At 41.6% G+C, this 142,831-nt stretch overlaps 1 protein-coding gene and 1 pseudogene across 1 annotated transcript; both read left to right on the top strand.

Annotated features, from left to right (window-relative positions):
* The first annotated feature begins 22,377 nt into the window (after window positions 1–22,377).
* On the top strand, window positions 22,378–90,262 carry AP1S3 (adaptor related protein complex 1 subunit sigma 3). The gene is made up of 5 exons (XM_055573599.1): window positions 22,378–22,516; window positions 71,067–71,245; window positions 73,036–73,144; window positions 81,921–82,058; window positions 88,338–90,262. The coding sequence occupies exons 1-5, from the start codon at window positions 22,406–22,408 to the stop codon at window positions 88,371–88,373; spliced, it is 573 nt and encodes a 190-aa protein (XP_055429574.1). The 5' UTR covers window positions 22,378–22,405; the 3' UTR covers window positions 88,374–90,262.
* Window positions 90,263–133,313: 43,051 nt separating this feature from the next.
* Window positions 133,314–134,027, top strand: LOC129647329 (proteasome subunit alpha type-2-like; annotated as a pseudogene).
* Window positions 134,028–142,831: the final 8,804 nt, after the last annotated feature.

Genomic DNA, 142,831 nt, shown 5'->3' with positions numbered 1-142,831 from the left:
ACCACAGTTCTAAAGTATCAATTCTTTGGCATTCTGCCTTCTTTATAGTCCAGCTGTCTCAACCACATGTGACTGGAAAGACCATAACCTAGACTATACGCACCTTTGTCAGCAAAGTGATCTCTTTGCTTTTTAACACATTGTCTAGGTTTGTCATAGCTTTCATGCCAAGAAGCAATCTTCTAATTTCCTGGCTGCAAGCACCATTTTAAGTGATTTTAGAGCCCAAGAAGAGGAAAACTGTCACTGCTTCCACATTTTCCCTTTCAATAGAAAGCCATGAAGTGATGGGATTGAATGCCCATGATCTTAGCTTTTTTAACATTTAGTTTTAAGCCAGCTTTTTTCACTCGCCTCCTTCAACTTTATCAATAGTTTCTTTAATTCCTATTTGCTTTCTGCCATTAGAGTGGTATCATCTGCATAACTGAGGTTGTTGATATTTCTCCTGGTAATCTTGATTCCAGCTTGTAATTCATCCAGCCCAGCATTTCTCATGATGTGCTCTGCATATAAATCAAATAAACAGGGTGTCAGTAAACAGCCTTGTTGTATTCCTTTCTCAGTTCTGAACCAGTCAGTTGTTCCATACAAGATGCTAACTATTGTTTCTTGACCCGCATACAGGTTACTCAGGAGACAGGTAACATAGTCTGTTATCCCCATCTCTTTAAGAGTTTTCCACAGTTTGTTATGATCCACACAGTCCAGCTCCAGGGTCAACTCAGGGGCCCAGGCACCCCTGACCAGGTCCCAGACCAACTGTTGCTTGCCCAAGGGCACCATGAACAATGTGTACATGACCATACCCATGAACATCATGCTCAACTGCCAGCAAGCCAAATCGTGCCCCATCAGGGGCAGTACCTGTCTTCCCACTTCGCAGGGTACACCATGCAGCCAGACTCGGTGCCCATCACCCCAGTGCCCCTGTTCCTGGACGGGCTGCAGACGGGCTACCAGCAGATCCAGGCTCCTTTCCCTCACACTAACAGCAAACAGAAGATGTACCCAGTGGTGACCATTTAACACAGAGTGTGGCCAGGGTCCTGGACCAGAAAGAGGCAATCGGGAACTATAGGCTTGGGAAGGATTCCAGCCTGGAAGTCTGTACTTGTCGGTGTTGTTTATGGCACGGTTCTGTCAGATGGCTTCATTTTCACCCAAACTGTATGAAAATGTCTTTCTCCAAATGAGTGTTTCTAGATATGTTTAGGGCTTCTCTGGTAACTCAGCTGGTAAAGAATCTGCCTGCAATGCAGGAGATACCGGTCTGATTCCTGGGTTGGGAAGATCCCCTGGAGAAGGGATAGGCTACCCACTCCAGTATTCTTGGGCTTTCTGGTGGCTCAGATGATAAAGAATCTGCCTGCAATGTGGAAGACCTGGTATATTTGATGCAAGGGGTTGGGAAGATCCCCTGGAGGAAGGCAAGACAACCCACTCTAATATTCTTGCCTGGGGAATCACCATGGACAGAGGATCCCGGTGGGCTACAGTCCATGGGGTCACAAAGAGTTGGACATGACTGAGTGACTAAGCACAGCACAACACACAGTCAAAGGCTGTAGCATAGTCAATGAAATAGAGGTACATGTTTTTCTGGAATTCCCTTGTTTTCTCTATGTTCCAGCAATTTGATCTCCGGTTCCTCTGTTTTTTCCAAACCCAGATTGGATGTCTGGAAGTTCTTGGTTCACATAGTGCTGTAGCCTAGAATGCAGAATTTTGAGCATGACCTTAGGAGCATGGGAGATGAATGCGATTGTCCGGTGGTTTGAACATTCTTTAAATACTGCCCTTCTTGCGAATTGGGGTGAGGACTGACTCTTTCCAGTCTTATGGCCACTGCTGGGTTTTCCAAATTTGCTCACCTATTGAGTGTAACACTTTGATAGGGTCATCTTTTAGGATTTTATATAGCTCTGCTGGAATTCCATTGCCTCCACTAGCTTTATTGATAGCAGTGCTTCCTAAGGCCCATTTTGTTTAGAAAGGTAAAAGAAGTAAGGTTTTTTAAAAATAAAATTCTTGCTCTACCAGAGTCCTCAAGGCCTGCCTCACTTGGGACCAAGGTATTCTCCAACTGATTTTGGACACACACAGCAGCAAATGTCATTGAGCAGTAGCAGGGGGCAAGAGTTTAGTTCCCAGACCAGGAATCCTAAACCATTAGACCACAGAAGCCAGCAGCTAGGGTCTGGATCCCTAGTCCATGCCTGCCTTGTCAAGAAAGAATTCAGTTGAGGAAGCAGAAGGTAAGGAGAAAAGGAAGGAGTATATTGGTAAAGAAAAGTACATGCAGAAAGACCCACAGGCAGACTCAGAGAGAGAGTCACGCCTTTGGGAAGTTTAAATCTTTTATATTGTTGTTCTGTCGCTAAATAGTGTCCGACTCTGTGCAACCTCAAGGATTGCAACTCGCCAGGCTCCTCTGTCCTCCATTATCTCCCGGAGTTTGCTCAAATGCATGTCCATTGAGTTGGTGAGGCTATCTAACCATCTCATCCTTTGCAACCCCTTCTCTTTTTGCCTTCAGTCTTTCTCAGTATCAGGATATTTTCCAATGAGTCAGCTCTTTGCATCAGGTGCTCAAAGTATTCAGTGCAATTCAGTTCAGTTCAGTCGCTCAGTCGTGTCCGATTCTTTGCGACCCCATGAATCACAGCACATGAGTCACTCAGACTCACATCCATTGAGTCAGTGATGCCATCCAGCCATCTTATCCTCTGTCGTCCCCTTCTCCTCCTGCCCCCAATCCCTCCCAGCATCAGAGTCTTTTCCAATGAGTCAATTCTTCGCATGAGGTGGCCAAACTACTGGAGTTTCAGCTTTAGTATCATTCCTTCCAAAGAAATCCCAGGGCTGATCTCCTTCAGAATGGACTGGTTGGATGTCCTTGCAGTTCAAGGGACTCTCAAGAGTCTTCTCCAACACCACAGTTCAAAAGCATCAATTCTTCGGTGCTCAGCCTTCTTCACAGTCCAACTCTCACATCCATACATGACCACAGGAAAAACCATAGACTTGACTAGACGGACCTTTGTTGGCAAAATAATGTCTCTGCTTTTGAATACGCTATCTAGGTTGGTCATAATTTTCCTTCCAAGGAGTAAGCGTATTTTAATTTCATGGCTGCAGTCACCATCTGTAGTGATATTGGAGCCAAGAAAAATAAAGTCTGACACTGTTTCCACTGTTTCCCCATCTATTTCCCATGAAGTGATGGGACCGGATGTCATGATCTTCGTTTTCTGAATGTTGAGCTTTAAGCCAACTTTTTCACTCTCCACTTTCACTTTCATCAAGAGGCTTTTTAGTTCCTCTTCACTTTCTGCCATAAGGGTGGTGTCATCTGCATATCTGAGGTTATTGATATTTCTCCTCGCAATCTTGATTCCAGCTTGTGTTTCTTCCAGTCCAGCGTTTCTCATGATGTACTCTGCATATAAGTTAAATAAACAGGGTGACAATATACAGCCTTGACATACTCCTTTTCCTATTTGGAGCCAGTCTGTTGTTCCATGTCCAGTTCTAACTGTTCCTTCCTGACCTGCATACATATTTCTCAAGAGGCAGGTCAGGTGGTCTGGTATTCCCATCTCTTTCAGAATTTTCCACAGTTTATTGTGATCCACACAGTAGAAGGCTTTGGCATAGTCAATAAAGCAGAAATAGATGTTTTTCTGGAACTCTCTTGCTTTTTCCATAATCCAGCAGATGTTGGCAATTTGATCTCTGGTTCCTCTGCCTTTTCTAAAACCAGCTTGAACATCAGAAAGTTCACGGTTCACGTATTGCTGAAGCCTGGCTTGCAGAATTTTTTTTTTTTTCCTTTTTTTTTTTTTTAAATTTTATTTTATTTTTAAACTTTACATAACTGTATTAGTTTTGCCAAATATCAAAATGAATCCACCACAGGTATACCTGTGGCTTGCAGAATTTTGAGCATTACTTTACTAGCATGGGAGATGAATGCAATTGTGCAATAGTTTGAGCATTATTTGGCATTGCCTTTCTTTGGGATTGGAATGAAAACTGACCTTTTCTAGTCCTGTGGCCACTGCTGAGTTTTCCAAATGTGCTGGCATATTGAGTGCAACACTTTCACAGCATCATCTTTCAGGATTTGAAATAGCTCAACTGGAATTCCATCACCTCCACTAGCTTTGTTTGTAGTGATGCTTTCTAAGGCCCACTTGACTTCACATTCCAGGATGTCTGGCTCTAGATGAGTGATTACATCATCGTGATTATCTGGGTCGTGAAGAACTTTTTTGTACAGTTCTTCTGTGTATTCTTGCACCTCTTCTTAATATCTTCTGCTTCTGTTAGGTCCATACCATTTCTGTCCTTTATCGAGCCCATCTTTGCATGAAATGTTCCCTTGGTATCTCTAATTTTCTTGAAGAGATCTCTAGTCTTTCCCATTCTGTTGTTTTCCTCTATTTCTTTGCATTGATCACTGAGGAAGGCTTTCTTATCTCTTCTTGCTAGTCTTTGGAACTCTGCATTCAGATGCTTATATCTTTCCTATTCTCCTTTGCTTTTCACTTCTCTTCTTTTCACAGCTATTTGTAAGGCCTCCCCAGATAGCCATTTTGCTTTTTTGCATTTCTTTTTCTTGGGAATGGTCTTGATCCCTGTCTCCTGTACAATGTCATGAACCTCATTCCATAGTTCATCAGGGACTCTATCTATCAGATCTAGGCCCTTAAATCTATTTCTCACTTCCACTGTATAATCATAAGGGATTTGATTTAGGTCATACCTGAATGGTCTAGTGGTTTTCCCTACTTTCTTCAATTTAAGTCTGAATTTGGCAATAAGGAGTTCCTGATCTGAGCCACAGTCAGCTCCTGGTCTTGTTTTTGCTGACTGTATAGAGCTTCTCCATCTTTGGCTGCAAAGAATATAATCAATCTGATTTTGGTGTTGACCATCTGGTGATGTCCATGTGTAGAGTCTTCTCTTGTGTTGTTGGAAGAGGGTGTTTGCTATGACCAGTGCATTTTCTTGGCAGAACTCTATTAGTCTTTGCCCTGCTTCATTCCGTATTCCAAGGCCAAATTTGCCTGTTACTCCAGGTGTTTCTTGACTTCCTACTTTTGCATTCCAGTCCCCTATAATGAAAAGGACATCTTTTTTTGGGTGTTAGTTCTAAAAGATCTTGTAGGTCTTCATAGAACCGTTCACCTTCAGCTTCTTCAACATTACTGGTTGGGGCATAGACTTAGATTACTGTGATATTGAATGGTTTGCCTTGGAAACGAACAGATCATTCTGTCATTTTTGAGATTGCATCCAAGTACTGCATTTTGGACTCTTTTATTGACCATGATGGCTAATCCATTTCTTCTGAGGGATTCCTGCCCGCAGTAGTAGATATAATGGTCATCTGAGTTAAATTCACCCATTCCAGTCCATTTTAGTTTGCTGATTCCTAGAATGTCGATGTTCACTCTTGCCATCTCTTGTTTGACCACTTCGAATTTGCCTTGATTCATGGACCTGACATTCCAGGTTCCTATGTAATATTGCTCTTTACAGCATCATACCTTGCTTCTATCACCAGTCACATCCACAGCTGGGTATTGTTTTTGCTTTTGCTCCATCCCTTCATTCTTTCTGGAGTTATTTCTCCACTGATCTCCAGTAGCATATTGGGCACCTACTACCAGCAGAGTTCCTCTTTCAGTATCCTATAATTTTGCCTTTTCATACTGTTCATGGGGTTTTCAAGGCAAGAATACTGAAGTGGTTTGCCATTCTGTTCTTCAGTGGACCACATTCTGTCAGATCTCTCCACCATGACCCACCCGTCTTGGGTTGCCCCATGGGCATGGCTTAGTTTCATTGAGTTAGACAAGGCTGTGGTCCTAGTGTGATTAGATTGACTAGTTTTCTGTGAGTATGGTTTCAGTGTGTCTACCCTCTGATGCCCTCTTGCAACACCTACCGTCTTACTTGGGTTTCTCTTACCTTGGGCGTTAGGTATCTCTTCACGGCTGCTCCAGCAAAGCGCGGCCAGTGCTCCTTACCTTGGATGAGGGGTATCTCCTCACCACCGCCCTTCCTGACCTTCAACATGGGATAGTTCCTCTAGGCCCTCCTGCGCCCGTGCAGCCATGGCTCCTTGGACGTGGGGTAGCTCCTCCCGCCCGCCGCCCCTGGCCTGGGGCATTGGGGCGTGGGGTAGCTCCTCCCGTGGGCAACAGTCCCTCCAATGAATACTCAGAGTTGATTTCTTTTAGGATTGACTGGTTTGATCTCTTTGCAATCCAAGGGACTCTCAAGAATCTTCTCCAACACCACAGTTCAAAAGCATCAATCCTTTGGCACTCAGCCTTCCTTATTGTCCAACTCTCACACCCATACATGATTACTGGAAAACCATAGCTTTGACTACATGGACCTTTGTTGACAAATTTCTGCTTTAATATGCTACCTAGGTTTGTCATAGCTTTCCTTCCAAGAAGCAAGCATCTTTTAATTTCATGGCTGCAGTATATGGGGACAATTTCTTGGGTCTTTGTCTTCCTTTAGGCCAATCATCTTGTTCTGTCCCCCTCTGGCTAATTTGTCTTAAGATATCCTCCTGAGCAGAGCGCTCACTCCTCAGCCAAGATGGATCTTGATGGGAAGGTTTCTGGGAGAAGCAAGCCTGGCATTATTCTGACTTTTGACCCCAAAGAGACTTTCTAGCATGTGTAGTGTCTCCCTTGCCCCAAGAAGTGGGGGGAGGGAGAGTGGTGATCCCTTAATCGTTTACTCAAACAGGGTTTTTTCCCTCTTTGTTCTTGCCTTGACTGTTACCTTAAGGTGTTTACTAGAGACAAAGACTGTCTACCCTGTTTCTGTTGTTATTTCTATTTTGAAATGCAAACAGGAGGCTGATGGTAAATGCCTTATCTGGAGCCCTCCTATCTCCCCTCTCAGAAAAAGCAAACAGGAGGATAGTTGTAAAAATTCAGCCTGAAGCTCAGGTCTTAGTGTCCCATGAGATGCAAACAGGAGGCCAGTTGTAAAAGTGGAACCTGGAGGATCTCCTGCTTCACAACTGCTCTGCTCCCTGGTGTGCTCCAGCTCCACCTGCCTCCCTTCTGTCCCTCCAAGCACTCACCTGTTCTCTCCCTTCCCCTTTACCTTCCCCTTCCTCCCGTCCCCTTTCAGCCCTCAGGTTAAATGTCTCTTCATCAGAGAGTCTCTCCCTTTATTCCTCTTCTAGGTAGATTCCCCATTACACTCTGGTTTCTGATTTTATCCATCATAGAACTTCTCACAATTTCCAGTGATAGTGTTTTTGCTGGTATACTGGTTACTTTCCATTTTCCACTAGATTATGATCCACTGGGATGCTGTCTCTTTCATCCAATGGGGCTTATGCACCTAACTCAGTGCCCAGCACCTAGTGAAGTTGCTCTGTCGTGTCTGACTCTTGGCGACTCCATGGACTGCAGCCTACCAGGCTCCTTCGTCCATGGAATTTTCCAGGCAAGAATACTGGAGTGGGGTGCCATTGCCTTCTCCAACTAGTAGGGACAAAGTACAGAATAGTGAAATTGGGCTTAGCAAAGAAAGGAATGGTGGCATATTGATGTGGTGTTTGTGAATAAGGAAGTGACTCTGGGGTCTTCACAAGCTGTGAGGTCTCTAATCATTTATGTTAGAAAGTGAGGGGTAGTTTCTGCCTTGCCTTTGGAGTGCTCTTGAGGAGAGCCTCCTATTAGGGAGCATTCCAGACATAAGTGAACTGAAAAATAACCGCCTTTGTGTGTGGATGCCAGGACAGAGGGCAAACTCAGAACTCCAAATTTTCTACTGGTCTTGGGGGACAGAAAGTTTGAGTGAGATCTTTGTTTTTGCCTAAGAAAAAAATCACAAACTTTTAGTATCAACAAGAACTGTTTTTTTTTTTTTTAATTTATTGGCTGCACTGCACAGCCTGTGGGATCTTAGCTTCTTGACCAAGGATCAAACCTGCTCTGCCTGCATTGGCAGCACAAAGTATTAGCCATTGGATGCTCAGTCATGTCTGACTCTTTGTGACCCCATGAACTTGTAGCCTGCTGGGCTCCTCCGTCCATGAGGATTCTCCAGGCAGGAATACTGTAGTGGATTGCCATGCCCTCCTCCAGGGCATTTTCCCAACCCAGGGATGGAACTCTGGTCTCTCGCATTGCAGGAGGATTCTTTACCATCTGAGCCACCAGGGAAGCCCAGGGAAGTCCCCCAAGCAGTTAATTTTTTTGAAGCACCCTGATGCTGGGAAAGATTGAGGGCAGGAGGAGAAGGGGACAACAGAGGATGAGATGGTTGGATGGCATCACCGACTCAATGGACATGGGTTTGGGTAGACTCCAGCAGTTGGTGATGGACAGGAAGGCCTGGCATGTTGTGGTTCATGGGGTCGCAAAGAGTCAGACACGACTGAGCGACTGAACTAAACTGAACTGAATTATGTACCAGGGGCTTCCTAGGTGGCTCAGGGGTAAAGAATTACCTGCCAATGCAGAAGATATAGGAGACTTGGGTTCAGTCCCTGGGACAGGAAGATCCCCTGGAGGAGGAAATGGCAATCCCATTCCAGTATTCTCTACCATCTGAACCACCAGGGAAGCAGTCAATCCTAAAGGAAATCAACCCTGAATATTCATTGGAAGGACTGCTGCTAAAGCTGAAGCACCAATACTTTGGCCACCTGATGTGATGAGCCAAGTCTCTGGAAAAGACCCTGATTCTGGGAAAAATTGAGGGCAGGAGGAGAAGGGGGCGTCAGAGGATGAGATGGATAGATAACATCACTGACTGAATGGACATGAATTTGAGCAATTTCCGGGAGAGAGTGAAGGACAGGGAAGCCTGGTGTGCTGTAGTACGTTGGGTCGCAAGGAGTCACAATTTAGTGACTGAACAACAACTGGTATTCTTGCCTGGAAAATTCCATGGACAGGTGAACCTGGTGTGCCAAAGTTCATGGGGTCCCTGAGAATTGGACATGACTTAGTGATTGAAACAGAATCAACTATGTACCAGGCACCACACTAGATATTTTTCAGGTACGATTATTGTGGTTCATGGTCACAACAAAACTGAATTGTATGTTGATGTTATATTTCCATTTACAGATGAGGAAACCGAGGCACAGAGAAGCTAGGCAATCAGTCCAAGGTGGCAGAGTTGGTGCGTGGTGAGACCAGGACTGAAATCAAAGCCTGTAGTAGAATCTGAGCCATCACTCTAAGCCCTGGAACAGAGATCCTGAATCTGCGTTTCTCTAGACAGGGGAGAAGTAGCATGGGCTCTCCTTACTTCTGTGCCACCAAAATTTAGAGTTCAGTGGCTCTAGTGAGCAGGGCCAGAGTTCTCACAGCTTCCCACTTCAGGACCTTTCTCATGGGTTTGAGTTCACCCTTCCCATCCTTGGGACTCTGACCCATGTTTAAGGTGGAGACTGCATACCTCAGGCTGAAGAAGGGTATGAATGATGTGTGCAGGACTGGGAAGCCTCTTCAGAATTGTGGTTGAGGGCTTCCCCATGGTCCAGTGGTTAAGACTCTGAGTTTTCAACACAAGGGGTGCAGGTTCAATCCCTGGTTGGGGAACTAAGATCCCACGTGCCATGTGGCATGGCAAAACAAAACACAGAATTGTCCTCTAACGCACTGGAAGGTTTGGAGTTGGGGATGAAGGGGACAAGACTAAAGAAAGGCTCAAGTCTGGATAAAACACGTGCTGGGGGCTGAAAGATCGCCTTAGTGGAAAGATGATGGACTTAGAAGCCACAGTTACCCAAATCTGAACCCCGGCTCTATCTGCACTTTACCACTGAGGTGATGTTAACAATTTTTCATCATTCTGAGCCTCAGTTTCCTCATGTACAAAAGAGAGATAACAACATACACAATATCTGGAGCAATCTCAGTACTTTTCAAAGTGTGTGACCAGGGTGGAAACAAAATGAAACAAGTGTGACCAGAGAGGAAATGAGTAGCCAAAGAGGAAAAGCATGTGGTTTAAGAAAATAGATAAAGAAGGGACTGAGCCTGCAAAGAAAACCTCACCACTGAATGAATCTGGCTAGTTGTTTGCTTCACCCAAGTCTTAAAGATCCTAGATCAAAAGGGCAGTATGTTTGTATTAAAGACAAAATTAACAGCCATTATCTAGTACCTACTAATGCTATTTTTAGAGTACTGACCCATAATAGAAAAAAGCCAAGGGACTGACAAGGGCCTAATTTCCAAAATGTACAAACAGTTCACACAAATCAACAAGAGCAGCAACAACAACAAAAACATCCCAATCAAGAAATGAGCAAAAGACTTGAACAGACATTTCTCCAAAGAAGACATACAGTTGGCAATAGGCAGGTGAAAAGATGCTCAACTTTGCTAACTATTAGAGAAATATAAATAAAAACTACAATGAGGTCTCACCTCACATCATTCAGAATGGTTATCACTAAAAACCTACAAATAATAAATGTTGGAGAAGGTATGGAGAAAAAGGAACATTCCTATATTGTTGGTGGGGATGTAAACTGGTGCAGCCACTATGTAAAACAAAATCTAAATGTACAATCCTGAAATCCCATTTCTGGGCATACATCTAGAGGAAACTCTTATTCAAAAGGATACATGTACCCCAATGTTTATTGCAGCACTATTTACAATAGCCAAGACATGGAAGGAACCTAAATGTTAATCAACAGATGAATGGATAAAGAAGATGCAGTATACATAAACAATGGAATACTACTCAGCCATATAAAAGAATGAAATAATGCCATTTGCAGCAGCATGGATGGACTTAGAGATTATCATACTAAGTGAAGTAAGTCAGACAAAGACAAATATCATATGATATCACTTTTATGTGGAATAAAAAATGTGATACAAATGAACTTATTTCAAATGAACTTATTTACAAAACGGAAATAGACTCACGAACATAGAAAACACACTATGAGAAAGCAGTGGAGGGATAAACTAGGAATTTGTAATGAACAGATACACACCAATACATATAAAATAGTTAAACAACAAGGTCCTACTATATAGCACAGAGAATGACGTTCACTATCCTATAACACGCCATAAAGGAAAAGAATATGAGAAACGTAAATTCCCTGGTGGTCCAGTGGTTAAGACTCTGTGCTTTTACTGCTGAAAGCCTGGGTTCAATCCCTGGTCAGGGAACAATATCCCACAAGCTGTGAGGCACTGCCAAAAATGAAAAAGAATACACACACACACACACACACACACACACAATGAATCACTTTGCTGTACACCAGAAATTAACACAACATTGTAAATCAATTATACTTCAATAAAAATGCAATTATAAACAATAACGCATATCAATGGATAACTGTATTAGATAAGGCAATACATTTAAAGTCTTCCACTGAAATCACAGTAAGCAGTTAGTAAATGTTAATTATTATTATTATTTTAAAAAGCCAGCATGTAATTTAGTATTTTGATGGCATAACATTATAAGGACAGAAATTATAAGGCAGAGAACCTGATCTCTTTCAACAAAGGAGGGAAAGCATTCTCTCACAAGTTCCTGAATGCAACAGCGAGCTGACATTTTCTTAGGTGACCATCTCCCCTACGCATTGACATCACTGACCCTAAACACTCTTGAGACCATGTGATCACCCAAGTCCTGCTTGTGTGTGCAGAGTGTTACTCTGCCTATTGCTTGAGTTTTGTGTGAAAGTCAAGTGTGGCTTGCACTGCTGGGGACAAGCTGGCTGGAGACATGGAGCTACCATTCCACCCCACTCAGCTCTTTCCATGGCTTTGAAATATGCTTAAAAAAATTTTTTTTTTTCTGTGAAACATGCTCTTAAGAAGGCACATCAGACTTTGGAAAAGGTGTTTTGATCAGTGAGGAAATAAGGCAGCTTTTAAATAAAGTTAATGCTGGACTTCCCTGGTGGTACATTAGTTGAGGGACTCCCCCATCGCTCAGCAATAAAGAGTCACCTGCAATTCAGGAGATGAAGGAAACTTGGATTTGCTCCCTAGGTTGGGAAGATCCCCTGGAGGAGGGTGTGGCAACATGCTCCAGTATTCTTGCCAGGAAAATCTCATGGACAGAGGAGCCTGGTGGGCTATGGTCCATGGGGTCACAAAGAGCTGGACACAGCTAAAGTGATTGAGCATGCACGCACAGTGGTTGAGAGTCTGCCTGCCAGTGCTGGAGACAGGAGTTTGATTCCCTGGTCCAGGAGGATTCTACATGCCCTGGGACAATTAAGCCCATGAGCTACAACTACTGCAGCCTGCATTCTAGAACCCATGCTCCAGAACAAGAGAAGCCACTGCAACGAGAAGCCCAGGCAGCGACGAAGACTCAGCCCAGCCAGAAATAAAAAATAAATAAATTAATTAAAAAAGATAAAGTTAACACTAATTAAATTTACTACTAGTAGCAGCAACTGTAATTATTAAGTGTGGACTTTTTAATCCTGTGGTCTGTCACTCAGTTGTGTCCACCTCTTTGCGACCCCATGGTCTATAGCCAGTGTCTTTAGTGAAAGTGAAAGTCACTCATTCGTGTCCAATTCTTTGTGACCCGATGGACCATAGCCTGCCAGGCTCCTCTGTTCATGGAGTTCTCCAGGCAAGAATACTGGAGTGGGTACCCATTCCCTTTGCTCCAGGGGATCTTCCCAACCCAGGGATTGAACCCAGGTCTCCTGCATTGCAGATGGATTCTTTACCATCTGAGCCACCAGGGAATCCTAATTTCCTATGAATCCCTGGAGGCATGACAATGATTATCTCCATTTTGGAGATGAGGAAATAGAGGTGCAATGAGATTAAGCATCTTGCCCAAATTCACCTGGTGGGTCAGAAGAGAGACCAGACGTGCACTTAGGGCATCTGATTGCAGAAACTCCTCCTCCGTAAGACAATCCTAGCACATTTCCCTGGGCCATGTTAACTCTCCACTCTTTCCCTGTCCCTACTCACTTGAGGACTAGGTGATTCTGACTCTTCATCACCCTTCCCACTCCCTGCCTTGGATTTTGAAATCATTGGCTTTGAGGTTCAATCCCTTGCCCAACATATACATGGATCTAATGACTCTGAAGGCATGCTCATCCTACACATGACCACAGGATTACCTGGGGAGTTAGACTAAATCCTACAAAACCAAAGGTTGTTGCTTATCAGGAACATCAGGACTAAGGATTCTCTGGTTGATACAATATTTAAATATCAACCATGGAGTCCAGTATATTTCACAGGAGACTGGCAATGATGGGCTTCCTTGTTAGCTCAGATGGTAAAGAATCCACCTGCAATGCAGGAGACCTGGGTTCAATCCCTGGGTCTGGAAGATCCTTTGAAGGGAATGGCAACCCAATCCAATATTCTTGCCTGGAGAATTCCATGGACAGAGGAGCCTGGTGGGCTACAATCCATGGGGTTGCAAAGATTCGGTCATGACTGAGTGACTAAGACTTTCACTTGGCAATGATGATACCACTGTGGCATTAAGCTTCAGTGAAGGCCCCTCCTCCCCAGTTATAAATCTGGCCCCAAACAACATATCTATGCCTTAGGCAACTCATCAGCGTCACCACTGGATATCGTGAGTGGCCGCAAGAGCTTCCTGGAGCATGGCAATTGTTTGAGCATTCAGAATTCCAAAGTAGGGTGGGAATAAGTAAGGAGAAAATGGTGGCATAAGTCAGACAAAAGTGCAGTGCTGTTGCCAGGAATTATGCCAATACTTTGAAACCAAGGCAAGTCTCTGAACATGACTGGAGGATCAAAGGCCAGCTCTCAAGGAATTGTTTCAAAGGCTCTTGAGCTTAGTTGGCATCCATCACACTGACATATTCTGCACTTTTAATCGTAATTGTAACTGCCAGCCAATGTCAAGTTGTATCCGCATTCCATTTTCTTTTCTCCTTCAGTGAAGCAGTGATAACCATCAGCCTACTTTAGTTAAAGTATCTTGTATTTGACCAGATTAACAAGATGAGAAACCCAGGAACTACTCCTCCCATTCCATTTATTTTTACTTTAGTTAGCCTTTAACCAAATTACCATTATGATTAGGAAAAAAGAATAACATTATTCATTTCCTGACAAATCTTCTTTGATGACATTAGTAAGTCATTTATTCCAAAGATTCCAATGTCAGATTCCAAAGATTACTTTTAAGAATTCAATAGCCATCAGGAAGCATTTTGCTTAATCACACACACACACACACACATGCATACTTTGTACCTTTTTTCTTTTCTAAAGACAATCTGGAAGTTACAGTGTGATAAAGAAACATTTGAATAGTATTAATCAATATATATTAATATATCATTTGGTTAAGTACCATTAAACCTCTAAGGCAGAGATGCAGGTAACCACAGGGATATTTTCCTCATTCTTTAATAAGTTCACATTCTCAGGGATTTGCAATGTCTGCACGAATCCTTCAGTATGTCAAGATAGGATGTTAGAGCAGCCCACTCTTAGTGATATGCACGTAGCTATGCTTTTAAAGCCCATTTGTGGTCTCTAGAGAAAATAGATGTAATTAACTCACGGAGGGACCAATAGGGCCTGGCAGTCCAGGACTTTCCCGGAAGAGGGAGGAGCCTACTCAAAGTACCCCCACCAAGAACTTGTAGGGGTGACAGTGAACCTACAGCATCTGACTTTCTGGCTTTCCCATCTTCCTCAAGGATCTGTCCCAACCTCACCACAGCTCTGGCTCTGGAGTTCACACCCTCTTTCCATAAACCCCTACTGCATGAAAAACATGTTGGAAACACACTTATACAGAAATGGAAACAACTTGAAAGTTTGTGTACTGCTTTCTCAGTAATCAATAAAAGACATTACCTGAAGGAACTGCTTGTGGAAACTTTGTTTTCATTGGAATATGTGTGTGTGTGTGTGTGTGTGTGTGTGTATGCACATGTGTGTTAATTCACATGCACGTCAGTAAATTAAATCACATTCACACACTGAATTTCTTGGCCAAGTTACTAGTTTCTCTTCAGATCTCAAAAAAGACACTTACGGTCCCACTTGATTGGGCATCCAGTTTGAACAACTCCTCTGGCAGCATGTCCTTATGCCTTGCAGCCAAATACCTTTTCAAGTTTATCTCTTTCAAGGACAGCTTTGTTGCAGCCACACGCTGCTAACCTTTTCCACTGCACCCCCTCCTGACATCCTTGCCCCTGCTATAAAAACATCAATAGATTCTTGTTGTCTAAAACTGAAACAGGAATTATTTGACTGACATCGTGCTATGCTGTGCTTAGTCGTGTCCGACTCTTTGCAACCCCATGGACTGTAGCTTGCCAGGCTCCTCTGTCATGGGTATTCTCCAGGTAAGAATACTGGAGTGGGTTGCCATGCCCTCCTCCAGAAGATCTTCCCAACCAAGGGATCGAATCCAGGTCTCCTGCATTGCAGACAGATTCTTTACCAGCTGAGCTACCAGGGAAGCCCTTGACTGACATTAGTGCCCTTCAAAAATTGGTGCAAAACCACACTAGCGGCTTTTAAACACTATCTTAACTCACGCCACATCTCAGCTAAACTTGGAAGTGAGCGTGAAAATGAGAGAGGTCCAGACACTGACTTGGGTAAGTTAATGCTGTTTGCTCAGTAGCGTCTGACTCTTTGTGATCCCATGGACCGTAGCCTGCCAAGCTCCTCCATCCATGGGATTCTCCAGGTGAGAATATTGGAGTGGGCTGCCATTCCCTTCAGGGGATCTTCCTGACTCAGGGATTGAAACTGTGTCTCTTAACTCTCCTGCATTGGCAGGTGGGTTCTTTACCACTAGCATCACCTGGGAGGCCCCAACCTTGTTTAAACTGAACTTTTATTTTATTTATCTATTTATTTATTTTAGACTGCTTAGGATCTTGGTTGCTGCAAGTAGGCTTTCTCTAGTTGCAGGGAATGGGGGCTACTCTGTAGTTGTGATGTGCGAGAGCTTTTCATTGCAGTGACTTCTCTTGTTGCAGAGCAGGGGCTCTAGAGTGAGAGCTTCAGTGGTTGTGGAGCGAGGGGTTAGTGGCCCTTCAGCACATGGGATCTTCTTGGACCAGGACTGTGTTTGCCACATTGACAGGTGGATTCTTAACCACTGGACTACCAGGAAAGTTCTGAAATTTATTCTTAATTGAAGAGTTACCTGGGTTTGTTACTGGTGGGAATGTAGACCAGTATAAACTGGGACACTCTTTCTTGATGGATATCTATAGAGAGGCTTCAAAAGGTTTATTCTTTTGAACAGTGGTTTGAATTTTATTAATTTATCCTGATGTAACCAGAAACTTGGAGAAAAATTTTATGTACAAGGTTTCCATCGTAATATTCATAACATAAGAAGTGGAAACAATCGCAGTATTTAGTTGTAAGGACTTAGATTTCTAGAATTTCATATGGGTTTCTTATAAGGGACTAGAACATGAATAGCTCAAGAATGGACTATTAAGTATTATGTATTTTTCATTAAAATTTTTTTTTTTGGCTCTGTCTTGTGGCATGTAGGATCTAAGTTCCCAGACCAGGGATCCAATCCACCCGCCTTGCAGTAGAAAGGCAGAGTCCTAATCGCTGGACCAGCAGAGAATTCCCTGTGTATGTGTGTGTCTAACTAGAAACTGATATTGAGAGATTCTCATAAAATAATATTACCTAAAAATGTATTACCAAGCTTCCTGGCTGAAGCTTGCATCATCTCTCACTCGAAACATTGTAAAGACCACTTAAGTCTCTGAATCCTCTCTTGTCTGCTGCCCATGCGGCTGTCCAAACCACAGCAAGTGGGATTGTTAATAAACATCTTTAAACCACAATTTTGGCCCTTCTCGACTTGCAAGCCTTCAATAGCTTCTCATTTCTTGATCTCATATACTGCATCTTTAATCCTGCCTCCGAGGCCCTGCGTGTGCTCAAGCTTCTTTGTCCAGAGCTCTGAAGCTCCATCGGCTCCAGGACCCTGCGCGCTGTTTCTCCCCTTCAGCTGCTTCCCTCATGCTGGCTCCTGCTCCAGGACTCAGGCCTCATCTTATACCTCCCTTCCTCTGAGAAACCTTACCTGACTCATTTACGCCCTGAATCATCTTACCCAGCCAAACGGTGACAACCAAACTGGTTCAGGTAACTGCAAAATTCAGGCTTGATCTGAGACTCAAAAAGTGTCATGAGGACCTGATTATCATCTTGTCTCTTGGCCCCCATTTCTTTGGTGATGACTTCAAAGAGATGTTCATTCTTCATGGTGCTAAGATGGCTGCAATGGCTCCAGCTTCCTCCTTTAACTTCAAACCTAGTGGGAAGAATGGATATACTTCTCCAAGAGGATTCCAATTAATACCCCAGAATTCAGTCTTGATGGCTTGGGTTACTTAACTCCAAGCATATGCCTGTTTCAGGACCAATCACTGTCTCTGTTGGGGAACAACATTCTGATCTGCCAGGATGCTGTTGGGCCATGTGCTACTCCTGAAGCGAAGAGTTATGTGTATGTTGGGTCTCCAAACCCAAACTGGGACTTCAGGCAGCAGGGAGAATGTATCCTGGAGAGGAAAGTAAATGTCTGTCAGGATTTCTGACATGTTTGCATAGCAGTTTTTCTTTTTGATAATTATATACTAATGTATGTTATTTAAAAAAAATTGTCTTTCCTATAGCACTGCATACTCATCTTGAGAGGGACCATTCATATCTTTCCCCCTGCCTCACTGTTCTATGCCCAAGGGCCAACACAGTTCTTGGTACAAAGCGGATACTCAATTAATATTTGTTCAGTAATTGTTACCCTCAGCCCCCCCAAAAGCCCCAAACAAGAAAACAATCAGTAGAATATAAAATAGTACATATGGTAGGATTCCCATTTTTGTTTTAAAAACTAAATTTTGCTCGTGTCCTCTATGCCTGTAAAATACAAATCTAAAAGGAAATACACCAACTATAACAGTGGTTATTCCTTTTTTTTAAAAAATTAATTAATGCATTGTACATTTGGCTGTGCTGGGTCTTCATTGTTGCTCAAGGGCTTTCTTTAGCTGCAGTGAGCAGTGGCTATTCTCTAGTTGCGAATTTCTCATTGCAGTGGCTTTTCTTGTTGGAGAGCACGGGCTCTAGCACGTGCAGACTTCAGTAGTTGTGGTGTGCAGGCTTAGTTGCCCTGCTGCAGGTGGGATCTTCCTGGACCAGAGATCGAACCCATGTCTCCTGCATTAGCAGGCATATTCTTAACCACTGAATCACCAGGGAAGTTCCAACAGTGTTTATTTCTTGATGGTAAGATTAGGAATGAGGCTTTAGAATAACACTCTCCTATATTTTCCAAACCTACAGTGAACCTATATTATTTTTTAACTGAAAACGTTTTGAAAATATTCTTTAGAGATACATTGGATAAGGTTCTTTTATTTGGAATAAAACTGTCCAGTTTTGAAAAGAGAAGAAGTTTTCTAAAAACATAAGGCCACAAGTTTCCCCATGACAAGGTGAATTCCTAGACAATTCAGAGGGGATTACTGGGGATGTTGATTGCTTAAGACACTAATGGGAACACACTGAAGAACAGCGGGGCTTTAGTCAAATGCATGCTGCCATGGAGGAATTGCATAGGCTGGCTTTGAAGCTGGCTTCTTCTTTGTTTCTTCTATATTGTAAAACTTGCAGCTTGACTTTTCTCAATTTCCAGACAGTCAGTATTCTGGTTTATGGACTATCAGTGTTTTACTTTATTATCATGTCCCTGATTTGTAACGCCACCCCTTTCCTCTTCTGTGGACCTCATGGTGGCTTTTGTATTCTCTGTTCTTTCTGTTAATGTGCAGTTATAGAGTCATCTGAGAAGTGAAACTCACAAATCGAGTTGACCTAATACCAGGGCTTTGTGCACAGAATTACACGAATCAGCTCACAGACGACCTGATCTGAATCATCTGTCACGTACCATGCTTTCTGGCTTCTGCTTATGACAGCAGATTTAGAATCAAAGGCACTTTCAGGACCATCTCCCCAGTAGAGCATCTTGATTTACAGGGCCTCTGGGTACTCCCTGGGATTGGCCTTCTTAATAGTAGACCTGCTGTGAAGGTCAAAAGGGAGCAAAGATGGGCTAGGGAAGTCAAGACTCAAAAATGCATGCTATTCCACTATGACCCATGGGTGTTTTGAATAAACATTGTTTATTCCCCAGTGTGTGTCCTGTGTGGCTCTACCAGGTGTGAGGCTTCAGTAGGAATCAACTTGAACCTCAGTGCCTTGATTCCAGGCTCAGTTCTGCCTCTGATTAGTTGTCTGTGCTTGGTTTGATCTCAATGCCTCTGAGATTCAGGCTCTCATCTGTACAGTGGGCAAAGAACTCCTTCTTTTGGAGGCTGTTTGAGGGCCAGATAAGACCACTTATGTAAAGTGTCCAGCCCCAAGAGTGATTTAGGGTGTGATGTGGGAATCTGGAGGGAAGAACATTAGTGAGAAAAAGCCCAGGAGAGCATCCTCTGCCCCTCTCAGCAAGGTCATGTGGGAAGACAGACAAAGGATGCTCTTATTCTCAAACCAAACTTTTCCTAGTCTGGGCCACATAGTAAGGGAATTTTCTTCTGCTTTTATCTTTTACTTAACTGTCATGACAAGAGCATCAAGATTTCTTTAGCTTTAAGCCTCACCTTTAGCATTCCCATCTCTTTCCAATGGCAACAATATCCTTAAAGCAGAAGCTTTGCAGAATGGGCAAGGTGAATGGGACAGGGGTGAGCCCTGAAGTCAGATAGCAAGCAGGAGGCACAAAGTTTAGACTGAAGCCCAAAATGCCCAAGATAGGAAGAAAATGAACCTTGGGGGTAGACTTTGCTTAGAAAACAGCTCTTCTAAATTTACAGTAAATTGCAGATCCTCTGTCAGGAGGCAAACTCATCCCATAGCCTGGGGTTTAATTATTTCTTAAATAATCCTCTTCTAGAGTACTCGGAGAAGGCAATGGCACCCCACTCCAGTACTCTTGCCTAGAAAATCCCATGGACGGAGGAGCCTGGTAGGCTGCAGTCCATGGGGTCGCTAAGTGTTGGACATGACTGAGCAACTTCCCTTTCACTTTTCACTTTCATGAATTGGAGAAGGAAATGGCAACCCACTCCAGTGTTCTTGCCTGGAAAATCCCAGGGACGGGGGAGCCTGGTGGGCTACTGTCTATGGGGTCGCACAGAGGTGAACATGACTGAAGCGACTTAGCAGCAGAGTACTCTGGGCAGATGCCACCACACCAGGGGTGGAAGCCATCAGGACAAGGAGGCAGTGAGCCTGTTGAGAATTTCCAGGTTTGAAACTGCAATCTTGGGGGTTTTAGTAAACGAGTTGCCTTAAGGTAGGAAAGACCCATTGCCTCTTGCCCACCTTTTGACCTCCTCTCACTTAACTCCAGCCACAGAGGTTTTCTTTAAGATCTTTGAGAAGGACAATCCTTTTTTTTCCCCTTCTTTTCTTCAGTGCACTGACATCTCACCTCCACATCTCATGTCACCTCCCTGGGGGAAGCCTTTCCAGGTGCCGCAGCTAAATAACTGTAGCTTCCTCTGTTCCTGTCCAGCAACCTGTATTCATCTTCTTGGTAATGTTCTCACCTACTTAGTATTCATTACTTTGTAATGATTTAGTCACTTGTTTATTATTTGTTGAGCCAAAAGAAAGTATAAGCTTCCGAAGAAAGTATCTTGCTGGTTCCCAGCTGGATCCCCCAGGTTCCTTGTGTAGGGCTCTGATTAATGTGGCGTCAACAATGCATGGATGTGGCTTGCTCTTTTTCAGTTGCTAAGCCACGTCTGACTCTTTGCAACCCCATGAACTGAAGCACACCCAGCTTTCCTGTCCTTCACTACCTCCTGGAGTTTGCTCAAACTCATGTCCACTAAGACGGTGATGCCCTCCAACCATCTCATCTTCTGTTGCCCCTTCGCTTCCTGCCCTGAATCTTTCCCAGCATCAGGGTCTTTTCCAGTGACTTGGCTCTTCACATCAGATGGCTAAAGCATTGGAGCTTCAGCTTCAGCATGAGTTCTTCATGAATATAGAGAGTTGATTTCCTTTAGGGTAGACTGTTTGATCTCCTTGCTGTCCAAGAGATTCTCAAGAGTCTTCTCCCCCACCGCAGTTTGAAAGCATCAATTCTTCAGTGCTCAGCCTTCTTTAAGGTCCAACTCTCATATCCCTATATGACTGCTGGAAAAATCATAGGTTTGACTGTGGGACCTTTGTTGGCAAAGCAATGTCTCTGCTTTTTAATACGATGTCTTGGTTTGTCATAGCTTTTCTTCCAAGGAGCAGGCGCACGGGGGATATGGAGCTTATATCTCCAGGTCACCTGGGCTGGATCACACCGTACAAGGCAGATCTGAGGATTTTTACCAGTTTTGATTTCCAGAAACCACTCAGGCAAAGGTTCTTAACCTTTTCAGGGTCACAGATCTCTTTAGGTATTTGGTAAAACCAACCGACTCAACCAAAAGAACATAAAAATGCACTCAAAAACACTACGTACAACTTAGGGTTTGGAGACTTCTAACGCCCCAGGTGGCAACTCCAGGCTTAAGAAAAACCAAGGGGAGAAGAAGAAAGATTAGGAAGTCCACGCCAGAGTCTTAGGAGAAAGTTCTTAAAATCGGGTCTGCTTAAAATGACCTATGTTCTTGGATTGTACACACACACACACACACACACACACACGAAGAAAAAAAAACAACTCGGCGGCAAGAGATCGCTTCTGGTTCCTGCTCTACCAAATACTCCCTCCCTTACGTGGTTCAGGAGGAGACAACCAGTGACACTTCCCGCCCCAAGTGTCTGGGGAAATCTCTTAGCCAGGTCTGATCAACGTTTGCGGAATGAATGAAATCACATTCACGGCGCGGGTGAATCGGGAAAGTAGTTCCTTTCGCGCTCCCCGCGCAGGGCTCCGCAGTGCGGAACCCGCGGAGCTCTTTGTGCTCCGCGCACCGCAGATCAGGCCGGATGCCGAGGTCTGCGCGCAGGTGTATTCGCACCTAGGGCCGCCCGCGCGCCGCGGGGCGGGGCGGGGCCATCGGAGGTGGGGCGGGGCCATCGGAGGTGGGGCGGGGCCATCGGAGGCGAGGCGGGGCGGGAGGAGAGAGGAGAAAGAAGGGAGTCGCGAAACAGGGAGGAGAGGGGAGGAGAAAGGAGGGTGAGAAGAGCTGAGGAAAGGGGAAGAGCGGAAGGAGGGAGAGGAGGAGGGGAAGGAGGGAGGTGCGGCGGGTTGGGGGAGGAAGTGCGGTAGGGAGGGAGCAGGTGGAGCGGGAGGGGAGGGAGAGCAGCGGCGGGGGGCGGAGTCTGCAAACTTTCGCTTCGAGGGCATTGTGGGAAGCAGCCATGGTCTGATGCGGGCGCCTCACCTGTCAGCCGCGCCGGCTCCAGCGCTCGCGTCTCGTCCTCGCGTCCCCCGCGCTCGTCCCTCACCGGCCGGGGACGGCGGCGGCCCAGCCACCATGGTGAGTGCGGGAGAGCTGGGCGGCGGCGCGGACCCCAGCGGGTGTGTGAGGGCGCCCTCCCCAAGCACCTGCAGCGCCGGGCCGGGCGCGAGGCCGGTAAGGGAGCAGCCCGGTCGCGCCGCGCGGTCCCCCACCCCGCCATCCCGACCCCGGCCCGGGACACCAGGGACGCCAGCTCGAGTCCCTCGCGGCCACGGGGCGCCGCTGCTTCATTCATTCGACCGTTTTTGCTGAGCGCTTAGTCTGTGCCAGGCGCGGGGCCAGGCGGCGGAGACGTCGTGGGGACCCGGTGGAGCCCTGGCTGTTGGCGGCTTATCTTCTAGGAGGAGGATGTGGAAGGAGGGAGATGAGTAATAGACCAGTAAAATCGAGATAACTTCCGAGAGTAAGTGCTGTGAAGTCTCAAGTACAACCGGATGCAGGGATGGAGAGGCAGCTATAAAAGAGGGGCAGGAAGCGAAGGCCTCCCTGAGGAGGTGACATCTGAGCTGTTGGAAGTCCTAGGGGGGCATTGCAGGTAGTGGGAGCAGAGAGAGCAAAGGCCAGAGAGGAGGAACCCTTGCTTCTAGTGGGACAGGTAGTCAGGTACCAGATAAGACATCCTCATAAGCCCAGTTAAGGAGTTTGGATTTTATTCCACCCGAGTGGAAGGGGACCAGTGATCCAGGTGAGAGACCTGGTTGCAGTTGATGGAAGCAATAGCTTTAAGCGCCTCTCGACCTTGCCTTCTGTTCAGGGTAGGTTTTTTTTTTTTTTTTTTTTTTTTGAGTATGCAGTGGCCTGAACAGCACTGAGTTCCACTTCCCCAGGTGAGCTCACTTCCCAAATCAAAGGAGGAACAAAAGTGACCGCACTCTGCACTTGAGTACCCGCTGCAGGTGGAGCAGGAAGGCCCCGAGGGTTACAAAAGTTGATGGACAAGGAGGGCAGCGGAGTGCTGAGCTCCTGGTCCAGAAGATCACAGATGGTGGTTCCTAGGTTTGGCTGCATAGACTGGAGGTGCCATTGTTGTTTGTTGAGGGTTCCTTGTAAATACAGCATGGTGCAAAAAGGAACCTGTAAATAATGGAGCAACTCTCCTGGCTTGCTCAGGTTTCCCAAGGAACACAGTGACATATGTGCAGCACACTGCATCGTTTGCCTCATGAAGAATGGAATGAGGCCCTGGAGTTTGTGAGTTGCAAAAATCTTCCATCCAGAAAGCTGGTACAAGTTCTGGACAACACTTGCAGTGGAGTTTTATTTTTTTCTTGCTGGTGTCAATGATGAGTTGATCAAAAATGTGCAGTTTCCCTAGTTTTTCATCAGACCTTGCTCAATGGGAGATATTGATGGTTTTGAGTGCCTGTGATAACCAACTCTACCTTCTACCTTCGTGATCTCAGTTAGTTCTTGCAACAAGCAACCAAATGAAAGTATTATGCTCTTTGCATTTTACCTGCTCTGACCTGTCCCAGCAACATGTCCTTGGATCATGCCTTGACCTCTCTATGCCAGTTTGCTCATTTATAAAGTAGAGGTAATAATTGATCCTAACTCATAAGGCAGTGGTTCTCAAAGTTTGGTCTGGATACACTTAGGAGTCCCCAAGGTTTTTTAGAGTCCAGAAGGCCAAAACTCTTTTCATAATAACACAAAGGTATTATTTACCCTTTACACGTTCATTCCTACATGAGTATACATGATGTTTTCTCAAGGTTAACCTGACCTGGGAGAGTGCAGCAGAGTGAATGCAAAAGCAGTAGGCCAGTCCAGCTGTCTTCTATTGAGCCAGACTTTAAGGAAATTTGCCAAAATGTAAAACAATGCCATTCTTCCCATTTTTTTTCCTTTGGAAAACATTGTTACTGTTCATTAAAGAGTTTCTGTTAATGTGTAACAGGTTGATTATAGTTTTTAAGTGAATTAATAAGTATCTAAATTTTTTCTGTACTTAAATTCACAATACAGTAAACATCAATACAACTTAAACAAAAAGTCTTTGGGGCTGAATTTTAAAAAATATATATACATGTTTTGTTGTTTCATTTAATTAATACCTTATTTTTATTATTTGGGGCTGAGTTTTTAAGAGTGAAGAGAGTCCCAGGCAGGTTCTGTGCATGAATGCAAGTGAAAGCTGGTAGACCAGCTTTGCCCATTGTAAGAGCTCAGTGTCTGTCACTTCCTATCTTTTATTACTGTCATGTGGCAGAGAAGCATAAGTGGCCCTCCCCATTGCCCCGCATCTCTAGGCTTTTTAGTGAGGATCGCTTTGTTTTTCTTCTGCTTCGTTCCTGACTCTTGCTGCTAGGAAACTGGAAGATGCCCACATCATCCCGCTGGTACCTACACACAGAAAATGGTCCTTGGTTCCACTGGGCCAGTGATCTAGATTTCAAGGGCAGAAGTTTCATACACTTTGCATCTAGGGGCAATGCTTATAGCTGGGTGGTTCTGTTTGCATCAGCTTTGTACTTTTGCACCCTGCCTTTGTTTTAGAAATCTCTATCTTGGGAAATAAAGCTAGGGTTATTGTGTTTTCAGAGATCCCCACTGGCTGTGAGCCCAGTGCACTTAAACACTTAACTGGGGAGAATTTACTATTGCATGGTTGCCAGTGTTGATGGAAGAAGGAGGATTTTAAAACTTTGCTCCTTTATGTATTTGTTTTCCCTTGGACAGAGGAGCCTGATGGACTATAGTCCGTGGGGTCACAAAGAGTTGGATATGACTTAGACCACCACCATCACCAAGCAGATATCAATGAGGATTTACAGGGTGAAGTTTGAAAGGCTTTGGGAACACCCTTAATAAAAATGCATGTGGACTTTGTTTTATGTAGTCATCATGCTTCTGAAAAGTTGAGGTGACTTTTAACATCACATTGTGAACAAAATTGGGAAATTACCCATTGAAAGAATCTCAAGTGGTGACCCTTTTTGAAACATCAGTAAGCACCTTCTTGTGTTGCAATTCCAATTCTCATAATATATGTTATTATCTAAAGTAAAATAGACTTATGTTAAAAAAAAGTCAAGGATTTTTTTATGTGATTTTGCATTTGACTTGAGAGAGAGACCTTCCCAAACTGAACTGTAAAGTTATTCCTGTATCAGAATCCATGTTTGAATCAGCATAAGTCCTTCCTTTTCCTAAATAGGGTAATTCCAAGCTTCCATGTGCATCATAATCTTGTTGTATTACAGAGAAATGGGAACAGTGAAAAGGAGTTGCCAAGAATAAGGGTGGAGATATCTAACTCTGAACCTGGAGACCCTGCTGTGAGTCCCCCTCCCTACCCGATGTATCATTTTTATTGTCTCAGGTTTAAATAAATTGTAACTAGCATGTATTGTTGTTTTGGTTGGTGGTACATATGTACAATGGAATATTTCTCAGCCACTAAAAGGAATGAAATTACATCATTTGTATGTGAATGGACCCATGGCATATACATTCCATGGAATTCTCCAGGCCAGAATACTGGAGTGGGTAGCCTTTCCCTTCTCCAGGAGATCTTCCCAACCCAGGGATTGAACCCAGGTCTCCTGCATTGCAGGCAGATTCTTTACCAGCTGAGCCACAAGGGAAGCCCAAGAATACTGGAATGGGTAGCCTGTCCCTTCTCCAGGGAATCTTCCCAACCCAGGAATTGAACTGAGGTCTCCTGCATTGCAGGCGGATTCTTTACCAACTGACCGATGACGGAAGCCATAGCTTTACAACACTGTAAAGCAACTATCAGTTTAGTTCAGTTGCTCAGTCGTATCCTACTCTTTGTGACGCTGTGGACTGCAGCACGCCAGGCTTCCCTGTCCATCACCAACTCCCAGAGCTTGCTCAAACTCATGTCTATCGAGTTGGTGATGCCATCCAACCATCTCATCCTCTGTCATCCCCTTCTCCTCCTGCCTTCAGTCTTTCCCAGCATCAGGGTCTTTCCCAAGGAGTCAGTTCTGTGCATCAGGTGGCCAAAGTATTGGAGTTTCAGCTTCAGCATCAGTCCTTCCAGTGAATATTCAGGACTGATTTCCTTTAGGATTGACTGGTTGGATCTCCTTGCAGTCTAAGGGACTCACAAGAGTCTTTTCCAACACCACAGTTCAAAAGCATTCTTCAGTGCTCAGCTTTCTTTATAGTCCAACTCTCACATCCATACATGACTACTGGAAAAACCATAGCTTTGATTAGATGGACCTTTGTCAGCAAAGTAATGTCTCTGCATTTTAATATACTCACTAGGTTTGTCATACCTTTTCTTCCAAGGAGCAAGCATCTTCTAATTTCATGGCTGCAGTCACCATCTGCAGTGATTTTGGAGCCCACGAAAATAAAGTCTCTCACTGTTTCCATTGTTTCCCCATCTGTTTGCCCTGAAGTGATGGGACCAGATGCCATGATCTTTGTTTTTTGAATGTTGAGTTATAAACCAACTTTTTCACTTTCCTCTTTCACTTGCATCAAGAGTCTCTTTAGTTTTTCTTCACTTTCTGCCATAAGAGTGGTGTCATCTGCATATCTGAGGTTATTGATATTTCTCCCGGCAATCTTGATTCTAGCTTGTGCTTCCTCCAGCCCGGCATTTCTCAAGATGTACTCTGCATATAAGTTAAATAAGCAGGGTGACAATATACAGCCTTGATGTACTCCTTTCCCGATTTGGAACCAGTCTATTTTTCCATGTTGGGTTCTAACTGTTGCTTCTTGACCTGCATACAGATTTCTCAGGAGGCAGGTCAGGTGGTCTCGTATTCCCATCTCTTCAAGAATTTTCCACAGTTTGTTGTGATCCACACAGTCAAAGGTTTTGGCGTAGTCAATAAAGCAGAAGTAGATGTTTTTCTGATATTCTCTTGCTTTTTCTATGATCCAGCGGATGTTGGCAATTTGATCTCTGGTTCTGCTGCCTTTTCTAAATCCAGCTTGAATATCTGGAAGTTCAGGGTTCATATACTTTTGAAGCCTGGCTTGGAGAATTTTGAGCATTACTTTGCCAGCATGTGAGATGAGTGCACTTGTGCAGTAGTTTGAACATTCTTTGGCGTTGCCTTTCTTTGGGATTGGAGTGAAAATTGACCTTTTCCAGTCCTGTGGCCACTGCTGAATTTTCCAAATTTGCTGGCATATTGAATGCAGCACTTTCACAGCATCATCTTTTAGGATTTGTAATAGCTTAACTGGAATTCCATCACCTCCAGTAGCTTTGTTTGTAGTGATGCTTCCTAAGGCCCACTTGACTTCGCGTTCTAGAATGTCTGGCCCTAGGTGAGTGACCACACCATTGTGGTTTTCTGGGTATGAAGATCTTTTTTGTGTAGTTCTTCTGTGTATTCTTGCCACCTTTTCTTAATATCTTCTTCTTCTGCTAGGTCCATTAAAAAAAAAAAGAAAAAAAAAAAGCTTTTTACGTCTAAAGAAAATTCCAATTTGAGGGTGAGGAAGCCTCTTAACAGTAATGACCACACTCCTCTGAGTGTGATCTGACTGCTGGCAAGTACCTACTGTGGGTAGAGGGCTTGGGAATAGACACTCTGTTCTCCCAAGAGGGTTCATCTACAATAGGCCCTTCTCATGTGTCTCCCAGCAACACCAATGAGATTTGTATTTACCCCTCACTGGGATTGTTACTTCTGAATTCCCATGACTGATTTTGTGACAAATACTGTCAACAGCTTACAATTTTTGTGTGGTATTTTATTAAAAACAGAGGGAAGGAAATGGTCAGCTGATTGTGTATTTGCCACAAATACACAGCTGTTTTTAACATCTGTCCTTTCAGGTTCCATGAATTATTTTATTACAGATTAAGACATAAGGATAAAATAACCCCTAACACAAATAAAGAAACCTCCTGTGGAAACTTTCCTGGCAGTCCAGTGGTTATAACCCTGTGTTCCCAGTGCTGGGGAAATAGGCTCAATATCTGGTTGGGTAACTAAGATCCTACATGGAAAAAAAAAAATAAAGAAGCCTCCTGAGTCCTCAAAGATTAGCATTCCTTGACATCTCTATAAATCATTCCTTCAATTTTATTTTCTTGTTACTATGCAGAGATTCTCCCAGTGAGCTGAGGCTTCACTGAGGTTCCTTCTTTCCTGGAGTCTATCTTTGCCTCTCTTACAGTCTCCCTTTCTGGTGTATCTAGTTTTACTCTGATGCAATTCTTTGCCGAGGAGAAATTCCCTTTCCACAGTGTGAAGCCCCCAAATCCTGTGATGTTAAAGAATGCACACAGAGATCAGAGGCAGACACCCCTAAAATCCTCTCTGAGTGTACTGAGCTGTCTTGCCAGCATTCTGAGTAGCTAGAGAAAATGAACTTCTTGCTAACATGGGATAACTTAAGAATTTTAACAGTGGAAAGGGGGTACTGAAAATTGTTTCGATTAGAAATGAAATGCGGCTGACCATTATGAGGAAGCTGGCCTTCAAAAAATCTCCCACGAAGTCCAAAGTCTGAAAACTTCCCAACAGGAAGAACTGGGTTCTGAAATAGCTCTCTCTAAATGGTTTCTGGAAACTGCCTGGGGAAAAAGAATATGACCACTCATTAGTCCCTCAGTGTGATAGAGTATAGACCTATATTATATTCAGTCGAGAACAGAGGCGTGTGGGATTCTGTGTTTTATGTCCTTGTCGTATCTTCTCTAGCAGGGCTTCTGGGATGGTAAGAAATGGTGGGTGTGTGGCAAGGTTCAGTGGCCAGTGAGATGCTCCAGGAGTCTTCCTTCCATGCTGGGCCTATTGAGGAGGAACTAAGGTCACATGTGGTCTGCAAACTGTGGTGCGTCTGCCCTTTGTATAACCACCCTTGTCAAGGGGGGACTTCTAGAGATAAAAACAACCCATCCAGCTCATTGTAGATTAAAAGATTTTTTTTTTGCATTAAAACATCAATGTATTTGGGTCCAAGATACAAAATTCACATAAACTTTAAAAATAAAACCCTAAGAAATAGCTTGTTTCTGACTAGTTTGTTGTTGTTCAGTTACTAAGTCATGTCTGACTTCTTACAACCTCATGAACTGCAGCTTGCCAGGCTACCCTGTCCTTCACTATCTCTCAGAGTTTGCTCAAACTCATGTCTGCATCTAAGGATTTCATTCTCTGCTTCCCCCTTCTCTTCCTCTCCTCAGTATTTCCCAGAATCTGGATCTTTTCCAATGATCAGTCAGCTCTTTGCATCAGGTGGCCAGAGTATTGAAGCTTCAGTTGCTTAAGGCTAACCCTCCAGGTCTCACACACCTACCTGCCTTTTCTGCTATTACAGTTATTTGGGAAGAGAAATTTGAGACAGTGTTCTAAGGCAGATGTCCGAAACATCTTTTCTGTAAAGGGCCAGACTGTAAATATTTCAGGCTTTCTGGGCCCTATGTAGTCTCTGTCCCTATTACCCAGCCCTTCTGTTGTAGAGTGAAAGCAGCCATGGACAAGAGTCAAATGGCTTTGATTGTGTTTTAATAAAGCTTTATTTACCAAAGCAGGTGGGAGAGCCAGAATTGGCCTGGAGGCTGTGGTTTGATCTGTAGACTCATGTCCTACCTCAGGTTCCACTAATTCACTCATGTGTGTAGTTTTTTCCCTTTTTGGGGCCACACTGCAAGACGTGCAGAACTTCCCCAACCAGGGATTGAACTCGGGTACTCTGCCTTGGAAGCACAGAGTCTTAACTACTGGACCACCAGGGAAGTTCATTCATGTGTATATTTGACAAATATATTGAACACCTGCCCTACGACAAACAATGTTTCAGGCAGGACTAGCTATGTAATTTGTGGTGTGTGTGTGCATGCCAATTCACTCATTCTTGTCCGACTCTTTGTGGTCCTTTGGACCGTAGCCCACCAGATTCCTCTGTCCTTGGGGATTCTCCATGCCAGAATACTGGAGTGGGTTGCCATGTTCTCCGCCAAGGGATCTTCCTGACCCAGGGATCGAACCTGCATCTCATGTCTCCTGCATTGGCAGGCAGGTTCTTTACCACTGGCGCCACTTGGGAAGCCCATAATTTGTGGCAGTCAGTGAAAAATGAAAATGTGGGAGCCCTTGTTCAGAATTTATTGAGAATTTCAAGATGATGTCTGCAGAGCGTTAAATCAAGGATGTTGCCTTTGTGAATCTATGGCCCCAGTGTCCACAGAAACCAGCCCTGGATCTGGGCCACAGAAGTTGTATTGAATAACCTGGAAACTCTCCTGGAGGCCACTTTCTGGGTAGGGTGGTGGGTGAGGGGAGTTCTGTAAGCTTTTTTAATATGTATTTTTTTAATATGTATTTTGTATCAAGCACACAGAAGAGAGTTATACTCCCAAAGCATTTGTTAGTCATCATCTCATTTTTACTTCATTTACCTCATTTTATGCAGGGACCCTAGCAGTGTTGGTTTTGGTGGGTCCGTCACATCCTGCCACCCTGTCCCTTCTTGTCCTGAGGTGGTGGGGCCGTTCGTCCAGCTGCCTCACACTGCGCTTGGTCACTTCCTGTACACGTTCCGGCTGGGTGGAGAGTTCAGAGCCGTATCTGTGCCCCCATATGCTGTAGATTAAATCCTCGGGTTAGTGCTTCTGCTGCTGACATCACGTTTGCATGCCCGTGGAGCCCGGGGTGCAGGATGCCATGTCTTCTCTAGCACCTCCCAGTTCTGCCTGATTGTCAGGTGTAGTGTCACTTGTCAGCTTAGATCCTGTACATTATTTCCCCATTTGTGTAAAATCAGGACACACATATGCCTACATATAAACATCAAACTTCCAGAAGAGTACGCTAGAGACACTGATTGTTTTGGGGAAGAACTTTAAGCATCTGGTGTTTAAAAAGATTCTCTTTTTATTGTGTTCTGTTAGATCCTTCAGTTTTTTTATATTTGAATGTAATACCTTTTAAATTATATGAAATGTGACTTCAAAAATATTTCCATTTATATTACTTCTTCAGCAAAACTATTTTTCCCCGTGTTTTATAACTTCTTAAGCTTGGGTGTGTCTGGAATTGGGATGGAAGCAGAATAAGTTTCCTTAAAATACACACACATGGACACAGATGCATATACACACACATACATGCACACACACATGCATGCACACACCCAGACACTTTGTTCTTTTCTCTTTAAGTTGGGCTCTTGGCCAGGCTTCCAGGACCCCTCTTTTTACCTTGCATTTGAAGGAGAATTGAGAATAGCTGAGGGGAAAAAATGTGATCCAGCTTTCTCACTGAAATGACTCTGAAAGCTTCTGGTAATAAGATAAAATATTTCCAGTCACTTCAGCAGACGGAAGCATTAAAGCACAGAGATGTTTGTCTGATGGTCTCGGGTTGGGCTTGGTGGAACGTTCTAGCAAGATTGAGAAGTCTTGTCTCTGAAAGAGTCAGGAAGGATTAGTCAAGGCTGGAACCAGATTCAGATGATCAGGGGATAGTTCAGCCCCCAGTTTTAGTGTCTGCTGCCCACTCACAGCTTCCCTTGGCTTCCTTAAAAAATATCAGGGCAGCAACTTTTCCTTATGCAGGTAAAGCTACTGCTGCTGCTGCTGCTAAGTCGCTTCAGTTGTGTCTGACTCTGTGCGACCCCATAGACGGCAGCCCACCAGGCTCCCCTGTCCCTGGGATTCTCCAGGCAAGAACACTGGAGTGGGTTGCCATTTCCTTCTCCAGTGCATGAAAGTGAAAAGTGAAAGTGAAGTCGCTCAGTCGTGCCTGACTCTTAGCGACCCCATGGACTGCAGCCTACCAGGCTCCTCCGTCCATGGGATTTTCCAGGCAAGAGTACTGGAGTGGGGGTGAAGCTACTAGAGGCCTGAAATAGACAAACGTTCAAGTGTCAGAACTTCCTTGGGCTTATATACATGTTGAACTACACGTTCCTGTGGGGGTGACCTGCATACAGCATTTCAGGAAGGCTGTCTACATTCAGTTCTGAAGGCAGGTGTGGGACATGGGTGTGATGTGGTTGGAGGAGAATATGCTGAGGCACCCGGCCCTGGGCCCCTGGGTGCAGGCTTCGTAGTCTGGGTTGCTGTGCTCTTTGCTGTTGTAACTGGGCCCACTTCCTAAATTTCCCTGAAGATTGAATGAGCCAGTCCAATCCTGGCACACATTCCATCAGTGGTAACCAGGATATTTTTAAGAGAAATAGGAAAAAGCTAAGGAAACACTTAAAAATAGATTGCAGAGACTGGGGAGGTGGGAGAAGGTAAGGGCTGTGCGTGTGTGTGTGCTCAGTCGCTTCAGTCATGTCCGACTCTTTACGCCCCTATGGACAGTAGCCTGCCCAGGCCCTTCTGTCTGTGGGATTCTCCAGGCAAGAATACTGGCTACTGGAGTGCGTTGCCATACCCTCCTCCAGGGGATCTTCCTGACCCAGGGATTGGACTTGGGTCTGTTATGTCTCCTGCATTGGCAGGCAGGTTCTTTACCACTAGCGCCATCTGGGAACCCTTGAAGGTAAGAGTCACTGTACAATGATATCATATTAAAAAATGTGATTCTAAACTCAGTGTAGGACTTCCCTGGTGGTCCAGTGGTTAAGATACTGCCTTTCAATGCAAGGGACGAAGGTTCGATTCCTGTTCAGGGAACTAAGCCTGCATGCCACAGCTACTGAGATGGCACTCCACAACCAGAGAGAAGCCCATGCACCACAACTAAGACTCGACACTGCCAAAAATAAGTAAATAAAATTAAAAAAAAAAAAACAAAACAAAAAACCTCAGTGTATGTGTCTGAAATAAGTACTTGCCCTCAGTTTCTTTATAAGAAGACAAGTTCTCAATTCTAAGTGCCCTGAGTATGAGTCCTACCTTTGTAAGTGTGTTTGGCCTCAAGATTTGGCTACCTTAAGAATTCAGAAAATCTAGCCTGTGTTGACAACCTTGGCCAAAACTAAAGGGAAAGAGGGAGGCTTGACTGTATAACAAAGCAGGTCTGTCTCTCAGATTGAACCCGAAGTTTCAAAAAATATGATGGTTGTACCATCTCTTAAAGTTTGTTCACAACTGTCCACATGGTTGTCAAGGTAGAAAGGCCCTGGGGACAGACTTTTAATGAGGGCTGAGTAGGCTGCAGCAGGAAGAAAAAAGACGGTCCTTAATAAAAGTTTAAGTGGTCATTACCATGCAGGGCACTGAGTTTAGCATAATGATAGCCTTCCGAACAAAGTTGTTCCTGACCACAAAAAAATTCACATTAAGAAAGATCAAATAAGCATCACTATGAAATATGAATAGGGTCCCAAGTTGTTAATGTTTCATTCAACTTCAAAGTCATAGTGAAAATTGCTTGGATGTTCTCCTCCCTGTTCCTAGGATCTTTTTTCTCCTTGGATGATTTGAAACAGCACCAAAGGCCAGTCTGCCTGTCCGAGAGACTCCAGGAAAGAATCTAATTAGGAACATATTGACTGTAAGACAAAATTTAACTACTGATAGGTATTGTTGATAGACGCTAAGTTGATTACTCTGTCCAGAGGAAATGATAAATGGGAAAAGAATACATGAATCACTTTTCCGAGTTTTTTTTTTTTTTTCTTCTTCTTCGTCTGTTAATGTTGTGTTCTTAACTGGGGAGGTTATTAGAAAAGAAAACTCCGCCAGTATCTGTTTCTTGATTCCAAGAAACTTGTGGTGTTGGGAAGAAATTTCTCACGTGCATAGCAAACCTAGATGAGTATGCTGCTGCTGCTAAGTCACTTCAGTCGTGTCCGACTCTGTGCAACCCCAGAGACGGCAGCCCACTAGACTCCCCCGTCCCTGGGATTCTCCAGGCAAGAACACTGGAGTGGGTTGCCATTTCCTTCTCCAATGCATGAAAGTGAAAAGTGAAAGTGAAGTCGCTCAGTCGTGTCTGACTCCCAGCGACCCCATGGACTGCAGCCTAACAGGCCCCTCTGTCCATGGGATTTTCCAGGCAAGAGTACTGGAGTGGGGTGCCATTGCCTTCTCCGAGATGAGTATGGGAGTATATAATTAAGCTCTGAAGTATGTCATTCAGATTACATAATTGCTGCAGGAATTCTGTGGAGGAGGACAGGGGAGGGGCTCATGGGAGAGAAAGGTGTGGGGCTGAGGCTGGAAAAGCAGGTGACTCTGCCATTAGCTTTTCAGGAAGACTGCATATCTGGTACATATGTGAGTGGGAAAGGGTTAATAAGGAGACAACACAGAAAGGTAGTATTAGGAAATTGAAGTCCTGGAGGAGGGCTTGCTGAAGGTCTGCCACAACAAAGTGGTTTCTTATTGATTGTCCCATCTCTAACTCTGCCCTCTAGTCACCCCCGCTAAGAAATTCTTTATCCAGTATTATCAGAATGATGTTTCTCACGTAGGGACTTTCCAGAAAATGAAAACGGATGAACTTTTTATTTTAGAGTTAAAAAAAATATCTTCCTTAAGTATTTAGGGAAATGGGTCAAAAGTAGCTTGAGGCGTGTCCAGAGTCAGGAGGAACCTCACCTCACTTAACTGCATGGTGTTGGAGGTGACTTGCCTTCTTAGCAGACAAGAAACAATGTTACTGAAGTTGCAAGTGTGTTGCAAGGGATGTGTGTGTGTATGTATTAATATTTTGTCTCTGAATGGGCTAGTTTCCTTATGTATCTCTAAGAAACCATCTGCTGTTACCTTTCTCCATTACTTTAATGAATGTTTTGAAAATGAAAGCTTATTTTCTTTAACTTTTTATTTCGTATTGGAGTATAGCCTATGAACAATGTTGAGATAGTTTCAGATGAACAGAGAAGGGACTCAGCCATACATATACATGCATCCATTCTCCCCCAAACTCTTCTTCCATCCAAGCTGCTGCATAACTTTGATTAGAGTTCCATGTACTATACGGTAGGTCCTTGTTAGTTATTCATTTTAAACATAGCAGCATGAATTTGTCAATCCTAAACTCCCTAACTATCCCTCCCCCCTTCACCCACAACCATAAGTTTGTTCTCTAAGTCTGTGAGTCTCTTTCTGTTTTGTAAGTTCATTTGTATCATTTATTGTTAGATTCCACATATAAGGGATATCATACAATATTTCTCCTTCTCTGACTTAACTTCACTCAGTATGGCACTCTCTAGAGCCATCCATGTTGCTGCAAATGGTATTATTTCATGCTTTTTAATGGCTGAGTAATGTTCCATTGTATTTACGTACCACATCTTTTTTTCATAGAAGCATTAGGCAAACATCCCTAGAAAGACAGAAGAGCATGGTGCTTTGAAGGACTGTTGGGACTGGAAGATAAGGGACTTTGGGTCCTGTACCCAGTCTTGCCAATAACCATGACCTTTATTTACCAGATTACCTAACTCTTTGGAGACAGTTCTCAGCTGTTACATGAGGGGAGCATGGGCCTGAGAAAGAATCTTAAAAATCCTTTCTGGCTCTCACAGTTTGTATCAAGCTACAAGAAAATTGTTTGTCTCCCCAAACCCAGTATACATTATTTTCTGCATGTGTCAGATTCAGAAGCAAGGCTGGCCTTGTTCTAAGTCGTTGATCCATATGTTCTTGTGTTGCTGATGATGAGGATCTGGGCTTGTCCTAAGTGCAGCCCGCAGGTGGGGTTGTCATGTACCATGAAGGTGCAGCAGCTGTACCAGCAGAGTTCATGTCACTGTATGTGGAGCCATTGCGCTGCTGGCCCATCAGTTTATGTGTGTGTTTTAGGTACAGGAGTAAGTGCAGTTTGGGCTTCAATCAAGTCAAGTGTGAAAGAAACACAGCATTATTATTTTGCTATAGGTACATATTTACTGAATACCAACTGTGTCCTGTACTCGGAATATATCAACTTGGAGATGATTAAGAGAGAAGAGACAGAAATGATTGTGCTTCTGATTCCACAGGGAGGGAAAATGTATAAATAAAGCAAGTTGCATCCTGAAGTATGGATTTCTTTTAAAAATGTTGAAAATAGAGATGTAGTCGGGAAAGGACAAAGTACATGGGGAAGTGTAAATTTTACGGGAGATTCTGAAAAGGTGTTATAGGCTTGGTTTGGTGAAGAGTGTATTTCAGGCATTGGGAAAGAAGGAGGAGCTGGGGTGTGAGATGGATCCTAATAAGATGTGTTTCAGTTCCTGAAAGCAGAGTGGTGTGGCTGCCTGTGGGATTGGGTGTAGGGCACACACATGCACACATACTGAAATCTCCTAGAAACCTACTCCCTTAGAAAAAGTGGACGTATTTGGTGGAGGATGTTGAATGACGGAGAAGATTTGCTTCCTGTCATTTGTCAGGAGGACAATCCAGAAAGGTCTGACTTTTTTTGTTGTTGTTCAGAAAGATTTTAAAGTGAAATTTAAAGTTTTATGTTCATTTTCTTTCATATGAGGTAAGTTGAACAACCACGCCCATATCTCAGAAAAACTTTAATCTATCTTTTGTAATTTTTTTCACTTGCTCTGTATTGAGATGAACCTCCTGATCATGAGCTTGGTTGTTGGAACAATGCCAAATTGCTGTAAAAATTTTTTTTGAAATATAACTGACATATAATAATATATTAGTTTTAAGTCTATAGCATAATGATTCAGTATATGTATAAACTGTGAAATGATCACTGCAATAAGTCTAGTTAACATCTGTGGTCATTTTTTAAGGAAAAACTATAATAATCATTATATTTTTAGCAAATATTTATAGCATGAATGCTTCCATAATATACTTCCAACTTAGAATTATATTCTGTGCTAGAGTCTTGGGTATGGAAGCTAAAAATTGGGCCTTGAAAGAGTGACCAAAAAAAAAAAAAAAAAGACACAAATTCTTATGGGGTTGCACAGAGTCAGACACGCCTGAAGCGACTTAGCAGCAGCAGTAGCAAGATAAGAAAATGGAAATGGAAAATAACTTTTCTTTACAAAGCATCTTTTTTCTTTCTAATTTTTTTGAGGTATAATAGACCAAAGCACCTTGGGGTGGAATTTTTTTTGTAACATCCTTGAAAGATCTATAATTAAACATCAGTTTTATCACCAACTGCCATATTTATTTATGGGTGCCAGAGACTTTATAGTTTATTTTGTAGTGATACATTGCTAAAATTAGGTTAGATTTCTGAATTTGGAGTAACTACTTAAAATGTTGGGCAAGGGAAAGAAATGAGAAAATAGAGTGTGCTTTTCTTTCATTGCCTATTTCTCTACCAGGTGATGTAAAGAATGGTTATTTCTTGCAAAAGTGACCCGCAAATATCTTTTGCATCCTCCCCTAAAAAAATTTCATGCTATTTGGTAGATCTAATGAAAAAAGAAACAAGTGTTCAAAATTGAAGATGTTAAGTCCATCTTCAGCCCTCTCTGCACATGACTAATTGCTATGACCCTAAGATGGGCCAGGCCAGCCCTGGGTGTGGTGTGGTGTTCCCTGAGCTGTGTAGGGAGCTGGAAACCACCAGGTAAAGAACAGGTGTACTCTAGAAATGCATATTTATTTATTAATACTGCCCACCCTTACTCACATCACATTATAAGAATAGAAAAAGGCCCTAAATATAATGAGATTTGAGCAGAAGGCCAGATTCACTATCATTGTAATTAGCCCTGAGATTACTCTGTTGGCAATTAAAATAGATGTAAACTATTTCCCTGTGACTGAATCTGTGACCATTAAATAATGTCTTCAAAGCAGCTGATGGTTTTTAGAGTTTTCTGGGATAAGAATCCTTTCAAAAATCTGCTAAAATTTCTGGATTTTTTCCTTAGAGTGATGCTCATAAATCCAAAATATATTTTTAGGAAGTCTATCAATACCCCTTTCTCTTCCAGATTATCCCTAGACATCGGGCGTTTCTTGTCAAGCTATAGAGTTCTATGTGAATTCAATACCTAGCTCTGCCATCTATAGCTTGATCACTCCAGGAAAGTCTTCTAAGTGTCAGCAATGTAATTTATTATTATGATTATTGTTATTGTCTTCAATGTTGGTACATCACCTTGGTATGTGAATTAATGCATATAAACGTGCCCAGCATTTTGCCTGCCATGCAGTGGGCCATTTTTACCGATAAATAAAATTGTCATGTAGAATACTGCACTCATATTAGTTGGTCAGCAGGTTCGCGTCTCCTTGGAGGAAAGACTCCCAGGTAAGTTAGAAGATGATCAGAAGATTTTGTGGGGATCTTAGGACTGGAGTAGCAAGAGCTGGAGCCCCAGTGCCAGTGTCTCCAGTGTCATCTGACTCACAGCTCTTGCATCTGTCTCCCCTTGAGGTAAAGAAGTCAGCAGCAGACACTCAAAGAGGCCAGATGAGACACCTTTGCCCCTGGAGATGTGTTCACAAATTCTTCCAAGTTGTCTTCTGTTTTTGAGGCCTGTAAACAGGCGCTGCTGTGAAGAGAGCCTTCTTTAGGCAGGCTACTGTAGAGAAGATCCTGGAGCTACGTTCTAGTTGTCATTCCAACCCTGTCGTCCTCTGACCATACCACAGTTGTGTTGACTGGAATGTGTCTTCTGCAGAGGAGTAATCACGCTGCCTATGGGCTATTTTAATTGCCAAGTCGGGAGATCGCATGTAGTCATTTGTGAGCAGTCTGCAGTACTGTGGATTCTAGTGTCATGCATCTACTTAACAGAGACTCCAAAGACTTGTGCAGTGTAGCAGCAGTCCTGTCTCCACTGCGCATATACATAGATTGCCTTCAATTGTGTGGATGATGGAAGACCTTAGGCTCTACAGTCAGGTCTGGGTTGGAATCCCTGTTGTTCACTATCCTTAGCGCTCAGCCGTTAACGTAGGTATTATGGCACATCTATCCATGGCCTTAGATGAACGCTCACTGTCTGCTCACTGCTGGTGATTATCTTGATTATGATGGCTTGCGGCTGCTCACATTTCCTGCTTCTCTTAGCAACACTGCATGTTCATGCCTGGCGTTGCCCAAAAAAGGGCCATTGGATCTATTGATTTGCTTCTGACAAATGACCAGCTGAAGTAGTTTTTTCAAATGTGTGAGAATGGAAAAAAAATCATCCACGCTCTGTCATGGAGATTTATCATAGATTGTATTACTTACAGGGCTTCCCAGGTAGCACTAGTGTTAAAGAACTGCCTGCCAATGCAGGCACACAAAAGACGCAGGTTTGATCCCTGGGTTGGGAAGATCCCCTGGAGGAGGGCACGGCAACCCTCTCCGGTATTCTCACCTGCAGAATCCCGTGGACAGAGGAGTCTGGCGAGCTGCAGTCCGTAGGGTCACAAAGAGTCTGACACTACTGAAGCGACTTAGAATGCATGTACACATATTACTTACATCCTAATTTAAGCGATTAACCTAGCTCATGACAAAGTTCATTGTGGTGATTTTATGTTCTATGGAATGTGGAGTAATGTATAGATAAGAATGGTTTATGTACTTGGGTTATTTGCTGTGGAATTTTGAGCATTTTAGATTTTAGGTGACAAGGACCCATTGCCTTAGTTTGTCTTACAAGGTTCAAATGCTAGGTTGGTTTTACAATATATGCAACATTCATCTTAGGTTCATTTCTACCTTAGTCCTTAGGAATTTGAAGTTAGTTCATAAACTAGGAGGGAAAGTGATTGTTATCTGTGAGTCAGACCCTAAAGAATCATTACTTGAATCTGTCTAAAATTTAACCCAGTCTCTTTGTTTCCTTTGGATTATACCCAAAACCAACCTGGAATGGTTTCTCCAAGAATTAGTTCCTTCAGACTCTTCCTGTCAAAGACAATGTGTCCTATCCTGGAGGCCATGGCTGGAATTTACCAGCCAAGGAGAACCAATGACTGTTACAGTGCAAAAGAGTCTCATAAGTTTTGCAGAACTCATGGTTCTAGAAAACAATAGGTTCTGGTTTATAGAACATTGATACTGACTTTCAGAATCAATGGTATTGTTCTAACTCTGTCTATCCTATTGGTAGAATGAATTAAAAGTATAAAACTCCAAGTCAAAAACCAAATCTCATTCTTTTAAAATAAAGATCAGGTCTTTATTATTATTGTCAGCCTGATATCTCCTCTACAGTCTTAGGACCCTTATAATTTTTTCATTTAGTGTATGAGCCTCATTTTGATTGAAGTATAACTATATTTGAAACATGAAACTATATATGTTGCAAATGGTGGTTTCCATGATCAGTGAGAATTTTGTTTGTAATATTTGGTAGGGTCATTGGAAAACCAGAGGGTTGCCATGCATGCCCTCCTCCAGGGGATTTTCCTGACCCAGGGATTGTACCTGCATCTCCTGCATTGCAAGTGGATTCTTTACCACTAAGCCACCTGGGCTTCCCCCAGTATTTCGTAGTGTCATTGGAAAATCAGCCCTGGCCACATGCCCCTGATTATTGTGGCTAGAGAGAGGCCAGGGATGGTTTAAATGTTACCTTACAAATAGATTCAGTTTCAGAATTAGGTGATGTCTGAGAAGCAGAAAGCCCAGCTTTTTGTTATTTTTGCCTCTTTGTTAGCAAACTCAGTTCTAATGGGTGTGGTCTCTGCTCCTAGGCTGTGAACTAAACAGTGCAGAACAGAAAACGAGTCACAGGGAGCAGCTGCTTCCCCTTGTTAATGGACGAAAGAAGGAACAGAGTGTGAGACAGTGAGTGATGCCAACCATGTACACTGTGGTCTCATCTCTGATTTTTCTCTGACTTGCTCAGCACAGTCTTGCTCACAATGGGAGTCACAAAGGGTCAAAGCCTGGGGGACGGAGAGGGCATGAAGCCCAGGCCACTTTCATATTCTAAAGCCACTGGCATGTGACAAAATAAAAAAGTGTCCAAACAAGGCTATAAATATTGTGGCACTCTTTCAAGCCTTATGCTTAACAAGATAATACATGCAGTGTTCATAAAATGTTGTGCACTTTAACTGTGCCATTTGCAAAGTATTTTAAGAATTTGTAAAAATATATTGATTCACTGTGTATGCCAGGATCTTGAACTGGTCGTGGGACACAGGCTTATAGCCATACAAAGAATGTCTCTATCTTTCAGCCTCACTGGGGTTTTTCTGTGGCAGCCTGAGTGATGCGTGATTCTAAACCTGAGATGCTTTGTGGGTATGAGGCCCGCCCCTTCCTTCTCACCCTTTCATCAGTGGAGCTTCCTCTGAGTCTGAGGTTGATTTGTCTATCTTTGCATCCAACACATCGGCATGCGAAATATCCATATTTTGGAAAATGGCTTGTAGGAATGATGCAGGGGTTGTGTCAGAGTGGGCTTAGCCAGGCTGTGTCCTTCAAACAAGGCTATAGAAGGTAAAAATATTCAGAGTCAGGGATTTGCTGCCAGTCTGCTGGCTTCCAAGCCCAATATCACCTGTAGCTGTGTGACCTTGGACAAGTTTCTTAACCTCTCTTGTCTCTCAGTTACCCCAACCTAGGAAGTAGAAAATACCTTTCTCCTGTGTTCATTGTGGAAATTAAATGATGTAAAATACTTAGCACAGGGCGTGACTGGCAGCAATGATATTCCAAATTATGCAAAATGGTAATAAATTCCTGTTTGTTACATTACCCATTTTTCTTCCCAAGACTTTAGTTTATTTGTTCTCTTGCTCTTGGGCTCAGGCAGGTGATGAAGGCCTGTGAATATACCATGTAGAGATGCTGTGCTCCATCTCTAGGCATCAGTTTAAAAAAAACAGGCTTTGGAAGTCATAGAAAAGTCACTCAAGTAAAGCTTCATGGAGTTCTCTGAAGCCTCCAGACTCTCTTTAACCAGAGTTGTTCAGATTTTGCTTTTTACTCTGTAATTAACTTTATTTAGATTCAGGGTTTCCATGTTGAAGAAATATCTCTCAGGGCAAGGGAACCAAAATTTACTACACCTCCCTCACAGCAGATAAACAATGGCTCACACATCGACATGCATAAATGGGGAGGACTTTGACCAATGAATGTGGTGTCTGTGTTACTCTAATATTTGGTTTCTGAGAAATATGTAAAAAATGCTTTAAACTGGTGATTTGAGAATCATTCTCTGTATCCCATTATTTTAAAGAATGTGTGGTTATCTTTGTCTTGTGTGATAAATGGCTAGTGTCAGATGTTTAGAGGTGAAAAATACCTTAGAAGTTATTGCAGGTCCAATACCCCAGAGATGCTGGCCAACTTGCAAGTCATATAGAACTGGTTTTTGGCGAAAATCTGGATTCAAAACCACATGGTAGGCCACAACGCCATGCTGATTTTCCTAAGGTTGTTATTTGACTGCTGCTGCTGCTGCTAACTTGCTTATTTTACTGGGCCAGTAGTAAATAGACAGAGAATATAAACAGTGTCAGACTTTATTTTTTGGGGCTCCAAAATCACTGCAGATGGTGACTGCAGCCATGAAATTAAAAGACGCTTACTCCTTGGAAGAAAAGTTATGACCAACCTAGATAGCATATTCAAAAGCAGAGACATTACTTTGCCAACAAAGGTCCATCTAATCAAGGCTATGGTTTTTCCAGGGGTCATGTATGGATGTGAGAGTTGGACTGTGAAGAAAGCTGAGTGCCGAAGAATTGATGCTTTTGAACTGTGGTGTTGGAGAAGACTCTTGAGAGTCCCTTGGACTGCAAGGAGATCCAACCAGTCCATTCCGAAGGAGATCAACCCTGGGATTTCTTTGGAAGGGATGATGCTGAAGCTGAAACTCCAATACTTTGGCCACCTCATGTGAAGAGTTGACTCATTGGAAAAGACTCTGATGCTGGGAGGGATTGGGGGCAGGAGGAGAGGGGACGACAGAGGATGAGATGGCTGGATGGCATCACTGACTCGATGGACGTGAGTCTGAGTGAACTCTGGGAGTTGGTGATGGACAGGGAGGCCTGGCGTGCTGCGATTCATGGGATCGCAAAGAGTCGGACATGACTGAGCGACTGAATTTACTGACTGAACTGAAGCTACTTATACATAGGAGACATGGATTTGATGCCTGGGTTGGGAAGATCTCTTGGAGGAGAAAATGGCAACCCACTCTAGTATTCTTGTCTGAAAAATTCCATGGACAGAGGAGCCTGGTGGGCTACAGTTCATGGGGTGCTAAGAGCTGGACATGATTTAGTGACTGAGCACACACATATACAGCTTTATAACACCTGAAAACTACTAGATCATATATTCTTAATTTCTACAGCTTATATTCAAGGGACCCCAAGATATAAACATGATTCTCACATTCCAAATAATCACTAAACTGAAAAACCCCAGCATTTACAATTGTATATAGATGGAAGTGTTTTTGGATGAGGCCAAAAACAGCTCTAGAGGAAGGTGGACAAAGAGCTTGAATAGACATTTCTCCAAAGAAGATATCCAAATGACCAATAAGCACACTATCACAGTGCTCACAATCACAGTTCATTCAGTTCAGTTCAGTCGCTCAGTTGTGTCCGACTCTTTGTGACCCCATGAATCACAGCACACCAGGCCTCCCTGTCCATCACCAACTCCCAGAGTTCACCTAAACTCATGTCCATTGAGTCGGTGATGCCATCCAGCCATCTCATCCTCTGTTGTCCCCTTCTCCTCCTGCCCCCTGTCCCTCCCAGCATCAGAGTCTTTCCCAATGAGTCAACTCTTCGCATGAGGTGGCCAAAGTATTGGAGTTTCAGCTTTAGCATCAGTCCTTCCAAAGAACACCCAGGACTGATCTCCTTTAGAATGGACTGGTTGGATCTCCTTGCAGTCCAAGGGACTCTCAAGAGTCTTCTCCAACACCACAGTTCAAAAGCATCAATTCTTTGGTGCTCAGCCTTCTTCACAGTCCAACTTTCACATCTATACATGACCACTGGAAAAACCATAGCCTTGACTAGACGGACCTTTGTTGGCAAAGTAATGTCTCTGCTTTTGAATATGCTATCTAGGTTGGTCATAACTTTCCTTCCAAGGAGTAAGCGTCTTTTAATATTATGGCTGCAATCACCATCTTCAGTGATTTTGGGACCCCAAAAAATAAAGTCTGACACTATTTCCTCTGTTTCCCCATCTATTTCCCATGAAGTGATGGGACCAGATGCCATGGTCTTCAGTTCAGTTGCTCAGTCGTGTCCGACTCTTTGCAACCCCATGAATCGCAGCACGCCAGGCCTCCCTGTCCATCACCATCTCTCGGAGTTCAGTCAAACTCACGTCCATGGAGTCGGTGATGCCATCCAGCCATCTCATCCTCTGTTGTCCCCTTTTCCTCCTGCCCCCAATCTCTCCCAGCATCAGAGTCTTTTCCAATGAATCAACTCTTCACATGAGGTGGCCAAAGTACTGGAGTTTCAGCTTTAGCATCAGCCATGATCTTAGTTTTATGCAAATCCAAAGCACAATGAGATAGTATTCAATACGCATTAGAATGGCTATTTTTGTTTAATCCAATGACAGATTTTTTTAAAGTAGAATCAATGAACAAGGGAAATTGTGTACAATGTAATCCCCAAGGATTTACCCATCAGGAGGCTACAAGAGAGATTCATCCACATCAGATGGGCAATGAAAATTTCTGAACTTGCTGCCCTGTTTTAAAGGAAATTCAAAGGCCAACAAGACTACACAGAAGTTTCTAAAGTTTGCTAAAGGGAGAGTTAGCAGAAGAGGTGGAGTCCTGAAAAGGATAAAAGTTAGAATGACTACTATTTTTTTTTTACAATCAGAAAATAAGTATTGGTGAAGATGTGGATAAATTGGAACTCTTGTGTACTGCTTAGAGGAATGTAAAATGATGTGGCTGCTATGAAAATAGTATGACAGTTCCTCAAAATATTAAACATAGAATTACCATATTATTAACCAATTCTGTTTCTGAGTGTGTACCCCAAAGAATTGAAAGCAGAGACTTGAAGAGATATTTGTATACTGTCTTCATAACAACATTATTCACAAATGGCCTAAAGGGGAAAGCAACCCAGGTGTCCATCCGTGAATGAATGGATAAGATGGACTATTTATATGTAGTGGAATATTATTCAGACTTAAAAAGGAAGGAAATTCTGACATGTTTCAACATGGGTGAACCTTGAAGACATTATGTGAAGTAAAAGAAGCCAGTCACAAAAATTATAGTACTGTGTAATTTCATTTTTAAGAAATACCTAGAGTGGTCAAATCCATAGAGACATAAAGTAGAATGGTGTTTGCTAGGGGTTAGGGAAAGAAAGAGTGAGGAGTTATTGTTTAATGAGTGCAGAATTTCCTTTGCGGAAGATGAAGAAAGTTCTAGAGCTGGATGGTGGTGATGGTTCCACAACATTATGGGTGCCTTTAATAATACTGAACTGGTCACTGAAAAATGGTTACAATGACAATTTTACATGTAGTTTTTTTACATAAAAGTTTAAAAAAACCTTAACAATGGAGCCAAAATTTAAACCACAGTAAAAAGATAATGTACTTCTGGAAAGAATATTGCAGTTAATGGGTCTGTAAGGGAGGGATCTTAAAGGGTTTTAGGATTTAATTATCACGAGTTTGTACCCATCACTAAGGATTTGTTGAATGTTTCTGTAAAGTATATATATATATTTAATTCAGGACCACATCTTTGCATTTAGGCAAGTAGACATTACATTACATGATGTGCTGTTTCAAGAAAGGAAAAAAATACTGCTTCTTTGGGTCAGGTGCAAACTTAAGAGTAGCGCATAGGATTGGGGTGGGGTCAGGTATCATTTATTTTTCCCTCTGTCATAAATTAAGCTGTTTAACCTAAATTTTCACTGCCCCAGCTGCATTTTGCTTTGGTCAAAAGACAACTGTGTTTGTCAACAGCTTAACAGCTTTGTGACTTTGGGCTGAGGCATTTTCTGTAAAACTGACTACCTATTAGATTCTGTCTAAAATTCTATCCTGTTTTAGCCTTTTGTGAACTCTCCTGTCTATTACTTTGGGATTTTTAATAAATACACAGATTTTAAAAATATTGCTCTCTGCTCATGATCCATATAGATCTTTTCTATTTTATATAAAAAAAAATTCCTCCAAGGTTCATTTTGAATGAACTATAGGAAACCCTGTGGACTCAGTTATTAGCCCTGACTTGAGAAAAGCCATGGTTGAAGATGTAAAGGTGTCTTGATTTTAGAAGGTGTTCTGTTACATCATTCTCAGTATTATTGATAGAAGCATTATTGGGAAAGCTATTATGAAGCCCTTGATGCTAGAGGTGATGAAGTCAGTTATTCACTCATTCTGCACCTAGTGCATGTTGCTGCTGTTCTGTGACTTGAAGGAAACATGGAAAAAATTCTAAGGAGAACAGAAAGGGATGGATGATAACAAAGGCTTGGATCCTCATACTGAATTTAGTGGCTTGTAAATTAAAACTTAAGTTCTTCCAGGGAAACAAAAAAGTAAGATGGCTACCTCTAGTAATGGCTTTAAGAAAACCCTTAAATTTCATCCTCACCTACAGCTTCAAGGGTTCTTAGGTAGAGGCTTGTTTTCTGCTTTTGTACCTTGGTAATTCTTACAATCTTAAGTGCTCAGCCCAGTCTACTTTTGTGTTGTCAAGACATTTCTCTTGGCCATTATTTTGTTTTCTGATTGTTTATTATCTGTCTTATTTTCTGGGAGGGGGGTAATGTTGAATATTTTGGAAGAACAGATATTAGGTAGCCAGTCAGAAAGTTAAATGTTCATTTCTTTATTTGAAATTCAACTAAATGTTAAGTCCCCAAGGGAGTTACTTTATGACTGTTAGCCTTACCAATAAATGGGCCAAGGGAGATTTTTTTTTTTTTTTTACTTTGCTGTGATGGATCATTACATCTTTTTTTTCTTTTTATAATTACATTTACAGGAAGGAAAATTCATAGTGTTTTCATGTTGCTTTTAGTGTATTGTCCTAGAGTTATCTATCATAGATTGACACCAAATGTACTTGTATGCTTTATTTCCAGAAAAAGTTAATCCCACAGGCAAAATCTGCTATTAAATGTGACAGAGATGGATTTAGACATAGTTCAAAACCCATCAGTATTCTAAATGTTAATCTTCTAAATTCTTACAGTTTCATTGTAAGTTAATTAGGTAATTACATTTTATGTGTTATGTTTTCTTTTTTGGTATTATGGAACTACTATTAAGTAAATCTGTGCTTTGGCTTCACACAAGAATTGATTTGCCAAAGAACTTCATCCATTCATTCAGATGGTATTTCTTGAGGACCTCAGTTCAGTTCAGTCACTCAGTCATGTCCAATTCTTTGCAACCCTATGGACTGCAGCATGTCAGGCTTCCCTGTCCATCACCAACTCCCGGAGTTTACTCAAACTCATGTCCATCGAGTTGGTGATGCCATCCAACCATCATATCCTCTGTCATCCCCTTCTCCTCCTGCCTTCAATCTTTCCCAGCATCAGGGTCTTTTCCAATGAGTCAGTTCTTTCCATCAGGTGGGCAGAGTATTGGAGTTTCAGCTTTAGCATCAGTCCTTCCAATGAATATTCAGGACTGATTTCCTTTAGGATGGACTGGTTGGATCTCCTTGCAGTCCAAGGGACTCTCATGAGTCTTCTCCAGCACCACAGTTCAAAAGCATCAGTTCTTTGGAGCTCAGCTTCCTTTATAGCCCAACTCTCACATCCATACATGGCTACTGGAAAAACCATAGCCTTGACTAGATGGACCTTTGTTAGCAAAGTAATATCTCTGCTTTTTAATATGATGTCTAGGTTGGTCATAGTTTTTCTTCCGAGGAGCAAGTGTTTTCTAATTTCATGACTTCAGTCACCATCTGCAGTGATTTTGGAGCCCCCCAAAATAAAGTCTGTCACTGTTTCCATTGTTTCCCCATCTATTTGCCATGAAGTGATGGGACCAGATGCCGTGATCTCATAGTTTTCTGAATGTTGAGTTTTAAGGCAGCTTTTTCATTCTCCTCTTTTACTTTCATCAAGAGGCTCTTTAGTTGTTCTTCACTTTCTGCTATAAGGGTGGTATGGCATATCTCAGATATCTGCATATCTGAAGTTATTGATATTTCTCCCAGCAGTCTTGAAGACCTGCTGCTGCTGCTGCTAAGTCGCTTCAGTCATGTTCGACTCTGTGCGACCCCATAGACGGCAGCCCACCAGGCTCCCCCGTCCCTGGGATTCTCCAGGCAAGAACACTGGAGTGGGTTGCCATTTCCTTCTCCAGTGCATGAAAGTGAAACTTGAAAGTGAAGTCACTCAGTCATTTCTGACTGTTCCCGACCCTATGGACTGCAGCCTACCAGGCTCCTCCGCCCATGAGATTTTCTAGGCAAGAGTACTGCAGTGGGGTGCCATCGCCTTCTCCGTCTTGAGGACCTACTCTGTGCTATTCCAGAACCTACTATGTACTATTCCAGAACCTTCTGGTGTTGAGAGAGCTACTATATTCTATATTTTCCTAGGAATAACTTAAATTTTAAAAAATTTCGACTAATACATAATTATTATAGAAAAATTGGGAAAAAATGTAGAAATGTAAAGAAGAAAATAAAAACTACCTGAAATGATGCCTTTGGAGAATCATTGCAATGTTGTTTATGCTATTACTTTTTTCTTCAAATATTATAAAAAGTAAACGTGAGCAATATTTCAGCATATATATATATAAATATTTGCATTTATTTTGAGTACTGAAAGTATAAAGTTAACTTTCAAAAGTAAGAAAAGTAAAAGGGAGAATCTCAATGATCTAAAATGATATGCAGTAAAATTATATAAAAATAGCTGAGTGATATAAAATGGTATAAGCATAATCAGTTAAATAATATGAAAATAAACATATGGAAAAAGAATTCTTCATTTATGTGAAAAGCTGAAATATGACTATGAATTTCAGCAGCTCTGCATTGCCTTTCCTGGTGTGGCTACCAGGGGATTATCTGGGCTCTTTGGGTTTGGCACTGTCAGCAGTGAAAGCATTCGCTCAGTTGGAACCTGTCTGGTTTCTTTTTAACTTGGCAGGTGTACCTGCTAGAGAGCTGTGCAGTTTTTCTAGTGTTTATACTCAAGTCTGTCTTTATTTTTATTTCTTTAGAACTTAAAAGTTTGACATTCTTTCTCTGTCTCTCATTTGGTAAAATCTCTACTTAGTACAGAACCAACTCACCTGGAACATTGGCTTCTATACTCGATCAGTCAGTGTTAGGAATGGAGATTTCTGGTCTACTCGGAGTAGTGAAGGCACAGAAGGTATTCAAATTCAATCTCAGATTCATCATCGCTTGTAAAAGTCTGGAAAAAATATAATAAATTATGTGTACTACTTGGGGAAAATAAAGCAAAAAAGGACACAAAAATTCTCTAAGGTGTCGAAACTAAATAGGTTGAGGTATAGCCTGTGAGAAACCAAAATACATTTTCTTAGAAATATAAGAGGTTAGATGTGGTTCTGAATGACAATGAGGTATTAGCTTATACTTGTTAAAGTAATTTGGAATGGTATTGGATACGCATCTAAAAGTATCTAGTGAATCACTTACCAAGCAGAATGAATTCTGAGACTAATTTTGTCTTGACTCCAGAAATCTAGCACTGGATATTGTAAATATAAAGGTACAATATTCAGAATTGTTTTGGAAGACTGTCCATCAACATAATGGTAAAACTGTAATGGTCACTATTTCCTACTTCCTATGCCCCTCTGATGGGTTTAAAGGCTTCTGTTCAACATTGGCCTTTTCTTGGCTGGCCATCAGAGGTCTTTCTGTACTTGTTTCTCCAAGAATGTTTTCTCACAGGTTTGTTTTCCTTGGCTTATTGTTGTACATGTAATGAGCTTAAATCCTGAATAACTTCAGCTGTCAGTTTAAGGTGGTTTTCAAATAACTAGACACGGAGTGTTCATTCCCTACAGCACTGCTGCAAAATTAGGTCTTCTCCTGATGCAGTATTCAAGACAGACACACAAGCGCAATTTTCAGAGTTTACCACTAATATCCTTCCTTTCGAAACTCACCTTCTTTTCATGTCCTTTAGAAGATTCTAGTCTTTTCCAGCTTCCCCTAGTTTGGAATTAGTGACCTGGAAAACTGGAGGAAAAGTGATTATGGTACTGGCAAGCAGGCATGCTCACTTGAAAGTGCATTGTGGAGATAATTAGTGGTTCCATCTCTGTGTTGACAGCATAGATCTGCAGCCGCTAATTTGGATGTGTGCACCCACTCATTTGGATTTGGGATGTGTGCCTAGTCACTGGCTACTCTGTCATGCCAGAGTCATGGGTGGGACCTAAATGAGGAGCATGAATCTAGGCATCAGTTGGGAGATTCTCTGCATCTAGCTTTACCTGGCTTGCGTCACACACTGTTTTTTTGTTAAAGGGCCATTATCCAGCCTATGGAAAAGGGAAGATGCAGGGTAGGTTGGGAAAAAAATTCAACATTCTACTTGAGTTTGAATAGACATCCTTACACTACACATTTGTGCGGTCCATTCCACCTTTCAAAGGTCAGGAACATTTTGCTCATTCTTAAGTATTTTTTGGATACTTAATTTTCACACCAAAGATAATCAGTGACCTGCCATCCTGGGACTTTTAAGAACAATTTTCCTTGAGTCTATTCTATTACCTTTACCCTCATGCTTAGGTGCCATGCTTTTAGGATAGAACTCATTAATTATTGTATGAAGTGAAAACATTTACATATGGAATTCTGTGCAGTAACATTTAGTGACACTATAAACTTGCACCACAGTTTGCAGGCCATTTTGCCTCCTCTTGATCTTCTTGGATGTAAATTAAAAAGCATAACTGGTTGCATTTAGCTTTGAATAAAGGTTTAACTTTCTGAAAGAGGAAGACTGATAAATGAATTTATGACCTGTTCAAAGATAGAAGATCTTGGAGTTTGGTTGGATTGTCTTCACTGAGAACTAGTGGTTTACAAAGAGAAAAAACTTGACTGCTGATAGATGTGTTTGTTTGCATTTGACAATATCATTGCAGTTTAAAGTTACTCTAAATGGGGTTCAAGCAGTCATAGAAAATGGTTGGTCTGAACTATCAACTGATATAGAAATTTTAACTGATGGAAATGTTTAGACTTTAACGAAATTTAAGTAGATTGCAGTAATCGGAAAACTATCTTACTTTGATTCCATCTTATACTGGTTTATATAGCCAAGGATGTAGATGCTTATTTATTGCAATTTCATCTATAAAAATGCTTAGTTGTTTAAATATATTTCTGGATTATGTGGTGTGCAGAAAGATTTTTTGTTTTGTTGTTTTTGAGAACTGTGATGGCGGAGAGGACTCAAAACTTCAGAAAAAATGCTTCTTACCTAAACTAGTGATGGTACTCAATAGTTTACCTGACACTGAGTTTCAAAGAATAAAATAGTTTGCCTTTGTTGCATTTGAGATTAGTGTGGTTTTGGGCTAAAATTGTGTAAGTGGTACTGTTTTTTAACTAGTTTGCATATTGCCTAAGAATGTAATTTATAATTTTAGAAATTGCTTTTAAAAAATAGGATTCATTAATGGGAATCAGAAAGGGAAAAGACCATTAGTAATTTTTACATTGTGTTTTATGAGAAAATACTTTTATTTGTTTATGTTAAAAACTTTGAAATGGTTAAAACAATCTAGAAAATAAACTACTATTTATTTTTTTTACATGTTAATGTTAATTAGGTTACAGCCTGGATGGGAGGGGAGAGTGGAAACATGTGTATATATGGCTGAGTCCCTTCACTATTCACCTGAAATTATCACAGCATTCTTAATCAGCTATATCCAATACAAAATAAAAATTAAAAAAAAAAACATTAATTGGGACCATCTGTGTAAACATCTGGGCTTACCTGATAGCTCAGTTGGTAAAGAATCCTCTTGCAGTGCAGGAGACCCCAGTTCGATTCCTGGGTCAGGAAGATCCTCTGGAGAGGGATAGGCTACCCACTCCAGTAATCTTGGGCTTCCCTTGTGACTCAGCTGGTAAAGAATCTGCCTGCAATGCGGGAGACCTGGGTTTGATCCCTGGGCTGAGAAGATCCCCTGGAGAAGGGAAAGGCCAGTATTCTGGCCTGGGGAATTCCATGGACTATACAGTCCATGGGGTCACAAAGAGTCAGACACAACTGAGTGACTTTCACCCACTCACATATAAGCATCACAGATTACATGGTTTATTATTGAGATGTGGTTCATTATTGTAAAATTCTGAGATACTCCCAATCGACATAGTATTATTTTTTTTCCTGAGTTATTTTGAAATGCTCTTCTAAAGTGAATCCAAAATTTTAAAAGAAATAGATAAGCAGCACAAGGGATGTAATTAATGCTATCTTGCTGTCCAACTTGGACAGCATGCTAGGCTTCCCTGTCCTTCACCTACTCCTGGAGTTTCCTCAAACTCATGTCCACTGAGTTGTTGATGCCATCCAACCATTTCATTCTCTGTCACCCTTTTATCCTCCTGCCCTGAATCTTTCCCAGCCTCAGGGTCTTTTCCAATGAGTCTGCTCTTCACATCAGGTGGCCAAAAGTATTGGAGCTTTAGCTTCAGCATCAGTCCTTCCAGTGAATATTCAGGGTTGATTTCCTTTACGATTGACTGGTTTGATCTCCTCATAGTCCAGGGGGCTTTCAAGAGTCTTCTCCAACATCACTGTTGAAAAGCATCGGTTCTTTAGTACTCAGCCTTTATGGTCCAGCTCTCACTACTGGAAAAACCATGGCTTTGACTATACGGACCTTTGTCGTCAAAATGATGTCTCTGCTTTTTAATATGCTGTCTAGGTTTGTCACAGCTTTTCTAGATATTCAGGAAATACTTGCTGAATTAATACATGAAAAGAGAGAAAGGAAGAAAGGTAAAATTCTATGCATTTTCAGTAAGAAAGCAAGCCCAGTAGGTACAGCTGTACCTTCTTTCTCTCCTTTCTTGACATTCTTCTCTCTATCTCTAGAAACAGGGACTTCCTTGCCAATACAGGCACTGTTTTAGTTATCACCTCAAAGGAAATAATGGCCTTTTCTCTCAGTAATGTTGTAGACCCTTGATAGGGCTCTAAGGGAGTTTTTTCCAAGTTCACCACTGCTCCCCATTTATATGAGAAGCGATAAGGGCCCATGTTTGATCTAACCTAGCTGCATAGATAGGTTCAGATGATCTTTCTCTGCTAGCGAGAAGCTTCCAGTATAATAAACTCTTAATACTTTCTTCACTTACTTTGATGTCACTGCTGTGATATGTTTAGTAGTAGTGAGTGATTCAGAGTGATTCAGTGGTAAATGCATTATTATCTTCGGTTGAATGTTTATTTCTCTTATTTTAATTTCTATAAGCACAGGCCTTTTGACCTTACCTGCTCATTTTAAAAGTTGTTCCAGAAAAAAAAGTAGCTTCCCAGGTGGCTCTAGTGGTAAAGAATTTACCTGCCAATGCAAGAGACGAAAGAGGCAGGAGTTCAGTCCCTGGGTTGGGAAGATCCCCTGGAGTAGGAAGTAAAACCACTCCAGTATTCTTGCCAGGAAAATTCCACAGACAGAGGAAGCTGGTGAGCTGCAGTCCATAGGACTGCAGAGAGTCAGACAGGACTAAGCACAAACACAGAGACACAAAGAAAGAAATTTGTTACAGAAGCTTTGGTATCAGATAGGGCAGGGAGAGCTTCAGGGTCTACGTTCTAGTCACAAAGATGGTCGATATCATATTGACTTCAAAAGCGGGCAGATCCAGCCTCACTGGTGCCAGTGTCTGTATCTTTGCTGTCTTCTCACGGGGTGATGTTGCAGAGCAATTTAAAAAGTGGGTATCAAAGATATATATATCTCTCTCCACATAATATAGGCAAAGATGAATACAGAGTGATAGAATCAGGAAAGGAATATGTCTATATTATATAGATACTGTCTTAAAAAATATTAAAACTACTGTAAAAATCTTTATACCAGTAAATTTTTTTACTTAAAAAAAAAGTGGGCTCTAGAATGAAAACCCAACTTTGGAACCTTCTTGCTGCTTAACCCAAAGCAAGGTACATAACTCTGTTGGACCTCGGTTTCCTTATCAATCAAGTGAGGGTAATAATAGTATCTACATCTTACAGTTTTAATGAAGGGTAAATGAGGTGATGTGATGTGCTTAGTGTGGCGTTGGCACATTTTTCAACATGTTAGTCATTATAAGTGGGTCTCTGGCATTAGTATAAGATTTGACTGTCATTATTTACATAAGTGAAAAAAAAAAGTAGTGGTTTTAGCTTTGCTGGATAAAAGTGGTTTTAAGGTGCCAAGCGCAAAGAGCCTTGGGCTGAGGAGGTGGTTTTTAACTCTGCTTCTTCTTAACTATGCGACTGAGGGTCCAGTCACCGGCAATCTGTGTTAAAATGAGATTTGTACCAAATCACCTCTGTTATCCTTCCTAATGTTACTACATTACTTCCTAATGTCATTTTGTGAGTCTAGGAATGAGTGGTGGTTTCATTTTAAAGACCTCACTGGGATAGACACTGAATAAATATTTGCTAAGCTGATTGGAATCTGCTGACTTTATCTCTGGAATATAGACAATTTGGTTTTATGATTTTGAATTGTAACCGACATGGAAAACAATGGTGGTGATTTGAGTTTTTTTTTTTTTTTTTTAAAAGACATAAAATTAAAAGCCAGAGACAAGTTTTGTACTAGGGCTATTGGTAGAAAGTATCACACACTGAGTGGCTTAAATGATAGAAATGGATAGTTTCAGTTTTGGAGGCTGAAAGTACAAAATCAAGGTTTCAATAGGGCTGGTTGCTCTTGGGGATTCTGAGACACTGGGGCTTCTCTCCCAGCTCCCGGCACTTTGCTGCCAAGCTTCTGTGTTCCTTGGCCTCTGCTGCATCGCCTCACTCTCTGCCTTTATCTTCACACAGTGTTCTTTCCGTATGCGCGTCTTGTCCAAATTTCCCTTTTTTATTATTTTTTGGCCATGTGGTGTGGCTTGTGGGATCTTGGCTTCCTGACCAGGGATCGAACCCATGCCCATTGCAGTTGGAAGCACAGAGCCTTAACCACTTCACTGTCGTGGAAGTCTCCAAATTTCCCTTTTTTGTAATGAAACCTATCATATTGATAGGTTAGGGGCCCACCCTGCTCTCATATGATCTTAACTTACTATTACATCTTCAGTGACCAAGGTCCCATTCTGGGGTACTGGAGTTAGGACTTAAGCATATAAATCTTAGGGTGTGGCAAATCCAGCCCCTCACAGGCTGCTTGTCTTGTCCTTTTCATATAACTATCCATCTCTCCATCCTCCTTTCCTCGTAAACAGTATTGTGCGATGCAGGTGGATGGATAACAATTTTATTTATTTATTTCTAACACCAAAACCATTTCGTTTTGGGGTATAGCCGATTAACAATGTTGTGGTAGTTTCAGATGAACAGCAAAGGGACTCAGCCATACATATACATGTATTCATCTCCCCCAAACTCCCCTCCCATCCAGGCTGGCATATAACATTGAGCAGAGGTCCATGTACTATACAATAGGTACTTGTTGGTTATCTGTTTTAAATATAGCAGTGTGTACTTGACCTTCCCAAAGTCCTTAATATCCTTTCCCCCGGCAACCATAAGTTCCTTTTCTAAGTCATAACAGACAATTTTAGGAGCATCTTTAAAGCTTTACATAAATGACTGCTAGCTAATTCTCAGCAGTTGAACTTTTAATATGTGGATTACTCATGACTTTTATTTCCCTCTTATTTCCTTCTTTTTATTTTTTCTCTTACCGTTCCTCTTACTCTCCTCTTCCTCTTTCCTCCTCACCCAATTCACCTAATTTTCCTTTTTCACTGAACATTTCACTTGTTATAAATAGATAGTTCCACCACCAGATGGTGTGCAAGAATTGAGAAAGGATTTGAAACACACTGGCCAGTATAGCAGCTTTTCAACATTTTATCTCAGGAAGAAGGTTGACATAATAAGCCAAAAAATGAGGTTGTGTAGATTTTGCTTCTCTAGATACACTTTTTCTCTTCCTGTATTTGTGGAAACAGAAACCTGAGCTAGAAACCTTGAGGGAAAAAATATTTAAAAATTTGGTGAGTAAGAGTTCATAGGTCACTGTTAAGAGAAGAGTTTCAACAATAATATTAGACCGAAAGGTGGAAGCCAGCTCTGAGGTCCGAGGTCTACTTCCTCAAACAGATTCCAAAACCACAAAAAAGGGGAAAATCAGCTCATGAGTGCCATGGGCTTCCCCGGTGGCTCAGTGGTAACAAATCTGCCTGCCAACGCAGGAGCTGCAGGAGACTCAGGTTTGCTCCCTGGATTGGGAAGATCCCCTGGAGAAGGAAATGGCAACCCATTCCAGTGTTCTTGCCTGGAAAATCCTATGGACAGAGGAGCTTGGTGGGCCATAGTCCATGGGGTTACAAAGACTAGGATATGACTGAGCAACTGAGCATGCATGTTGAGTGCAATAAAGCTGTAAATGGTGTTCATGAAATGAGGGGCTTCAACTGTCACCTAGTTCAGCAGCTTCAAATGAGGCCTGCAGCCCAAATGCAGCTCATGACCACAGCCACTCACAATGTGCTTTGTTTGACTTGCACAGGTTTTGTTGCCATTATCCCTATTAATTGCCAATATTAAAATAATCCCAGTATTTCACATAATCATCTAGGTTTCAGGCTTCTTTTGGGGAAAAAAAAAAAAATTGAAGACCTGGCAATACTGGCTGAGTGTTTTTCTTGGCAAAACCTTACTATGGCTGAGTTGAAGCTGTCCCTTCAGTTGGAACTTGTGATTTCCAGTTTGACTTTGTGTCTTTATTCTCCTGTTGAATTACACTGAACCTTCACCCTTGTTGAAAATATTGCCTGCCTCTGCCCAGCCCATGAAAGGTATTTGGATACCTGACCCAGCTCTCCTGTTTCTGAGATGAAGAGATGAGGCCCAGAGAGGGGAGCTGGCAGCTGATTCAGTGCCATACCTGTCCTCGATTTCCCCCATGAAAGAGAAACTGGTGGTTAAAGAGCGAGTGTGACCCACCAGAGACAAGAGATGTGGTTCAAGCAAAGAGTCAGGAGGGAAGATGAAAGCGTGACTTGCTCTTACTCAACTATAGAAAAAGAAACTAGAGCCACATGCACACACAAGTGAAAAAATGAGGAACCCCAAAGTAAACGCCTTACAGGGAACTTGGAGAGAATTCATAAATACATGATCAGAACACCACTGGTCAGGTATCAAAAGGAAGAAAGAAACTAAAGAACTTATTTACACGTTTGGGCTGTCTATGGAAGAAACTCATTGTTTAAGCATTAGGAAGGCGATTGATGAGACTGGGTGATTGAGAAGGCAAGATAGAAAGTTATTCATTAATATTATCCAAAAAAACAGCAGACTGCCTTTCTGGGTACCTATGAAATGACTGTCACAGACACTTTCCATTAGAACATGGGAAAAGTGATGAAGGAGATGTGGAATGATTCCAAAGGCAGAAGTGGGGAATTTTTGGCTTGCTTCAGTGAAGATAATTGGGACTGTAAGTGGGTGGGGCTGACTCCCCATGATTCCTTAGCCATAGCAAGTATTTGCTGAGAGCTTACTCTGTGCTAAGCTCCTCACTAAAAGATAGTATCCTCTAACATTACTGATGTCATTTACTGTTGTCATCCCTGGTTCATAGATGAAGAGACTGAGAAACAGAGAGATCAGGTAACTTTTACAAATGATGGAACCAGGATGCAAACACAAACTCTCAAGCTGCCTATCACCAGAATCTTCCCACTTAACAACCAACCTGCTCTACTGCCCCTGGCCCTGGCCAAGGTTGTGACCTGGACTAGTGATAAATGCCCCTCATGTCCTGAGTCTAACTTGAGTTGTGTTGTTGAGTCACTTAGTTGTGTCTGACTCTTTGTGATCCCATGGACTGAGGCACACCAAGCTTCCCTGTCCCTCTCTCCCAGAGTTTTCTCAAACTCATGTCTACTGACTCAGTGATGCCATCCCACCATCCCATCCTCTGTCACCCTCTTCTCCCCTTGCCCTCAGTCTTTCCCAGCATCATAGTCTTTTCAGTGAGTCAGCTTCCACATCAGGTGGCCAAAGTATTGGAGCTTCAGCTTCAGCATCAGTCCTTTCAATGAATATTCAGTGTTGATTTCCTTTAGGATTGACCAGTTTGAACTCTTGCTGCTCAAGGGACTCTCAAGAGTCTCCTCTGGCACCACAGTTCAAAAGCACCAATTTTTGGCGCTCAACCTTCTTTATGGCCCAACTCTCACATCTGTACATTACTTCTGGATTTGAGAGTTGACCTAGTGGTAAATGTGGGCTTCTCTGGTGGTTCAGTGCTAAAGAATCCACCTGCCAATGCAGAAGACATGAGTTTGACCCCTGGGTCAGGAAGATCCCCTAAAAGAAAATGAAAAACCCACTCCAGTATTCTTGCCTGAAAAATCCCAGAGGACATTTGCAACCAAGGGGTCACAAAGAGTCAGACATGAGTGAGTGACTGAGCACAAACACATACACACAGTGGTAAATGCACAGCATGTCCTGGATCAAGTCTGAAACAATGGTTGAGGTAACACAATTTTGACTAGATGGCATATAATGAGTTTGATAAAACTATAAAATTTAAATTTCCAGGGAATTCCCTGGTGGTCCAGTGGTTATGATTTGGTACTTTCATGGATAGGGGGCTTTGATCCCTGGTCAGGTAACTAAGATCTTGCAAGTTCTGTGACATGGCCCAAGCAAACAAACAAACCACTTCCAGCATGCAACTAGTTAGTTTCAAAGGGTCACTAAGTTAGAAAACTGGCCAGTTGTCAGTGAACCTTTGTCCTAAAAACATGGGTATCTGACTTCTGGGAAACTTTGGTCTGACACATCTTATTTCTACCTGGAATGTGCTGGTAAAATAAAGGTGGATCAGTTCAGTTCAGTCGCGCAGTCGTGTCCAACTCTTTGCAACCCCATGGACTGCAGCATGCCAGGCCTCCCTGTCCATCACCAACTCCCGGAGTTTACTCAAACTTATGTCCATTGAGTCAGTGATGCCATCCAACCATCTCATCCTCTGTCATTCCCTCCTCCTCTCACCTTCAATCTTTCCCAGCATCAGGGTCTTTTCAAATGAGTCAGCTCTTCCCATCAGATGGCCAAAGTATTGGAATTTCAGCTTTAACATCAATCCTTCCAATGAATATTCAGGACTGATTTCCTTTAGGATGGACTGGTGGGATCTCCTTGCAGTCAAAGAACTCTCAAGAGTCTTCTCCAACACCACAGTTCAAAGTCATCAGTTCTTCAATGCTCAGCTTTCTTTATAGTCCAGTTCTCACATCCATACATGACTACTGGAAAAATCATAGCCTTGACTAGATGGACCTTTGTTGGCAAAGTAATGTCTCTAGTTTTTAATATGCTGTCTAGGTTAGTCATAACTTTCCTTCCAAGGAGTAAGCGTCTTTTAATTTCATGGCTGCAGTCACCATCTGCAGTGATTTTGGAGCCCCCCCAAAAATAAAGTCTGCCACTGTTTCCATTGTCTCCCCATCTATTTCCCATGAAGTGATGGGACCAGATGTCATGATCTTAGTTTTCTGAATGTTCAATTTTAAGCCAACTTTTTCACTCTCCTCTTTCACTTTCAAGAGGCTCTTTAGTTCTTCACTTTCTGCCTAAGAGTGTTCATTCTGCATATCTGAGGTTATTGATATTTCTCCTGGCAATCTTGATTACAGCTTGTGCTTCATCCAGCAAAGGTAGATCAGTGGTAATTTGCTTTACCTTTTTACCAAGAAGGCAGCTTGGTTTGTGGAAGAGAGAACTGGAGCTCAATGAGAAAGTGAGTAAATGAGGCTGATGAAGAAGCAGTGGATAGTCTGTCTTTCTATTTTCTGGAAACCCCTCCAATAGATCAAAGGGAGATGCCTGAGAGGCAGCAGTCCTAAGGGGTTGGTCTTGTCGTATTTAGAGAAGGCTTAGAGGAAGGAAATCAGGGATAGTTGTTTTGTTTTAATTTATTTGGCCTCGTCAGGTCTTAGTTGCAGCATGCAGAATCTTCTTTGCCTCACGTGGGATCTTACGTTGTGGCTCATGGACTCTCTAGTTGTGGTGTGCAGGCTCCAGAGCATGGCTCAGTAGCTGCACTCGGGCTTAGTTGTTCCATGGCAGGTGGGATCTTAGTTCCCTGACTAGAGATTGAACCCATGTCCATTGCAACAGAAGGCAGATTCTTAACCACTGGCCACCAGGAAAGTCCCCAGGCACATTGTTAAAGGGATCATTCTTACTTGCAGATATAAAGTTGGGCCCTGAAGAAATGAGTGCCCAGACCAGTCGTGTGTAACATTTGTGTAATTGATCTAGCAAAGAGAACAGAGCAGCTGGAGCTCTTGGTGTATAAATGCTATTAAACTCTTCTGGCCAGAGAACTATTAAATCGATCAGGATAAGCAGCCAGAAGATTGGGCAAAAAGCAAGCGATAGTTGAGTTTAGTGAATCTGGAGAAATATCATCCCAGTTTCAAGCTCATGAGGATCAACAAAACCCCAAACCACAGTGTTCTCCAGCCCTTGTAGAAAACTCAGTTCTCTACTCAGAATATTAAGACAGAGCTAGTTGCCATTTTGCAAAATTCAACAGTTCCACCTATATTTACTGAGTCCTTGTTATGAGCAAAATGTGGAGTTAAACATCATTCAGGAACAAAAAAAAAAAAAAACAAAAGCAAAATGGTAAGAGAACTGAGAAACCGATAGCATGAAAAGAAGCTTCAGAGGAGAATGTCTTTGCTCCACAGAGAAAAGCTTGGGGTGGGGGTGTGTGCCGGGAGCCGGCGAGAGACATTCCACTCGTGACAAAGGTCATGAGGAAGGGGGCTCGGCATACGCAAAGGCGGGATCGAGCCTCGGGAGTGCCCCCGGATATTCTCGAGCATCTACCCCCCAAAAAACCAGAGTCTGCCTACTTTATTGCTTTGTGCTCTCACCTCTGACTTTACTGGGGGCTGTCCCCCACCACCATCTCACTCTCTCTGTCAAAGAGTTAACTTACAGCTCCAATTAATAAAGTTCCTGGGCAATTAGGAGTGTTTAAATCCAAACCCCTCAGATGGCTCTCTAACTCGCCTGACAAGTTTACCCGGACACCTACAGCTATGCATACGATTGTTTACAGTCTCCCAGCCTCCAGAGGCACGGGAAGCTTAAGATATTCAAATAGCTTAGAGCCTCTCAGAGAATTAGAAACTGTCAGAATAAAACTAGTAAAAGATTTCTTTGATGAGCCAATGTTTGTTGCCAAGTTTTCACATCCCCTGAATTGTATCCTTGAATGTGCATTAATTAATATAGTTGGTATGTAGAAAAAATAAGTAGTGGCCTTGGTGTTAGTAACTTTAGACCCTTAAGGTAGTAAATTCTTTACTTTGTAAACCCATTACACATCCGCCCTATAGGAACGTAATCTTATCTTCGGAAGATGGCGCCAAACCTTAAAATAATTACTCTTAGAGAAAATAAGTCTTTGTTGATAAGTCCTTGTCAAGAGTCATAAAATGTTAATAGGCCTCTGGCCAGAAGATGATGTAAATCACCTAAACCATTTGTATACGATAAATCTGCAGGAAAGAAACCCTGGTTTTTGATAAGCATCAAAGACTGCTAATTTTGCATCCCCTATTATCCTCTATGTGTAACTTAGGGTACAAAAGCCCCTGTTGAAAATAAAGCTATGGGCCTTGCTCACCAACGCTTGGTCTCCCCATGTCATTCTTCCCTTTAACTTCCAGCTGAGTGTCCATCTGGAGCGCGGATGTCCTCTGCGACCATTTATTTGCCTGGGCTTCTAAGACCCACTCGAGAAGGTGTCTAAGGTGGGGCACCTTCCGCTATTCGAGAGGGCGCCTGCGGCCTCCGTGGTCAGAGCTAACCTGGTGTCACGGGTTATATTGATTTTCCGCGTAAACCAAGCCACTCAGCTTCTTTTCTCCACTGAATTTTCCTACTGAGCTATCCTCATTCTATTACTCTTTATTATCTCTAATTAACATTTGAATAGGTCGCCTAGCCGTCTCTCCTTCGAATACCCTGGATCAGCCGGGGCTGGACCTCGGCAGGTGTGTGTGTGTATAGGGAATTGTTAGTACATGAAGAATAGCACAGAATCTCCAAAAAATTTCATCTGTCCTCTCTTTTTAAAAATTATATTGGAAGGACTTGCCTGGTGGTTTAGTGGTTAAGAATCCACCTTCAAATGTGGGGGATGTGGGTTTGATCCCTGGTCCTGGAAGATTGTGCATCTGTGGGGCAACTAAGCCCACAACTGGAGAGCCTGTGAGCCCCTGCCGCTAAGACCCAAGGCAAGCCCCAAATAAATAAATATAAAAAATATATTAAAAAGTTGTATTAGGAAGAGTAGAATTCTGGTCAAATGTTATGTGCTTGAAGTAAAATCAGGACGTAGAATGTATTACTCCACCTGGAAGCTAGTAAACTAATGGCACTCTTACTCATGAGGTTGAAAAATAAAACTGCATCAGATAAAATCAAATGAAAGCTCATAAATGATAGTTACAACAGTTAATATATTTATGGATGTTTCCCCTCAAGCTTAGAGTTTAATATTGGGAGAGGGGAAGATATCTCAGAATATGTTTTTAATGTCACTGTTAAATATAGGTAATCTACCATCCCTTATTTATTGATTTTTAATTCCATTAAAAATTTTAAATATAGATAATATATATGTATATTAAAAAAAATCTACTTGGGTAGATCTACTTTATAATGAAACACAGCAACTCTTCTTTGCTATGTTCTTCTAGAAGAATTAGTTTCAATAATTGCAGCCTTTCCTTTGGTGACAACCCACTCCAGTATTCTTGCCTGGAAAACTCCATGGACAGAGGAGCCTGGTATAGTCCATGGGGTTGCAAAGAGACACGACTGAGCAACCAAGCAGTTTGGGTATTTCCATCTATATTTCTAAATAATATGCTTATGCTGGCATTTTCCTACTCATAATTCTTTACATTATCTCCTGACTAATAGTAACTGAGCATGTACTTCTCTTCTGCTCACACACATACTTCCTCATTTCTCTTTCTCCCAAAGTAGTTTTAAAAACTAAGATTATGATTTCTTGCTTGTATCATTTCTTTTTCTGAAGTTGGTAAGTATGTTTTCCACTGTCTGGTTTTCTATATAGCTATCATTATTTTTCCCCCCAGTCATCTGACAGATCTTTCAGATGACTATTGATATTTTTTTCTAACTATAAAAAGGAATGAAATGATCTATAAATTCTATCACTCCCTTCCCCACCTCTTCCTCCAGCCTCCACCACTTCCGTCCGAAATGGTTGCTTTCTTGATCTGGTATGTGGCTGTCGTTCTGGTCTTTCCTTTCACCACCATTTTGCTTTGGGGTCCCTGTACTCTAGGTTCTTGTTGTTCAGTTGCCCAGTCATGTCCCACTCTTTTCGACCTCATGGACTGCAGCACTCCAGGCTTCCCAGTCCCTCACCGCCTCCTAGAGTTTGCCCAAGTTCATGTCCATTGCATCGGTGATGCCATTCAGCCATCACATCCTCTGATGCCTGCAAGAATACTGGAGTGGGTTGCTATACCCTCTTCCAGGGGATCTTCCTGACTCAGGGATCAAACCTATGTCTCTTATGGGTCCTGCATTGGCAGGCAGGCTCTTTACCACTGTGCCACCTGGGAAGCCCGTACTCTAGGTAACCATATCTAACTCTCTCCTACACTTTGCTGACAGACAGCTTCCAGTGGCTTCTTAAGGAAGATATTTGTTGTTGTTGAGTTCTCAGTTGTGTTTGACTTTTTTTGCAACTCCATGGACTGTAGCCTGCCAGGTTCTTCTGTCCATGGGGTTTCCCAGGAAAAGATACTGTTAGTGAATCGCCATTTTCTTATCTAGGGGATCTTCCCTACCCAAGGATGGAACCTGTGTCTCCTGCATTGGCAGGCAGATTTCTTTACCACTGAGCTGCCAGGGAAGCTGGATGCAAATTTCTTCTTTATTTTTCTCTTCATTTTTAGTCTATGCAAGGGTGAAAAGTCAAAGGTCTCTTCCTCTCTTTCACTGAGTTGATAATTTGGTTGGATGTAGACATCTAGTCTTCCAACAGCAGCAGGTGAGGAGTCCTATGCTCTTTGATTGCTGATCTGTTGAGTGTGAACTTTTTGTCCTCCTGGAATCTCTTAAGCTATTCTCCTTATCATGAGAGTTCTTTCATGCAATGTCCTTTTAAAATTCTTTGTGCTGGGCACATGATGAGCCTATCTAATCTGACATCTCATCTTGTTAGACCTAGGACAGTTTTTGAATTCTTTCTTTGATATTTTCTCCCATTATCTCTGTTTTAGCTCTCTGAATTTTGCACCTTCTGGGTTGACTCCTCAATAGTTTTGTCTTTTCCTCTAATTTTCCTTCTGTTTTTCCATTTGTTCTTATTTCTCGGAGAGTCCTTTGGCTTTATTTTGGTTATCGTACTTTTTAATTCACAAGAGTTTTTTTTCTTGTCTCTTTTTTCCTCCATAGAACCCTGCTTTTGTTTTATTGATCTAGGAACTCCATCTTCTTTGAACTCTCTGAGCATACTCATGTTTGTGTGTGTGTGTAACAGTTTGTCCTGCTCCATGCTTTCTTACTGTATCCACTACTTACTTTTTTTCCTATTTTTTCTTTTCAGTCTCTTTCTTTGACATTAGAGACTATTCTCAGATGTCAGGAAATCCTTGGTCTCTACTCATATTTAAAAGTGGGTGCTAAGATGCTAATGGGCTTCCCTCATAGCTCAGTCGGTAAAGAATCTGCCTGCAATGTGGGAGACCCGGCTTCAATTCCTGGGTTGGGAGATCTCCTGGAGAAGGAAATGGCAAGCCACTCCAGTATTCTTGCCTGGAAAACCCCATGGACAGAGGAGCCTGGCGAGCTACAGTCCATGGGGTCGCAAGAGTCGGACACAACTGAGCAACTAAACCACCACCACAAGATGCTAATAGACAGTTCTGGGGGCATAGTCAGGTGGCCCAGGAGGCTCTGTTGTTAGTACCTAGAGATCTTTTCTCTGCCATTAAGTGTCTTCAGGGAGGAATCATTCAGTTTCCTAATTAATAATGAGCTTTTTTATACTACAGAGTTCGGTGGTAGAGGCAAGGAACATGGTTCTCACTTGGTGAAGATGTATATTTAGCTTTGCAGCTCTGAATTATGTTTAAGATCCAGGAGGGTTGCAGATGTCTATAAATATTTCTTTTTGTGGACTTACTTGTGTAAGTCCCCTGAGAGGTAACGTAAGCCTTAAGTAAAGAAGAAGTGTGTGTGTATGTGTGTGTGTGTGTGTGTGTGTGTGTGCATGCGCATGTGCTCAGTTGTATCCAACTCTTCGTGACCCCATGGAGCCCGCCAGACTCTTCTGTCCGTGAAGTTTTCCAGGCAAAAATTCTGGAGCGGGTTGCCATCCTCCAGAGGATCTTCCTGACCCAGGAATTGAACCTGCATTTTCTCCATTGGCAGGCAGATTCTTGACCACTCGGCCACCTGGGAAGAAATATGGCTTTGCACAAATTTGAGCTTCTCAGGTTGTGTAAGTCAAGCCTTGTTGGCATTGCCAGCTGCTTGCTACCCATTACTGACTGGGGGCCAGAGGAAGCTGAGCCAAGAGACACCCCCGCTGCCTGGACTCCACTTAATTTCTGTACCCTTGAGTAAAACAGCTGGGAACTTACTGTGGGGTGTGTGTATATGCATGTGTGCTGTGTGTGTACACATGCATGAGTGTTCCCACTTAACTGTAATCCCCCAGGAACGCCATAGGTGGTCCATGCCAACCACTCTGTAGGTAGACCTTTAGCCAGTGTCCCTGTTTTTAGAACTTTGCAGGGCCATGGTGCCCCCAAGTGCTGCTCTCAGGCTTTCTCTGGTTTCCTCTTTGGACTCTACCTCTTAAGCTACAATTTTCCTTAATTTGCCAAGTTAGTTGTTAGTCTTCTATCTCCTTCCATCTTCCAAAGAATTGTTGAAATCTCTTGGCTGCTATCACATCCCCTGCCATTCTCCTGGCCTTTGAGGGTTAATGCAGTAAAGAAATTTTTCTATTGTCATTTTAGTGGCATTTTGGGAGATAGAAGAGGTAAGAGCTTCCCTGGTAGCTTAGTCTGTAAAAAATCCATCTGCAGTGCAAGAGACCCAGGTTTGATCCCTTTGTCGGGAAGATCCCCTGGAGAAGGAAATGCCTACCCACTCTAGTATTCTTACCTAGAGAATCCCATGGACAGAGGAGGCTGGTGGGATACCGTCCATGGGGTCACAAGAGTTAGACACGACTTAGTGACTAAACCACCAACCACCACCAGAGGATATTAAGGCCTGTGGTTTAATTCAATATGTTTACTTTTTTTTTTTAGACTCTTTGTCATGATTAAAAGCTGTTCAAGGTAAAGAAGATAAAGAAGTTTTATGTTGTAGGTTCATGGTGCACATAGCAGGTACTCAGTAAATATATATTGAGTAAATAAATAATCTGTACTTTAAGGTCTCTGAAATACAATTAATTTAGCTGCCAATGTGATTTCCTCTCAAATCATCTCAGGTTAACCTTGAATGAGGGAGGGAGATCTTGATGAAGCCAGATGCCTACCAGAGGCCAGAGCAGTTGGCCCAGATATAAGAAGTCAGCCTTGCTCATCACACTGCATTGGATTTTAGGGTTATTTCTGGAGTTGGCATTTCCCAAAAGAGGATTACCAGTCAGCCTCTCATTACTCCCTTCTTCTCAGCAATGTTATTGAAACAAAATGCCTGGGTGTTGTTTTCTGAAGTCAGAGGAAGTTTGTTCATGACGTCAACTTGAATTTAAGTCGACTCTGTGTATATTAGAAAAAAAAAACTTTCCAATTGCCTTTTTTTTCATACTCTTTAAGCTAATGCTAATCAAAAATGGTATTTGATTAATCTCTTGAAACGTATTATCCAAATATGCTTTGAATGACTAAGCAGATAAATTGGATAACATTAATTGCTGCTGCTGCTGCTGCTGCTAAGTTGCTTCAATTGTGTCCGACTCTGTGCGACCCCATAGATGGCAGCCCACCAGGCTCCCCCGTCCCTGGGATTCTCCAGGCAAGAACACTGGAGTGGGTTGCTATTTCCTTCTCCAATGCATGAAAGTGAAAAGTGAAAATGAAGTCGCTCAGTCGTGTCCGACTCTTAGCGACCCCATGGACTGCAGCCCACCAGGCTCCTCCATCCATGGGATTTTCCAGGCAAGAGTACTGGAGTGGGGTGCCATCGCCTTCTCCGACATTAATTGCTAGAGGCAATGAACTCCCGTGAGTCGCTACAATTCATTCCACCAGTTTTCTCATGCTACTTTGGCCAGTTTGAGATGTTAACAGATACCAGACACCACAATACAAGCTACTTCTTCCTCAGAGCAGAACCTGAGAGAATGAAATCTTTCAACACTGTTTTAATCAATGCAATGATTGGATAAACTTGAATCTATTTGTTGCTTCTTTTGAATCTGAAACGCATTTTTATATTTAAAATGACTTCATGAATGTGGGTATTATGTTCTTGATCATTATTTCTCTTTGAATTCATTGTTAGAATGAAAAAGAGTTCTTTGTTTATTTTCTACCTTGTTGATCCATTTAAGAAGGCAGGCACTTGATCTTGAGAGAAGGTTGTAAGAGAACTAGAAAGTAATCCACAATTAAACTCAGCAATAATTCCAGCTTCTCACTGGAACTTTGGGCATTGATCTGAGCTCTTTAAATTAAAAGTGACATTTATTTGTGAAGTAGTCCTGGAGGAATTGTAGCTGACAGTTTTGAAATCTGGTAATAGAACCAATAAGAAGACATGAAACCAGGTAATTTCTTCTAGAAGGAAAAGACTCCAGATACACTTTAAAGCCTGTCTTCAAATATATGGAGAATTACTTATTATTTCAAGGATAGTGATATATTGTCTTTTAATATGCTCTGTGGATAAAATCAGGGAAAATTGGTTTAAATTGTAACAGAAGAGATTTAGGTTACATGGGAAGAAGAAAATGTTTTGACAGAAAATGCAAAGTCAACACCCAGAAAATATGTGAATTTCACTTCTCTAGCAAAGATCTGACCATTCACTTGAAATAGGATTGAATAGTCTTATCTACTGGTGATAATCCAAAGCTGAACCTTGTTCTCAAGATCCTGAGGTTTTATTATTCTATTCCCATTCAATTTTGTACGTTTAGAATGTCACTTTTATGATGATCTCTTCTTAGAAGTTAAAAATATCTTTCTCTCAATATGATTCTTAGAAAGTAGTAGTAGTTTCATTATGGAATTATCTATACCTGCACTGATAGTGAAATGGGTGTTTAAGAAAATGCTGTGTTTTAACTAGATGCTTAAAATTCCAGACTGAGGGTGATTTTTCTTAAAATGTCTAGATGAGCAGGACTTTATAACTTGCTTTCTATTCATTTTCTAGGTCTTGGTTTTTCAAGACCTTGTTATAAGGTCTTGTTTTTTTTTTTTTTTCCAAGAAAGAATATAACTTATTAAGAAGACCTCAAATTCTATAAGTTGGGGGTAGGGGATGCCGTGAAGAAAGAGCCTGGTTTCTTTTGCTCTTCAGGTATCTCCACCTGCTGAGTTTGTATGACATATGACATATGCTGTGACATTCAGAGCCAAATCTCTTTAATAAAAAGAGCTGAATATTTGTAAAGTTTGAGAATTTTAGTTATTTTGGTTCCTAGTATATATCATTCCCTCCATGACACAATTAGCCTCAATAATGAATTTTATTTTGTAAAAAACAAAAACTACAAAATAAATTATGATTCTGGAATTGATCTTTTCATACTGTAGACTGAGAAAACTTAATCTCTTATAAAATGAAGATCAGATCATCTGAAAATTTCTGAAAAACAAATCTTTGATACCCCCCAGGTTCCACAGTACATTTCTACATATCACAGTGTCTTCTATTCATTTAAAACTTTTAAAATTCACTGAAATGGGAACATGCATTTCAAATACACATTTTGAAACTTAATTGAAAATAAAATCAGGCTTCTCCCTAATGTGGTCAACACTATCTAAATTGTTAAATATTTATTGTGATGCCAAAGATAATTTGATTCTAAATGTCTCAGCCAAATAATCCTCAAAGAACTTACATTTGAAACTTAGTTTGAGAAAGGTGCCAAGAACACCCAATGGAGAAAGGACAGTTTCTTTAGTAAATGGTTAGGAAAACTAACATCCACATACGGAAGAATGAAATTGGACCCTCTTCGCCCTTCACATACAACAACCAACTTAGAATGGTCTTAAAAGTCTTAAATGTAAGGCCTGAAACTGTTAAACTGTAAAACTACTAGAAGAAAACATACAGAAAATATTTCTTGACATTGACATTGGTTTGGCCAATGATATTTTGGATATGACTCTAAAAGCATAGGCAACAGAAGCAAAAATAGACAAATGGGATTGCATCAAACTCTGTACAAAGCCTCTGCACAGCAAATGAGACAACAAAGTAAAAAGACAACTTATGGAATGGAAGAAAATCTTTACAAATCATACATCTGTTAAGAGGTTAATACCTCCAATCTGCAAGGAATTCAAACCAGTCAATAGCAAGGAAAAAATAACCTGATTAAAAAATGGGCAGAGGACTTGAAGAGACATACTTCCAAAGGAGATATGTAGATGTCCAATAGGTATATGAAAAGATGCTCAATATCACTAATCATTAGGGAAATGTCAATCAAAAGAACAATGAGATATCACCTTATACCTGTTAGAATGGCTGTTATCAAAATGACAAGAGATGAAAAGTGTTGGTGAGGGTGTGAAGAAAGGGGAGCCCTTGCACACAGCTGGTGGGAATGTCCATTGGTACAGCCATCATGAAAAATAGTGTGGAGGTCCTAGAGTATGATAATACTTCTAGGTATAGTTCCAAGGGAAATGCCACATCTGGGTATGTTTGTAATGGAAAGGCGATCAGTTTCTCAAAGAGGTAACTGCACCCCCATGTTCATTGCAGCATTATTGACAGTAGCCCAAATATGGAATCAACCTGTGTCCATTGTCAGATGAATGGGTAAAGAAAGAATGGTGTGTGTATATGCATACATACATACATATACATACAATGGAATATTATTCTGCCTTGCAAAAGAAGAAAATCCTGTAATTTGTAACAACATGGGTGAACCTAGAAGACATCATGTTAAGTGAAATAAGCCAGGCACAGAAAGACAGATACTGCATGGGGTTACTTATATGTGTAATCTAGAAACATCAAACTCATAGAAGCAGAGAGTAGAACAGTAGTTGCAAGGATTGGGGAGGTGGGAGAAATGGAGAGATGATATATCTCTATAATGAGTTTGTGACTCATAAAATGAATTAAGAGAAACTCTCTCTCTCCTGTAGTATAAATAAGCTATGTTTGCACTGTATACATTTCTTTGTTCTTTTTGGGTTAAATGTCATTTCCAGAAGGGATAGTTTTCATACTGGTAAATATTTTTCCTCTTTTCCAACTTATAATCCTTTGAAAACCCTGCTGCTTAATTTTAATATCTATGGTAGAATGATTTATCTGACCAAATTCCATTTATTTTCTGTCCTTTATGTGTTCTAGATACATTTCATATTGCTCTTCAGTCGACAAGGGAAGTTACGGCTGCAGAAATGGTACACTACTCTCCCTGACAAGGAAAGGAAAAAGATCACGCGCGAAATTGTTCAGATTATTCTTTCCCGTGGTCAGAGAACAAGCAGTTTTGTTGACTGGAAGGAGCTAAAACTTGTTTATAAAAGGTGTGAGTAACTTTTTGAGAACTGAATTTCTCATTACTGTTAGGTTTGTTTAATCCTAAGCATTTTAGATTGCAACACCAATTCCATCATTTACTGTAACCGTTGAAGGCTGAAGCCCAAATGTTTGTACCAGTAGACTAAACAGAAGAGAACTCTCATTTATTGAACGGTTTTCCATGTACCAGGATGGATTCTAGATACTTATTTAAGATAATTTACGTGTTGATAAGGTATGCATACATTCAAGAAATATCTTATGGGCATCTGTTATATTTCCAACACTATTCCAATGACTGTAGATGCAGTAGAGAATAAGACAGAGCATTCCTGGTCTCTTGGAACGTATTCACCTTTTAAGTAAACAAAACAGTTTCAGTTAGTAACATGCTATAGAAAAAAAGGTTAATGTGGAAGAAAGATGAGAAGCTCTTTGTTATTCACATTTGCAGATGAGGAAACTGAAGTTACAGAGAATTTAAGTAATTAATCTAATCAATCCCCAGTTGCAATAATTGAATGGTAACTGGCAGAAAAATCCAGATTTTTTTTCTGACTTTAAAGCCATTATATCTTCTCATTGCTGCACCTGGTTGCCATGGCATGACCATACTAGAAAGGGACCTCAATTTCTAGATCAGGAAACTGAGGCCCTGAGAGGTTAAGTTATTTGCCCATAAAGACCCAGATAACTGATGCCTAAGCCAGGATCAGAACATAATTGATCTGACCCTGCATCTAACATCATACTGCAACTTTCAGAAGCAAAATGTACATTAGAAGGGCTCTCATAAGGGATGTTTACAAAATCAGAAGGGGAAAGACAAGGGTAACATTGAAGGCTATATTTAATGGAGTAAATTACCAGTAAGTGCCTGGGCAAAGCTTCTTCTTCTGGGCCCTGTGTCAAAGCTTTTCATATGAGCATCATGAGAGATGTAAGTGAAGGCACCTTACAGTAATAAGCATCCCAGGGATGGAAAGGCAAAAGGGAATACTTGCTTCTCTCTGCCTGCTGGTTTTTACAACTTTGGGTTCCGTTGTGATTTAAACTATTACATAAAGAATAGACTTCAGCAGTTTTCTCAACAGCTACTGTGTACAGCTACTGGATGAACAACAATGAACAAAGCAGACTCAGTACTTGCCTTTGGGAAGCCACTGATCTAGTCGGGGAGAGACAGGCCATGAAATACAGAGTGAACGGTGCTAGACACTCTTTGGGGGAAGGGGAGGCACAGCAATGCATGACGGGGGCATCCAGGGCAAGGACGTCCACGCTCAGAGCTACAGGAGAAGTAGGAGTGAGCCCCGTGAATGGGGAAGGCAGGAGTATTCTAGGCAGAAGAAACACACATGGGAGGGAGGACCTGACAAGCTGAGGGTGGGATATACTGTAGTACAGTATGAGGTGAGAGGGTGGGCAATGTGGGCCCCTGGGCCCCTTGGTCAGGGGTTTGGACTTTAGACAGGACAACTCACCATCCAAAGAAGCATGAACAGACCCCGGTTAAAGGACTCTGTCCCCTGATTGCAGCACCTCAAGGTACAGTCTTGTTGAGGATCTTTCACATAATGAACAGAAATGATCCAGTCACCACCATGTTTTTTCCGTAGGCTGCTTTACATTTTGGGAGGGTATTGAATGTGGTGAATGATGTTTTCCTCTTGAATATGAACAGGGAGACTGCCTGGAGAGGAGGAGGTAACTGCATATTCATAGGAAAAACCATCGTCAGATTGTGTAATGTGTCATCCTATTTTACGTTATCTTTTTTTTTTTCCTTTTCAAGGTATGCTAGTTTATATTTTTGCTGTGCAGTAGAAAATCAGGACAATGAGCTCTTGACCCTAGAGATTGTGCATCGTTATGTGGAGTTGCTGGACAAATACTTTGGAAATGTAAGTGGTGTCCTGGTATTTAGAATGAGTTGGTCTCCACCCCAACTTTGACTTCAGTTCTAAGTCTGTCATCACATTTCTTCTCTCTCTCTGTCAAGTCTAAGGTATGAACTGTGCTTGTACCAAGGACCAGAAGGCTTTCCCTACTTCCCGTAATTCTTAGTAAATGGAAGGTCCAAAGCTTATCAGAAGCAGGTGGCGTGTGTATCTCCAGGCCCGAGCCACAACTAGACACCTTGCTTTCATGAACTAGAATTTAATTGTGAAGGATTCCTTAATATTTTGTCCTTTCATCTCCATGGACTGTCTTCTCTTTTCTGTTACGACTTTTTAATCCCCTCTCTGGTTTCTTTTTTGGGGGGGCTTCCCTGGTAGCTCAGATGGTAAAGAATCTGCCTACAATGTAGGAGACTTGGATTCAATCCCTGAGTCGGGAAGATCCTCTGGAAGGAAATGGCAACCCACTCTAGTATTCTTGCTTAGAGAATGCCATGGACAGAGGAGCCTGGGGCCTGGTGTGCTACAGTTTGTGGGGTCACAAAGACTTGGACACGATACACACGCTGCTTTCCTTCGCTAAACACCCAAGTGTTTTTTAATATTGTTTGTATGTAAGACAAGTAAAGAAAGAAGACCAAAATCCTTTCCCTTCACATTGCTATCCAGCCTCCATGCATTTACCTCCTAGTAACATACTCTCAGAGCTGCCCTTATGCCAGAACTTGTTAGCTTTGTGGCAGCTGATGGCTTGACTTCACTTTTACTCCTCCAAGGAAATCTTAGTGGTCAACGCCAGTGATGATTCTTTACTCTTCACCTGCCTTCACGTCTCTGCAGCCCTGCACCCTTGCTCACCACAACCCTGTCTTTAAATCAGCTCCTCTCTATCTCACCCTGACCCTGAGTTCTGCTGACTCTCAACATGTGTTTCTCAAGACCCCAACTTGATTTCTTCCCCAGCTCCCTCCCTCCTCCTGCCTTTGAAATGCCCTCTTGGCTGTTTTTCCTCTCCTGTGTGTTTACCAGACTTTCTTTCCTGGAAACCCATCACCAAATGACTCTTCCTCACTTTGCTGGTGACAGTCTTCACTGGGCTTCTTCGTGGTCATCTCAGCCTTAATGTGACAAGGACTAAAATCATCTTCTGAAAACCTCTTCAATCTTGTGATTAGAATTATTATGTCCCAGGATCTTTCAGTGCACAAGGACAGTGTTTCTTACATCTTTCTCCACTCTTTACTTAAGTCTCCCTCTGTCTATTCAAATTGAACTGAAACTTATCTCCTTGTTTCACTCTCACTGGTATTACAGTTTTGCTTTTTTTTTTTTTTAACCCTCCTCTCTGCCCCTTTCTGTTTCTGGGCTCATCTCTGCTTCCCTTTTCTGGCCTGTTCATTATCACCATCCTTCCAAGGCACAGATCTCAGATGACATGCCTGCTCAGTCACTCTCCTCCAGCTTTAATGGATAAAATTCAAATTTCTTAGCCCTGCATTTTCTTGTTCTACACATTGGTCCCAGGCCCCACTTCTCCAACCTTCTCACTTTTCTCTCTTTTTATCCGTGGCATATCCAGTGCTCCAGCAACATGGAACAGCCTTGTATTATCCTCAACTTGTACAGCATTTGCCTGACACCAGATTGCAAGTGTCCAGAGATCATGACCAGGGACTTACGTGTTTGTTATTTCCAACACTTGGAACCAGCTCTGGGCCAAGTTATAGCAAATGTTCTGGAAACTTTTTATTTAGTTCACAGTCTCAAGAAATGAATTAGTGGACTAGGAAAATGTGTCCTTCTCAGTAATACTCTCTTCCCCACTCCCTTGTTCACTGAAGATTTTTAAGTACTGTTAGGAGAATTTGCTTCCATACGAGTTTTCTGTAGTGTATTCTATATAACGGAATGAATAGCATTAGAGGTACTGGTTAAGGTTTTATAAGATTTGTTGCAACAGTTTTCACAAAGATGAGTACTTGGAAGGTTTCTGGATTAATTTGCCCTCCCTCCCTTCCTTTCTGTCTTTGATTCTTCCTTTTTTTTTTTCTCCTTTGTAAATGATGTTATAAGACCTATATATTGCTTCAGAAATTTCAGTTTGTTGGTCAGTGTTTAGAAGTGATAAGACAGACCATTTTTCTTTTGCTCTCTCCTGGTTCACCAAGTTTATTTTCATTTTTTAAAGAGATATTTCCAAGTATGTAATGGCATGTTTTCAAACTTGAGTTTATTTAATTTTATGCTTTCAGTTATTCAAATGAATTCTGACATTGCGGTACTTTCTTTTGAAATAAACTGCCAACTTGGCCTTTTGCAAGAGAGTTCTCCTGAGGCTCAGAGTTTCCTATAACCTGCCTTCTCTCCCTCATTTCTGCACTGTGGTGTGACCTGTTGTGTTTTCTTAGATGTATCCAACAGTGATAATGTGAATTGGGATTGAATCTCAATCTTATTTGACCAAATACCAGATATTTCAGAACACGTTGCTTTCTCAAGGGAATTTGAATCACCTTCACTTATTATAAACCCAGTTAAAGGATAAGCAGAATCAGAATGCATTCCAATTTCTCCGACATTAATTTTTGATTCTATTTTGGCATACCTTTAGAAGCCCTGTCTTTGTCATGGACCAAAATTTAATGCACTAAAAAAATTCAATGAATCTTTCATTAAGCTAAGAGCAGCTAAGAGCAGCTTAAGGCTCTGTGCCCAGTAGGTGTTTGGTTTTTATTAATTAACTGTGATGAGTAAACCCAGAAATACTGAGTCTCATGACATCATCTCAGGTGTAATATATTTCTCTTTGGTCTTCTTTTCCTCTGTGTTAATACTGAAGGTTTCCTTGAATTTTACCCTTACACTCTCCCAGAAAAATACCTGTACTGAGCTTCTCATAACCCTAGAAAATATTACCTTCCTGTGACAGATGAATCAAAATCTCAGGCTACTTATTTAAGTTATGTATTTTTTTTTTCTTTTAGCACTTTTCAATTCCAAAGAGATTTATAGGGATTAACTAGTTAATCTTTTGGTCTTCCTTAAGTAGCATGAAGCTCAATTTATAGAAGCTAAGCGGCAATGCCTCTTAGGGTCAGGAGATAAGGGTCAGATTGAGGATTTAGACACCTGCCAATTTCCCATTACGGGCTGCCACATGAGATTTTACTGATGGTGTGGATGTTGCTGTCCCAGAGAGGTTTGATCTTGATTTAGGGAGTTATCCTGTTGTCAGCAGAGGGATGCTGTATGTCCTCCTGGACCCTCGTGTCAGCCGGCTCTCTCACCAGACCCATGATTTGGCTCATCATTGATTCACAGATAAGAAAAATGATATGCACAAAGTTTAATAGAAACATTTACTTTGCTAAAGCTCATGGGGGCTATTGTGAGGATCAGAGATGTAGTGTAATTGACAGTACTTTGTAAACTGTCAGTTGCTGTGTACTCTATACTTGGCATTATTGTTTTATATATACATTTATGTACTGGCTGTATGTAGCTTGAACTTTCTGTATTTTCTTTAGAACAGAATTCAGTAAAGGAAGGTCCTTCTTAGATTCTATCCAAAAGGATTTAATTATTGAAATGCCAGAGATACTCTCCCTACATCATGTGTTCTGCTATAATGGAAGTCCCTCAAGCCAAATTACAGGAAAATCATAGTCAAGCACAAGGCTATGGGTTCAAAGATAACATTAAATGACCACTGCTTCTTCCTTTTATAAGCTTTCTTCCAGAATACAGAGACATGAAAAAAATGAGAAAAGATAAGGAAAGGGGCTCATGTGTTTATTAACACAGAAGCCATGTGCTTTTGCATAAAATGGAGGGCACTCATTTGAGCATCAAGGGTGTATTTCCGATATAGTGGGGCAGCACCCTGAAGGTAGAATTAGAAGTAATGTTTGAGTAATTAGATAGTAGCTGAAAAAATCTGCATTAGATCTTAAGTTCTCGTCTTACTCTCAGGTACAATAACCCTTTGGGGTTAGATTCAAAGAATTGCGAATAGTATTTTGGAATTGCTGTATATGAGTCTTGCTCATTTGTAACATTCTTTCTAAGGCTGATAGAACTTGTGCAGCACATCATAAGTTTCCTTATGATCTGGAACTAGTAACCGTATAATCAAAGTGTGCATGTGTGTGTGTATGTGGGTGTTGTGAGTATCTGGTTTTGCCTGTCACCTGACCTTATCCCATCCCTTGCAACTTGGTGCACTAAATTAATTGCCTTGTGGCTGCTGGTGAGGTCGATAGCCTTGGGGATAGTTGCTGCTCAGAGAGTGGAGAGTGGGGTATGAGATGTTCCCAGAGGACTTGCATTAGTATCTGTCAAGTTCACTTCACAGGATTCTGGTTGCTGGTTTTTCCTAATGAGGTTCCTGTCTGTCCTCGACTCCTGGTCTACACCTGCCTTGAACTCGGGTTCCCCAGCTCTTGCTACTGTAACTCCTGACCTCCTGCCTCTTCTGACCTCTGGTAACTGCTTACTTCTTGTACCTTCTTTGATGTGCATAAATGTCTAATCTATGGTGCTTTCTTCCTGTTTATCTATATTGTTTAAAATTGCAATTTTTTATGTATTCTTCTAGATGTATACAGTTTTTTAAGTAAAAAAAAATGGGATTGCATTATGCATATTATTCTGCAACTTTCTGTTGTTCCTCTTACTAGCCTGTCTTAGAAACTATTTCCATGCCTATCCATGGAAATCTACTTTATTCTTTCCAACTAAAACATAGAATTTCCATGGTATATAATACAATACCAAGTAGGGTAGACCATATTTTATTTAAGCAATTCTATTATGGCTGTACTTTGAGTTGCTTCCAGTTGTTATTACAAATGATGCTACTGTCAGCCTTATTGTTAATACATATTATTGTGCATTAGTTTGGGTATAGCATAGAATAAATTCTTTTATTGGGTCAAAGGATTTGTACATTTGAAATTGATGGACACTACAATTTGAGCCTTCAAAATGGCTTGTAAAGTTTACAAATTCCACCAACAGTGAGTGTGAGTTTATTTATCCATACACTTAACAGCAATGGGTATTCTCTCTTCATAATAGTCAGATGGTCATTAATTCAGTTTGCATTTTTATGATAACTAGTGAGGCTATGTATGTCATTGGATGTGTATTGGCCTTTTCCATTTCTTGCCTTGTCTATTAATTTCTTCTTGACAGCCTTTATTTGATTTTTTATGCTGTGGTACTTATCTTAGGGATCTGCAAGAATTCTTTCTATATCTTGGGCTTTCCTTGTGGCTCAGCTGGTAAAGAATCTGCCTACAAGGCAGGAAACCTGGGTTTGATTCCTGGGTTGGGAAGATTCCCTGGAGAAGGGAAAGGTTACCCACTCCAGTATTCTGGCCTGGAGAGTTCCATGGACTGTATAGTCCATGGGGTCACAAAGAGTCAGACACGACTGAGCAACTTTCACTTCACTTTCTATATCTTGGATAGTGTACTTCCCTTTCTATTATATATGTTGCAAATATTATACCCAGTCCAGTGATCTACTTTTTACCTATACTCTGATCTTTCCACATTTTTGCCTGAGAAACTTGGTTCCAGTGTCATTCAAATTCCTGGAGTGAAAGTGTTCTAGAAATAAAAGAATGGGTTTATAAACTGAAAACATGTACTTTTGTAATGCCATCTTTTTTCTGATGGTTGTTCTCAAGAGGAAACCCTAATGGTCTGGGGAAATCCTAGATTATAGTATTATGTCCCAGTGAACAGATTCTCATTTTAAACTATACGTATATGCATATATGTATGTTTGTGTATATGTGTCGAAAGACAGAGAGAGGGAAAGAGACAAAGAGTCAGACCCTGTAGGGAGACGGAACTTAGATGTGTGTTAAACACACACAGTTGTTGATTTCTTTTTTCTTTTTCTTTTGTTGGGCCACACCATGTGGCATGTGGGATTGTCCCCAGCCAAAGATGGGACCTGGCCCCCTGCACTGGGAGTGTGGAGTCTTAACCACTGGACCAGGGAAGTCCCACACTTGTTGAATTGATGATATTTTCTAACGAATGAAGAGACCATAATGTTTGCAGATTAGTTAGGTTAGTTTATCTGAGCTGGCCATATTGTAGTGATTTTGTACTTATTTGTTCTTATGCTTCTAGGTTCAGATGGAGAGTCTGCAAGTTTATTGACCTAAAGCATAAATATATAGAGCAATTTGTTAAAATATTGATATCCATTTTATGTAAAGTCATAAAAATCAGAGGACTGTAGATCTGGGAAGCCATTAGTCCCCAGCAGCATAAAAGCAAGGCCTGTATGGTGGCTGATTCATTCATTCATGCTGCAGACATTTATTGCATCCTACTATGTGCCAGGTTCCAGAGACACAAGGATGACTAAGGCAAGATCTATGCCTGAGCTCACAGGACAAGGGGAAGTGATTGATGAGTAAGTGTATACTCAGTCACACAAGATGTAAGAGAGAACATACAGGAAGTGATGCAAAATCTCAAAGGGAGAAATGAGGATTTGGGGGAATCATTTTGCTCATAACTTTTGAATTTGTCCTTGGAAAATGAGCTTGATTTTGTCAGCAGAATAAAGAAAAGGACATTTAGAGAATGTTCCAGGAATTTCTGGAATATGCAAAGAGCAAAGGCAGGAAAGAACAGGGTGAGTTTGTAGAATGCGTAGCTGTAGCATGGGGTGGGTGCCAGCACAGGAAGCCAGCGAGCAAGCCCCAGGCCAGGCTGGAGAGATTCCTATATGCCATGCTGAGCAATTCAGACTGTCCTGGACAGAAGACCTCACACAGGAAAGGAGCCAGATGAGCACTTTAGCAAAACATTAGTGGTCATTGGCCTCTTGTGGGCACAGACACCACCGAGAAGGTCACTCCTTCTAGGATGCACTCTTTTGTGTCCTAAGCATGAGATATTGCAGGTCTGAGCAACAGCAGTGAAAATGGGCAAGAATGGAAGGGTTATGAGCTTATGTACAAGATGGAATCCATAGGAGTTGGTGATCAAATTGAGAGGGATGAGATCAAGGGAAGGAGAAAAGGGAGAGGGAAGGGGAATGGAATAAATGTAGAATAAATGAGATTGAGCTGCTAGATAGAGGTTGCAGCTCCTAAGCAAAGTAGGGACTAAAGGGAAAGGAATATGCTTGACTTCAGTTTGGGATTCAGAGATTTGGATGGAAGAATATGGAGGAAGAGATGTCTGGTTAGTAGGTGAAGATACTGGAGGAGCACTGCTGAGAGAGATCAGGCCCAGGCATCTCAGTTTGCTGTTACCTGCATGCAAGACACAGCTGCAGAGGGTCAATGAGATCGTCCAGGAGAATGTATGTGTCCCAAAGAGGCTCTCTTGAGAAACATCAGTCTTTAAGAGGAAAGCAGGTCCCTAGGATGTGAGCATCAGAGAAGGCAATGGCACCCCACTCCAGTACTCTTGCCTGGAAAATCCCACGGACAAAGGAGCCTGGTAGGCTGCAGCCCACGGGGTCACGAAGAGTCAGACACGACTGAGCAACTTCCCTTTCACTTTTCACTTTCATGCATTGGAGAAGGAAATGGCAACCCACTCCAGTGTTCTTGCCTGGAGAATCCCAGGGACGGGGGAGTCTGGTGGGCTGCCGTCTCTGGGGTCGCACAGAGTCGGACACGACTGAAGCGACTTAGCAGCAGCAGCAGCAGGATAGAGATTTTTTTATTTTGTCCGTTGATGTGTCTCAAGCATTTTGTAAATACTTTTTAAATGAATGCAAGGTTCAGGGAGAGATAAATCATCCAAGGAGCCTGGAAAGAATCCTCAGAGATGGAGGAGGAAAGCAGGCATTGAGTCGTATTGGCAGCATCAGGCAGCCATCAAGAGGAGATTTTCAAGCAGGGGATTGGCGAAGTGTATCAAGTGCTGTTGAGCAGTGAAGGTGAGAGAGGCCTGAAAGCTTTCGGTGAGCAGACATTCTGGAGGGTATGGAAAGGGAGAGTTGAGGACTATGTGGGAAGGGAAACGGTAGGGATGGGGCCTCGCTGGCTGGCTGGTGGAAGCATTGGAAGTGAGCCTTATTTGGATTATGGGTCTTGCTACTTGCTACATGTAACCAAATCTGTCAGCCTCTGCATTGGTCTGTGACGGTGGCAGTGGTTCTCCACGTGTGGTCCCCACACCAGCGTCATTAGCCTCACTTGGGAACCTGTTAGACGTTCAGCCTCTCAGGCTTTAACCTACTGAATCAGAAACTCCAGAGGTGGGGCCCAGTAGTGTGTGTTGCAGTGAGCATTCTGGGTGATAGGGTCACACTCTGAAGTTTGAGAACCACTTTTTTGAGACATAGTTTTGAGAAAAATTAACGCAATTGAGCTAATTTGCCTCTGAAGAATGAGCTTCTGAGAGTTCTAAAGCTAGGAGCCAAACTTACAGACCAGTGATCAGGAGCAACAAAGCTGCCCTCATGACTGAAGTCAGCGAGGACTCAGCTTTTATCTGTGCTGATGGAAGGATGAACTGAGCAGCTCCCCACCTTGACTGAGCCTCAAATTTCTTGTTGTGACATTAAACAGTATTATCTGTGGACATGCTCTGCTTTAATAGAATGTGGTTTTACTTTTTTTTCAGGGCTCGGATTCCCCTAGTTCTGCTTTTCTGGCCTTAAAAATACCATCTGATGTTTTTATCTTTGGTGTGCCACACGGGTGTCACCGTTGCAAAGCTTGAATCCCTGGCATGTGTTTCCCCTGATACTGCTGCAAGTTTATCAACACATTTGCTTTTGTCTTACCAGGTCTGTGAGCTAGATATTATCTTTAATTTTGAAAAGGCTTACTTTATCCTGGATGAGTTTATCATCGGTGGAGAAATTCAGGAAACATCCAAGAAATCTGCTGTCAAAGCCATTGAGGACTCTGATATGTTACAGGAGGTCAGTACACCTTTTCTCATGCCCTGGGAAAAGATGGTGGTGGTGGCGGGTGGTGGTGGTGATGTATTAGCTGACACTTACTGTCTACTTTGTGCTGGGTATAGTTTCTAGGTAAGTCACATGTATTAACTTATTTAATTATCACTGCAACTCTAAGAGGTATATTGTTACCCACTTTTATTTATTTATTTTTTTGGCTCTGCCCCAGCTTGTGGGATCTTAGTTCCCTGACCAGGCATCAAAATGTATGCACTCAGCAGTGAGAGCACAGAGTTCTAACCATTGGACCACTAGGAAATTCTCTAGCCTCATTTTAAAGATGAATAAACTGAGACACAGAGAAGTTTAATGACTGCTCAATGTCACAGAGCTAGTAATCATGGAATAGAGATTTGAACCCAGGCACTTGGGCTCCAGAGTCTTTGCTTTTCATGTTCGACCTTATCAGTGAGGATCCCTCCCTCTCAAAAAGATATTAAATACTTGGTGCTATTCTTTTCAAGAATAATTTTATGGGAGGTATAAAAAGACTTGCATTAAAATACCCGTGTTGCCCCGGGAAAGAAGAATAACATCGTTATTCTATTTGCCAAGGTTATTAGAGCTTTATTACTGAAAGTGGCATTTATCATTTTAATTAAAATTTCCTACCTTCCTGGAGAGGCTGTGTGTGTGTTCCTATTTGCATAAATAAATTGGGAATTCTGTAGCTTGCTGTCAAGGAATAAATGGGCCCTGAAGCATGCATTTGGTCATGCTCCTGACTCTGTGACACTTATATAAAATACTATGGGGCTTTTCTTATAGATCCAGTCCGGATTTCCATCATCCCTAATAAGGGAACTTACCTACATTAGCCCACAGTCACTATGAGAAAAGAGTGCTTCAACGCACTGACCTTTGCCCTCCCAAATGAGATGATGTGCCTAACCCCTGATCCAGCATACCTTTGAGGGCCTGGCTTCCATGCCTGCCCTGCCACCTCTAGGTTCTTCTCACAGCATCCTTGAGTCTTTCTGTCTTTCTGTTTTCATGACAGCAGGTCACAACATCTTAGAGCACTATAAAGTATCTTTTAAAAATTGGCAGTAAAGCCATTCTTGCTGCTGTTTGGAAATAAGAGCCTGCTTGAGTTAGTAAAACAACATTAGGAATGACTTCCAAGTAACGGTTTTGGCACATCTTTGAGCTGATGACTTGCTCCTGCCCATCGAGGGAACCAGTCCTCAGGTGAATGGATACTGAGAAAGATACAGGGTACCCCTGAGCCTCTCTGCTTGCCTATTAGGAAGCTGCTGCATTTATCTCTAGATGTGTTATCACCTCAAAAAATGCTTTTAAACTTGGGTATTTTACAAGGTACTTGAGAAATCACTGGTTTGGAAATTCCACAGAACAACCTTTCTTAAAATATGCCAGGGAGTTATTTATAATTCTGTCCTCAGGGCCCTTACTGTGGAATCACCTTATAGGAGAAACAGGCATTTAACAAGGTCTTTGGAACTTCAGTAATTAAAGCCACTTGAATTAGGGCCAAGACACCCCTAGGTTATTTTGAGTTTCCTCTCCATAGGAAATAGAGTTTTAAAGGGCTTGCAGGTTGTATGGTGCTTCTTGTTCCAGTTAAATCTGGGAAGCAGGGAATGTCTGCTATTTCAAGAGAGAGACCCTTCACAATGAAACATTGATTGGTTGTTCATATCCCTGGTTATTGAGTGGAAGGTCTTGATAGGTAGGTCTCAGGGGTCCCCCCATTTAGCTGGCTTGTGAGCAGGGAGTATCACGACTGTCCTCTAAAACTCTCAATGAATTAGCAACACCTGCCAAATAGAAACAGAGTCACCAGTGTTCTCTTGGGATCTGGTACTGCGGCTAAGTCCGTGAGCATTTGAGGAGCTAGTTGAAAAATTGACTTTGTATGTATGGTTTGCTTTGTGTATCTGGTCAGAGCCACTGAGCATGAATAGACACACATAATATAATTGGGTAAAGAGAAAAAATTATTGCTTTCTTTTTTCCCTGTCTTTTGGACATAAGCATGTATTTGTACTTGCTGATGTCTAAGGGAGGCCTTTGTAATATTCCTTTTACTTTTAGTACAACTGAACATCTCAAAGTAGCCCTGGACTTTTCCCTGACCCCTACCCAATAAAAGTTTTTTAGAATAAAAAGACTGTCTCTATGTTTTTAGTGAGAAAATGTATAGTCTTAAAGCTCTAAATTCTCAAAGCTTATTCTGTGTGTACTGGGGCTAGACATTGAAAATATGGAATGAAGGAAGAGATTAACTGGTTGGGATGACTTTAAGAGGTACCTTATTTTGAAGGTACCTGTGGACACTGGTACAAAATGATTGGAACAAAAAGGACACTCTGAAAGGAAGACGATGATATTGTTGTTCAGTCACTAAGTTGTATCTGACTCTGCAACCTCATGGACTGTAGCATGCCAGGCACCTCTGTCTTCCACTCTCTGCCAGAGTTTGTTCAAATTCATGTCAATTGAGTCAGTGATGCTATCTGACCATTTCATCCTCTGCCACTCACTTCTTCTTTTGTCTGCAGTCTTTCCCAGCATCAGGGTCTTTTCCAATGAGTTGGCTCTTTGCATTGGGTGGCCAAAGTGTTAGAGCAAAGTGTTAGAGCTTCAGCTTCAGCATCAGTTCTTCAGTGAGTATTCAGGGTTCATTTCCTTTAGGATTGACTGGTGTGATCTCCTTGCTATTCAAGGTACTCTCAAAAGTCTTCTCCAGCACCGCAATTCAAAAGCATCGATTCTTTGGTGCTCAGCCTTCTTTATGGTTCATCTCTCACCTCCATACATGACTAATGGAAAAACCACAGATTTGACTATACAGACCTTTGTCAGCAAAGTGATGCCTCTGCTTTTTAATACACTGATCCTCAAATACAGAGGTTGGTGCTCTTGGGATCACCAGTGGGGGTGACAAACATGTTCTGAGCACAGAATTAGAAAGCAAGTTAAGAAGAGAGGGTCAAACGGTACCTCATTAGATCAAGCAATGAGATACCATGTATATGTAGGTTGGGATTCATGAGAACTGACTAGGTATAACCCAACACTGTCTCCCTGAAAAGCACAAACATATTAGGCAGCTGAACCAAACCATAATACAATAAAATGTAGATTCCTAGTGCTGAATGCACAAGATGCACTGCTGTGCTGGATAGACAGCTGGAGTCCCATGATACCCTAGTCCTCGTGAAAGGCCAGGGCAGAGCTCTTTAAGCCTGTGGGGCCTAAAAGTCTATTCCAACTTTTAAAGGGACAAGCTCCAGAAAATACCAACCACATACGTCATTGGCTCATGTAACTTGAGTAGCAGCAAAGCTAGAGTTCCGAAAGGGCAGCCAGTCTTTAGCAGATTGATTCCCTCAGTGGTGTGAATCAGTGCCAGTAACTAGAGACCAATCAATTGTGAGGCCAGTGAAGTGACAACTCCAGGGCCTTTCCTGGGCCAGGCCCCTTCCAAGGCTGCAAGCTCCTATGGTCACGTTTGCAAAGGTAAGGTATCTCAGCTGCAATGACTTTGTGGCCATTTAATGAATATGTAAGCTATTATAGAAGTGTGTCAGGCATTTAATTGATGAAACCCATATGCTTTTGTGACTTTTAAAAATTTTTTAGAAAATTTATAATCCACTCCTACTTTTTCTCATTCTAATTAAACTTTATACCCAACTCTGTATTTGTGATTTTGTGTAGTTTTTTATTTTTAAATTTTTATTTATTTTTAATATTTATTTATTTAACTAATTAATTTATTTTAATTGGAGGACAATTACTTTGCATATTGTGGTGGTTTTTGCCATTCATCGACATAAATCAGCCACAGGTGCACGTGTCCCCCCATCCTGAACCCCCTTCCCACATCCCTCCCCACCCCATCCCTCTGGGTTGTCCCAGGACACTGGCTTTGAGTGCCCTGCTTCATGCATCAAACTTGCACTGGTTATCTATTTTACATATGGTAATATACATGTTTCAATGCTAATCTCTCAAATCATCTCACCCTCACCTTCTCCCTCAGAGCCCAAAAGTCTGTTCTTTACATCTGTGTCTCTTCTAATATTTATTTTTATTTGTTTGTTTATCTTCCTGTGTGGGGGTGTTAGTTGTGGCCTGTGGGATTTAGTTACTTGACCAGGGATTGAATCTGGGCCCCCTACATTGGGAGCACAGACTCTTAGCCACTGGACCACCAGGGAAGTGCCTGTATATACCTAGTTAAATGCTATAAACTCTAGGTACCAAGAGACAGTCATGGGCTCCTGACCAATGAGATAGCCCAAGTTTAAAGACATGGACAATATCTTGGACTTCGCTTTTGGTCCAGTGGTTAAGACTACATGCTCCCAAGGCATGGGGCATGAGTTCGATCCCTGGTTGGGGATCTAAGATCCACCAAGTCACACAAGGCATAGCCCCCCACTCCTGAAAAAAGATATGGGCAATAGCTATAAGAGGAGATACAGGGCAGAGGTCTTAAGGTGTGGGCTTGCTCATCCAGGAGGTGTAAGAGCTTTGTAAGAAAGTGTGGATGATGACGCGTGAGTATTTTCGGCAGAGGAGGACTGGAATTCTAAATAGAGCTGGTGGAAACAAGAAACCTGATTTCTAAGCCTAGTACCCTCTGAGCAATCTTGCTTAGCCACGGTCTGGTCTGTTTGGCCCTTGCTCGTGGATGTCTTCACCGGCAGGTGCATGTGAATCACGTCCCCTGGAGTTCAAGCTTAAGCACAGGTTGAACATTACTGATTGTATGTGATTTACACAGAAGCAGTAGGGGTATTACTTAAGGCTGGCCCCTTGAGTTTTCTGACTGATTCAACCCAGAGGTCACTGTGTTGCATAAGTATATGTTTATAACAGGGACAGAGTGGAAGAGGAAGCCCATCCATCATGCATAATAAAGGGTTTGCAACATCAATGTAATTTTTAACTCTGCCTGTAACTGTGAATCCATTTAAACATTTTTTTTTTTAAGTACTGGGAAAGAATTGTGGTCTTGTGGCATGTTAGCAAACTTGGTAAGTGATGAGGAGGATGAAGAAACATAATTTGTATACTTTGGAGGATAGCCTTTTCAAAATACATGGAAGAAATTTAAAGTATTATGGTCTGTTTATCCTTTATGTCTTGGCAATAAAATATTCTGTATCTGTAATGATACGTATGGAGAAGGCAATGGCACCCCACTCCAGTACTCTTGCCTGGAAAATCCCATGGATGGAGGGGCCTGGTGGGCTGCAGTCCATGGGGTCACTAAGAGTCAGGCACGACTGAGCGACTTCCCTTTCACTTTTCACTTTCATGCATTGGAGAAGGAAATGGCGACCCACTCCAGTGTTCTTGCCTGGAGAATCCCAGGGACAGAGGAGCCTAGTGGGCTGCCGTCTATGGGGTCACACAGAGTCGGACATGACTGAAGTGACTTAGCATTAGCATTAGCAATGATACGTATGGCTTCCCCAGTGGCTCAGCAGTTAAGAATCTTCCTGCAGTGCAGGAGATGCAGCAGGAGCCGTGGGTTCAATCCCTTGGTCAGAAAGATCCCCTGGAGAAAGAAATGGCAACCCACTCCAGTATTCTTGCCTGGGAAGTCTCATGGACAGAGACACCTGGCTGGCTACAGTCCATGGGTTCGCAAAGACTCAGATATGACTTAGCGACTAAACAACAATGATATGTATGTCATACAAATACCATTCAGATTTCTCTCATACCTGTTCCTGGAAGTGGTCCTTATGGTCATTTTAGCAGGTACATTTTTCTGAAGTCAACAGTGATAGCTTGGCAGCTGCTGCTTAAGCATTTCTCTTATCAGGCATGGATTTTATAGTCAAACTTAGCTTTTCCTCTGTTGAAAGTTATGTAATTCCAGCCATAGAGATGTGTATATAAATTACACTCAAACTTTGAACCACCTTTCTTGATTAGAATGCAAATATTTATGACCATATACACTTCCCAAAACTTCTTTTTGAAAATTACCTGGCCATCCAGTGGTAGGACTCTGCGCTTTCACTGCTGTGGACTTGGGTTCAGTTCCTGGTGATGGAAGTAAGATCCTACAAACTGTGAGGTATGGCCAAAAAAACCCCAACACACACACACACACACAAACGAACACACAAAAGCTTCTTTTCACCAGTGGCATAATAAATGAGTAGAAGAATGAAGTGATTTTCAAAATTTTCAGTCTCCTGAAGGATGTGGTTTAAGGGGAAATCATTTTAATCTATTGTTCTCTTTCAGACAATGGAAGAATACATGAACAAGCCTACCTTTTAACCATACATCTACTTGAAAACTACAAGTGCTACGTGTTATGAACCTGTAAATAAGCAGTGCCTTGAATTTAGTTAGAAGACAGAGCCTCTGGCACCATGCCAAAAATAGCTTAAAAGGGATTTTTTGTTCACTAGCAAAAATTAAAGTTGTTTGACATAATATATTTATCATTATTCATATCTGTATTATACTGTATATGACTGCTTGGATGTTAAAAAACTGCTTCATAGTTCAATAGACTGAATGTTTGCAGTGCTTTAACTCCATGTCATATTTTTGAGTGAATTTAAATAAATTTGTTGCAGACTGTTTTGTTGCATTTGATCCTCTTCTGACAGGATGAAAACTGTATTATAATCCATGATTTTAAGTGTAAAGTATATCTTGTAATACTTTTTCTAAATGTTTAGCTTTTTAAATTGTGTAGTGATTCACATGTTAATAGTTCAGAGTTTATACATGATGTTAGACATTTTTAATACACTTAATGCTGTCACTTCAATCCAGATACAGAGTATCTGATTTTGATGTCCTGAAGTCATTAATTTTTCAGGGCTGGAATTAAGGAAAATAACCAAAGATAGTATAGGACTTAAGTGCTTTTGCTATTCTTGTTTTAAATTTTACTTTATTTTTAATTGGAAGATAATGACTGAACTTAAATGTTTTTGATGCCTTAGAAGCTGCTATCTAGGCGAGGTTTTATTTTACCTTTTAATTGAATATGAGGGGCATTCCAATAAGGTTGTGTTTTCTACAAGCTCTAGGTATTTATTAAGATTTTGATACATCTGAAAATAAAGTGTCTATAACTTCCCTTATAAATAGTGTAATAAAGATTAATAACAGTAGCAATAATAGTTATTAATACTGCTATTTTAATTATCTTTTATGTTACAAGTACCCTTAGTTTCTTGAGATATTTTTGTTTCCAGTATGTTTTCATGTATATCTAATATATTTGAAGACTTACTGTTTATTAGGCTTGCTTGGAACATTGAATATTATTGTTGCCTGAGTAGTATGTGACTTTCTCCTTTTTCTTTCCTCATCTCCCAAAGGAAGTATTTGCTGCTGCCTATTATTATTGTGACTATGTCACACTCATGCTTCCTGAAATGAAAGTTCTATATAACCAGGTAATAAAAGTGATCAGACCCTCCAGGGAGAACTAACTTCTACTGTTCTGTCTTGGTGCCCTGTTTTGATGTCTTACCTGTGCATTTTCAGTGTCCGTTTGAGGTCAGATATCATCATGTTGCAGTGGTTAGGGACACTCTAGAGTTCTTCCTAAGAGAATAGTGTGCTTGCTGTTGGAGAATCCAACATGAGAGAAAAATGTCCTCTTTAACTGATCTTGCCAGACATACTTAGGGTAAAATGGCTGGAGAAGAGTGGAAGAACATGAGTAAAAATAGAGCAACTCCAAAATAGAACCATCATAAAAAAGAAATAACTCAGATTAGTCTATGAAGAAATTATAAGACTTTTAATATCTGACACTTCCTCAGCTTAATCATGTATTTACAAGTAGGGCATCAGATTGAAGTTTGTCATTTTTCACCACTTTTGGATGAAGGTATTGATTGAACCTCATTCTCAAATGTAACACATATACTGGAGAATTCTATATTAGACACTGTCTGACTGTAAATGGGCCTCCTCAAACTTCATGTCTGCAGCACACACGGAACATGAACATAACGATATGGCACTCTGGGGTAAATCCGAGGGATCCTGGGTACGTCTTACATGGACCTTGGTGAAAATAATCGTGTTTTCTTTATATCATTTAATGTAATAAAACTACTAAGGGAAAGGAAAGATAATAAATATTAAACTTGTATAAAACTTCCAAATAAAATTTTTTTAAGTTTTTTAATGAGGAATTTGAGTGTGTTTTTATGAATATATATTTTTTAAAATCAGATTTTATGTCTGAAATTGCTATTCATACTTCCTAGTGAAGTCCTTATAACCTCTTCATTTTCTATGTAATCACCAAGGAGAAACTTCATAAGCATGTGATAGCAAACGAGAGAAGAGAATTCATTGTTCTGCACCCATTGGCTTTTTTCTCACCATTCACCTACATTTTGATAATTTGATCTTTTTATGTGTGGTAAATCATTCTTTAAACTACTAACTCCTTTTCTTTTATTAGCAAATGTAAAGTTGACATTTCTTATGACCAGTCAAGTGAATTTTTAATTCACACTTTTTCCCACATCAAGTCTCCTAAAATAATAAAAAGCTTTTCCCTCAAACATACACACATGTTGTTCTTCTACATCTAATAGTTCATCTTTAGGATTTGTATTACAGTATCCATGAAACATCACTCATGAACTCTGTTTAGCTTTACTTTTCTGTTGTAATTAATCAATAAACTTTATTGGTAAACATTTTAATTTCTTTTCCACATGGTCCCTGCAATTTTACATTAAGTTCATTAGATCCTCTGGAATGTAAGTAAGCAAGCCAATTATTTGCAAAGGGAGGGTCAATAAATTTTTTTCAATCCTTATTTTAACTCTTAAAAAAATCCTGACCTTCAACAATGTTCTGTGGTATTCAATGGTGATAATCTATTTTGTCACATAAAGCTAAAACTAAAAAGAACTGTAATAACCAGGGCCGAATTAGATTCACTTTTTGATAGTACTACTTGATACTGGAATTCAAGCCAGCTATTTAATACGGAATTCAGATGTACTTTTACTTTTGATCAGTTCTTTGTGAATAAACTCACATATTGACTGAATCCAACTGACTAAATCTTGCATCCGTGTTGTCCAGTGCATAACTGATGCTGTGTTTCCATCACAACTTACTTGTTTCAAAGTGTTAATTTACTATTATTTTTTCACTTCCACTTTGATTTGCTACTTTACAGAATAAGTAATGTAAGCATATCTCTTCAGAGCTTACTAGCACAGTTCCTAATAACAATAGATTAATATGAGATGATATGTTTATGATTTAACTGTCTTCTAGATTAGACCAAATTGTTTTCATGTCTTTGGCATGTCCTCTGTTTAACTAACAGTATTATTCAAAAGTGGTAATTTTTCCTCATTCCTTTGGAAAATATTAAGTGTTTCCATGGAGGTTGTCTGCAATTCTGTGAGTTAATGTGGACTTGTTGTTAGCATGATCTTAAAACTACCTTTATGAGCTACACCTGATATCATTCATTTTGAAAAGAACTGTGCTTCTTATTTTATTCTTGTGCATATTTAAAATGTGAATCTTGCATATAGTGGATGTTTAGTAGAAAGATGCCAGCATGTTTAGTTGATAATAATTTGAAGTAAAGAAAACATTTAAGCTGAAGAAGAGGAAGAATTATGGGAACTCTCAGTTGCAAGTGTAAGATAATTCTCATATTGCTGTATTAGTGATTTAAACTATTTTATGCAGTTTTCTGGAGGGAGAGAAATATGTTGAATTTATGGAGCCTCCAGTTTTAAAAAACATTTTTACTCTGTTGTGGAAAAATATCTGTGAAATTTGAGACTATATAAATGTGAAGAAAAATAATGGACTTATAAGAGGTTTATGGTCAAAAATTAAGTTTTAAAAATAATTTAGGCTTTTATACTTTTAAGAATGACACAAAAATAAAATTTAAAATTATAAAAATGTAATTTTGAAAATGAGTGCAGTCAATATTGGAAGCAGTAAAATATTAATTTCCATTTAATAAACTAAAAATGTCTTAAAAGTATAAATATTACTTTCACTTATGTGTGTATGTGTGTTAGTTGCTCAGTTGTGTCCAACTCTTTGTGACCCCATGGACTGTAGCTCTCCAGGCTTCTCTGTCCATGGAATTCTCCAGGCAAAAATACTAGAGTGGGTTGCCATTCCCTTCTCCAGGGGGTCTTCCTGACCCACGGATTGAACCCGGGTCTCCCACATTGTGGGCAAATTCTTTACCATCTGAGCCACCAGGAAAGCCTTGTGTACAAATAATTTTGGAGAATCTGTACATGATGATTATATTTTCATGTTTTTAAAAATAAGCAGCTTTATTTCTTGAAGTGTATTTTTAATGATCTTTTACTGAGTCAGTTTAGCTAATTATAATATTAAAAGCTAAAAGTTAAACATGGATGTGCAAGTGAATAAACAAAGGCACATAATAAGAAAAATAAATCAATTATGTTCTACATAAAATATCTAATCTTATATGATGATAATGGTAAAGAAAATGTGTACATACTTTCTCTATTAGTTGAATACTTCATTAAAAATGTAAGAGCAGACAGAAAATTAAGTTGCAAGAAAATATAAATTTTTACCTACATGCAAAGAAGCTCAAGAATGACAAATCATAAACTAAAAATCAGACTCATTCAGGGAGTGTTACCTGTGCTTATATTTTATTTACACCCTCTCTGCTCTCTGTGCTTTCTGTATTCAAAATCTTATAAGCGTAATTACTGAATTTTTCTGAGGCAGCCATCCAAATGTTATTCAAATATAAGTTAAACTTTTGTGAACTTTTGAATTGATGGAAATAATTGCTTATTCTTTCTAAAATTTCTGTATATGATTTTCACCTATCAGTCTCTCCGAGCAAACAAGTGGGCCATCGCTCACTGCTAAGGATGTTCTGAGCCATAAGACTAAGTATCTTGATTATGTTTAGAGCATCAAAATGGACTAGGGATTGGGAGCTTTCATACCCATTCTGAATGTACCACTGACAAGGTTCATGAACTTGCTCTTGAAATGGATGGAATGTCAGAATTAGATGGGATTGTGGAACTGAGCTAGTCTAAACCATTCACTATACAGAAGAGGAAAGAATAATCATTACATTGACATCTATGCTTTGATTAGGTCCCAGTGCTAGTCATTTGCTTAATTAAACCTTGTCTTGATCAAAGATCTTAAACTTCATGAAAGTATTTGATGAGTTTGTTTCCTGGTATGAAATAAAAGCCTAATGACATTCAAGCATGTTTTTCACCCTTTTAAATGATACAAGTGAAGTATATTGAGTGCACTTTAGATAAAGCATGCCATTATAGGAGCAGAAAGAAGGGCAACTCTTGGAATACAGATAAAGAGTGAATCACCAAGGTTTGTGTTGTTGAATTTTTGAGGTGGAATATCTTATGTGTTTTAGGGGAGAGAAGAGAACAGAAGTGCAATACATTTTGTGGCTAATGTGAATAAAAGAGATTAATAATCTAGAAAAATCACTGAATTATGTGACATTTCCTGCTTTCAGTTAAAGTTTGTCATTTCAACCTTTTTTATAGCTAACTATGAAATAAAAGGAGAAGGCAGTGGCACCCAACTCCAGTACTCTTGCCTGGAAAATCCCATGGGCGGAGGAGCCTAGTAGGCTGTAGTCCATGGGGTCGCTAAGAGTCAGACACGACTGAATGACTTCACCTTCACTTTTCACTTCCAAGCACTGGAGAAGGAAATGGCAACCCACTCCAGTGTTCTTGCCTGGAGAATCCCAGGGACGGTGGAACCTGGTGGGCTGCCATCTATGGGGTCGCACAGAGTCGGACACGACTGAAGCGACTTAGCAGCAGCAGCAGCAGCATGAAATAAAACCTTCCATTTGGATCTGAGTCAAGGACCAGTGCTGGATGAAATCAAAACACTGCTTGGAAAATATGGTCAAGACAAGATGTTCATTTACCAAATCGTTTCGTGTTTCCTCCTGGGCTTACTGCTAGACTTCACTTCCCACCCTTCTTGAAGTTTGATTTATCCATAATGGAATCATAACCAGTGGCATGTGGGTCCAAGTAACATACGCCCAAGTGCAGGTCTGGCTATTGAAACACTCCCAAGTGTAACCCTCCATTCTCTCATCTTTCCCGGTTTATAGCTGAAGGAAAATACGCCAGAATCCAGAGAAAGCAAAGCCCTGAGGTGGAAGGAATCTAAAAAAGTTTTGTTTGGAAAGCCAACCAAGCAGGAACAGTCACACTGGACTGTTATGTGTGATGGAAATAAACTTCTCTGGTGTTAAGTCCCTGAACTCTTCAGTTCAGTTCAGTCCCTCAGTCGTGTCCGACTCTTTGCGACCCCATGAATCGCAGCATGCCAGGCCTCCCTGTCCATCACCAACTCCCGGAGTTCACTCAGACTCACATCCATCGAGTCAGTGATGCCATCTCATCCTCTGTCGTCCCCTTCTCCTCCTGCCCCCAATCCCTCCCAGCATCAGAGTCTTTTCCAATGAGTCAACTCTTCGCATCAGGTGGCCAAAGTACTAAAGTTTCAGCTTTAGCATCATTCCTTCCAAAGAAATCCCAGGACTGATTTCCTTCAGGATGGACTGGTTTGATCTCCTTGCAGTCCAAGGGACTCTCAAGAGTCTTCTCCAACACCACAGTTCAAAAGCATCAATTCTTCGGCGCTCAGGCTTCTTCACAGTTCAACTCTCACATCCATACGTGACCACAGGAAAAACCATAGTCTTGACTAGATTGACCTTTGTTGGCAAAGTAATGTCTCTGCTTTTGAATATGCTATCTAGGTTGGACATAAATTTCCTTCCAAGGAGTAAGCGTCTTTTAATTTCATGGCTGCAGTCACCATCTGCAGTGATTTTGGAGCCCCCAAAAATAAAGTCTGACACTGTTTCCACTGTTTCCCCATCTATTTCCCATGAAGTGATGGGACCGGATGCCATGATCTTCGTTTTCTGAACTCTTATGCTTGTTCATTACAGCAGTGAGCCTATCCTGATACATGAAACAATTGTGGGCTACCATCAGTAGGGTCAGGATTTGTATAATCAAGGTTATCTTCAGACAGTGAAAGTATAGCACCTTGTAGAGTTACACACACAATTAATGTACACACAATATGTAGAAGAAATAATCAGATAATAAATATGATTGAGAGAGTAGTCTGCCAAGAAGTAGAAACAGTGTTACCATCCACTCAACATGTCAGCTTTGCAAATTGGGTGCCACAGGCTACCCTGAGCCTGCATACAAATTTTGTTTGGCCCTCACTGTATAATGGAATCAACTGTGTGATTTCATATAAAAATTAGATTTCCCTTTTTTTTGCTTTGCTTTGCTTGGAAAATTGTAAGAACTGGCCATGTAGGGAGGGCCTGCATGTCTGCATTCAGTAATCAGCAGAAGGTGGGGGAAGTGCACTGCAGACTTCTACAGTCCCCACTGTTATACCCGCCTAACCTCACTGATGGTACATGGGCTTGCCACCCTGTACTAAACGTTTACCCTGCTTCAGTGGTTGCTGATGCAACTTCTTACTCTGACTTTTAAGACCTTCCATGATCTGACTTCCAAGTCACACATCCCACCCTTCCACAGGTTGATGTGTTACTCTTCTTGGCTGTTGCTTGTTCTGCTTTTTCCTTTTACTGGAAATGTTATTTACTCCATCTCCCTACTTCCAGGTTCTTTAGTACCCAACTCAAGTGTCACTTTCATGACTCCTGTCTTATTCCAGCCTACCTTCCTCTGAAAATTAAAAGATGAAATTAAAAGATGCTTGCTCCTTGGAAGAAAAGCCATAGCAAACCTAGCCAGCATATTAAAAAGCAGAGATATCAGTTTATTGACAAAGGTACATGTAGTCAAAGCTATGGTCTTTCCAATAGTCATGTATGGATGTGAGAGTTGAATGATAAAGAAACCGGAGTGGTGAAGAATTGATGCTTTTGAACTATGGTGTTGGAGAAGACTTTTGAGAGTCCCTTGGACTGCAAGGAGATCCAACCATTCAATCCTAAAGGAAATCAGTCCTGAATATTCATTGGAAGGACTGATGCTGAAGCTGAAGCTCCAATACTTTGGGTACCTGATGTGAAGAACTGACTCATTGGAAAAGACCCTGATGCTGGAAAGATTGAATGCAGGAGAAGGGGACGACAGAGGATGAGATAGTTGGATGGCATCACCAACTTGATGGACATGAGTTTGAGTAAACTCCGGGAGTTGGTGATGGACAGGAAGGCCTGGCATGCTGCAGTCCATGGGGTTGGAAAGAGCTGGACATGACTGAGCAACTGAACTTCCTCCTCTAAAACCAATTGTGCCTCCCAGGATGCTTGTCATTTTTAGTATAATAGTATAAATATTTATAGACCAGATTTATCGCTTGCAGCTATGCACAGTCCTTGAGAGCTCCGTGTGTGTGTGTGTGTTTATGTGTGTGTGAAAGAGATACAGAGAAGATTGCTTTTCTGAATCTCCTAAAGGGCCTATTAAGGACTTACAGTCACTGACACAATTTCTTATACAGGTATCCCTCACTTTTCAAAAGTTTGCTTTACACCACTTAGCTTTTACAAAAGACCTTTATTAGTTCCTGTTGTTGATATCCAAAATGAATCTGAAGAGGATTTTCAATTTTACAAAAAAAAGGCAAAAAACAAAAATAGGCTACTGTGTGTGTTTCGTGGGGAGCTGCTTCCCAGGTGGCACTAGTGGTAAAAAACCTGCCTGTCATTGCAGGAGACTTAAAAAAAGAGTCTGATTCGATCCCTGGTTTGGGAAGATCCCCGGAGGAGGGCACAGCAACCCACTCCAGTATTCTTGTCTGGAGAATCCCTTGGACGGAAGAGCCTGGCAAGCTACAGTCCATAGGGTTGCAGAGTCAGACACAACTGAAGCAACTTAGCACACAGGCATGCGTGTGTGTTTCCTGGGAGGCTGCTACAGAGGCAGCAGGCATCCAGAGTGGTGCCACAAATCTCCTTCTGCGGAGCTACACGCAGCATCTCAGCATCAAGCTGCCATAGCTTTGAACTGTGTGTATAAGTACCTGTGCTTTATCTCCGTTTATTTGTGCATCTGTGAGCAACATGTGTCCTGAGGTAATTGCTTCTCTGCATTTATGCCATTATGGCTTACAAAAACTTTCATAAGACACCCTGCTTTTGCATAATGGAGGAAACCTATAGTTATCAAACCAGAACCTGAAACCTCCCCCTTTAAGAAAGTATATATTTCAGCAGTTCCCTGGTGGTCCAATGGTTAGGACTCAGCGCTTTCACTATCATGATTCCCAGTTTGATCCTGGTTGGGGAAATAAGGTTTCACAAGCTACATGGTATGGCCAAAAAATAAAAAGAGTTGTCTTAACACTTCCAGATGGGAATGTTTTTGAAGAATCTTAAGAGAATCATTAGGCCAGCAAGCAGTCTGCTCATTTCTAGAGTACGTCATAAGAATAGTTCATTTTTCATCAAGTGCCGGGAGCCGGTGAGGCATTCCACTCGTGACAAAGGTCATGAGGAAGGAGGCTCGGCATACGCAAAGGCGGGATCGAGCCTCGGGAGTCCCCCCGGATATTCTCGAGCATCTACCCCCCAAAACCAGAGTCTGCCTACTTTATTGCTTTGTGCTCTCACCTCTGACTTTACTGGGGGCTTCCCCCACCACCATCTCACTCTCTCTGTCAAAGAGCTAACTTACAGTTCCAATTAATAAAGTTCCTGGGCAATTAGGAGTGTTTAAATCCAAACCCCTCAGATGGCTCTCTAACTCGCCTGACAAGTTTACCCGGACACCTACAGCTATGCATACGAATGTTTACAGTCTCCCAGCCTCGAGAGGCACAGGAAGCTTAAGATATTCAAATAGCTTAGAGCCTCTCAGAGAATTAGAAACTGTCAGAATAAAACTAGTAAAAGATTTCATTGATGAGCCAATGCTTGTTGCCAAGTTTTCACATCCCCTGAATTGTATCCTTGAATGTGTACTAATTAATATAGTTGGTATGTAGAAAAAATAAGTAGTGGCCTTGGTGTTAGTAACTTTAGACCCTTAAGGTAATAAATTCTTTCCTTTGTAAACCCATTACACATCCGCCCTATAGGAATGTAATTTTATCTTTGGAAGATGGCGCCAAACCTTAAAATAATTACTCTTAGAGAAAATAAATCTTACGGTTGACAAACCTTTATCAAGAGTCATAAAATGTTAATAGGCCTTCTGGCCAGAAGATGATGTAAATCACCTAAACCATTTGTATACGATAAATTTGCAGGAAAGAAACCCTGGTTTTTGATAAGGTTCAAAGACTGCTGACTTTGCATCCCCTATTATCCTCTGTGTGTAACTTAAGGTATATAAGCCCCTGTTGAAAATAAAGCTATGGGCCTTGCTCACCAAGGCTTGGTCTCCCCATGTCATTCTTCCCCTCAATTTTCAGCTGAGTCTCCATCTGGAGCGTGGATATCCTCTGCGACCATTTATTTGCCTGGGCTTCTAAGACCCACTCGAGAAGGTGTCTAAGGTGGGGCACCTTCCGCTATTCGAGAGGGCGCCTGCAGCCTCCATGGTCAGAGCTAACCTGGTGTCACAGGTTATATTGATTTTCCGCATAAACCAAGCTACTCAGCTTCTTTTCTCCACTGAATTTTCCTACTGAGCTATCCTCATTCTATTACTCTTTATATCTCTGAATAAATAAATAAATAAATAGGTCGCCTATGCCATCTCCCCTTCGAATACCCTGGATCAGCCGGGGCTGGACCCCGGCAATCAAGAGAGTTTATACTATTTCTTGTGTTGTCTTGGTACAAAAGTGAAGTGAGTGAAGTCGCTCAGTCGTGTCTGACTCCTAACGACCCCATGGACTGCAGCCCACCAGGCTCCTCTGTCCATGGGATTCTCCAGGCAAGAGCACTGGAGTGGGTTGCCATTTCCTCCTCCAATGCATGAAAGTGAAAAGTCAAAGTGAAGTCGCTCAGTCGTGTCCGACTCCTAGGGACCCCATGGACTTCAGCCCACCAGGCTCTTCCATCCATGGTATTTTCCAGGCAAGAGTACTGGAGTCGGGTGCCATTGCCTTCTCCATGTCTTGGTACAGTTCACTCCAATTCTTGATACTATTCAGAAATAGCATTAAATTACTGTATTTCTGAAGGACAGTAGAGTCCCAAAACTTCAGGTGACGCTTCTGTTTCCGCTTTGTCTGCAGATAGGTGCCCAGATGCTTATCAGTGCCTGTTGTTACTGTTGTTCAGTTGCTAAGTCGTGTCCGACTCTTTGCGATTCCATGGACTACAGCGTGCCAGACTTCCTTATCCTTCACTGTATCTAGGAGCTTGGTCAAATTCATATCCATCGAGTCGGTGATGCTGTCTAACCATCTCATCCTCTGCTACCCTTCTTCTCCTTTTGCCTTCAGTCTTTCCCAGCATCAGGGTCTTTTCCAATGAGTCACCTCTTTTCATCAGGTGACCAAAGTCTTGAAACTTCAGCTTCAGCATCAGTCCTTCCAATGAATATTCAGGGTTGATTTCCTTTAGGATTGACAGGTTTGGATTAGGATTCCTTGCTGTCCAAGGGAATCTCAAGAGTCTTCTCAAGAGTTTGAGAGTATTAATTCTTTGGTGTTCAGCCTTCTTTATGGTCCTGACACACAGTAAAATATCAATAAATGTTTGCTAAATGAAATTGGATGACAAAAAGCTAAATTCAATATGGCAACTAATTGGCTGCAGTTGTCCCTGTGATAATAGTAAAGTGACCAAGGTTAAAGCTGAGTACTTGGTGGTGGTACCATAATGGTATGTTTAGTTTCTTGGGAAAGAGGAAACAAGGAAAGAACACAAGTGATTTGGGACCAGAAGTTAACCTATTACACTTCCAGGTCAGTCTTAATTCAATACCTTTTGTGTGAGTGACTGATTGACGTCATTCATCTGAGTTGTAAACCCATTGTCAGCTCTTACCAGCAACATGAGAGAATCTAATGGTTTATAGATGTGGTCGTACAAAGAACAGCCTCCTAAAATATATATATTTAACTTATATCCAAAGATATGCACTTTTTGTGTTTTTAATTGTGTCACATAGACTATGTATGACTCTGCTATGTGATTATTACAGAGGTTGGCTTTTTTGTTAGAATAGAACTTCCCTTTCTGATTTTTTTTTTCTAACTCCTGGAATAGAAAATAGTGATATGCTAGATCCCCTCCATCTCTTCAGCTTTCCTTTGTCCTCTGCTACAAAAAGTGAGTTGACTAGATTTTTAGATACCATGTGAGATCTGTGCTAATGCAACTGATGTGAAAACAAAGCTATGAGGACACATAATGGAAACGGAAAAACACCTTCCAAAGAAGCTTGCTGTAGCAGAAGGTGGTATTTGCCTTGGTAATGATAGCTACCAATAAATTACATTTCACAGTAGACTTAGCTAAGACATAACTCATAAGGGACCAGAAAGGCAATTTCTTTTAAAAATTTAGGACAGATGAGTAGGGAAGGAAGTAAAGACAGCATAAAAGAGAATAGGTTATTTCATGATGGTAACTGTAAATGTTGTCCATTTATTGATTTTTTCATCTCATGCTCCTGTTAATAAATTGAAAAGTAGTAAAATAAGAATGAGCATAAATTCTAAAGGAAGTCTGATAGCCAAACAGGATTATCTTTTATGAGTGCCATGACATAAAAAGGTTGGGAAACTGCCATAAACTACCTAGTAAAAACTAGCCTTACAAACTTGACCTTACCGAGAGGACTTAGAAAAGAAACCTTATTAATATGACAGTCTGGAAACCCCCAAAGCTTGAAGCTCTTCAGTCTCTAATACATGCGCCTGACCCTTAACCTGAATACCCTAGAAAGCTCTTTCCTGCCTTGAGAGCATCCTGCTCACTGTTGACCTGGCAATTCTCGGTCACCATCTGGGCCCCAGTTCAGGCGTCAGCTCCTGTGAAACTGCCTGCATCGTCCCTCCCCAGCATTAACGGATGACATCAGATGCTACAGGAACAGAGAAAACTGTGGCTCAGAGATACGTGACCACACGTCGACAAAAGGGTACATCTAACTCAAGATTGCGAGTGTCTTCAGGGCAGATATAGCTACTTACTCTTTGTTCCATAAGTAAATACATTTGAACTTCAGGTGGAAGTTAAGGTTAAAACTCTGTTCAGGGGGTTCCCACTGAATCCATGAGGATTTAGGTTCCTACTGTTTCCCTTTTTAAAAATAATTTTTTTTAAAAAGATTTCTAAAAATGTATTATTTGACTGCAACAGTCTTAACTGTGGCATGTAGAATCTTCATTGTGGTGAGTGGAATCTAGCTCCCTGACCAGGGAACCCAGGCCCCCTGCACTGCGAGCAGTCTTAACTGCTGGACCACCAGCGAAGTCCCCCTAATTTTTTCCTTAATGTTGTAGACAAATTCATTTGACAAGATCTTTCTCTCTTTTTCTCATGACTTGTACAGAAAGGCTTAACTCAGCAGGTCTGCATTGCTCAAACCCTGCACATTCTAAATAAAAGCCCGCCTCCAGAGCTGGCTGGCTCTAGGGAGAAAACCTCTGAGCCTTGGGAATGTTCTGCCTGATAAGAGTGTTTTTCATGCCTGAGGCCTGGGCCATGCAACTACAGCATGACAGTTTATCCTGACAATGGGAGTGATGGGAAACACCTGTCTTTTTTTGAACATTGGGGCTCATGTACCCTTTCAATTAATTTTTTTAATTTTTATTTATTTAGTTTTGGTCGCGCTGAGTCTTCATTGCTGTGTATGGGCTTTCTCTAGCTGCAGGGAGCGGGGGCTACTCTTCGTTTCAGTGGCTTCGCTTGTTGCAGAGCACAGGCTCTAGGTGTACAGGTTTCAGTAGCTTCAGTACACAGGCTCAGTAGTTGTGGTGCACGGGCTTGGTTGTTCCGTGGCACGTGGAATCTTCCTGGCCCAGGCATCGAACCCGTGTCCCCTGCATTGGTAGGTGGATTCTTATCCAGTGTGCCACCAGGGAAGTCCTAAAAGCCTGTCTTTTTACTTCGGGTTGGGGAGCATCCCTGACAACACTTAGCAGGTGTTGTGCCCATCTTTGCTGGGAGAATTAAAGGTATTCCCGTGTGACATCATCAAGTGGGACCCATAGGCTGCACCTGGTTTCTCCTGGACTTTGCCTCACGTGCCTCTTCCCTTTGCTGATTTTGTTTTCTGTCCTTTTACAGCCATAAACTGTAACTGTCACTCTCACAGCTTCTGGTCCTTGGGAGTCCTAGTGAAGCATCCAGCCTGAGGGCGGTCTTGGGGACCTCAGATAACAAGCCTATTCAGATGCTATGACTTAGGAGTATAGTCAAGGCTATAGTTTTTCCAGTAATCATGTATGGATGTGAGAGTTGAACCATAAAGAAAGCTGAGTGCCGAAGAATTGATGCTTTTGAACTGTGGTGTTGGAGAAGACTCTTGAGAATCCCTTAGACTGTAAGGAGATCCAACCTGTCCATCCTAAAGGAGATCAGCCCTGAATATTCATTGGAAGGACTGATGCTGAAGCTGAAGCTCTAATATTTTGGCCACCTGATGTGAAGAACTGACTCCTTGGAAAAGACCCCGAGGAGAAGGGGCAATAGAGGATGAGGTAGTTGGATGGCATCACTGACTCAATGGATATGAGTCTGAGCAAAATCCAGAAGATAGCAAAGGACAGGGAAGCCTGGCCTGCTGCAGTCCATGGGGTCACAAAGAGTTGTACATGATTGAGCGACTGAACTGAACTGATTGAAAACAAATCATTATGGACATCAGGAAGGGGAGAATCTAGGAAGGTGTTTTGGGGATGGAGTGGAGGTGGGGTCATTCCTCTTTGCTGGGATTACATGATCAGAGCCAGAGATGACATGGCTGGGGAAAAACTCTCAGCTCTGTTTTTCCTTCTTTTTAAAATTTTTATTTATTTATTTGTTATATTCGGCTACACTGGGTCTTTGCTGTGCGAGGACTTTCTCCATTTGTAGCAAGCCGGGGCTGGTCTCTAGCTGTGGTGCATGGGCTTCTTGTTGTGGTGGCTTCTCTTGTAGTGGAGCACAGGCTGTAGAGAGCGTGGGCTTCAATAGTTGGGGCTCTCAGGCTTAGCTTCCCTGAGGCATGTGAAATCTTCCAGGAGCAGGGATTGAACCTGTGACCCCTGCTTTGGCAAGCAGATTCTTAACCACTGTACCACCAGGGAAGTCCAGTTCTGTTTCTTCTGACATTAAAAATATCTCCATGTTCCCAAGGGATGAGATAAGCAAAAGGTAAGTATATATAAAACTGACAATTTGGGTGACTTGGAGTTCTAACTCTGCCTGTGGAAGCTTATCTACCAGCCTTGCTGGGACTGGTCCCTCAGGGGAATCAGGAACGGCAGATCTGCATGGGAGCAAGGGGAGGGTCCCTTTCTCAGCTCTTTGCGATCCCATGGACTGTAGCCTACCAGGCTCCTCCCTCCATTGGATTCTCCAGGCAAGAGTACTGGAGTGGGTTGCCATTTCCTTCTCCAGGGGATCTTCCCGACCCAGGGATTGAACCCGGGTCTTCCACATTCCAGGCAGACGCTTTAACCTCTGAGCCACCAGGGAAGCCCTTCTCAGCTTTAAGGCCAGGTTAATCTCTTTACATAGTCTACTTTCTAAACTCTTGACATTGGCACCTAGAATCTCTGAGTTGATCAATAAGGTATCCAAGGTCTTATTTGGATGTGGAACTTTGGGGTTCAGATCCTGATGCTGTTACCTGCCAGTTATGTGACTTTGACAGGTATGTTACACCAGCCTCAGCATCCCATCTATGCTCAGGACAGGGCGTGGAACCCTAAAAGTGCTCCATCAATGCTGGTCTTGGTTTTTCTTCTGGATTATCTTTAGGGAGGAAATAGATGGGCCCCATGCTGAGCAGCTGAAATATATCCTGTGGACAGAGACTCTAAGATGAAGATAATGGCAAGAACAAAGAGGAACTGAGTCCTGCCCAGGTAAGAGATAAAGAGATCACATATTTCTCATCGTGGGAGACTTTATTTTCAAGGTCAAGGAGAACTTCCTATGTACATGTGCACAGAAAATGTTGCTGCAGGCCAAGAAGGGAAGGAGTGCCACCCCATAATATGTGGTGTCAACCTATCCATAGTCCTCTATGCTGGAATCCAATCCATCTTGTATACATACACAGGGAAGGACCCTGAATTATACCAAGTATATATTCAGAACCAGGCAAAGCAAGATGGTTGGCCAGAGGGAAACCAGAAGACATGCCCCATATAAGTGATTTAAACTACCACAAGGGCAGGACTCTGTCTGAACCCACCCATATGTATCTATCCACCTGTACTGTTTTTCCTCCTAATAAACACCTTACTTGTTTCACTACTTTCTGTCTCTGTTGAAATTCATTTATACATAGCAGACAAGCTAGGGCCTTGTCACCAGCCATTGGCTTGAGCTTGTGGTCTAGTGGTTAAATCCAGTGCCACAGCCTGGCTTCAATCTCTGGTCAGGGAACTGAGATCCTACTCCAAGCTTCTGACAGTTGAGGGCCCCAAGATCAGTGGAAACAATGGAAACAGTGAGAGACTTTATTTTTTGGGCTCCAAAATCACTGCAGATGGTGACTGCAGCCATGAAATTAAAAGACGCTTGCTCCTTGGAAGAAAAGCAATGACCAATCTAGACAGCGTATTAAAAAGCAGAGACATTACTTTGCCAACAAAGCTATGTTTTTTCCAGTAGTCATGTATGTGAGAGTTGGACTATAAAGAAAACTGAATGCCAAAGAATGGATGCTTTTGAATTGTGGTATTGGAGAAGACTCTTGAGAGTTCCTTAGACTGCAAGGAGACCCAACCAGTCAATTTTAAAGGAAATTAGTCCTGAATATTCATTGGAAGGACTGATACTGAAGCTGAAGCTCCAGTGCTTTGGTCACCTGATGCAAACTGACTCACTGGAAAAGACCCTGATATTGGGAAAGATTGAAGGCAGGAAGAGAGGGGGATGACAGAGGATGAGATGCTTGGATGGCATTACCTACTCAATGGACATGAGTTTGAGTAAGCTCCAGGAGTTGGAGATGGACAGGGAAGCCTGGTGTGCTGCAGTCCATGGGGTCGCAAAGAGTCAGACACGACTGAGAGATCGAACTGAACTGAGATTAATCTGATAAACGGTAGACAGGCTGTCCCAACTGTGATGTTGGGGGAGAAGGTTTATTTTGCCTAAATAGCTTCAAGAAGAAAACTAGAGCATCCTGTAAGTTGATTGCAGAAACTGCACTTGAATACAGGGCTTCCCGGCTCAGTGGCAATGAACCTGGCTGCCAATGCAGGAGATGCAAGATACACAGGTGAGTCAGGATGATCCCTTGGAGGAGGGCATGGCAACCCACTCCACTAATCTTGCCTGGAGAATCCCATGGACAGAGGAGCCTGATGGGCTACAGTCCTTGGGGTTGCAGAGTCAGATACAATTGAGTGACTGAGCACATGCACAGTTCTTACATATTGAATTCAAGGAAGAGGATTCCTTTAAGGCAGACGTGGTGGTCTTTCTCCTCCCCTTTTCCCCACAGGCTCCTTTCTGAACTCCTGCCTGCTGTTGTGATGGAAGCTGCAGGCCTGCCGCTGGCCAGGACGAATTTCTTGCTTCACTGGACAAAGCAAGCCTGAGATTAATATCACCCCTGAGGCCAAGAGGATAAATCTGACTCAAGATGAACTTTAATCATAGGCAAACTCTAGGTTTAAAACAGTCTCTTCCTTTGACATATTCTGGATAATTCCCAAATGAAAAGCTAATTTTTGCACAGCTTCAAAAGGCCACGGGCTAGTCATGGAGTGTCACATCCTCAGTGCACGGAGGGTCTGATATGACATGGCACCTTCTCTGATTTGGCTAGGTTGCCTCTCCACAATACAGTTCAAAGGATGGCAGAAGGAGGCGTTTTATTTCTCTGGGGCCATGGGCTCCACTTCCAAACTCTTAAAAGTTGTAGTAAAATGGAAATGATAAGAATTTCTGGCAAAATTTCTTTAATGAAAATATAAGTGATATTTAGCAAAAAAACCAAAACTGAGAATAATGCCCAGTGTTGGATAGCATGGGTAAACAGCACACATGCTGAAGAAGCATTTGTTGGTGCATGTAAATAGCATTACAATGACCCTATCTTTTGGCTGAGGAATTCTGAGAATGTAATGCAGGGTTGACCATGAGCTAAATTCAATCTGAGGACCGGTTTTGTATAACCACCCAGTTAAGGATGTGTGTACGCGTTTAAAAAATTATTAAAAGAGGAAAGAGAAGAAAAAGGAGGAGGAAGACTGCATGCCCCACCAAGCTTAAAATTTTTGCTATCTGAACCTTCCACAGCAAATTTGGCTACTCCTACCAACAAAGGTTCATCTAGTCAAGGCTATGGTTTTTCCTGTGGTCATGTATGGATGTGAGAGTTGGACTGTGAAGAAGGCTGAGTGCCGAAGAATTGATGCTTTGGAACTGTGGTATTGGAGAAGACTCTTGAGAGTCCCTTGGACTGCAAGGAGATCCAACCAGTCCATTCTGAAGGAGATCAGCCCTGGGATTTCTTTGGAAGGAATGATGCTAAAGCTGAAACTCCAGTACTTTGGCCACCTCATGCGAAGAGTTGACTCATTGGAGAAGACTCTGATGCTGGGAGGGATTGGGGGTAGGAGGAGAAGGGGACGACTGCCGGGGTCCAGCCCCAGCTGATCCAGGGTATTCGAAGGAGAGACGGCTAGGCGACCTATTCAAATGTTAATTAGAGATAATAAAGAGTAATAGAATGAGGATAGCTCAGTAGGAAAATTCAATGGAGAAAAGAAGCTGAGTGGCTTGGTTTACGCGGAAAATCAATATAACCCGTGACACCAGGTTAGCTCTGACCACGGAGGCCGCAGGCGCCCTCTCGAATAGCGGAAGGTGCCCCACCTTAGACACCTTCTCGAGTGGGTCTTAGAAGCCCAGGCAAATAAATGGTCGCAGAGGATATCCACGCTCCAGATGGACACTCAGCTGGAAGTTAAAGGGAAGAATGACATGGGGAGACCAAGCGTTGGTGAGCAAGGCCCATAGCTTTATTTTCAACAGGGGCTTTTGTACCCTAAGTTACACATAGAGGATAATAGGGGATGCAAAGTCAGCAGTCTTTGATGCTTATCAAAAACCAGGGTTTCTTTCCTGCAGATTTATCGTATACAAATGGTTTAGGTGATTTACATCATCTTCTGGCCAGAGGCCTATTAACATTTTATGACTCTTGACAAGCACTTATCAACAAAGACTTATTTTCTCTAAGAGTAATTATTTTAAGGTTTGGCGCCATCTTCCGAAGATAAGATTACGTTCCTATAGGGTGGATGTGTAATGGGTTTACAAAGGAAAGAATTTACTACCTTAAGGGTCTAAAGTTACTAACACCAGGCCACTACTTATTTTTTCTACATACCAACTATATTAATTAATGCACATTCAAGGATACAATTCAGGGGATGTGAAAACTTGGCAACAAACATTGGCTCATCAATGAAATCTTTTACTAGTTTTATTCTGACAGTTTCTAATTCTCTGAGAGGCTCTAAGCTATTTGAATATCTTAAGCTTCCCATGCCTCTGGAGGCTGGGAGACTGTAAACAATCGTATGCATAGCTGTAGGTGTCCGGGTAAACTTGTCAGGCGAGTTAGAGAGCCATCTGAGGGGTTTGGATTTAAACACTCCTAATTGCCCAGGAACTTTATTAATTGGAGCTGTAAGTTAACTCTTTGACAGAGAGAGTGAGATGGTGGTGGGGGACAGCCCCCAGTAAAGTCAGAGGTGAGAGCACAAAGCAATAAAGTAGGCAGACTCTGGTTTTTTGGGGGGTAGATGCTCGAGAATATCCGGGGGCACTCCCGAGGCTCGATCCCGCCTTTGCGTATGCCGAGCCCCCTTCCTCATGACCTTTGTCACGAGTGGAATGTCTCTCGCCGGCTCCCGGCAGACGACAGAGGATGAGATGGCTGGATGGCATCACTGACTCGATGGACGTGAGTCTGAGTGAATTCTGGGAGTTGGTGATGGACAGGGAGGCCTGGCGTGCTGCGATTCATGGGGTCGCAGAGTCGGACATGACTGAGAGACTGAACTGAACTGAACAATATGAAATATCAAAATGAGCAAAGATAATCTTGGCAATAGTTTTGCAGAAGTTCAAAAGATTAGGACCAATCTAGATGCTCAGGATAGGGGAATGGTTATGTTTTAATAGCGATTAAGTATTGTTGTTGTTCAGTTCATGAGTCATGTTGACTCTTTCTGACCCCATAGACCGCAGCAGGCCAGGCGTCCCTGTCCATCACCATCTCCCGGGGCTTGCTCAAACTCATGTCCCTTGAGCCGGTGATGCCATCCAACCATCTCACCCTCTGTCACCCCCTTCTCCTCATGCCCTCAAATCTTTCCCAGCGTGAGAGTCTTTTCCAATGAGTTGGCTCTTTGCATCAGGTGGGCAAAATATTGAGTTATTAAATATTAATATTAAAGATTAAGCATTGGGCTGTCAAGTATTGGGGTTGGCCAAAAAATTCGTTTGGGGTTTCCATATCATCTTATGGAAAAATCCAAGCGAACTTTTCGACTAACCCAATAATTCACGTGGGTGTATTTTATGACCACTAAAGTGACAGCTAGTGAGGGTTATGGGTCCGTGATTGTGAATTTTGTCCATCTTTTAGACAAAATGGCATGGCTCACATACCTCTTCCCACTCTTCAGTGCTCAAAGCAGATGTTGGATAAACTGCATATTTAAAAAATTGATGATGAAATTAAGGAAGAGACCCTGGCAGTTCAGGACACTCTGCTTCTTTGTCTTTTAAGGAAGCTTCTCCTTTTCCTGGCTGCCTGCAGGACCCCTTTCTCCACGCTCTGCAGAGTATGCTGTGGGTGGGTGGGATTCTTATGCTCCTTAATTGATTTATGTCATTTTGAAAACTGATGCTGTAAGGCATGTCACACATATCTCATTTCTTGTGACTTTTGTGGTTATTTCTGTAAAAGTCTGGCTTCAGAGCCTTGCCTGGGAATATAATCATGGTTGTATTTCTGTTTTGTTGAAAAACATCAGGTATAGTTTACATTGTTTGCCCTTTTTCAGGGAAGGAGATGATGTTGACTGTTTCAGTCTCTCCAATGAAGAATTGGAGAGTGAATTTTTAACCCAGGTTCTGTGCCAGTGATATCTTTGGGATTGAGCAAAGCGCAGATACGTTACCACCCCTTTGTTACCCTAAATCCTGCCATGTTCCCTGGTGCCTGTAAAATAATGTCCAAATTCTCTGTCATGCCTGAGGTCTTGTCCCAGTCTCTCCACCTCAGTGACTGCAGTAACCACCCCCATGTAACCCAACATGTGACGTTGTTGCTAAGTTATGTCTGACTCTTTGCCACCCCCTGGACTGTAGCCTGCCAGGCTGCTCTGTCCATGGGATTTCCTAGGCAAGAATCCTGGAGTGGGTTGCCATTTCCTTCTCCAGGGTATATTCCCGACCCAGGGGCTGAACCTGCATCTCCTTCATTGGCAGGTACAGGCAGGAGGATTTTTTTTTACTGCTGAGCCGCCAGGGAAACCCAACATGTGTGACAGCCTCTGGTTTACTTCTGCAATTTTGCAAGTATGGTATATGTAAATACCTATGTGTCATCTCCTCAGAGTGTCCTTTGTTGATCATTCCAGTTAAGCCCCAGTCTATCTCTCTCCCCCTTAACACTTTCTTTCCCATATCCCTGTCTTTATTATAATTGAAAAGCTTTTCAATAAGTTTAAGATAGACTTATTTTCAGCAAGTGACTTTCCCAGTAGATAGTGAATTGCAGAGTTGAAGATGGAACCCACATCTTGGAACAGATTCCTAGTTCAGTGCTGAAGTTAGACCAGAATTCCTTATTCAATGTCAAATTTAGACTAGAGTTCCTTATTCAAGGTCATAATTAAATATTTAAGATGAATTTGAATCTCAGCTCTGCCGCTTATTCTCAGTGGGACCTTGGGTTCTTAATTTTTTTCATCAGTGGAACTGAGGAGGAGAAAAATCCCTCTTTTCATTTAAGATTGTTGTGGGAATTGAATGAAGTAAAGCTTCTAGGAGCTTGGTTCAATGCCTGAGATTTAGAAAGACCTCAATAACTGTCAGCTAACCCTGATAGCTCAGTTGGTAAAGAATCCGCCTGCAATGCAGGAGACCCTGGTTCGATTCCTGGGTCAGGAAGATCCACTGGAGAAGGGATAGGCTACCCACTCCAGTATTCTTGGTCTTGGGCTTTCCTTGTGGCTCAGCTGGTAAAGACTCTGCCTGCAGTACAGAAGACCTGGGTTTGATCCCTGGGTTGGGAAGATCCCCTGGAGAAGGGAAAGGCTACCCACTCCAGTATTCTGGCCTAGAGAATTCCATGGACTCTATAGTCCATGGGGTTGCAAGCAGTCAGACACGACTGAGTGACTTTCACTTCGCTTCAATTAAAACCAGTTACTTCCCCAGTGGCACTAGTGGTAAAGGACCCGCCTGCCAATGCAGGAGATGCAAGAGATGCAGGTTTGATTCCTGGGTCCAGAAGATCCCCTGGAGGAGGGCATGACAACCCACTTCAGTATTCTTGCCTGGAGAATTCCATGGATAGAGGAGTCTGGTGGGGTACAGTCCGTAGGGTCACAAAGAATGGGACACAACGGAAGTGACTGAGCGTAAACTCAGGTACAGGTACTTGAATGAGTGGAATTGAGCTATTGTGACAGAGCCTCTTCTGAGACATCCACACCACAGTCAGAAAGTAAATTGATCCAGGATGCTGGTGAGTGGGTAGATGCTAAATGCATTGAAGAACTCTGCCAAAGAAACAGCTGAGTGAAAGGCCAAATTCCTGGCTCACAGTATTTTTAAAAATGGATTCCTGTCTATTCCTGGTTTGGACAAGAATGCACTCAGAATGGAAAAATGGAAGTTTGACCATGAAGAGGAGGGCCAAGGGAAGACTGTGCTTTTGTTTTTCAGGTGCTTCGAAGCCTGCACAGGGCCCTCTGTGGACTTGTGACCTAGGGCAAGAGAAATCATGGTGGGTTCAAGCTAAACCTGGGCAACCCCGAGAAACATACCATTCACCGAAGGGCTCATCTCCAACTCCTTTCTACAAAGACCTGCTTGGAGCTCCTCCTCGCTCCCTACCTTCTCCAAGGGGCCTCTCCTGCTCTAGCAGAGGTACCCCGCCATGGTGCTGAATGACCCATTTCTGTTCTGTTGGCAAATCCATGCAAACATCCCAGTCATCTAAGCAGCTCTTGGCCCTAAGAGGCCCTGCCTCAGCCCAGATAGGATGTGCCTAGCTGAAGACTGGGGAGTGATGCAGAGCCACAAGCCCACAGTCTCAAAGTTTGCCCTGAGCCAAGCCTGAGCTTTTCTCCCTCTCTGTCAACCTGTGCTCAATCTTTACTCCGTATTCTCTCTTCTCTGTTGTTGTTCCCTAGCTTTAAAAAATATATATTTATTTATTTATTTTTGACTGCCCTGAGTCTTCGTTGCTGCACACAGGTTGTTCTCTAGTTGCAATGAACAGGGACTACGTTTAGTTGCAGTGTGGGGGCTTCTCACTGTGGTGGCTTGTCTTGTTGCAGAGCACAGGCTCTAGATGTATGGGCTTCAGTAGCTGCAGCACGCAGGCTCAGGAGTTGTGGTACATGGGTTTAGTTGCCCCATGACATGTGGAATCTTCCCAGAGCAGGGATTAAATCCGTCCCCTGCACTGGCAGGCAGATTCTTAAACTATGAACCACCAGGGAAGTCCTTGCTGTCCCCTAGCTCTTGGAGGTGGGATGTCCACCTCTGATCTCGGGCTCTGTTTGCATTCTTCTCTCAGTCATGTGTGGCTCCAGAGCCTTCCTGGTAGTTGACATCCTGGGCTTGATCTCAGAGTCCTCTGAATAATTCCTTCCGACAGCCTGAAGGCTGAGATTGGACCTCGCCACAGCCACTTCCCCCGGCTTAGTTGCTCTGCTGCATGTGAGATTTTCCTAGACCAAGGATGCACTGGCCTGAAAGGCAGGGGGATTCTTTTTTTTTTTTTTTTTTTATCATTTTCACTGAGAACTTCATTGAAGTTTTGTTCCACTACCTTCTGCCATTTTTTCAGGCAACATCATAATTCTGTCTTCCCAAAACTTTCTATCTTTTTGGGCAAAGAACTCTTCTAGGTGATTTTTACAGTCTTCCAGGGAAGGCAGGCAGATTCTTAACCACTAGACCACAAGGGAAGTTCAAGAGTATGCTTTACTGGAGTGGGTAGCCTTTCCCTTCTCCAGGGGAATCTTCCCAACCCAGAGATCGAACCCAGATCTCCTGCACTGCAGGCGGATTGTTTACCATCTGAGCCACCAGGGAAGCCCCACAGGAAGGCAGGCAGATTCTTAACCACTGGACCACAAGGGAAGTCCAGGAGCATGCTTAGCTTTCAAAGAAACTGCAAGATTGTCTTCCAGACTGTATCACTTCGCATTCCCACTAGCAGTGAATGAGAATTTCTGTTGCTCCACACCTTTGCCAGCATTTTGGACTGCTAGCAATTGCCTCTGTTGCAAAGAGGAAGTTGAGACTCAGACAGGTGAAGTAGTTCCACATGTGGGGAGCTGCCCGTGAGAACGGGGTCCTTTGTCCGAAGGACACAGCTCTGGGAGCTGCCTCAGTCCTTGAGGGTTTGCTTGCAAACATAGCTCTCTGTCCTGCCACCCCAGAGATTAGGCGCTTATTTACTGCAGGCACCTGGAGTTCTGTGCAAACTTCTCATGCACAGAGAAATGTTATCTGGTGTAAGAAATAATAACAGGGTGCCATTCCCATGCTCTCAAGATTTCTTGTGACTGTTTGTAAGATGTGTAGGTCAAACAAAGAAAATGTTAACTGTCTTGTCTTTCTCACGCTCTTCTATATAAATATGAGATGCTAAATAAAGTTGGTGTCAGACTGCGTCCCTTCATGGAGACGTGTCTGAACCTCTCGACCCCATCTTTGTTGTAGATTTCTCTTGCTTTAGTTTCCTTTCTCAGCCCTGCCGTGCACGTTCTCAGGACCTGATTGACTTTGCCGGCTGGTACCGGCATCCACAGAGTCTATAGAGACAGGGTTTAATCCCTGACCCGGAGTCTGCTGGATGTGGACTCCATGTTCCCACTGGCAATCTGGGGTGAGGAACACACCTCTTGTTGTCTAATCTGCTTGTGTCCCCTGTCAGAGTGGCAGGAGAGGAGCAATGTCACCTCTCTGGACAACTGTCCAGAAGGGCTAAGAAGGAAACCCACTCTCTGTTGCTGTGGGGCTGACCGGGGAGCCTAGCCTTCATAATCTACCCCTATACTTTGTTCATCCCTCTCCCTTACCTCCAGCCCACCTCTAAGATCTGTCAGGTGTCTCTTCCAAAGATTTAAAAAAATTCAGACTATTTTCGTCACCTCTGCCTTTACTACCCTAGTTCAAGCCACCAGAGATTTAAAAAACAAATTATATAATTTGTAAAGGTTACTTTCCATTTATAGTTAATACAAAATGTTGACTGTAGTCCCCATGTTGTACAACATCTCCTTGAGCCTATCTTACACCCAACAGTCTGTACCTCCCCCTCCCCAACCCCTTCCTTCCCTGCCCCCCTGATAACCACTAGTTTATTCTCTGTATCTGTGAGTCTGTTCAGCCACCAAAATTTGCTGCCAGGATATCATAAAGGTCCTTTAGCTGGTCAGTTCCATTCTTTCTTTACTACAGTTCATCCTGTAACAATAAGAGTGATCTTTTAGAAATAATAAACACATCATGGCATGTCTGTTCTCAAAAGCCTCCAAAAGCTTCCCATCACATGTTAAACCAAGTTCAGATACTTTATCTTCATCTGCATGAACCTGGCTCCTGCCAGACCTCTGCTTTCAGGTCACTCTCGCCTTTGGTTTACTGGGATCATGCAGGTTTTCACTCCTGATTTGTGATGGAGCCCAGCCAAGATCAGCAGACTCATCTAGCTAAGCCCCTGGACATGTGGGAAGCACAAGCTCAGTGTTGTACTCCACAGAGGTTTCATGCTTGCTTTTTATAGGCACCATTTGGCTATAAAGAGCCAATTATCTGTTATTGTATTACTACAACACAGGGAACAGAGCCAATATTTTATAATAACTATAAATAGAGTATAACCTTTAAATAGTGTGAATCACTATACTGTGTACCTGTAACTTACATAATATTGTTATCAATTTTACTTCAATTAAAAAAAGAGAATGTAAAAAAGATGAGTCCATTGTCTGGCTTCCTCACTTTACTGATTTGTATTTGAATGTCTCCTACTCAAAGTGGCTGTTCCTGACTTTCCATTTCTTTACTTTTTATTGCAATTTTTTAGCAAAATATATTTTGTTTCATTTGTCTTATTACTTTCTATTTCTTCAGAAATTCTTTCTGTTTCCTTACTTTGCTTTAGTTTCTTCTAGTAGTTATCAGTATCTAAAGTGATAGTATATATTCATTATCTGCTTATTTACTGTCAGTCTCTTTCAATAAACTACCTGAGAGCAGGGATTTTGTCTTATTCATTACTGTATCCCCAAGGTCTATAACAGTGCTCGTGTAGATAAGAGGCTCAATAAACTTAGTTTTTAATTTTTAAAGATTTATTTATTTCATTTTTGAGAATCTTTGTTGTGGTATGCAGGCTTTCTCTTGTGGCAAGTGGGGGCTATTTTTCTAGTTGAGGTGCACGGGCTTCTCATCGTAGTGGCTCCTTCTGTTGCAGAGCACCAGCTCTAAAGTGCGGGCTCGGTAGTTACGGCTCATGGGCTTAGTTGCTCTGTGGAATAAGAGATCTTTGTGGACTAGGGATCGAACAGGTCTCCCCTGCATTGCAAGGTGCATTCTTAACCACTGGATCACCAGGGAAGCCCTTGATAAATATTTGTTGAATAAAGGACTGATATTAAATTCTTTCCCTCTCAACCTATGTGTTACTTTCAGGGGGCCTTCTCTGATTCCGCCTACTCAGTGGTGATGTGTACTCAGACCTGGTACTTCTTCCGTCTCCAGAATTTCCCTGGCTTAGCACTTCCATGCTGCTTGTTTCTTTATCTGTATTCATCCCTAGACAATAAGTTTCTGGAGACAGGGGCTCAGTGTGGCTTGTCCTTTTATCCCTAGGGTTTAGCACAAAGTCTTTGAATATTGTGCTAGGTGCCAAATATTTCCTGAAGTTATGGGTCTCAGCACACAGCTTGTTGTGGGATGAATAAATTTATCTATTGTGCTAAGGGAAGAAGCAAATAGAGGGAAAAATACCCCAAAGAGGAGAATAACATTTCCTTATGCTCACTTGTTTTCTTTGTATAGGATTTATTTTATGAAAATTGAAAAATTTACTTTTAGTTGACTGAACTGTCTACCCACAGATGATTTAAAAATGTCCCTGAAGAGGGAATGACGCAGAAAAACAAGAATAACTGGTGTTGATGTGTGAATTATACCCTTCAAAGACACTCAGCAGCCTGCGTTATCAGTTACACCAGGCTCCTCTTCCTTATTGTATTTATGACGTGAACTTGGATTCAGAAGACTAAATATAGCTTCAGGAGCCCCAGGCACTTCATGGGAGACATTGCAAGAGTTTATCTCATGGTTTCTTTCCATCTAGCTCCCATTTGAGCCTGTCCCTTTTAATCTGGTTTAACTGGATTAACCAGGAACAAGAAACGTTTTATTACAGATAAACTTATTTAAGGTTAAAAAGCACCTCCACCTGTGACTCACAGTGCAGAACATATTCAAAGCTGGTTTTGTTTTTGTCGCTCTTTTCCTGCCCTTTCTTCCTTTTCCTGTACCTTCTCTCCCTCTCTCTCTTTCTCTCTCTTCTTTCATTCTTCCTCTTCCCCTCTCTCCTTCCTCCCTCCCTCCCTCTGTTCTTTCCCGCCATCCCTCCCTCCCTGCCTCTCTTCTTCCCACCTTTCCTTTCTTCCCTCCCTCCCTCCCTCTTTTATTCTCTTTCTTCCTTTTCCTCCTTCTCTTTTTCTTACCTCCCTTCCTCCTCCTCCTTCATGGAATACTGAAGCCTCACTAAAAGAGTAGAAATATATCAACAACAGTAATTAGATCGCTTGACAGGGAGATTGCTAACTCATAGAGGTCCATGGTGAAGTCAGTCCCTATTCCAAAGGACAACTTGTAAGAGCAAGTCTGTGCTGCCTTGGAAGAGTCCAAAGCTTTTATTTAGTTTGGGGAAAAGGTCCAAGGTCATGGTGTGAAGATGTGATCTATCCTATTGTTTTCTAAGGAGAAATACCACAATGAATTATAGACATGAGTAGCTAATAGAGTCATGAATTATTCATACTTGTGCACAATTACCACTTCTTTAACGCAAGACTGAGAATGTGTGTGCTTAGTTGCTCAGTTGTGTCCGACTGTTTGCAACACTTCGGACTGTGGCCCCCACCAGGATCCTCTGTCCACGGGATTTTTTAGGCCAGACTGAGAATATGGGTAACTAAAGGAGTTGAAATGAAACTCTCATCCTTCTTAGTTATATCTGGCTGGGAGAGCAGACGACAGAATCCATTGAGATGGTTAGCACAGTGCCTACTACCCAGGGAGTGCTCAGTGGATGCTAGCTGCAATTATTTTGCTGTTGTTGTTATTGCTACTGGGTTCTTAGTATATCTATTCTAGAAGCTTTGTATTCATGCACTTAATTCTTACAACAATCTTACTAAGTATGAGGAAATGGAGAGAGACCAAAAGATCACACTGGTAGGGAAGTGGTGAAGCCAGATTATCATCATCACAAACATCATCACAACCTTTGTTACTTACACCTGGCTTTGGGTACGATGCATGAAGGAGGATTCTTGCATAGGTATTACACAGGATAGGGCTTTTATTTGAGAGGATTTTAACACAAGATTTATTCAAACTGTAAAGCAAGTATAAATTTATTACAGAGACCTTGGAAAAGAAAAAATTAATTTTAAAAAAGAAGATGAATCCTGCTCATTATCTTATTCTAACAAGAAGACCTGGATTATTCTCCTATTTCTGGCTTCAAGCCAATTCCAAAATAACATATTTACACCATTCTCCAGGATCTTTTCTATAAATGGTAGCTTTCTTCTTATATTAAGTACTCCCACATCACTTATTATTTTACAACATCATATGACTTAATGATCGCATTACAATTTATCTGTGTACATTTATTTCTACTAGACTGTCTCTTCCAGAAAAAAAACAAAACAACATTCCTTGAGGGCAGCCCTCTTGTCTCATCATCTTTTCATCCTTTGCTCAGTGTCTGATACATAGTAGGTACTCAGCAAATATTATTTCTGACTGATTTAAACACACACAGAATCACAAGGATATACTCTAATTTGTCCTCTAAGCTTTTCACAAAAAGACCTCAAAGACTTCTAAAATGCAGAGATGTTGATCATCCTGCTATTCCAAAGAACAGCACACTAGTCTACAACATTGATGACATTGTGCCCACTGGAGTTAGATAAGCTGGAATTACCAACTAGCTTAGCCACCTTCAGTTCAGTTCAGTTGCTCAGTTGTGTCTAACTCTTTGTGATCCCATGGACTGCAGCATGCCATGCTTCCCTGTCCATTACCAACTCCTGGAGCTTTCTTAAACTCATGTTCATCCAGTTGGTGATGCCTTTCAACCATCTCGTCCTCTGTCATCCCCTTCTCCTCCTGCCTTCAATCTTTCCCAGCATCAGGGTGTTTTCCAGTGAGTCAGTTCTTTGCATCAAGTGGCCAAAGTATTGGAGCTTTAGCTTCAGCATCAGTCCTTCCAATGAATATTCAGGACTGATTTCCTTTAGGATGGACTGGTTGGATCTCCTTGCAGTCCAAGGGACTCTCAAGAGTCTTCTCCAATACCACAGTTCAAAAGCATCAATTCTTCAGCGCTCAGCTTTCTTTATAGTCCAACTCTCACATCCACACATGACTACTGGAAAAACCATAGCTTTGACTAGATGGACCTTTGTTGGCAAAGTAATGTCTCTGCTTTTTAATATGCTGTCTAGGTTGGTCATGGCTTTTCTTCCAAGGAGCAAGCGTCTTTTAATTTCATGGCTGCAGTCACTACTTGCAGTGGCTTTGGAATCCAAGAAAATAAAGTCAGTCACTGTTTCTACTGTTTCCCCATCTATTTGCCATGAAATGATGGGACCAGATGCCATAATCTTAGTTTTCTGAATGTTGAGTTTTAAGCCAAGTTTTTGACTCTCCTCTTTCACTTTCATCAAGAGGCTCTTTACCTCTTCTTCACTTTCTGCCATAAGGGTGGTGTCATCTGCATATCTGAGGTCATTGATATTTCTCCCAGAAGTCTTGATTCCAGCTTCTGCTTCCTCCAGTCCAGCGTTTCTCATGATGTACTGCACATAAGTTAAATAAGCAGGGTGACGATATACAGTCTTGACGTACTCCTTTCCCATTTTGGAACCAGTCCTTTGTTCCATGTCCAGATCTAATTGTTGCTTCTTGACCTGCATACAGATTTCTCAGGAGGCAGGTCAGGTGGTCTGTTATCAGCCACCTTACTAAGACACATGTGAGTCAGTGGGTGGGAAAGAACTCCGATTTCTGGTATCAGTAATAGTATCAGTTAGGATTCAGCCATTAAACAGATATCAGTCATTTTAGCAGAGAAAATGTAATATAAAGAATTGTTCAAACAGGACGGGAGGTTGAAAAGGCTAAAATTGAATCCTGATGTATCACAGAGGAAGTTGGCACTCTTAGCAAACAGAGGAAAGATGCTGGAGATATTGGAAACTCGAATCTTGAAGGAGAAATGAATAATCCAGAGCCTGGCCTGGGTCTCTGACAAGTTTTAGGACTTGGACAGGGGCTGTGGCCCTGCAGAGTTACTGACATTCAGACCTTCCTCTGAAAGAATGAGAGAAATAACAATAGGAAGCATTGTTGGACAGAAAATGGGGTTTCATACAAGGGTGTTGGAACATCAGTTTATACTTACCATGTTGAGAAATGTATTCAGCTTGATCTATTTTAGGAATGGGATGAAGAAGTAAATATATGAGATGAGATAACATTCAAGAAGATGTAGGATATGTTTCAAGCAGATATAGCTCACTTTTATTTCACATTAGAACCAATGTCGGCAGAGATGCAATGTCTACAGAAAACAAGCAGAAAGTCAACAGAAATACAGTCACTGATTCCTGGAGCTGAGAGGCAGCAGTTCTCGAGAAGTAAAGCATTACTCACGCTATTAAACCTTGAGATTTTATATATATATATTTGTCTGTATCAGGTCTTAGTTGCAGATGTGGGATCTTTGTTGTGGCACTCAGGTTTCTCTCTAGTTGTGGTGTGAGTGTGGGTTCAGTAGATGTGGCATGAGGGCTTAGCTGCCCTGAGGCATGTAGGATCTTAGTTCCCTGACCAAGGATTAAAACCAAGTCCCCTGCATTGCAAGGTGAATTCTTAACCACTGGCCTACAAGGCAAGTCCTAAACCTTGAGATTTTTATTACACTATCACATACTGAGTTCTACAGAGTTAAAACCAAAGTGCCATATGACGCCTGCTGCTGCTGCTGCTGCTAAGTTGCTTCAGTCGTGTCCGACTCTGTGTGACCCCATAGACGGCAGCCCACCAGGCTCCCCCGTCCCTGGGATTCTCCAGGCAAGAACACTGGAGTAGGTTGTCATTTCCTTCTCCAATGCATGAAAGTGAAAAGTGAAAGGGAAGTCTCTCAGTCGTGTCCGACTCCTAGCGACCTCATGGACTGCAGCCCACCAGGCTCCTCCGTCCATGGGATTCTCCAGGCAAAAGTACTGGAGTGGGGTGCCATTGCCTTCTCTGATATGACACCTATACTTACCCATACTTCATTTTGAGCCTGCTTCTTCCCTAAAGATCCCCTAGAGGAGGATATGGCAACCCACTCTAGTATTCTTGCCTGGAGAATTGCATGGACAGAGGAGCCTGGTGGGCTACAGTCTATGGTGTCGCAGAGTCAGACGATGACTGAGCAACTAACACTTCTCCCCTAAAACTCTCCAGTATAATGCCCATGAACCACCTGCCTTTATCTGATCTCTAATAATCATGTATGATGCTCCTTTTTTTCTCTAGTAGATGCCAAATGTTTGGCTCTCTTTAGGGTGACCTTTTGGAACTGCTTCAGTTTCTTGACACAAACCCAAACTTGGGACATTCCAGACTGAATATGGAATACAAAGGGTTAGAGGCTACCATGTGGATGTTCCCCAGGAGTCCAGAAGACAGAATCTAAATGAGAGTGATAATAACAATACCCAGCACAGAAATGACCCCTCTAAAGAGAGGGGGAAAGGCAGAGAGTTTTGAGATAACATGAAGATGTAGAATTCAGAAGATACAGACTTACGTAAAGTTTAGACAAAGGAGTCAGAGGATAAGACTTGGTCATGGAATATATTAATTGGAAAGACTGATGCTAAAGCTAAAGCTCCAATAGTTTGGCCACATGATGGGGGAGCTGATTCATTGGAAAAGACTCTGATGCTGGGAAAGATTAAAGGCAAAAGGAGAAGGGGACGGCAGAGGAAAGGATTTTTGGATAGCATTACCAACTCAATGGACATGAATCTGACCAAACTCCGGGAGACAGTGAAGGACAAAGGAGCCTGGCATGATGCAGTCCATGGGGTTACCAAGAGTTGGATATGACTTAGTGACTGAACAACAAGAACAGTGTTGGCTCTAGGCATTTCCCGAAGATCAGGGTTCAATTTCAAGAGACCAAAATGTTATCCTTCCAGAAGGAAAGGACAATGTATCAGCTTTCTGAAGCCTGTTAAGAATATCTCTGTTTAACTCTTATCCAACATGCATCAGGCATCTACTTTTTGTTCTAACTGGCTTTCCTTAGCAGACTTATACTCTAGGAAGTGCCCTCCACTAGTGTCATGGTTCATAGCCTAGGTCCTTCTCTCAGGATGTCAACAATTGGTTTTCTGTTACTAATCGGTCCTGTGTGCATTTGGATGATGATGTCACACTGAGGCCTAAGCTGGGGCAGGATTTAGCATCAAATTAATTAGGACTAGTCTCTCAAATCAGTAGCATATATATGGATATGTTAAGAGGTCCCCAGAGTCCTTCTTACCCTGAATTATCTTTATTACCCACCTACTATAATACCTGAAATGCTATTAGGTTTATGCCATTTCACTTTGGTTTCAGCGGTTACCATCATGTAAATATCATGCAATCTCAGAAGTTCTTATTGGGTGAATCTTTAGTGCAAAGCATTGTGGTGATGGATGCTCTGAGTAAAAGAACAAAAGAAAAACTAAGATGATGATAAAATGAGCTTATCTCTCTCAAGATCCACAAAGAAAACTGTAAGATACAATGAAAAGTTAATATTATATATAAAATGCTTAAAGGTGTGATAAGGACCTGTATGAAATAAAAATGCAGAGAATTAAGTGATCAGTGGGTGCTGGAACAGACATATGACTTGAATTAAGACTTCAGAGGAATACCAAGTAACTCACTAGATGTCATCAACAATTTAGGTTTAATTGATACCCAGTTTAATTAGACATCCAGTTTCCCTGGAAAGAAGAGAAAGATTTAGAATAGATTAGATGAAATAGATCAGATGACTCAGGAGATTGAACAGTAAAGCAAGCCTGGGCGGAAGGCCCCAGGACCGATGCCAAAGGGGGCTGAACTGTGACATGGCCAAAAATGTCCAAGGTCACATTTGTTTAACTTTTCTGACTCTTGTCAGAGCTTTGTTGAACTGTGACCCAGGGGTTACTCAGTGCACCTGAACCTCTGTTTGAATGAGTAAGTAGTTGAATGGCCCTATGCATAACCTGGTAAAGTCCTTGGCAGTTATAAAGAAAAAGGTATGCTGGAACTGATCACTTTTAACATGGAAGTGAAAATTGCTCAGTCGTGTCCGACTCTTTTGCTATCCTCCAGGCTAGAATACTGGAGTGGGTAAGCCTTTCCCCTCTCCAGGGGATCTTCCCAACACAGGGAATGAACCCAGGTCTCTCACATCTCAGGCAGATTCTTTACTAGCTGAGCCACAAGGGAAGCCCAAGAATACTGGAGTGAGAAGCCTATCCCTTCTCCAGCAGATATTCCTGACACAGGAATCGAACCAGGGTCTCCTGTATTGCAGGCGGATTCTTTACCAATTGAGCTATCAGGGAAGCCCTTTAACATGCAAGTAAATGATTATTTATTGCATGTGTGTGTCCCTCCCACATTTATATGTTGATGCCCTAACCCTTAATGTAATGGTGTTTGGAGAGGGGCCTTTAAAAGGTCATTAGGCTTAGATGAGGTCATGATGGTGAACCCCCCGTGATGGGATTGGTGTCCTTATATAAAGAGGAAGAGACAAGGGCTCCCTCTTTCTCTCTTTCTATCATGGGAGGATATAGCAAGAAGGCAGCCATCTGCAAACCAGGAAGAGGGTCATGGTCAGATTCCAAATCTGCCAGCACTTTGATCTTGGATTTTCCAGCTTCCAGAACTGTGAGAAATAAATGCCTGTTGTTTAAGCCACCAGGTTGGTAGTATTTGATATAGTAGCCTGAGCTAAGACCCAAATCAATACAAAACACGGTACGAAAGGAATCGCATTCTTCTAGCATTTTCCAAAGAGGAAAAAAAACAAACAAAACCAAAACTCACAACAAAGCTTGGCTATCAGTTGACAAGAGGAAAACTCCTGCTTTTGGTTTTCTAGTCACCTTGACAATGAAACTGGAGTTTTCACAGCTTCCACTTTCTTTGGGTTGAAATCATCACCATCAGGCAGGGAAGGAGTAAGCTGTCATGACCCGCACAGACTCAGGGGGGCATCTGGGTCATTCGACCCAGGCCATTACCACTCTCTTCCGACTCTGAAAGGAACAGAGGCTTTGACGTCAGGGGCACATGAGTCATCCTTCCTCTTGGGGACTCTGGCTGAGATTCACAGGCCGCCTTTGCAGGAGCTGTTCTCTTAGTCATTCACAAAAAAGCATGCTGGAAAAGCTGAAGGGAAATGTTTGGACGAACAAGTGATTAAATTTCTATTTTCAAAGCAGAGAGCACACTTGCTTGCTCACAAAAGCAGTCTCATCCATATCACGTGCCCTAAGGGCACAGTAAATACTTGTTGATTGACTGACAAATGCATCTGCTGGGTTTTTGTAAATCCTGGTGTTGAAACTGAATTTTCAGATATGATTATATGGTTGGAATACAGAGGTTTGTGCTTATTTACTCCTTAGAGCCATGGAATGTCACTCAGATTCAGAGGGTTTACATCAAGAAGTTAGTAACATCCCTGGCTCTGCTATCGTGAGCATTCTGAAAGGAAAAGGAACAAGGACTTTTCTGGAGCTTTATCTTCAGGCCACATTCAATGAGAGGAAAAATGAACTGTGTTCTAAGGATTATTCTTTGTTTTGCTCCAAAGCCCTCATCAGTCTTTCAACCTATTTGAGAATATGTTAGGGCATAGAATAAAAATATCTTCTTACTTGCCAGCACTGTAGAGGGCGATCAAGAATGAATAAAAGGAGTGTTACTCCTAGATTCCTCCAGCCTGAGATAGGATGTATCATTATTACTTTGCTCCCATTTAACTGGTAGGGAATCTGAGACCCAGAAAGGGATGGTGAATTAGCCAATGATGCCTAAGAACTGTGGTCTAAGACTTCTCTTCTTTACTCTCTTGGGAGATCTACATGTTTTTCCTTTTTTTAAAAATATATTTATTTGGATGCATGGGTCTTAGTTACAGCATGGGGGATCTTTTGCTGTGGCTTGGGCTCAGTAGTTGTGGCACAAAGGAATCTTAGTTCCCTGACCAGGGATTGAGCACACATTCCCTGCATTGCAAGGTGAATTCTTAACCACTGGACCACCAGGGAAGTCCCTCCGTGGCTTTAAATACCTTACATGTCAATGACGATCACATTTCTTTCTCTAGCCCTAGGGTCAAACTGCATATACAACTTTGTGCTTTACATCTTTCCATGAAGACCTCATAGGCATTTCAGACTTCATATTCAAAATGAAACTCATACCTTTCCCCCTGAGACTTGATCTTTTCTTGTCTCCCTTTGAGGAATCACCATTTGTAGTTATTTAAGCCAAAAAGTCTAGGAGTCACCTTTGATTTCCCTGTCCTCATTCTGTACATCCAATTCATAGGTTCAGTTCAGTTCAGTCTCTCAGTCATGTCCAACTCTTTGCAACTCCATGGACTGCAGCACGCCAGGCCTCCCTGTCCATCACCAACTCCAGGAGTTTACTCAAACTCACGTCCATCGAGTTGGTGATGCCATCCAACCATCTCATCATAAGTAAGACTTTAAATTTCTACCTGTGTCCCTATCTCTCCATGTCCAGTGTCAGCATTCTAGTTTAAACTATGATCTCTCCTTACTGGGTTGACAGCATTAGCTCTGAACTGCTTTCTCTTCTTTGTCTCTTGACTCCTATAATCTATTCTCCAATATGAAAGCTATTGTGAGACTCTGAAAATATTAATGAGATCTTATTCTGATTCTCCTTTTACAATGTCTACTGGTTCTGCATTAATTTTCAGGTGACATGCAAACCTCCCATCGTGGCAGGAGGGTCTTACATACACTGGTTTATCTCACATCTCTTTCTCCTCTTGCTCTGGCCTCCTTGGTTGTGGCATTGAGTTGCTAGGTCATGACCGACTCTGAACTAATGGACTGCAGCATGCCAGGCTCCCTTGTCCACCACTATCTTCTGGAGTTTGTTCAAGTTTATATCCATTAAGTCAGTGATGCAATCTAACATTCTCGTCCTCTGCCTTTTTCTTTTTGCTTTCAATCTTTCCTAGCATCAGGGTCTTTTCCAATGAGTCAGTTCTTTGCATCAGGTGGCCAAAGTATTGGAGTTTCAGCTTCAGCATCAGTCCTTCCAATGAATATTTAGGGTTGATTTCCTTCAGGACTGATTGGTTTAATCTCCTTGCTGCCCAAGGGAATCTCAAGAGTCTTATCCAGAACCACAATTTGAAAGCATCAATTCTGGGGCACTCAGACTTCCTTATGATCCGACTCTCACATCTGTACATGACTACTGGAAAAACTATTTGTTGTTCAGTCACTCAGTTGTGTCCTACTCTTTTCAACCCCATGGACTGCTGCATGTCAGGCTTCCTTGTCCTTCACTATCTCCCAGAGTTTACTCAAATCATGTCCATTGAGTCCGTGATACCTGATACCATCCAACCATCTCATTCTCTATCACCGCCTTCTCCTCCTGCCTTCTATCTTTCCTAGCATCAGGGTTTGTTTTTTTTTTTTTTTTCCAATGAGTCACTTTACATCAGGTAGCCAAAGAACTGGAGCTTTGGCTTCAGTATCAGTCCTTTCAAAGACTATTTAGGGTGGATTTCCTTTAGGATTGATTGGCTTGATCTCCTTGCTGTCCAGGGGATTCTCTAGCACCACAGTTTGAAAGCATCAATTCTTATGTGTTCAGCCTTCTTTATTGTCCAACTCTCACATATGTATATGACAACTGGAAAAACCATAGCTTTGACTAGATGGACCTTTCTCTACAAAGTAATGTCTCTCCTTTTTAATATGCTGTCTAGGATTGTCATATGCAGTGATGGGACCAGATGCATAATCTGAGTTTTTTGAATATTGAGCTTTAAACCAGCTTTTTCACTCTCCTCTTTCACTTTCATCAAGAATCTCTTTAGTTCCTCTTCACTTTCTGCCATTAGGGTGGTGTCATCTGCATATCTGAGGTTATTGGTAATTCTCCCAGCAATCTTGATTCCACCTTGTGAGTCATCCAGGCTGGCATTTCACATGAGGTTCTCTGCAGGTAAGTTAAATAAGCAGGGTGACAATATACAGCCTTGGGATACTCCTTTCCCAATTTGGAATCAGTCCACTGTTCCATGTCCAGTTCTAACTGTTGCTTCTTGACCTGCCTACAGATTTCTCAGGAGGCAGGTAGGGTGGTCTGATATTCCCATCTCTTTAAGAATTTTTCACAGTTTGCTGTGGTCCGTATAGTCAAAGGAGAAGGCAATGGCAACCCACTCCAGTACTCTTGCCTGGAAAATCCCATGGACAGAGGAGCCTGGTAGGCTGCAGTCCATGGGGTCGCTAAGAGTCAGGCATGACTGAGCGACTTCACTTTCACTTTTCACTTTCATGCATTGGAGAAGGAAATGGTGACCCACTCTGGTATTCTTGCCTGGAGAATCCCAGGGACAGAGAAGCCTAGTGAGCTGCCGTCTATGGGGTCACACAGAGTTGGACACGACTGAAGCGACTTAGCAGCAGCAGCAGTACAGTCAAAGGCTTTATTTCTCGTAGTCAGTGAAGCAGAAGTAGATTCTGGCCTCCTTTAGTTCCTCCCATGCACCAGTCTTGCCCTGCCTCAAGACAGTTGTGTTTGCTATTTTCTCCACTGGAATTCTTCTCTCTACTTTTTCACAGAGCTATCTCTTTTCCATCTTTTAAGTATCAGTTCTAAGGCCCCTCCCTCAGGAAGTCATCTCTTCTAAAGCAAGGTTCCCCTGCCCACCCTTAATCCTTATTCACCAAATCATTTGGTTTAATCCCTTTGAAAGACTAACCACAAATGGCAATTATCAAGCTTATTTATTTACTTGTTTATTGAATTTCTGTGGTCTCCCTGCCTCTTTCTAAGTAAGTTGTAAACTCTAGGTAAGCCAGTGCCTTGCCTGTCTTCAAGGAGACAAATGGAGCCCTCACATCCTAGAGATAGATTTCTTGCGTTCTTAAGTCTAGCTTTGCCACTTGCTAGGAGAAAATGTTTAACCTCTTTGTCCTCTGTTACTAAAATTATGGCTTCAAAAGTACTAATACTTGCCTCAAATTTTTTTCTGAAGAACTCACTATTCTTAAGACAGCCTTTCCCAAGGGTATGTCCTCAGCAAATTTTAGCCATCATTATTATCAATCACATATTTACATAACATGCATTTGCTAAATGACCAATACATTAATTTTATGCATTCAAGGAAGACTTCTGCCATGTTACAGAACATAATTTATTTTTTAAAAAAATATTTACTTATGTATTTGGCTGTGCCATGTCTTGGTTGCAGCATGTGGGATCTAGCTGCCTAACCAGGGGTAGAACCCAGGCCCCTTGCATTGGGAGTGTGGAGTCTTAGCCTCTGGACCACCAGGGAAATTCCCAGAACAGAATTTAGAATACATATCAAAAGGAGTTCCTGTCTGGGGATTGAGAGTACATCCTCAGTGTCATCCTCAGAAGGTGTTTGTTTAGAAGCTGGCTGGGAGAGCTGTAGCTGTGGAGAGAGGGGGGAGGTGGTGTGTTGAAATGGAATATGATAATAATAGAAGCTCAAGTTTATTTAGCACTTACTCTGTGTTAAGTACTGTCACTCATATTTCTATTTTTTTCTCTCAAAATGACTGATGAATTACTGTGAAGTTACATTATGAAGCACTTCTTTTTAATTTCTATTTTTTGGCTATGCCACAGACAATGTGAGACCTTAGCTACCCAATCAGGAATTGAACCCACATGCCCGGCACTGGAAGCATGGATTCTTAATCACTGGACCACCATGGAAGTCATGTGAGGCACTTTTTGTGGCTCAAACCAAACTTCCTCAGATGACAGAAGCTGTGGACAGTCCATTTTTCTGCCAGAATATTCCTCTCATCCTCTACCCCATGCCTTGGTTTTACCCATCTTGAATTCTCAACCCCAGGGCCTCATCTGACCCAGATGGAATGCTCCAGATCTCCCTGTAATATGTACTCATCATGCCACCTATCTTTCCTTTCTTATATTCTTCATTGTTGTTGTTCAGTCGTTCATTTGTGTCCCACTGTTTGTGACCCCATGGACTGCAGCATGCCAGGCCTCCCTGTCCTTCATTGTCTCCCAGAGCTTGCTCAAACTCATGTCCATTGAATGATGCCATCCAACCATCTCGTATAGCTAACATTAATTTACATGATTGTTTAATTAATCTTCTTGACTCTATTCTCTACTTTGTGGGGTGAGGTCTCTGTCTTGTTTTTCTCACCATTTTATCTCCAGAGCCTGATAGCCAGAGGTGTATCCTCACCTCCACCCCATGCTTGGCATGCAGGAAATACTGAATAAGTAAGAGGGTATCCATACCACAGCAGAATGAACCTCATCCTTAAAACTGACTGTGATTCTTCTTTGAAGACTGAAAAATGCAAAAGCCAGTTTTATTTGAATTGCATTTTGGTGCTTATCAGCTCCCACGCTTCTCATTTCCTTCCCAACTGAATTTAAGCCGAGATAATGATGAAAAACAAAATTTGTCTTCAGCTCTAAGAGAAAAGAGAAGTCACGGAAAGAAAGAAATTTAAGAGAGTTAGCAGTGGGAAGTGAAAGATCAAACCAGGGCACTTTGTAGCATCTTTAAACTTTTATTCTATTGAGAATATTTAAGAAAAAAAAGAAATAATTGTATCTTCCTCTTTGCAACTAATAAGTCACAATCTGACTTATACAGTTATCTGTACATTCATTATATTTTCTCTAGAAGAAATACTTGATTTTCTTTAAAATTTTAAATGGCAGTAAGAGAAGTCAAAGAGTCAGACATGGCTGAGTGAGCACACACATACAATGAGAGGTCGTGCTGAGAGCATGAAATGTATAAATGAAAAAATATCACCAATTAACAGTATTTCTGAAGAGTTTGGCTCAACAACAACAACAACAACAACAAAAGGAAATTCAGAAGAAAAGAATCATCAAATAGCAATGTTTTTTTCTTATCACTTGATAACAAAGGTCACTTAGTACTCTTTTATTTCCATTAAAATAAGGATAACTCTAATTCATTAAGAATCATACAAATGATTTTGATCATTCATGCCAGTGATTTTCACTAGGGCTGATGAAATTCAGGGAGAAAAAAAGAGTATCACTGGATGATGCTGCTCTAAGTCACTTCAGTCGTGTCCGACTCTGTGCGACCCCATAGACGGCAGCCCACCAGGCTCCCCCGTCCCTGGGATTCTCCAGGCAAGAACACTGGACTGGTTGCCATTTCCTTCTCCAATGCATGAAAGTGAAAAGTGAAAGTGAAGTCACTCAGTCGTGTCCAACTCTTAGTGACCCCATGGACTGCGGCCTACTAGGCTCCTCCATCCATGGGATTTTCCAGGCAAGAGTACTGGAGTGGGGTGCCATTGCCTTAGTATGGTCAAATATGGCAAAAATAGGGAAATGGGCAAAAGAAGCTTGTTTACTTACTCAAGTGATGGTTTATGAGGAGAAATGCTTCTGATTGAAGAGATTAGGTGGAACCTCTAGCAGAAGTTCAAAAGAAAACATGACAGGTTTGAATTCAAAGGCAGTTCGAAGCAAGACATGGATCAAGTCTGATTATGAACATATATTTCAAATATAAAGCCAAATCTCTTGTTTGGAATTTGAATTTTTGCTAACCTTTAACAAATTAATATTTTAAGCAGCAGTAAGATTTTCAGAAGGGCACATGAAAGTTATATTTGTCATTGGGATTAGATGTAAGAACAATAAACTGAAATTACATTATTGATGTGAGGGTTGGGCCATGAAGAAGGTTGAGTGCCAAAGAATTGATGTTTTTGAATTATGCTGCTGGAGAAGAATCTTGCGAACCCCTTGTACTGCAAGGAGATCAAACCAAAGGAAATCAACCCTGAATATTTACTGGAAGGACTGATAATGAAGCTGAAGCTCCAATACTTTGGCTACCTGATACAAAGAGCTAAACTGTTGGAAAAGACCCCGATGCTGGGAAAGATTGAAGGCAAAAGGAGAAGAGGGCGGCAGAGGATGAGTTGGTTAGATAGCATCACCAACTCAATGAACATCATGAATTTGAGCAAACTCCAGGAGCTAGTGGAGGACAGAGGAGCCTGGAGTGCTGCAGTCTATGGGGTTGCCAACAGTCAGACACAGCAACTGAACAGCAATAACAATTAGAATTCACCTTTTAGTTATTCAAAAGTTATTTTGTTCTTTTTATTTATTTTAATTTATGCAAGCAATTTAGAAATTTATCCTTCTGAACTCTATATTAATGAGTCAGTTTTGGAAAGCTATTTTCCTGCATAATTATCCATTTCATCTAGTTTTCCAAATGTATTTGTATAGAGGTCTGCAAGTTAATCTTATTTAAAACATTCTTATATTTCAATGATTATTTCCCCCAATGCATTAGTTTTGTATTTTTGTATTTCCTTCCCAGTTAAGTTAGTTAGTGCTGTACTTAATTTGTTAATGTTTAAAGAAACTGATATCTTGTTTTACTAATTACATATGCTGTTTTTCTGTTACCTCTTTCATTAATTTCTGTTTTTATATTTATTATTTCTTTCTTTGTGCTATATTTTGGTTTACTTTGTTGCTGTGATGGTGGTGGATTTTTTTTTTTCTTTTATGAGTTGGGAATTTAGCTTAAAATGTTTTTTGTATTGATAAAGTATTTACGGCTTCAAATTTTCCTCAATTAACAGCTTTAAATATATACCACAGATTCTGAATTGTAGTGTTTCAACAAATTATAAAGATTAATATAGACAATGAGTCTTCTTTTGGCTTTGCTTACCTATATTTTTGGCTCTATATCAAAATTTCTTAAGCACTCAATTTTACTATTGTAATTCTTTAATTATATGGGTTATAGTATTGATTTCATTATACAGATACTAAAGAGCTTAATAGATTTTTTAGAGATTTTATGAATGATAAGTAGGTCTATTTGGTTATATCTTAGAGAGTAATAAATACCTGAGATACCTGAGTCAAAAATAATGCAATAACTTTTAGAAGTTCTGTTATTTTGATTGTGTAGCTCCTTGATAGAAGTGTTTTTCAGTTTAAAGCTTTTAAAACTAGTTTTTTATTTTGAAATGATTTTACATTTATAGAACCATTGCAAATATAATACAGAGTTCCCATATAGTCTTCAACCAGTTTGCCTGTTGTTAATATCTTATATTATTGTGGTACATCTGTCAAAACTAAGAACCAACATTGGTACGCTATGCTGTGAACTCTGAGGGGCTTCCTTATGACTCAGACAGTAAAGAATCTGCCTGCAACTCAGGAGACCTGGGTTCAGTCCCTGGGTTGGGAAGATCCTTGGAGAAGTGAACGGCTACCCACTCCAGTATTCTTGCCTACAGAATTCCATGGACAGAGGAGCCTGTTGGGCTACAGTCTTTGGGGTCATGAAAATTTGGACTCGACTGAAAACTGAGAAACAACATTGGTACACTATGCTGTGAATTAGACTCCAGACTTAATCTGGATTTTTCAGTTTTCCCATTAATGTTCTCTTTCTATTCCAAGATCCAATCCAGGGTATCACACTGCATTTAGAAGTCATATCTCCTTAGTCTCCTCAGATCTGCAACAGTTAAATTGTAGCTTTCAAATTCCTAGGAGGAAGGGCCTTTTAGCTTTTTAAAAAATACATTATTAATATTTATTGATTTTATTGCATTGTCATCTGAGTGTTTTTTTTTTGTCTTAAGCAATTTACTATTATTTTCCTTGTGACCTAATATTTTATCACTTTTGTAAATACACTATGTGTCCCTGGGAAGAAAGTGTGTTTTCTATTGTCAGGGTTAATGTTCAGTATGGGTCCATAAGAGCTATCTTATTAAATATGTTATTTAGGTCTTCTATATATTTATTGTCATCATGATTTATCTTCTACTGAGAGGGGAAGTCTCCTATTAGTATGTTTCTATTTCTCTTTGCATCCCCTATGGTTCTGCTTAATAAAGATGAATAAATGTAGTTTGTACAGCAGTCTGATATCTTTTGTGGATTTTAAAACTTGGTATTCATATGAACCTTTTGTCTTTAATGAATTTTGGCTTGAATTCTGTTTGAGACATCAAAATCTGAAGACTTGCTTTCTTACTATTTCCATATTCCTAGGATGTTTTTGCCCATTTCATTTTAAACCTCTAGGTCACTTTATTTTAGGTGTGTCTCTTGAATGCATCATGAAGTTAGGTCTTGCTCTGTGAGTATAATAGAGATTTATTTCTTTTAATAGAAGAGTTAAGATCATTCACATTTATTGATAGAGTTGTTGTGTTTTGTTTTAACATTTCCAAATTATTTTGTATTGTTTTCTGTGTTTATTTATGTGACATGTTTTTTTAAATTTATCATTTGATATTTCTGATATTTTATAGTTATCTTTTGGAAAGACCTAGATTTCTATGTTTTTTAATTTAATCTTCACTCTCTGGTTTGGGAGGTTTTATTTTTTTAAGATTTTATTTTTATATGTACCATTTTTAAAAAAACCTTTATTGAGTTTGTTACAATATTGTTTCTGTTTTATGTTATTTTGGGGGGAGGGACATTTGAGGCCTGTGGGATCTTAGTTCTCCAACCAGGGATTGAACCCACAACCCCTGCATTGGAAGGAGAGGTCTGAACTACTCAACCATTATGGAAGTCCCCTGGTTTGGGAGTTTTTAATGGTATCCTTTGACATCCAGGCTTCCCTTGTGGCTCAGCTGGTAAAGGATCTCCCTGCAATGCTGGAGACCTGGGTTTGACCTCTGGGTTGACAAGATCCCCTGGAGAAGGGAAAGGCTACCCACTCCAGTATTCCAGCCTGGAGAATTCCCAGTACTGTATAGTTCATGGGGTCGCAAAAAGTTGGGCATGACTGAATGACTTTCACTTTCACTGTGACATCCAGGAGCTTCCCTGGTGGTTTAGATGATAAAGAATCTGCCTGCAGTGCAGGAGACTCAGGTTTGATCTCTGGGTCAGGAAGATCCCTGGAAAGATAATGGCAACCTACTCCAGTATCCTTGCATGGAGAATTCCATGGATGGAGGAGGCTTGTGGGCTACAGTCCATGGTTGCAAAGAGTTGGACATGTCTAACACTTTTGTTTTCACTTTGACATACATTGATTTGAAGCCCATTTTCACCAGTGAACTCACTCTGCCTTCCTCACCAATTAGTGGTCATGTGAGTTATTTCAATTTTTTGGCAGTTATGAATAAAGCTACTATAAACAACAAAAAAGTGCTGTCCAGGTAAAGATGGCAGAGCACAGTTATCACTTTTCACTGACCACATCCAGCCTTCCTGCTAAACTTGTCCAGACCGAATACCCTTTGGCTGCTGTAGCTGGAGGAATCCCTTCAGTGAAAACTATAGCTGTAAATGGTATAGTATCAGCAACCGAGAAGAAACAGAAATCCATCCTGTAGGATGAGTGTCAAGAACACAGTGTGGAAGCAATGACCGAGCACTGAGGTTTGACGTGCGGTGGCATGAGCTCACATCGCAGAGTGCTGGTGCACAGAGTTGGGAAACCAGATCAGCAACACTATCTTGTTTCCCAAGAACCCACTGTCACAATTCTGCTGGTACAGAGAACAACTTCTGTGATTCAAGGATACACTCAGCCAGGTGGTGTTCCTTCACTTGGAGGGTTTTCTTTTTTTTTGGTTGGAATGATGAGGGACGATCATATTTATTTCAGTCACATCCATCTAGGCCTTACTTTGCCTGGAAAGTCACATCAATGGGAAAGAACTATGTGACTGGGAAAACTTCTCCTTAAGAAAATATGTAACCAAGATCTGTAACTTGAAGATGCCACCCGTACAGCCAAATTAATCCTAAAGGAAAGCTTGGAAGAGCAGAGGAGAGAAGATTACGTAGCAGCAGGAATCTGCAGTGAAGCCAGGCTTCCGAGTCTTACACCAGCTAAAGTTAAGAATTAGTTGGCTGCCATAGCATCAGAATAAAGTGACTGAAAAATCCAGAATTTCAGATGAGCTATCTACTGAAACATATTTAAAGTATACTTTGTTTTGCCAACTTGTTGCATATTTATTTCTACATAATTCAGTGGACTGATTTTTTTAAGACGACACTTACAAATCATAATTGTTAAATTTAAAAAGTGTCCCACACCCTTTCATACCTCTGTTCTTTCCTCTATGATCTTCCTACTGGTTGGAGAATACGTCGGCCATAGTACGTGACTCAAAATTCAGCTCTGAAGGCAACTCATTTATGAATTTTTCCTGCAGTTCCCCAGACTGGGTTGGGTGCCCCTCTTATACTCAGTCCTATAGCACATTTGAAGCCTTCCAGGTGGCTCAGTGGGTAAAGAATCCACCTGCCAATGCAGGAGACACAGGAAACTCGAGTTCAATCCCTGGGTTGGGAAGATCCCCTGGAGGAGGGTATGACAACCCACTTCAGTATTGTTGCCTGGAGAATCCCATGGATAGAGGAGCCTGGCAGGCTACAGTCCATGGGGACACAAGAGCCAAACATGACTAAGCAACAGAGCACATGCATAATAAATCTAAGTCACAAATTACTTTCCAGCTTTGTCTCTCACCATGGTCCGTCATACATTTATAGGTAGGTTTGCACAGTGAATAAGAGAGAGGTCTCTGATGTAAATTGTTAGCATTAAAATTCTGGTTCTACTATTTCTAATTATGCGACCTTGGGCAATTTCCTAACTCTGAGTCTCATCCTTTGTAAGCAACATGGAGATTTTAATATCACTCAACTCTAGATAAAATCAGGTATCATGATAATGAAGTAATTTGCTTAGTAAGTTGTCTCACATCAATTAGACATGCTGTACGTATTAGGTGTAATGTTATTACCATGTTGGAGGCTTCCCTGGTGGCTCAGTGGGAAAGAATCCACCTGCCAATCCAAGATAGGCAAGAGACTCCGGTTCGATCATGGGTTGGGAAGATCCCCTGGAGGAGGAAATGGCAACTCACTCTGGTATTCTTGCCTGGAACATCCCATGGACAGAGGATCCTGGCAGGCTACAACCCATGGATTGCAAGAGTCGGACATGACTGAATGACTGTGCATGCACATATCTCATGCTGGACTTTGCTTGATTTTCCTAAAGTTTGATTGAAGCCTGAAAGCTGCCGTAGAAGGGCTTTCTACCATGTTAAAAGTTCAACCTAGAATAAAGTCAATAGGAAGAAAGAAGTCAAGATACATATAGTGGCATAGAAAAGAAGGTAATAGACTCAAGCTGTGAAAAATTACCTAGAATGGGTTAGCGCTCAGAGAGATAAGGCTTATTCTAATGGCAGGGAAAAGATCAATCCAGTCAGAGAAGACATTTGCATCAACATAGGAGTGGTATAGATGAGCACGTTGCCTAAAGATCTATTTCAAGTTTATCCTTAAAAAGGCTTTAGATTAGACTATATTGAGATTTATTTTAAGGAACTAAAAATGCTCAGAATTTATTTTATTTCATAAACCCAATTATAGATATTATATATTATATGCATTTTATGTTTCTGGCAAGAATACACAGAAGAACTGTACAAAAAAGATCTTCATGACCAAGATAATCACGATGGTGTGATCACTCACCTAGAGCCAGACATCCTGGAATGTGAAGTCAAGTGGGCCTTAGAAAGCATCACTACGAACAAAGCTAGTGGAGGTGATGGAATTCCAGTTGAGCTATTTCAAATCCTGAAAGATGATGCTGTGAAAGGGCTGCACTCAATATGCCAGCAAATTTGGAAAATTCAGAAGTGGCCACAGGACTGGAAAAGGTCAGTTTTCATTCCAATCCCAAAGAAAGGCAATGCCAAAGAATGCTCAAACTACCACACAATTGCACTCATCTCACATGCTAGTAAAGTAATGCTCAAAATTCTCCAAGCCAGGCTTCAGCAATACGTGAACCATGAACTTCCAGATGTTCAAGCTGGTTTTAGAAAAGGCATAGGAATCAGAGATCAATTGTCAACATCCGCTGGATCATGGAAAAAGCTAGAGAGTTCCAGAAAATCATCTATTTCTGCTTTATTGACTATGCCAAAGCTTTTGTGTGGATCACAATAAACTGTGGAAAATTCTTCAAGAGATGGGAGTACCAGACCACCTGACCTGCCTCTTGAGAAGTTTGTATGCAGGTCAGGAAGCAACAGTTAGAACTGGACATGGAACAACAGACTGCTTCCAAACAGGAAAAGGAGTTCATCAAAGCTATATATTGTCACCCTGCTTATTTAACTTATATGCAGAGTACATCATGAGAAATGCTGGGCTGGAAGAAGCACAAGCTGGAATCAAGATTGCCAGGATGAATATCAATAACCTCAGGTATGCAGATGACACCATCCTTATGGCAGAAAGTGAAGAGGAACCAAAAAGCCACTTGATGAAAGTGAAAGTGGAGAGTGAAAAAGTTGACTTAAAGCTCAACATTCAGAAAACTAAGATTATGGCATCTGGTCCCATCACTTCATGGGAAATAGATGGGGAAACAGTGGAAACAGTGTCAGATTTTGTTTTTTTGGGCTCCAAAATCACTGCAGATGGTGACTGCAGCCATGAAATTAAAAGATGCTTACTCCTTGGAAGGAAAGTTATGACCAACCTAGATAGCATATTCAACAGCAGAGACACTACTTTGCCAACAAAGGTCCATCTAGTCAAGGCTATGGTTTTTCCAGTGGTCATGTATGGATGTGAGAGTTGGACTGTGAAGAAAGCTGAGCGCCAAAGAATTGATGCTTTGGAACTGTGGTGTTGGAGAAGACTCTTGAAAGTCCCTTGGACTGCAAGGAGATCCAACCAGTCCATTCTAAAGGAGATTAGCCTTGGGTGTTCTTTGGAGGGACTGATGCTAAAGCTGAAACGCCAATACTTTGGCCACCTCATGCGAACAGTTGACTCATTGGAAAAGACTCTGATGCTGGGAGGGATTGGGGGCAGGAGGAGAAGGGGACAACAGAGGATGAGATGCCTGGATGGCATCACTGACTCAATGGACGTGAGTTTGAGTGAAGTCTGGGAGTTGGTGATGGACAGGGAGGCCTGGCATGCTGTGATTCATGGGGTCGCAAAGAGTTGGACATGACTGACTGACTGACTGAACTGAACTGAAGGGAAAAAAGGTGATTCACATATTTTGATGAATTTTCTTTCTCCCTGTGCCAAGCATTTGTGAAATAAAATGGTAGGATGGGATGATTACTAAGGCAGTCTATAGTCTTTTAAGATGACCTCTACCTCTGACATTCTATGACATTTTTGAAAATTCTGTTTTCCTAAGAAGATTTCTATGATAGAGAAGGGATTGTAATATAGCAACAATCTTCTTAATGTGCATCCCTCAGTGGAGGGTCATTTAGAGTTTAATAGGATTAATTTGGCTGACATGTTCAATTTTAGAAGGGATCTCTGTTCTTGTGCCAGCCAATATGGATCTTGACAGGCTAAAAGCTCAGATCCTGCCAGCTTCACTCAGGAGTGTGGCCCCTTAAGCTGTGACTCTGGCTGAAAGCTGCCTGCTGGTGCTGGTGGCTGAGATGCTGAATAGATGGTTGGGTGAAACATTCTATCCCAGGACTCTCGTAGGGAGCAATCTTCCTTGTTCTCCCGGCTATTCCAGCCCAGTCTCTGGGCCCCTCTTCCCAATCTGTGAATAAGATAATCAGATTTAGAGGGGAACAGAGTTCCTCCACCACAGACCTCGTGCACACTTGAAAAGGAATTTCAGATAAAAGAAAGTTCATCTCAAAAAGCAATGTAAAGTTTTCTATTGTGAAGGCAGTCTTGACAGCCCCATAAATTCCCCTTTCCCTCTTTAACTCTTTCTGTATCTTCAGGCTCACACAGGAATAGTTTTCTGGGGCTTCCCCAGTAGTCCAGTGGTTAGGAATCTGCCTGCCAATGCAAGGGACATGGGTTTGATCCCTGGTCTTGCAAAATCCCACATGCTGCAGAGTAACTAAGATTGTGTGCCACAACTGCTGAAGCCCACATGCTCTAGAGCCCGAGAGCCGAAACTAGAGAAGGCCCACACTCAGCAACGAAGACCTAGAGCAGCAGTTTCTACTGGTGGTACTGGTGTTTTCAATAGCAGCCAGGTCTTATTTATTTGCGCCAGGTCTTAGGCATGTGGGATCTTTGCATGGCATGTGAACTCTCAGTTGTAGTATGTGGGATCTTGTTTCCAAACCTGGGATGCAAGCCAGGCCCCCTGTATTGGGAGCACAGAGTCTTAGCTACTGGACCATCAGGGAAGTCCTCAGAAGATAACTTTAATGCTGAAATACAGATGCTGAGGTGTTGGTAGAGCATCCAGAACAAATATCTAGCTGGCAAGTGCAAAAACATGGAAAATATTTTTTTGTTGTTGTTTGCTTGCCTCTAGAAACTATGAAAAGATTCTGAATATGATTTTGATGACTTTATTTTAGATATTTTTACTCAAGATTTTAAATAGCATTGACATATAGTCTCATTCTTTAATCCAACAGTATTTGAACGCACTTTAAGCTTCAGTTCAGTCACACAGTTGAGTCCAACTTTTGCGACCCCATGGACTGCAGAATTCCAGGCTTCCCTGTCCATCACCAACTCCCAGAGCTTGCCCAAACTCATGTCCACCGAGTCTGTGATGCCATCCAACCATCTCATCCACTGTCATCTCCTTTTCCTCCTGCCTTCAATCTTTCCCAGCATCAGGGTCTTTTCCAATGAGTCAGTTTTTCTCATCAAGTGGCCAAAGTATTGGAGTTTTGGCTTCAGCATCAATCCTTCCAATGAACACCTAGGACCGATCTCCTTTAGGATTGACTGGTCTGATATTGCAGTCCAAGGGACTCTCAAGAGTCTTCTCCAACACCACCGTTCAAAAGCATCAGTTCTTCAGTGCTCAGCTTTCATTATAGTTCAATTCTCTCCTTTCATACATGACTGCTGGAAAAGCCATAGCTTTGACTAGATGGACATTTGCTGGTAAAGTAATGTCTCTGCTTTTTAATAAGCTGTCTAGGTTGGTCATAGCTTTTCTTCCAAGGAGCACGCCTCTTTTAATTTCATGGCTGCAGTCACCATCTGCAGTGATTTTGGAGCCCAAGAAAATAAAGTCTGTCACTGTTTCCATTGTTTCCCCATCTATTTGCCATGAAGTGATGGGATCAGAGGCCACGATCTTAATTTTTTGAATGTTGAGTTTCAAGCCAGCTTTTTCACACTCCTCTTTCAGTTTCATCAAGAGGCTCTTTAGCTCCTCTTTGCTTTCTGCCATAAAGGTGATGTCATTTGCATATCTAATGTTATTGATATTTCTCCCTGCAATCTTGATTCCAGCTTTTGCTTCATCCAGCCCAGGGTTTCTCATGATGTACTCTGCATATAAGTTAAATAAGCAAGGTGACAATATACAGCCTTGACATACTCCTTTCCCAATTTGGAACCAGTCCATTGTTCCATGTCTGGTTCTAACTGTTGCTTCTTGACTTGAATATGGATTTCTCAGGATGCAGGTATTCCCATCTCTTTAAGAATTTTCCAGTTTGTTGTGATACACACACTTTAAGCTTAAATTTTAAATTATGCTTTTCTTTTTTGGAAGTGTTTAACATTATAATTTTTTTCAGGAAACTTTATTGGGGTTTCCCAGATGGCTCATTGGTAAAGAATCTATCTGCCAACAAAGGAGACATGGGTTCAGTCTGTGGGTGGGGAAGATCCCCTGGAGGAGGAAATGGCAACCGATTCCAATATTCTTGCCTGGGAAATCCCTTGGACAGAGGAGCCTGGCGGGCTACAGTCCATGGGGTCACAAAAGAGTCAGATAGATTTAGAGACTAAACAACAACTACATAAACTTTGTTTTTTTCTAAAAATTTTACCCATATATGAACATGTTTTGATCTTACTTAATGAAGAAAAACATGCCCTGAAACCTAGGAGTTCTAACTACACAGGAGTGTGTTCATTATTTATTGCTTCATTGATTCACAGCTCAAAATTCTCTCTAAATGATAGTCCATTAGGAAAATGTCTCCCTTTCAAAAGAGATGTTCTGAGCATAATCCTATTAGGCTAGAAGCTTGCTAAGCTTATTAACTCTAGACACATTTCTCTACAAAGGGGAGAAAAAAAGGCAAATAAAATGAATGTGACAAGTAAATGTTGATAGGAAACATGTATTTAATTTCAGCAAATAGTAACTATGTTATATCCAAATGTCAGTTTCATGCCAGGAAAAATTTGATGATCTTTCAAAATCTAAGCTTGATAACATTTAGATTTAGAATGAAAAATTCAGTCTGTCTTCAAATATTTGGATGAATGTGATTCTTTAAAGAGCCATTTGTGTGTGCTTGCTAAGTTGCTTCAGTTGTGTCCGACTCTTTGTGACCTCTGTCCGTGGGATTCTCCAGGCATGAATACCTGGAGAGTGGGTTGCCATGCCCTCCTCCATTAAAGAGCCACATGTATCTTTAAATTTAAGAGAATAATAATCATTTATATATTTACACATATTTCTCAATGTTAACGCACTTTATTACTCCCGGAAGATTTAGGTTTTTGTTCCGTTCAGCCTGAAGAACTTTCTTTAGCATTTTTGGCAGTGCATGTTGGCAGGTCAAGAAATCTTAGTTTTTTCCTGTCTGAAAATGTCTTTGATCTTGATTTTTGAGGAATGATTTTGCTGGAGATAAAATTTTGCATTCACTATTTAAAAAAATATCTCAGCACTGTAAAGATCATTGTTTCTGGTGAGAAATCAGTGGTTCTTGTTCCTTTGTGTGCCACGTGTTATTTTTCTTTGTCTAGTGTTAAGATTTTTCTCTTTGGTTTTCACCAGCCTGACTATGATGGGTCTAGGAATCGTTCTTTTTGAGTTAATTCTTAGTGTTTACTGTAAATTTATTACTTTTACCAAATTTGAAAAGAACAAGCATTATTTTTTCAGAAATTTTTTCTACATCATATTTACCCTCCACTCATTCTGAGACTCCCAATTACATGTATAGTAGATCTTTTGATATTGTTCCACAAGTCCCTGATGCTCTGCTTCTCTTGTTATTTTCTTTTTAAATTAATTTATTTATTTTAATTGGAAGCTAATTACTTTACAATATTGTGATTTTTTTTGCCATACATTGACATGAATCAGCCAGCCATGGGTGTACATGTGTTCCACCATCCTGAACCCCCCTCCCGCCTCCCTCCCCACCTCATCCCTCTGGGTTGTCCCAGAGCACCAGTTTTGAGTTCCCTGTTTCATCAGCGAACTTGCTGCTGCTGCTGCTAAGTCGCTTCAGTCGTGTCCGACTCTGTGCGACCCCAGAAGTCTCCCCCGTCCCTGGGATTGTCCAGGCAAGAACACTGGAGCGGGTTGCCATTTCCTTCTCCAATGCATGAAAGTGAAAAGTGAAAGTGAAGTCGCTCAGTCGTGTCCGACTCTTAGCGACCCCATGGACTGCAGCCTACCAGGCTCCTCCGTCCATGGGATTTTCTAGGTAAGAGTACTGGAGTGGAGTGCCATTGCCTTCCCCGCAGCGAACTTGCACTGGTCATCTATTTTGTATATGGCAATATACATGTTTCAATGCTATTCTCTCACATCCTCTTTTCTAGTCCTCTTTTCTTAAATTTTTTTTTTAAGAATTTTTTTTTTTTTTTGATGTGGACCATTTTTAAAGTCTTTGCTGAATTTTTTACAATATTGCTTCTGTTTTACGATGTGTTTTTTTGGCCATGAGCTATGTGGGATCTTAGCTCCCAACCAGGGATTGAACCTGTCCCCCCTGCATTAGAAGGCAGATTTTTAACCACTAGACCTTCATGGAAATACCTCTGCTTTAGATGGTATCACTTGCATCGATCTGGTTTTAAGCTGGCTGACCTTTCCTCTATCATCTCTACTCTGATGCTAAACCCATTTAATAACACTTTAATTTCAGATATAGCATGTTCCAGGTGAGGAGATTATTTGATTCCTTTTTATAGTTTTTACTTTTCTGTTGAGATGCCCTAATATTTACACACTGTGAGAATATTTTCCCTTACATCCTTGGGCATAATCATAATATCTGCTTTAAAAATCCTAATCTGCTAATGTCAACATCTGGATCTTCTCAAGACTGGTCTCTATTATCTTTTCTCTTGAGAGCGAGCCATGTTTTTCTATTTCTTTGTATGTTGAGCAATTTTGTATTGTATCCTGAACATTGTGAAGAATGTGTTATAGAAATTCTTGGTTCTATTACGTTCCTTTGAAGAATATTGATGTTTTAAAAAAATCAGGCTGGTAACTTGGCTAAACTGAATTGGAAATTTTTGTCTCTCCTGCAGTAGGTGTCAGCTCAAATTTCAACTCAGTTCTTTAATCCTTGAGACTTCCATCCTTTAGAAAGTTACAAAAACTGGAATTTTACCCACTGTCATTCTCTTTCTCTCTCTCCTTTTTTTTTTTTTAATAGATATTGACTCCATACCATTTCTGCCTGCCTTTGTTCACCCTTCAGTATCTTCAGTTAATTGTGTTTTATACTTTGCCCAGAGTTTGGGGCTATTATTTACTGGAGGGTTGGCCTGAGAGGAGGTCCTCAACCTACTAAAAATAGAATACACCACCTCTTTTCCCATTCTCCAGAAAATTGAATGACTTCAATAAATCCATTGATTTGAGCACTCTTGTTCTTCTCTCATCTATTATTTCCTTTTCATATTGCTTTCCTGAAAATAGAGAGTGATCTGTCTCACATATATGAAGGATAAGATGTTTCAGTAG

Source organism: Bubalus kerabau, chromosome 3 (genome assembly GCF_029407905.1).
Source record: "Bubalus kerabau isolate K-KA32 ecotype Philippines breed swamp buffalo chromosome 3, PCC_UOA_SB_1v2, whole genome shotgun sequence".
Lineage (NCBI taxonomy): Eukaryota > Metazoa > Chordata > Mammalia > Artiodactyla > Bovidae > Bubalus > Bubalus kerabau.
The sequence above is the reverse complement of the archived record's forward strand: the minus strand, read 5'-3'. Positions and strand labels throughout refer to the sequence as shown.

Coding starts and splice junctions, on each gene's coding strand:
- AP1S3 (XM_055573599.1), top strand. CDS start 22,406: ATGCGGGCGCCTCACCTGTCAGCCGCGCCGGCTCCAGCGCTCGCGTCT. Junction 73,145..81,920: donor TGGACAAATACTTTGGAAAT/GTAAGTGGTGTC, acceptor TTGTCTTACCAG/GTCTGTGAGCTAGATATTAT. Junction 82,059..88,337: donor ACTCTGATATGTTACAGGAG/GTCAGTACACCT, acceptor GTTCTCTTTCAG/ACAATGGAAGAATACATGAA.